This window comes from Eubalaena glacialis, chromosome 14 (assembly GCF_028564815.1).
Source record: "Eubalaena glacialis isolate mEubGla1 chromosome 14, mEubGla1.1.hap2.+ XY, whole genome shotgun sequence".
NCBI lineage: Eukaryota > Metazoa > Chordata > Mammalia > Artiodactyla > Balaenidae > Eubalaena > Eubalaena glacialis.
Genome location: NC_083729.1, coordinates 84,198,610 through 84,338,636, shown reverse-complemented (window position 1 = coordinate 84,338,636; position 140,027 = coordinate 84,198,610). Strand labels below are relative to the sequence as shown.

General features: G+C 52.8%; 3 protein-coding genes across 7 annotated transcripts in view; all 3 read right to left on the bottom strand.

The window, feature by feature from the left end:
• The window catches only part of LOC133104859 (fumarylacetoacetate hydrolase domain-containing protein 2A), a 9,767-nt gene extending 2,304 nt beyond the window's left edge, over positions 1 to 7,463 (bottom strand). The window contains exons 1-3 of one of the 3 annotated variants that reach the window (XM_061210721.1): positions 7,298 to 7,463; positions 4,410 to 4,660; positions 2,980 to 3,196 (exon numbers count right to left, since the gene is read on the bottom strand). In XM_061210721.1, coding sequence (XP_061066704.1) covers positions 2,980 to 3,196; positions 4,410 to 4,654 — 462 coding nt within the window. In that variant the 5' untranslated portion in view covers positions 4,655 to 4,660; positions 7,298 to 7,463. Of the gene's footprint in view, positions 1 to 2,979; positions 3,197 to 4,409; positions 4,682 to 7,297 lie in introns of all 3 variants that reach the window. The other 2 variants (XM_061210720.1, XM_061210719.1) reach the window with 2 other exon arrangements.
• A 16,676-nt stretch (positions 7,464 to 24,139) lies between these two features.
• On the bottom strand, positions 24,140 to 112,087 carry KCNIP3 (potassium voltage-gated channel interacting protein 3). 2 transcript variants are annotated; one of them, XM_061168675.1, is made up of 9 exons: positions 111,966 to 112,087; positions 97,210 to 97,375; positions 34,434 to 34,558; positions 33,914 to 33,983; positions 33,585 to 33,655; positions 28,340 to 28,447; positions 27,496 to 27,600; positions 26,692 to 26,754; positions 24,140 to 26,209 (listed from the first exon to the last, which is right to left on the bottom strand). In XM_061168675.1, the coding sequence occupies exons 1-9, from the start codon at positions 111,978 to 111,980 to the stop codon at positions 26,162 to 26,164; spliced, it is 771 nt and encodes a 256-aa protein (XP_061024658.1). In that variant the 5' UTR covers positions 111,981 to 112,087; the 3' UTR covers positions 24,140 to 26,161. The 2 variants fall into 2 exon arrangements, with proteins under 2 accessions (XP_061024658.1, XP_061024659.1); XM_061168676.1 differs by lacking the exons at positions 97,210 to 97,375; positions 111,966 to 112,087 and adding an exon at positions 49,081 to 49,400.
• A 6,605-nt stretch (positions 112,088 to 118,692) lies between these two features.
• PROM2 (prominin 2) lies at positions 118,693 to 133,381 on the bottom strand. Of its 2 annotated transcripts, none has more exons than XM_061210449.1 (24): positions 132,999 to 133,381; positions 132,282 to 132,331; positions 131,644 to 131,846; positions 131,437 to 131,557; positions 131,078 to 131,141; positions 130,764 to 130,853; positions 130,279 to 130,478; positions 129,807 to 129,881; positions 128,940 to 129,003; positions 128,536 to 128,695; positions 128,066 to 128,218; positions 126,957 to 127,080; positions 126,315 to 126,406; positions 126,103 to 126,187; positions 123,860 to 124,006; positions 123,301 to 123,372; positions 122,468 to 122,560; positions 122,279 to 122,332; positions 121,901 to 121,981; positions 121,610 to 121,678; positions 120,760 to 120,849; positions 120,427 to 120,533; positions 120,005 to 120,075; positions 118,693 to 119,811 (listed from the first exon to the last, which is right to left on the bottom strand). In XM_061210449.1, the coding sequence occupies exons 1-23, from the start codon at positions 133,240 to 133,242 to the stop codon at positions 120,012 to 120,014; spliced, it is 2,502 nt and encodes an 833-aa protein (XP_061066432.1). In that variant the 5' UTR covers positions 133,243 to 133,381; the 3' UTR covers positions 118,693 to 119,811; positions 120,005 to 120,011. The 2 variants fall into 2 exon arrangements, with proteins under 2 accessions (XP_061066432.1, XP_061066433.1); XM_061210450.1 differs by having other exon boundaries at positions 118,693 to 119,808.
• Between the last annotated feature and the right edge of the window lie 6,646 nt (positions 133,382 to 140,027).

The following is a 140,027-nucleotide window of genomic DNA, read 5'->3' as shown; positions in this document are numbered from 1 at the left end:
AACAGCAGGGGAGGTATCACGTGCAGACCCATCAACTGGGCAGTGGCAGGCAGCACCCCGAGAGGCAGGCAGAGCTCTCCGAGCGGCTGCAGAAGAGCAGCGTTTGTCCGGGGAGGGAGTTTAAGAGTCACTCTTGATACTTCCAGAAAAGGATGAATACCAAGTAACATCAGCTAACCCTACTGTGTGCCAGGCACTACTCTAAATGCTCTAACGCACTAACTCAAATAATAACGAGAAAAAGATCAACATGCCAAAATAAATGTGGGCCTAAGGCTTGAATAAGCAATTCACAAAAAGGAATACATATACATGGCCACAAAAAGGAAAACATGCTCAGCCCTTTCCATAAACCACAAAGTGTCCTATAAAATAGATAACAAGTTAGCCTTTCAAACTGACTGCTCTTTCTAACAGTAACAACCAGAAACACAAAAAAGAACTGGGTTCCTTGGGGAAATGGCTAATTCCAAGTCTGAGACAGAGAGTACAAGATGAGCCTGTAATAGCTTGGCCATAGCAAGGAAGTACTCAGAAAGTGATATAGATGGGGGCCATCTTGAAGGCCCTCACTGGCCAAATTGAGACCCTTTGAGTATCAAAAAGAATGTAAATGATGTACTATGACATATTGAATAAAACTAAAAATCAGGAATTTACAGTGATACTAAAGGGACATGGGTAAAAAAAAAAAAAAAAAAAAAAAAAAAAGGAGGGAAGCAGTGTTTCTTCAGAGTACCAGCTAATGAAAGTAGACAGACAGAAAAAATCACCTTTTTCTAACCCTTACTGCAATAATGGATTCAGGTAAGGATGACCAGATGATCCCCGGATGAAAAACTGTGAGGCAATAAGATAGTCACATGGTTTCAATGTCTACCCTGCAGATTGTTTACTAATTACCACAGTGAAATGTACCTTTACAATGGAGAGGTCACGTGAGCATCAAGTAAACTAAGGGATCAAACTTCAGGGCCCGACAAGAGTCTCCCAGTGGGATGCAATACAAGTACACACCTGTTGCTACAGACTGAATGTTTGTGTCCCACCCCCCCACCCCCCAATTCATATACTGAAACCTAACCCCCAAGGTGATGGTATTAGGAGGTGAGACCTTTGAGAGGTGATTAGGTCATGAAGGCAGAGCCTCCATGAAGAGGATTAGTGCCCTTATAAAAAGAGATCCCAGAGAGCTCCCTTCTACCACGTGAGGACATAGTGAAGAGACAGTCCCCTATGGACCAGGAAGTGGGCCCTCACCAGGCACCAAATCTGTTGGCACCTTGATCTTGGACTTCCTCGACTCCAGAACTGTGAAAATTAAATGCCTTGTGTATAAGCCATCCATTCTGTGGTATTTTGTAATAGCAGCCTGAACAGGTTAAGACACCTGTGTAGAACTTGACAAAAATGTTTAACCTGAATCTAATCATGAGGAACCAACCAGACAAGTCCAGAGTGTGAGACATGCTATGAGACAACTTGCCTGGTTTCCTCAAAAAGTGTCATTAAAGATAAAAAAGGGCAGGGGGAAAAATTGCTTGAGATCAGGGGTTGGCAAGCTATGGCCCACAGACCAAATCCTTGCTTGTTTGCTGTCTGTTACTGTAGACAAAATTTTCCTGGAACACAGCCATATTCATTCATTCACGTATCAGCTATGCAGCTTTCATACTTCACAATGGCAAAGCTGAACTGTTGCAAAAGACACTATTTGGCACTCAAAGCCTAATACTTACTAACTGGCCCTTTGAGAAAAAGTCTGTGGATCCCTGTTCTAGATAAAAGGCACTAAAGAGACATAACCAAATACAATGTATGACCTTGATTGATCTTGGACCAAAACCAAAAAACAAAACAGGACCCAAATTAAAAGTCATCTTTGGGGGCAATTGGGAATATTCCCAATTGGACTGTATATTAGATATTACTCACGTTAACTTTCTCAGTTGTGATAATGGTATTATGGTCATGTAGGACATTGTCCTTATTCTTAGGAGATGCATGTTGAAGATTCTATGAGTGAACTGTCTTAATGTCTGTAACTTACTTTCAAAGGTTCTTCCCACTCCCCCTCCAAAAAAAGTGTGTGTGTGCCTGTGGGACATGAGGGAAGGAAAGGAAGAGGGACAGGGGGAGGAAGAGGAAAAGCAAATACGGCAGAATGTTAACAGTGAATCCAGGGGAAGAGTCTGTGGGTAGTCACTGTACTTTTTTTCAACTTTCCTGTAATTTCCAAAATATTCCTAAACTAAACATTTGAAAGTATTAGTAAGGGTACATACACTGCTGGTAGACATGTAAATTGCTTTTGCAACTTTTCTTAAGGTCACTTTGGCTGATTTTTGAAACCCTGCCTACACTCTGACAAAGACATTCAAATTCTAAGAGTTTATTCAAAGGAAATAATCACACATTCATGGATGTGCAAAGTCTTTTCCATAAGGAGGTTCACTGCAACACTACTTAAAAAAGCTAAAAACTAGAAACAACCTATCTAGCAATATGAGGACTACTGAATAAATTATGGCCACTGATACAATAGAAAACTAAGCAGTAACCTAAAAAATGTCAGGGGAGAATATTTAATGGCATGAAAAATGTTCTTGCTGGAGACTTAAGTAAATGGTAGGCATATGTACAGTATAAATAGAAACAGGAACAGAAAAACACTGGGAAGATATACAGCAAAACATAAATGTTGCAAGCCCTGGGCAGTGGGAACATGGGTGACTTTTCTTTATGTTTATCTGTATTTTATTAATTTTCTATAATGCAAGTATATTACTTTTGTAATCAGGAAAAGATATAAATTAACTTCTCCCCCCCCCCACCCCCGAGAGCAGTCTTATTACTGTATAATCCCCTGGAGTTTCTGTTTAATGCACTACTGAACAACAGGTGGTTCCTTTAGGCTGAAGGCTGAGCACCTGTGTGATGGGCCCCAGCGACTCGGGGGGACTGTGGGGAGGCACCAACCTGGCTCTCAGGAGGGAGGACGACCTCGTCGTAGGGCCCCACGATGGAGCTGGCAAACTTGCTGAAGATGATGGGCTCCTTGGGCACGGGCACGTTCTGCTCTTTGCAGTGGTCCACATAGTTCATGCCCACGCACACCACCTTGTCTGGCCGTGTAACTGGGGCCAGGAATGTCACTTCTGACCGTGGTAGGACTGGCAACTGGGCAGCCAGGGCTCTGCAGAGACCAGAGCAGGAGAGAGGGGCACTCTGGGGAGATCCTGCAGCAGCTACAAGTTTTTAAAATGTATTTCCTAGATCAACCATCGGAGTCAGCAGGAAAATCAAGCCCAGTTACTGTCCTTTGACATCAGAGCGCTGTCTATATTTATCCAGTGTTGATTTCCTCTCCCCCATTAGGTGATACATGTCCATGTAAGAGACTTCAAAAGGTGCAAATGGGAATAACGGAAAGGTCTCTCTTCTACACCTTCTCCTAGTCACCCTGCTCCAGCCCTGGAGACAACCACTGTGTCCTACGTAGCTCTTCACAGCCACTCTCTGTATACTCTTCTCCCATCTTTTTTTATGCAAATGATAGCACAATTATATATACCTTTTAAAAATATATATATTTTAGAGATCTCACCATAACAGTATACAGCTTCCTCGTTTTTGTATGGCTGCATATTACTGCACAGTAGAGATACACCCAATTCTCTAATGAGGGACACGGAAGTAGTTTCTCATCTTGCGAGAATATGAAAGTAGGGGAAAAATACTGTTACCAACACTGTATGCTGTCAAACATCTGTATTTTTTGTCAGTTAAATAGGTGAAAATGACACCTCAAAGTGGTTTTCTGTTTTTGGGGTTTTTTTCCCCACACCACGAGGCATGCGGGCTCTTAGTTCCCGACCAGGGATCAAACCCTCGCCCCCTGCAGTGGAAGCGCGGAGTCTTAACCACTGGACCACTAGGGAAGTCCCCTCAAAGTGGTTTTTAATTTACTGTCCATCAACACCTTCAGACCAGATTCCACAGGGCTCCTGGCTTCAGGGAGGCCCCACCTAATCTATAGCCCAAACCCAAGAACCATCTTTAAGAACCCCTTTGCAGTCCTCTCTCCTAATGAGCTTCCCAAGATGCCTCTTAGGAACCCAGGTGCCAGCCCCTCAGGCAAGCAGGAACTTAATGCCCCAGGGAAGGCAGTGTGATAAAGTAGAATTCTGGCTCCACCACCAAGTGTGTGGCCTTGGGATAGTCAATCATCCTCCCTGGGCCTCAGTTTCCCCCTCTGTAAACTGAGGCTGTTGTCATAAAAGATTTCTAAGGCTCTTCACTAAGAGAACAGGTGAGAAACGAAGGCTGGGTTGCAAAAGAGGAGGCGGGTGGGAGGAGGGAGGGGGAATGGGGCAGCTGCGGCAGGGCACTGCTGCCTGCTGATTTACCTCTTTGCCACTGAGAGAGCGGCCTCTCCCTGCCCCAGGAACTCTATCATCGTCTTGGGCAGTGTGGGGTCAAAGGCGCTGAGGTTGATGACACCTCCACCATTCCCTGACTCCAGGCCCAGATGAGGTCCCGTCAGGTGGGGTGCCCGGAACTGCACCAATCTCATGTCTCTGGAGGGTTGAAAGGGCCACCGCTGAGCCTGCAGCAGAGCCGTGAGCCACCTTCTTCTACCAGAGACCAGCATCGGAGCCTATGGAGAAAAAAGTGGGTCCTAGGGGACGGAGAGAGTCCAAAACCATCACTGGGGTTCCCAAAGCTCCTCAAGCTGCAGCCCAAGTCCTTTTGCCCCATGAGCCATTCTTGGCTCACCACATGGGAAGTGGTCCAGGTTTTAACTTATTTCATGTGTTTCAAATGAAACATCGAGAGAGGCAACTACTTCACGCCAGCCACTGAGCTAGGTCCCAGGGATTCCAGCCTTCCATCAACCAGTGCTTTCTGAAAGCTTAGACTGTAGCTGGCACCACTGGGACACCCGGCAAACAATGTAGGTCAGACACACTCAGCCCTGCCATCCTGCCTGCAAGGGAGACTGATGTTAACAACGGATGCCGTTAAGTAGGATTCTGCAATTGGGACTGCTGCTGTATAGATCAAGGGCCCTGTCTTTGTCTAGTTTCTTGAGGAAGTGTGGGCTGGGCTAAGATGAGCAGGGCTAGGAATTAGTTAAGAGTGGGGCCCAGGATGAGCAAGAGATCACAGGTGAAACTGGCTTCACAGCTGCCACAGGTAGTTTTTAAAATGCCAATTTGATCCTGTTACCCTCCTACTTAAAATGCTTTCCACTGCTAACATGACCAAGCCAGAACCCCTTCCAGGCTGTCGCAGCCTTTTAGGAGCATCCCCCGCCTGCCTCTCCAGGCAGTAATTATTTAGTGGCTCCTGTGCTGGAGTACAGGCTGCCCTAGGAAAGAGGCTGCAGACAGAGGGCGGGGTCTACGCCTGACAGGCATCACGGGGCTGTCTCCCCTCTGGGTTCTGGGGCCACAACTGTCTCCTTCGCTGCCGAGTCCATAGTGCCTAGCACTGTGCCTGCCACACAGAAGGCTCTCAGCTACTCTTTGTTCAGTGATCAAATGCCAGAAGCAGGGGCTTGACTTTTCACTTGGGAAAGCTTGGTGACTGTCAGCCTCAGGAGAGGTGGCTGTGCCTTCGCTCCTCAAATCACTTAGAAAGTATCAACAAGGCTCAGGTCCCATTTTGAGTTCTAGGCTCCACGCAAAGACAAACCCCATTCTCTTCTTTTGTTTCTGAGTCTGGCCTCCACCCCAACAGTCCCTCCTCTTCATGGTCCCTTGCCTTTAAAAGTAGCCCTTTAGGGATTCCCTGGTGGCGCAGCGGTTAAGAATCCGCCTGCCAATGCAGGCGACACAGGTTTGAGCCCTGGTCCAGGAAGATCCCACGTGCCGCAGAGCAACTAAGCCCGTGCGGCACAACTACTGAGCCTGCGCTCTAGGGCCTGTGGGCCACAACTACTGAGCCCATGTGCCACAACTACTGAAGCCCGTGCGCCTAGAGCCCGTACTCCGCAACAAGAGAAGCCACCGCAACAAGAAGCCCGCGCACCGCAACGAAGAGTAGCCCCTGCTCGCCACAACTAGAGAAAGCCCGCGTGCAGCAACGAAGACCCAATGCAGCCAAAAATAAATAAATAAAATAAAAAATAAAAGTAGCCCTTTATGCTCAAGCACGTGGAGGTCATCCCAGACTCCTGGTTCTCTGATGATTCCATCTGCCTTGTTCAGTTAAACACTCATTAGATCCAGGTCACTGATCTGATCGCTGTGCTGGCCGATGAGTTTAACCAGAAAACCAGGAGTTTTGAACCTCCCACCCTCCTGTCTTACACAAGCACCAACCATGCCACTGTCAGGGGCTGTTCAAGCAAAAGTGTATGCACTCATATACTCCACACACTAAGATTATTATCCCACTGCATGCCAGGTCTTACTTTGTTTTACCTACAATGGCTGATTTAATTCTCTTGACCACTGTGGACGGTAGGGACTGTTGGTCCCATTTCACAGATGAAAAAACTAAGGCTCGAAGAGGTTAAGGGATTTGCCCAAGTTCCCAAGGATAGGAAAGAACTGGGACTTGAATCCAAGTCCAGGTGACACTGAAGTTCTTGGTTTGGGCTAAAGTGTCCTAGGGATTTGGGGAGTTGGACACTTTAGCCCAGAGGTGGTGGTGAGAAGTAGGACCCTCCAACAGGAAATCTTCTGGAGGCCCAGCGACACCCTGCATGCCCTGAAAACTTGATCTCCTGCTGGCTACTGCCTCAGGGATAAGGCTGGTCACCTGCTCTCCCAGATAACCGCAGGCCCCACTGACTGCCCTTCCCACATGCCAGGCCCTTGCAGGTTCTCATTCCGCCCTCTAGCAATCCCCTCAGGCTGAGCGCCTCATTTTACAGAAGCGGCACTGAGGCTGAAGGAGGTGAAGTCACCTGCCGAGGTACGTGAAAGTGGCCCCGCTGCTCCTGAGGGAACCACTGTGCCGCAGAGCCTGAGCTCAATCCGACTCTGGAAAAGGGTCCCTAAGCAAAGAGGCAGGGACATGGAGCGGCAAAGGCGCAGGCGAGACGAAGGTTTGCACCTGGGACCGCGTCCCACCATCCACTCGCCTGGGCCCCTGTGCCAGTCCCCCACTTTCTCTGTATGCCCAGCTCCGTCCCCTGCACTCAGTGGGCGCCCAAGAGGGCCCGCCCGCCCAGTCCGTGTGGTCGGAGCGGCCGGGCACCAGAATCCAGTGCTGCCCTCAGCGGGAGGCCCGGAGGAAAGCTGAGGCCCGGTGCACCCCGCCGTCTGGCCTAAACCTAACCTACCTGGCGCCCTGTGCTGTCGGGATAGGACTCGCGGGCCCGAGGCCAAGGTCACCGGGCGCCTGAGCGCAGGTACAACGTCCCAGAGACCGCAACCAGCCAGGAGTTCTAACACTGCGGCGGGGGGCGCCGCGCGGCTCCTGTAAATAAGGCGTCAGCAGAGGCGGGCGCTCCCTGGTGACGTAACGGGACAACGGCCAATAGCAGGGCGTCTAGTTCGGTGCCGGAAGCCAAGTCGCAGAGGGGGTGGGCCCAGCGCCCGAGGGTGGGTAGAGTTTCTCGCGTTCCTGTAGGCTTGTGGGTGCGGATCTGACGCCGGCGAAGCCAGGGGGATGCCCTGGACGCCACATGCTCGAAGGCACTCGCTCTCGGGGCGGCGTGCGCTTGCATGAACCCGAAAGGGGGTGCTTCTTGACATTTTGCGCCCTGGGCGCCTCGCTGGCCTCGCCCGCGTCGGGCCCAGCATCTGGGCCAGGCCCTGCTCTGATGGTTGAGCGAAATGCGTGGAGCCCAAATTCTGGCGCGCTGGTTGACAAAGACAGCTCTTTTTGTCTACTGATTGTGCCATATCAGTGAAGAGAGGAGTGGTGATTGCACCGATTTTACATATGGGGAACCTGCGGCCGGAAGTATTTTGCTTAAGATGGCATTCGTAAGCAAAATTACAGCCTTTTACAGCCCTGTCCTCTTATGCACTATATGGGACTGTGCGCAGGGTAGTAGGAGGCATAACCTCCATCGTTAGAAAACAGGCATTCTAGTGGAGAGATTGTTTAATTAAACAGTTACAATCCAGCTCTCCAGGCATAAGGACATACGAGGGGCTCTGGGCAAGAAGCCCAAGACTTAATCAAGGAGCAGATCATCAAGGGCTTTATTTGCCCCAGAAAGGAGTTTGAGTCTTATCTAAGCACACAGGAGGCCACTGGAAGGTCCTCACCGGGCGGGGGGGTGGGGGGAGGTGCCGTGGTTAGACTTGCACTTGAGAAGTTTTGCTCAAGGAAAGGTGTCTGGGTTAAGAGTGGTGCAGCTGAGAGCAGTGGTGGCTTGGTGTGTGGCAGAGATGGTGAAAGTCCAGAGATGTTTAGAAGGCAGAACTGATGGCCCTCAGTTATGACAGGAGGTGGGAGTAAGGTGGTGGAAGGAGGTGCAAGGCCGACTCGTAGGTCTCTGGCCTGGTAGATGGCAGTGCCATTCATGGAGACGGGTTCTGGAGAGGCAGCAAGTCTGGGGGGAGGATGGTGAGCTTAGTGTTGGATGGGTTGTATTTAGTGTGCCCATGGGACATTCAAGGGGACTCTGCAGGGTGGGCCATTGGAGACACGGATCTGGAGCTTCGGCTCTTGTCTGGCTTGAAGATAGAGGTCAGCATAGAGACATAAATGGAACCTGGGGTGTGAGTGTCATCAAGGGAACGTGCTAAAGAGAGCCTGGCGTAACCCCCAGTCAGGAGATCTGTAAGGATCAGCCAGAGAGATTGAAGGGAAACACAGTGAGAGGAACATATAACTTAGGCAGAGGTCTGGGAACTATGCTTTCTAAACGCCAAGGAGAGAGGACTTCCGTGCTGGACAAGGTGGAGTAATGGATAGGATTTACCCTCCTTCGTGAAACAACCAAAAAGCTCAGACGACATATGCAAAACAATGGTTTTCAAGAAATCGGACCTCAGGCAATGAAGAACAGGGATCTCAGACATGAAACACATGAGACAAGCCCTGCGGTTCCCCAGATTAATGCTTTGAGAGAGTTTCCTCTCCCACGGCACAGTGAGGGGGAACTGAGGTGAAGCCAGCATTCCCCATAAGTTGCAGCAGTGGAGCTGAGGGCCTGGTGAGACCAAGGAAGCTAGAGTTTACAGGACAGAGTACTAGACAGGAGACCTGGGCAGAAAGGGAACACAGATCTGCAGATGTTCCCCCTCGAGTATCCAGCAGAGTGCTGAGCAGTGCATGCCTGTGAGGCAACGACCTGAGACCAGGGAAAGAGTCATCAGAAAGAATTAGAGGGAACAGTGTTAAGAGAATGACAGGGCCAGGAACAGTGCCTCTTCCCACTAGTCTGACTGGAAAGACACAGAATTCATGGAACATTGAGTAGAGTACTCATAAAGATCTTGCCTCCTTAATGGGGAATAATGAACCGTAGACTAAACAATGCTCCAGTCCTGCCTGACAAATCGTAAAATCAAGACACAAAAGGATCAAACTCGTCTCCAAGTAACTTAAGTACATCACAGACCAAGCTCAATCATGTTTATAGAAAATTTTAAAAATATATCTAGCATCCAACAAGGTAAACTTCACGAGATCTGATATCTAATCAAAGATTACCCAGCTTGGAAAGAAGCAGGAAAACATGACTCAGAATAGTAAAGCAATTTAATCCAACTCAGAACTGACAGATGTTAGGATTAACCGACAAGGACATTATAACAGTTTTTTATAACTGTACTCCGTGTGTTCAAATGTTAAGTAGAGGGACTTCCTCGGTGGTCCAGTGGTTAAAACTCCATGCTCCCAATGCAGGGGACCCAGGTTCGATCCCTGGTCAGGGAACTAGATCCCGCATGCTGCAACTAAGAGCCCACATGCCGCAACTAAAGATCCTGCATGCCTCAACAAAGATCCTGCACGTGCAAATAAGACCTGGCACAGCCAAAAAAATAAATAAATATTAAAAAAAAAAAAAAAGTAGAGACAGGGAAGTTAAAAAAAAAAAAAGACCCAAACCAAACTTCTACTGATGTAAACTGCAATATCTGAGATGAAAAATACACTAGATGGATTAATGGTAGATTCAACACTGCAGAAGAAAAGATTAGTGAATTTGTAAACATAGCACTAGCTTTTGGGCTGGCACCTCTATCTTCTGATAATTTGCCAAAATGACCAACACAAAAGGAAAGAGGAGAGGCTCCCGATAGATAAATGTTCTCTAGGCCTTTTAGAAGACATGGAGTTGTTCCTTTGGCCACATACATGTGAATCTACAAGAAAGGTGATGTTGACATCAAGGGAATTGACACTGCTCAAAAAGAAAAGCCCACCACTGTTCCCACTGCAAAACTGGAAGAATCTATGGTGTGTTCCCACATGCTGCCAGCATTGTTGCAAACAAACAAGGGCAAGAGTCTTGCCAAGAAAATTAATGTACATTTTGAGCATGTTAAGCACTCTAAGAGCTGAGATAGCTTCCTGAAACATGTGAAGGAAAATGATCAGAAAAAAGAAGGCAGCCAGAGCAAAAGGTACTTGGGCTCAACCGAAACCCAGGCGGCTCCACCCGGAGAAATGCAGGCATTGGTTCTCCACCTGTGAGAACCGTGGAAAGGAGCCTGAGCGGTTGGAACCCATTCCCTATAAATTCTTGGCATAATAGGTATTAAAAAAAAAAAAAAAAAAGACCTCCAGACTGTAAAAATGTTTCTCTTAATTGAGAAGTGTGGTGTCCCCTCCCCCAAAGAAGTGTTTCCAGCAAACGTTTTTTCTTAAAAAAGGGAAAACATAGCACTAGGAACTATCCAAAATGAAATAGAGTAAAATATGTTTTAAACATGATGAAAAGACCATCAGTGAGCTGTGGGGAAAATCCAAACCACTTAATATATGTGTAATTGTATTCCTAAAGTAGAGGAGAAGGAAGGGGGAACAGAAAAAAATATATTTGAAGAAATAATGGCCAAGACTTTTCTAAACTTGATGAAAACTATAAACCCACTATCCAAGAATCTCAACAACCCCCAAGCACAAAACACATGAGGAAAACGACACCGTGGCATAGCATAATCAAGTTGTTCAATACTAGTGATAAAGAGAAAATCTTAAAAGCAGCCAGAGGACTTCTGTACCCAGAATAATGGAGAAACACTTGTTTCTATTCCTCCTGCTAAGTACAGCTAAAAGCCTGTATGAAACAAACATAAGACTCTGAAAAGGAGATGAGAAGGCAGACTGGTCTGGGGTCTGCATACCAGTGAGATGATGCAGCAGTGAGTTCTCTGGGTTCTTTTTTCTCATGTATCCAGACTTGGTCCTGAGGAAACTGGCAGCCTGGGAATGGCAGTGGGTGCAGACACAAAAAGCCCCAAGAAAATCCTCCTCTTGAGTCAAAGGACCAGGAAAGGGACAGCCTAGCAAAACAGAAAATTTAGACAATAACTGCTGTACTCCAGCCAGACGACACAGAAAAAAACTGTGGTCCCATGCCCACCAACAAGGCAGAGTAGGGAGCCTAGATTTTCACCCTTGCCAGGCTGTCATGAAGTGCCTCAACCCTTCCTCCATGTCAGAGCGGTGAGCGGGGTGGATCAGAGAAGGGAAAGTGGGGAGCCTGAACTGTCCTCCCTGCTGGGTAGTAGCAAGGTCACCCTCCACAGTGGAGGCCATGTGGGGAGCTGAAGCTACCACCCTGCTGGGCAGTAACAAGGATCCTCTCCTCCCTGGGTGTCCTGGAGGCTGACTTAATGAAAATGAAAAGTAACATATCAAAATTTGTGAGGCACAGCTAAGACAGTACTCAGAAGGAAATTTATAGCTCCAAATTCTTATTTTAGAAAAGAAGAAAATTCTCAAATCAATAAGCTTAGCTCCTCCTAGCTCCTAGAAAAAGAGAGCAAAATAAACCCAAAGCAAGCAGAAAGAAGGAAATAATAAAGAGCAAAAAAAATCGATGTAATAGAAACCAGAAATATAGTGGAGGAAATCAATGAAACAAAAAGATGTTTCTTTGAAACGATCAATGAAATGACAAACTTCTACCAAGAATGACAAAGGAAAAAAGAAGAAAACACAAATTACCAATATCAGGAATGAAACAGGTGATATCACTATAGACCCTGAAGTCATCCAAAAGATACTAAGAGGCTACTATAAACAAGTATACACACATAAATTTGACAACCTCAGTGAAATGGACCAATTCCTTGAAATACAGACTATCACAATTCACCCAATATGAAATAGATTATTTGAATAACACTATATCTATTAAGGAAATTTAAATTGTAGTTTTAAAACTCCTGAAAAAGAACTATCCAGTTCCAGACGATTTCACTGGAGAATCCTACCAAATATTTAAAGAATAAACACCAATTTCTACATAATCTATTCCAGAAAATAGAAGAGGTAGGAACAACGCTTTAATTCATTTTATGAAGCTGGTATTACCCTGGTAACAAAAAACAAAGACAGTATCAAAAAAAAGACAACTACAGACCAATATCTCTTATAGATTCAAAACAAAGCATTAGCAAATATAATTCAGCAATATATAAAAATAATTCTCGGCCATGACTAAGTGGGCTTTATTCCAAGAATGCAAGGCTAGTTCAATAATCTTGGTGAAAGTTTCATAGACGTTCACCAAAAACATAATATAAGAAAAAGATCGATGAAGTGGACTTAATCAAAATTAAAAGCTTCTGCTCTGCAAAAGGATGCTAAGAGTATGAAAGAACAAGCAACAAACTGGGAGAAAAGATTTGCAAACTACGTATCTGACAAAGAACTCATATCTAGGATATTATAAAGAACCATCAAAAATCAGCAGAGAAAAATCCAATCTAATTAGAAAATGGGTAAATGACATGAAGAGATGTTTCACTGAAGAAGCTATTCAGATGGCACGTGATCACAAGAAAAGATGTTCATCATCACTAGAGATTAGGGGCATGCACATTGAGACCAGGATGAGATATCACTGCAGAATTATTAGAACAGGTAAAATAAAAAATAGTGACAATCCCAAGTGCTGGAGAGGATGTAGATAACTGGATCTCTTATACATTGTTGGTGGGAATGTAAAATGCTATAACCACTCTAGAAAATTGTTTGGCTGTTTCTTAAAAAACTAAACATCACTTATAATATGGCTCAGCAATTGTACTCCTGGGCATTTATCCCTGTACATGATTGTTCATAGAAGTGTTATTTGTAATAGCTAAAAACATGGAGACAAACAAAAGGTTTTATGATAGGTTAAACACAATGTGACACATCCATACCATGGAATACTACTTGTTAATAAAAAGGAAGTATTTATTAATTAACGTGTGTACATTGTTTTTTTAGACATAATGGTATTGCATACTTACTAGACTACAGTATAATGTAACATAACTTTTATATGTACTGGGAAAACAAAAAATTCATGTGACTCACTTTATCACGATATTTACTATATTGCAGTGGTCTGGAACCAAACCCACAATATCGCCAAGGTGTTCCTGTACACCCTTTTACACACATTTGGACTCTGTACAGCAACAAAATAACTCTAAATGCGAGGCTAACCTTCTTAGGAATGAAGAAGTTCTTACCCTTTCCCAAGAGTCGTATCCATCACTGGCTATATTATAAATTTATTTATTTATTTATTTAAATTTCTGGCTGCATTGGGCCTTCATTGCTGTGCACGGGCTTTCTCTAGCTGTGGCGAGAGGGGGCTACTCTTCATTGTGGTGTGCGGGCTTCTCATTGTGGTGGCTTCTCTTGTTGCGGAGCACGGGCTCTAGGTGTGCCAGCTTCAGTAGTTGTGGCTCACGGGCTCTAGAGCGCAGGCTCAGTAGTTGTGGCGCACGGGCTTAGTTGCTCCGCGGCATGTGGGATCTTCCCAGACCAGGGCTCGAACCCGTGTCCCCTGCATTGGCAGGCGGATTCTTAACCACTGTGCCACCAGGGAAGTCCCGACTGTCTATACTAAATGCTCTTCAAATCTAGTAACAGCCCCCTGAATATTCTGTTGCCTAAAATGTAAAATTAAGTTCTGACACTTGTGTGTAAAGTAAAATTGGGAAGAAGGAGAGAGACGAAGCAAATGGGTAGCATATCCAAATGTAACAATCAAATAGAAAATACGCAAAGCTACTGCAGTTCTCCTGTAATTTGTCACAAGGCCATAAATGATATTGATGTCTTTCTTCTATCACTGCACATTCTGTATTTACCCTACCCTCAGTGAGAACCTCAGCTGGTCAGGGTTCTTTACCTAGAGGAGTGACCTAAACTTTCATTCCCTAAAGGTTTGAGCCCTCAATCATCCTGCCTTTTTTGGTTGCTGTAGGTTTTCCTTAACCTTTACTATTGCTATATTTTTCATTAAACTTCACTACTAACATATGTCCTGTGAGGGCAAATCTCTGCCCCTTCCATGATGGAGAAGGTCCAGTGTAATCAACCTGCCCCTAGAGGGCTGGCTGGTGCCAGGGGGAATGGTGCCATAACGGGGACCCACATTGGTTTCTTCTGTTGGCAGATGAGGCACTTAGAGGTGGCATTAGCCAGGTCAGCCTTGGTAAGGGGAAGTCCATGCTGCTGAGACCACGCATGGGCTCCATTCCTGCCATCCTGGTCACTTAGTTCATGGGCCCATTGAACAAGCACTAGGGTGGGTAGGAAGATCCATAGAGTACATCATTTTGTCCACCTGATTATTAAATTTCTCCTCTGCAGTGGATGCCTTTCGGTGGGCGTTCACATGGACATCACTATCTTCACAGTAAGTACCCATTCAGAGAGGTCCATCCACATACTTCTCCAGACTTTCTTGTTACTGATTGTGATGATTAACTTTATGTGTCAACTTGGCTTGGCCATGGTGCCCAGAAATCTGGTCAAATATTATTCTGGATGTTTCTGTGAGGGTGTTTTTTGGATGAAATTGGCATTTAAATCAGTGGGCTCTGAGCGAAGCACATTGCCCTCCATAATGTGGGTGGGCTGTGCCCAATCAGTTGAATGCCTTAATGGAACAAAGACTGACCTCCCCCAAGCAAAAAGGAATTTTGCTGGCAGATGGCCTTTCAACTCAAGCTGCAACTCTTCCCAGAATCTCCAGCCTGCTAACCTACCCCATTAGAGTTTGGACATGCAAAGCTTTCACTATCACATAAGCCAGTTTCTTAAAATTATCTATCTATCTATCTATCTATCTATCTATCTATCTATCTATCTATCTATCTATCTATGTACGTATGTTGGTTCTATTCTCTGGTGAACCCTGACTAATTCTCCAATCTTCCATTCCTGTTCCATCCAAGTCCTTGACCATGAAGCCAAACCATTAGCAACTGATCATGAATCAATGACCAGTAGATTCAAACTTCTGCTAATCTACTGCTCCAGAAAATCAAATAGGCTGCCCAAGTTTCTATCCACAGGGAGGATTTTTCTTTACCATTGACCTTCAGGGTCATCCTTGAATGAAATGGTCATGCTGCAGCTTATAACTTTTGGGAGGTATCAGCATCATATCATGCAGACCCATCTTTAAATTGTGCTTAGTCTTTTCATCCTCAGTAAACTGATCCTAAAGAATATCCCAGGAAGCCTCAGTCATGGGTTGAGGCAGAGGAGGCAGCGTGACTGGAGTTGGTTCAAAGGAACCTGAGCCACCTTCTCCTATAACTTAATTGTACCTCTCACACCTGCTGGAGCTCAGCCTCTTCTCTACTGCTTCCACTGATGACAGATTGCTGCTGAGCGTCCAACCTTCTGGGTAGGGGGTCCGACAACACCTAGGTTGCTCTGGAAAGCTCAGGCCTCATGGCCACTTGATAGCCCATGGCTAGGTGTTCAGTCTCTACCAAAGCCCAAGAGCAAGCCAGAGCTGTTTCTCGAAAGGAGAGTAGTTATCTCAGAAGAGGGTATGGACAGGCTCCACAGTCCTAGTGTCTGACGTGGTGACTTCCCACCCTGATTTGCCATAAACACCTCAGCTATCAGATGACCCCTTCCCCAGCCACTGTCTGATTGCAAGTGCACAAGAGACTTTGAACCAGAATCACTATGGGATGTAATGATAATCCACGACAGCTCTGCAGCGATAACAGACCACATCAGCCCCCTCGCTGGTTCCCTGCATCCACTCGGCCTCCTCCAATCTGGTGTCCAGTTTCACTCAGAGGGGGATTTTCAAAACACTCATGTGACAGTACTCTTATCAGTGGCTTCCTGCTGTTCTCAGGACTAGGCCGAAGCCTTCAGGGGACCTTGCCCCCTGCCTGCGTCTCCGTCCTGCTGTCCTCCCCATTTCACCCGCTTTTGCGCCCATGATCCGGGCTCTGGCCTCAACAACCCAGCCCCTGATTCTGGGCAGGGCTGTCTCCCCACCTTTCCAACCCTTTACCTAACTCACTCCTACTCATCTGTCAATGAAAAAACGATCAGTTGATCTACGAAAGAAATGGAAAATTTTATTTGAGCCAAATTGAGGATTATAACCCAGGAACAACAACTCAGAACAAAATGCATTTCCATTCTTTATACTCTCCTTCCACTGAAAACACGCCTCGCATTTTCCTTGCATATTGAAATGTTTCCCTGATTATTTTAGTAGCTTTATTACATATGTTATAATTCTTAACCTTAAAACCTTAACCTCTAGAGAAAACCAAGAAGTAATTATGAACTGTTTGTCATATCAGGATTTCCTGACTGGCACTTATGAATGTATTTTATAACCTCTAGAAACATATACCTTCTATAGAATTTCTTTCTTCAATGTGATACAAGAATTGGTGGGCTTTGGATTATTTCTGGAGCCAGACCTCTGGTCCTGTAAAGACTAGACTTGTAAAACAAGGATAGTTGTTTTTAATTCCTCAAAGAATTGGGTGGCCTCCTCAATGATAGCAAAAGACTGACATACCCATTCACCTATGCTGGAATGTTTTACTTTCCCTCATTTAGCTTAAGGGAAAAGCCTCCTCTCCCTCAAAAAAAAATTCCTATTAGGCTCTAAACTTCAGCTATGGTCAGTTTATTCAGACCCATGGCCTCTCATTTTGGTAATCCATTTACAAACACTTTTGTGGAGCCTCCCTGGGTTTAAGAAGTTCTTTAAACTAACTGTGGCCCCTGGTTCGGCCTTTGATCTGAAGAGATTTGCCTACAGCCTCAGGTGGTTCCATTTCTAAATGTAATGATTTAATAGGGTCTTCTGAGTGGAAAGGCAATTCAGACAGAAGATTGAGTACTCCAATAAAGGAAGATAGAGGGGAGCAGTAGAGTTTTAGGTACCTTTTATATCATTAATCTTTGATTAGCCTGTACAAGTCTTTCAATGAGGCTATTGTGGAATTTTGAGGCCTTTTGGGGCTTCTGAATACCAATTTTAAAAGGTACAATAATTTAAGATGAGAGCTCCCTAAAATTTCAGCAATTTAGATGTTTCTCCCCTTCAAAGGATCCAAGGAGCTAGCCCTACAAATATTTTTCCTTGTTAACCTAATTTTAGAAAAGTGAAAAACACTTACCACTGTTGTTTCCAGTAGACCCTGCAGGCGCAGATCCAGAAGGCTGCCGGCTTTAACTGTGCACTCAAAATTGTTTTGGAGTGCCCAAAGAACCCCATCTTGGCCATTTTAGGGCCCGATTTCCTTTAGTTCCCAATTAAGTACTTGCAAGTATATATAAATCCAGCTGGTATTCCCATAGGTGGCTGTTTGCATGGAAGCTGTCTGGCCTTTGAGGCACAATTTCCCAGTATTAATTTTGCGGCCTAATTCAGATATGAGTTACGATCTGAACAACTTTCTGAGGACAGTGTGGTGGATTGCATGTGTGCTGAGGAGTTACCCTTGGGTCAGTTGGACACTTTTACATGGCCTGGTTTCTCCCTGGTGCTGCCAGAGCTGCTCCAGGTCTTTGCTGAAACCTGCCAACCCCACCTTTAGCCAGAGTTAATGTCAACCTTTAAGTTAAAGGGTCCAGAGATAAGAAAGGAAGCTACAAACAAACCCCAGATGGAACCAGCGGGGACCAAGATGGTGATGAATCTGACCTCCAACACACCCCAAGTCTCATTACGTGTTGCTTTCACTACTTTAGCATATTAAATGACACACCTGGACCAAAAAAGGCTAAAAAGGGGGTGGAAAAAGCACTGCCCCTTCCCCAGTAGACTAATGGATATGCCTCCCCATCATTAGCCTCATTCCTCCTCCCTTTGCTTTATTTTTTTAAATTAAACCCCTCTCACCAGGTGGTCGAGAAGTTGATCTATGAACTTAGCTCCTGCTTCTCCAGTCTTTGGCCACTGAATACAGCTTGTGCTGTGTCTATCTCAGCTTAGGTTTCGTTATTTGCCTACTTGAACCCTAAGGGAAAAAGAACCCTCCCCTGCAGAGGCAGAGAGCCTCGGCCAGGCTAGGGCCCAAGCAGGGTCCATACGACTTAATTCAGTAACAGTGTGACAGCCTAAAACCGTCAGGGGTGCTCGGAGTGCTAGGTTACCAGCCTCTGTCTCGCCGCCCTGACGAGCAGTATTTACTTAAGGTTTGACTGGGTCTCCCTTATTCTTCAGAGCTGAATAATTCAGCCTCTCATTTCAGTAGCAAAAGTTTTGTTCAGACCATATATCAACTCCTTTTTTTTTTTGATTTAAGCCAATTTTAACAAAAAGCCACCTATGTTTCCCTGGGCCTCTTACCCAAACCCCCTAGGTCCTGCCTAAGAAATGCACAGGTGCCCCATAAGACTCCAAGTCTTAAGTGAAGCAGCTCAAAATTTTCAGGATCATCACTCAAACAATGAGATCCGGATATCAGGAGAACTCACCGGAACACCTGAGGAGTACCGAGAAGCCGGTGGGGCTCAATGGGCCATGCTGGTTCTGGTTCCGGGTAAACTCCAGGTGCCCTCTGGCAGGTGTCTCTGATATCCTGCCGGCTATGTCATGCATGTCAATGAAAAAATTAGTCGATCTAAGAAAGAAATGAAAAATTTTATTCGAGCCATATGGAGAATTATAACCTGGGAACAGCATCTCAGAAAGCTCTGAGAACTGTTCCACTCATTAGAAGTCAAGGCAGAGTTATATCAGTTTTTTGAGACAGAGGGCTGGACATTAAATGACACATTATTGACAGTTTACACAGTCCAGACCTAAGCGTCATCGTGGCCCCTTACAAGATCAAGAAGGAATGTTATCTTTTAAGGAGTTGTCTTGTTGGTGCTAGGAGAATGTTGCTTAGGCCGGCTGAGGCGCCCTACACTGCCAGCCAGCAGAGTTGTTTCAAAGAGATTTTGACCCTGGTGCTGTTGAGAGCTGGCCCTTGACCCTGCAGGCTCAGGGCCTGAGACACCCACCTCCCCCGCCTCCCCCCCTGCCCCCCCAGGCTGTCGCCGTGACCTCCTTCCCTATGACCTTCAGTGCAGCAGCCTTACTGATCAATCCCCTCCCCCTGTGCCACCCGTCTCGGGTGCCCGTCTTGGGGGGGGCTCCAGGGGGGAATGCTTGCAAGATGTCCACAGCCAGGCAGGGGAGGTAGCGCTGGGCGTGCTGGCCCCTGGCCCCCCTTCCTTCAGGGCACACAGGAGTCTGCAAAGCACGTTCACCACCCACAGCCTGACGTTAGTGGCCACAGCAGTCGAGAATTTTTCAGCTGAAACTGCCAGTCAACCCAGTTTTAACTGGCTTCGGGGGGAGGGTGAATCCTCTTAGTGACTCTTATGACTGAAGAGTCTAGAGATTGGGGAGTGGGGGGTTGCTTAAGGTGCAGTTTGATTTTGAGCTCAAGGGCTGACCCCCTCCCCCTAAGCCCCCAGTCTTGTTTTCTTTCTCTTCACCCCTCAATCAGGCCATCTTCTGCACTGGCTTCATTCCCATGGCTCCTCATAGTGGCAAAATGGCAGCAACAGCTCCAGGACTCACCCCTCAGCTTCGGATAGTGAGGGAGCAGCGTCTTTCCCCAGCATTCCCAGCACAGGTCTCCCTGGGCCTCATCAGCTGCAATCAGGTTGGCTGCCTGCCGCCCAACCAGCCACTGTGACTGGGGAGTAGGGGGGTGGGTAATGCACCAGTTGACTTGGGCCTGGTCTTGGAGGTTGGGTGGACCCCAGGGCTGCACGGATAGAGAGTGGAAGAGGGATCCTCCGGCGCTGCCAGGAGAAGAGGGAGGATGCTGCGGAGGCAGAAGACTGATGTCCAATCAGCTGACCTTCCTCATTGCCCCCATGGTGCCCACATCGGTGGGAGAGAAGCTCCCAAAGGCCTTTTCTTGCCAGGGGAATGGAGGAGGCCATGTCAGGCAGGGGGATGGGCAGACATAGATCCTGCAACCACAGGGGTTCAATAATGTGCAAAGCCAGCCAAGAGAGCTGAACAGAGGGAGCCCTGTGCCCGGGTCGTGGTGTAAGAGCAAAGACAGGAAGGGCTGGGGCAGGAGAGTTAGAGGGAAGGTGGGCTTTCCTGCTAGAGGAACAGACGGAACAAAACGGCACACCGCAGTTGGCAGGAAGCCCGGTTCTAGGGCTGGCGGCCCTTGGCAGTCGGGGCAGCTGTCAGGGGGCGATCTGTGGGTCAGATGGTTCCCCGGCTGGTGCCACCACCCAAGAAAGGGCCATGATCAGGTGCCTGCTCAGGAGGCCCTGAATCCTTTCCAGGGCCACACCGGGCCTTCCTGCCAGGCCCGCTCCCATTACACGGTCCCTCCAGGACCTCGCGGCTCTGGCCAGTGGCTAAGTGGTTTCTTCCAGTTGCCCTCATCTTGGCTGGCTCTGGTTCCGGCCCACAGACACTGCCCGCTGTGCAGATTGGGCCCTGACTCTACCCCGCTCTCTTCTTCAGTCTCTGAACCCCACAGAGCTCACTCTGGAGGCAGCTAGAGTCTGCACATTCTCTGTTCAGGCAAAGTCCACGCGATTATAGCTGATCACGTGAAACCGGAGCTGGCCGGCCTCTGGTGCTCCCCTAACCCGAAGGGCCAGGGCCCCTGTGAATTGGCGAGAGGGCTAGGAGGGGGCCTAGGACCCACTTTGGGTTGGCAACTGTGTCCATGGCCTTGGGGGCTTGTCTGGGATGAAGGTTGATGGGGGCAGTGAAAAGAACAAGGGACCATGTTAGGATGACAACACCTGGCTCAGGGAGGGCCCGTACGAGGTCTCAGAGCCCTCCTGACTCAGCGGCACAGCTCCTGTCTGGACTGTGTCCACGTCCATGAGGGAAGGCGGGACAGACAAGGGAAAAAAGGCTTCCGAGCACTGTAAACAGACATCCCGAATACTGAACTAACGAGGGCTCCTCAACTCCTGGCCCTGAGCCTGTTTCCTCTAGCTTTATTCACAATTCTAGGAGACGGCCCAGTGCCCTGCAGTCCTCCCCGGCCAGCTCGGTCCCCCAGCCTGTAGCTTCCCTCGTGGGCCAAGTCACTGCCTTGGAGTTTTTTTTCTTTCTTCTTTTGGCTGTGCCTCGTGGCTTGTGGGATCTTAGTTCCCTGACCAGGGATTGAACCCAGGCCCCTGGCAGTGAAAGCGTGGAGTCCTAACCACTGGACCGCCAGGGAATTCCCTGCCTTGGACTTTTGGCCTTCGGTGTCCCCACTGACTTGAATATCCTGAAGGCAGAGCCCGTGTCTCACCCACCGCGGTCTCCTCACGTCTCAGCCCATGCCCCGTGTGTGGATGGTGTTTACTAAGTGTGGATTGACGCTTCCCTTCGTGTGGACCTGGGAACTCAGAACGAGGAAGGAGCAAGGAAGAGGGTCATTGGGGCGTCACTGCCTGGTGGGTGGGAAGAGGTAGGAAACGTACCCAGACAGACACGTAACACACGCCTCCTTCCCATGGGGTCTCGGACAGCCCAGACGTTTCTCCTGCAGTGCCCAGAGCACTGTCTCCTGCCTGGCCTTCTAGACCCTACAGGAGCCTGGCAAGCGGGTAAGTGGGGTTTTTAAGCTTCTTTTCAGGATTTTCAAAAGCCTTGGGACTTCCCTGGAGGTCCAGTGGTTAAGACTTCGTGCTTGCACTGCAGGAGGCACGGGTTTGATCCATAGTTAGGGAACTAAGATCCCCACATGCTCTGTGGCCAAAAAAAAAAAAAAAAAGAGAGAGAGAGAGAGGAAAAAAGAAAAAAAAAAAAAAAGCCTAACAGGTAAGGCTAGGCTGGCTAATCCAAACAGGCACTTTATGTGCTTTGGGCTGGCATGAAATCAGCCCCGTGTGGTAACAGTTATGCCATCTAATGAGAGTTATATGTGTCCTAGTTAATAAAACAGGGCTGACAGTGTGTCCTCACTCCCAGGACCCAGCTCAGTGGACTCTGTGTGTGCCTGTGGAATTGTTACTTGATACAATTTTCTAAGGGAAAACCAAGTGGAGAATGAGGCTGGAATATGAAAATGTCTTTGAGGTCTTGAAAGAAATGACAAGTAGCTTCCCTTCCAAGTCGGCTTCGGGGGATGGTGTGGGGGGGTGAGCCTGAGGACAAGAAATTGGTGACAAGGCTGGTGTGTGGTACCGTTGCCCCCTGGTGGTCAATGGGAAGCAAAGCACTTGGACCCAGAGGTTTCGCCTCCAGGGAACCTGAGGTGGAGAAGAGGAGCCATGGATCTTCTAAATCGTAGACTGGCCATTGCTCTGGAAAGCTGTGCTGCAGAGCAGAGTGGGGACGTGTATGGTTGCCTTACTCAGTGTCTCTGGCCCTCGTTTTTCTCCTCCCATACCGTAAAGTTTGTAACAAGGGCCTTCCTCCATAGGTCTTTGTGAGAATGAAGGCGTCAAGCCAGGCCCATGGGATGCTCAGCTCTTGCTCCTGGCCCTGGGCAGGTCAGCGCGGCCACGCAGTGAGGGGTGGTGGGAGGGTGGGGTGTGTGGATAGCCTTAGCCAGCTGGCCCCCAAATGGGCCTTGGGGTTACCAGGGCAACTGGGGACCATCACAGATTCATTTGCAGCACCTGGAAACGCCTTCTGAAAGGTCTGTCCTTTCTCTGGTGGCTTATTGATATGAATCACCCTTCTATAGAGAGGGGAAAAAAGGCATGTAAACTTCAGTGGGATAAGAAGGAAGGACGCTCATGTTTATTAAGAAGCTAGTAAATAATCATAATCAATCATCAGAACAATCCTATCAGAGAGTGTTCTTCTGCTTATTTTACAGATAAGGCAACTGAGGCTCAGCCAGGTAAAGACATGCTTAAGATGAAATAGAAAGCTCCATCATGAAATGGGCAGTTCAGTGCTGACACCTGGCCTGCAGCCACCTGCCTGGGTCCAAGTCCTGGCTCCACTCTTTAACGGCTGAGGGGCCCCAACATCTTTCAGCCCAGCTTTCCCAGCTGTGCCCAAAAGGCTGTGGCCACGGCAAACGTTCTCAGCACAGTGGCCAGCCCATGCAAACGCAGGACATCCCATCCCAGGCAGCAAGGTCAGGGCTCCCTTGCCTGGATTGTGCCAAGGCCCTGGGGCTCCCGTAGACTGGAGCCTTCGGTGTGTTTGGTGGTGGAAGGGGGCTCCCGCCATCTATCCTCCCGGTTACTGATGACACACCCATCAGCCAAACAGTGGAGGTGACGTCACATGGCCTGGGGGCTGGCCCTTGAAGCACTAGCAGACCCCCCAGAACCTCCGTCTCCCCATCCCTGAGTTGGGGAACCCCTTCCTCTCCTCCCCTCAGCTTCTCACTTCTTGCCCCTCCTCTAGCATAACCCTCACTGACCCAGGAAAGGAAGGTGTCTTCAGGCAAATTCTGCTTCTGTCCTGTGACCTGCACCCTCCAGCCAAGGGGACACGCAGAAATGACTTCCTGGAACTGGCAGAGAGAAATGACTTGGGAACGAAATACAAATGGCACCTCAAGGAGTTACCCTACCTCGCGGCTCTGCGTACAGGCTGCAGGGCTGGAGCTTCTCATAAAGGCTTCCCAACCGCGGGCATCTCTTCTTGGCTCCGCCTTCACTGATGGCACAGTGGGAACTTGAAATTGAGTGTGGAAATCCGCAAACGCTACAATTCGGGGAATGTTAAACATTTACCAGCGTGGCACTGGGCAGAAGCCATGGTTCATAGCAGGGATGGGAGGGGCTGGACCAAATTTCAGAGTCGGGATAAAGCCAACAAGAGTCCCTCTCCTTTGTCAAGTTTATTTTATTAAAATATACAGGACTGAATATTGGTGGGTGCTGAGAACAGGAACCACCCTCCTAGGCTGCGTCCAAGGGAGACACTTCTGCCATGCAGACATGCGGCCAGTGCGCATCCCAGAGTGGGAGCCAGACCCCTCCGGGTTGGACGTGCAGCCAGTCTGGCCCAAGGCCGGGGCGGGCAGAGCATGGTGGTGACCCTCTCCTTTGGCCTTGGCCCCTGAGAAGCAAAGCCACACCAGCTGGGAGGGCTGGGCTGAGGGGGTGGGCATGGGGATGGGGGAGAATATCCCTGAGCCGGGGAAAGCTGATGCCCTCCTGGAGGAGGGGAGAGGGAGCCCCCAGTCAGACTGGACATGGGTGTCAGTGCAACTCCAAGGGGGAGGACCACCTGTGTGTAGGTGCCAAGGGGTCCCTGCGGCCGAGCCAGGCCGATCTCCACGGCCTCCGCCACCCTGCCCTTCCTCTGAGGGCCCTGCTCACCCTAGGGCCAGGCCTGAGCAGAGATGGGGCGGCAGCCGATGGAATGTATGCTTTGGGAATGTTCCTGGGACGCTCCGTGCTGCCTGGGACTGGGTTTCTTGCCAGGGCGGCCCGGGCAGGCGCGAGCAGCCTCTCTCTCTCTCTCCTGGAAGTTTCTATTGACCTGCCACCCAGCCTCTGGCCCCTTGGCCCTCATTGTTGGCGCTGGCTTCAGGCTGACGACAGCCTCCATCCTCAGAGCAGAACCCAGCCAAGCAGAATCCCCAGGGTTTGTGCTTTTGAACGTTGGTGAGCTGGGCTGGGCGGGGGGTGGGCTTCAAGCCCCCCACTGCTCTGAGGCACAGAACTGACTCTCCACAGAACCCTGGGGCCACCTGATGGGGGCGAGTGGCACCCAGCCCTCAGCCCAGCAGGAGGGCCTGGGCTCCCCTCGTGGGCTGCGGCCTGAGCTGCTGGGGGCGTTTGTGCTTTTTGTATGGGGTTGGGGTGAGTCTGTGTGGAGGGACGGCTACAAGGCTCCAGGACCCTAACCAGGAAGAGGGGGCTCATCCAGGCTGCTGGGCTCAGGGAGACGGGGGCCAACAGGAAAGAGGGAGGGAGAAGTCCCTTCCCAGGCCTGCTCTGCCCCCCCAGACTCCCTGGGGGTCAGGCCCTGAGCCATGTGACCTCTCCTCTGGACCCACGATGACCTGGGTGCCTGAGGGGTGTGGGCAGACCCCCTGCTGCATCCCCACTGAGCCTGGGGGAGGGGAGGTGGAATTGGCAGACAGTTCCCCTCAGATTCCCCACCAAGAGACCCCATCCCCAGCTAGAAAGCCCCCTTCCTGGGGTGGAGGAGAACAGAGCCCACTGGTCCCTCACCACCGGGGCTCCCACCAGCTCAATAGACTGGCAGGCGTCCTGGGACCCAGGGAAACGTTTCCAGGAAGCAGCTGCCTCTGTCTAATTACCACCTCTTTCCTAGTCTGAACTCCCTTGACCCCCAGCTGCCCCTCCGGGGTCCTGGGGTCAGGGCCATCCTGGAAGTGTAGTCAGTGGGCAGGGAGTGGCTTGGGGAATGAGAAGGCCAGAGCAGCCTCCGGAGCCTGGCCCCTGCGTGGTGGGAAAGAAGGGTGGCAGAAAGGAGGGGCGAGTGGGCTCCCACGGGAGCGGCCTTTACTCTGGAGACTGGACCCTCCTTGGCAGGGGAGGCAACACCCAGCGGCCAGTGGCCTGAAGACACCGCTCTTTCAGCTGCCCACCCGGAGGCCTGGGAGGGGGCTGGTGGGAGCTGTGTGGCTCTCGTCACCTGGACCCAGGTCCCAGCCAGACTCCGCCCCTCCCTAACCTTTGTCCCCCCGCACCTGCGAGCCCAGAGGAAGGATGTGCATGTGTGTGCGTGTGTGTGTGTGTGTGTGTCTGCAGCAAACTATTCACTTTGTGCAAATACATTAGAAACAAGCTTCTCCTGGAGGCTGCTCCTGGCGGCATCTTTGGGGCAGAGGTGGCAACAGCCACTCAGGGACACCCCACCCCCACACGCATCCTAGATGACGTTCTCGAACAGCTGCATGGAGCTCATGATGCTCTCGTCCTGCACGGGGAGAGAGGACGAGAGGCCCGGTCAGCTCCGGGCTAGCAGGGCCCAAATCCAACGTCACCGTGAGCAGATTCTCGTCAGGGGCCCGGAACCCTCCAGCCTGTCTCCAGCCCCATGGCCTGATGGTCAGGCCGTCTGGGAGCTGTTAACTCACTGATGGACCAAGCCGCCCCACCCCCGGCTGAGCACAAAGACGGAGGCCGGGGGCCACCGAGGGGCCGCCCGGGGGGTGAGGCCGACGGCTGAGGCCAGCAGAGGCCCAGCGTCCTGCCCCCTGAAGGCGCTCTGCAAAGGAGGGTCAGCAGCAATGCCGGGGGCTCCAGGCTCCTTCCCACAGTGTGACCCTGTCCTGAGGGCCCCACGTCTCTCCCCTCTGAGGGGAGCCACCGAGGGCAGGGCTGAGGGACGTGTGCCCGGCTGGGCTGTGGGCTGGCAGGGGCGGGACACGGGGGTCCCCAAGCCCTGACGCCGCCTACCTTCTGACAGGTCTCCAGGAACTCATCGATGGTCACCACACCGTCCTGATTCCGGTCCATTTTCTGCAACTCAAGCCATGCCCTCAGTGAGTCTGTGTCCCACTGGGGCCGGCCCCTGCCCTAGGGCTGAGGACGTGCCAGGAGGCGGTGGGGTGGGCTCCTTCCACCCCAACCCGTCCCCTCTGTCCCCTCCCCAGAATCCAGGCCACGTAAAGTGCCCTCTCCAGCCACCTCCACCACGCAGCCGACCTCTCTGGCATCTCCCCAGTCTGTCTCCAACCCCAGACACTTTTCGGCAGCTCTCCTGGGCTCACGCTCCCCAGAAGGCACCCCCATGCTCGTCGGACCCCCTCACCTTGCTGACAGGCAGCCGGGGCAGCTGAAGTCAGGATGGAGGCCTGTCTAAAGGGCCCCCAGCAAGCGGGAGGCGGAGCCCTAGCTCCGTTAGTCCCCATGGATACAAAGCAGTCACCCCAACCCTCTCCTCCTGCAAAGAGGTCCCTGGCGGAGCGGGGGGCAGCTCTTGGAAGGCACAAGAACACTGCTGGGGGGTGTCGGCTACCTTGGAATCTGTGAGCCCCTGCCTGCTCTGAGACGCAGTTTGGCAGATCAGTGAGCGGGGATGGCTTTAATTCACTCCTTGGGATCCGGACAACCGGCCCGATGGGGGATGCAAGCTGAACCTCCTCGTGGGAGCGGGGAGGCTCACAGAGGGGAGTGGCAGGCCCAGGACTGCCCTAAGAGCCGAAGCCCCTTGCTCTTCCGGCCGCCCTTCCCCGCGCAGCCCGGGGCTGGAGCGCTCACCTGGAAGAACCTCTCCACGTGCTCCAGGGGCGCGTCCTCCCGCAGGATGGGGTAGGTGTGGCGGCCCATCATGTCATAGATGGACTTCATGATGGCCAGCATCTCCTGCAGGGGGGCCGGAGGGGCTGGCCTGAGCCTGGCTGTAAGGAGGTGGGGTGAGGGTTCGAGGGTCTGAGGGGAGGGGCTGCATCCAAGGGTGGGGGGCACCTCAGGGGCGGTGGTGGGTGAGTGGGCGGGGCTGTGGGAGCTGGAGAGAGGCGAGCTCACCCTCACCCAGTCCGCCCAGCGCAAGCTTCTAACTCTCCAAGAGCAGTTGCAGCTAGATTTTTAATGCAATCTCCAGAATGTGAAACTGTAGCAACTATTTCAGAGACAGAAAAATGTTTGGGCCAGACGAAACCAGACTGTGGGCCTGTGTGGTGAGGGACCCCCCCCGCCCCCGTTTGCACCCTGCCTTAAGGGACCACACTGCTCCCCCTCAACTGGTGGGAGCCAAGGCCAGCTCCCCACCCCTGCTCCCAGCTTCTCCACTTGTGTCTCCCTCAGGACCTCTCCGTAAGAAAGGATGATCCAGGACACCTGTTGAATGGGATCGAGACACGTGGTGAGGGGCACCAAAGCTCCACGTCCCCTGCACCCAGGTATCCAGGCCTGAGAGCCCGGGAGAGGACGAAAGTTCCTGGCCGCTGTCCCCTCCAAGGCCAGGCTGTGAGCTGTGTCTCTGGCCAGGGAGGGGGGAGAGGAAGCCAGGGCAGCAGGAGAGAGGAGGAGAGAGGCTGGGGATATAGAGCAGTGGGGTGGGGGGCAGACAGGTCACTCCCAGCCTCCCCAGCCACCCCCGTACCTCTTTGGTGATGTAGCCGTCCTTGTTAATGTCGTAAAGGTTAAAGGCCCACTTGAGTTTCTCATGGACTGTTCCTCGCAGGAGGATGGACAGACCGACCACAAAGTCCTGTGGAGGAAGGGGAGGGGGAGGAGTGACAATCCAGCGCTCAGATTCTACTTCCGGTTCGCAGTGTGGCTTCCACTGAAATTCACACCTATATAGGTGAGGCACCTCCATCACAGAGCGGGCAGATGGTGTCCATCAGGTCAATACAGTGTGAGTGTGTGTGTGTGTGTGTGTGTGCGCGTGTGTGAGTGTGCATGTGTGTGGCGGGGATGGCATAGTGGCTGGAACTGATCATCTCAAATAAAGACATTCAAACGTATGGTGTCTTAGACCCATTTAATGCATTGCCACTGACAGAGAAGGCCTCGGGGTGCTCCTTTAATGAAGGGGGTGCTCTATTTTCACTTTACCAAGTGTCTGCGTGTCCAGGTGCTTGAAAACTTACAGCTTAAAAACTAAACTAACAGTGCTCAGTTCTGGGGTCATGTCATACCTGTGTGCAGTCACAGGTGTGACACATAGTTTATTACTAATGTGAATGAACGTTTGAATGGCTTCCGTGTGAAAACTTCAACTGTTCTGTTATAACAGTTGGTAGAAAGCAAGTCTTTCCTGCCCCTTCCGGAAGGTTTGCAGGTTGAGCCCTCCCTGCCCCATGGGGTCCTCTCAGGCTGCTCCGAAAGAAGGGGAGCAGAGAAGGGCTGTCTATGGGGGGGGAATGGAGGACAAGCGGACTGTGGAGGGACAGGGCTTTGCACCAAGGGGCTTGGTCCCACTCAAATTTTATTTATTTATTTTTTTGGCCATGCCACGTGGCTTGCGGGATCTTAGTTCCCCGACCAGGGATCGAACCCAGGCCCCAGCAGTGAAAGTGCTGAGCCTTAACCACTGGACCGCCAGGGAATTCCCCCCACTCAAATTTTAGATTTTCTGGATTAGAGGAAGCCTGTATCATAAGAAAGGAAGACTAAGGGAAACAGAGAAAAGCAGTTTGGAAGAAACAAAAAATTATTCCAGGAGAAAAAAATACTTAACATAAACTATTAGATTCAGAGATTAGATATCTGGCATCCCTACAATAAGAGTAGGATGCTATAAAAAAGGAATACTTGGGAACAAGAAAGAGCTCTTGGGAATTAAAAATGAGAAAGCAAAATGACAGACTCAGAAGAAGGGCTGGAAAAGCACGTGGAATCTTCCATAAAGCAGCGTGAAAAGGCAGAGCTGGAAAATAGGAGAGAAAAGCGGATAATGAGAGGTCCACTCCAGAGGGACCGAAACTTGACCAGCTAGAGTTCCAGGAAGAGCCGGAGGAAATGGAGGGAAGCGTGTCCAAGAGGCAATGAAGGGGAAGGCTGTGAGTGTTCAGGTCCTCCCGAGGACCTAACGATGCGGGGAAACAGCCCACAGTGTGGCCTGCAGGCATACATCACAAGACACTTCGGAAAACGGGTGCAAGGACAGAATCCTACAAGCTTCCAGACAGAAAAACAAAACCAAACAGAAACAACAACAACAATAACAAGATCAGGTCCTGTACACAGGGTCGGGAATCAGCAGGACAGCTTCCGCCGTAGCTCTGGTCCCACACAACAGATCAAGCAAGAGAACGGAACGAAGTCACTTCGGGCGTCCAAGGGCTCAGAAATTACCTCCCACGTACTGTTTTGTAGGAAACTCCTGGAAGACGTGCTTTTGAAAAGAGAGAGTAAAGCAAGGAAGAAGAAGATGAAGGATTCCAGAACCAGGAGACCCAACCCAGGAGAGAGGGGAAGAGGTCCCCAGAGGGCACCCAGCACCAGGATGATGGAGCTGGTCAAAGGCTAGGGAGATGCCCACTCAGATGACTGGAGAAGGACGGCGTTGAATTACTGATGAGGTCACAGACACCAGGCAAATGACAAATTGGGACCACAGTTAACTGAAGGCAAAATAAAAATGTGTGCAGGAAAGGGCAACGTAATCACCGTTCACTGCAAGGCTCAGATGGGGAACAAATTCACATCATGAGTAAACCGAGAGTGCTTATCCAATCTGAACTCCATCGTTCTGGAAAGCCAGGGGATGGGAAAGGTGTGTGTGCAGAAGACCCAACTCCTCACCCGTGCAGAGAGTCAACGGGCAGCATCTAAAGCTGGGCAGTCGGGAAGGAGCAATAACAGGATGCTATTAGGCGACAAGAAGACAAAGAGTGACAATCGGCTAAAACAAGGGAGGTGGTTCCTTCCTCGCGTGTATCTCGGGGGTGGTAACTGCTGTTTTTCCAAAGCACATCCTGTAAGTCTACTGGAGCCTGAAAGTCCTGTGTGTGTATAAGTGAAGAAAATAAAGATATACGAAAGGAGAAACAGTGTGATATTTCTTATGTGCCTGAGTTTGAGGAATGCTAACCACTGAAGCTGAGCTTGTGTATGGTTTACAGAAGGAGTGAGAGTCAGAGCATCCCTGAAGCCACATCACGCCCTCTTCCCTGTGGTCTGACGGGCTTTCCCAGTGGGAAGCAAAGGCTCGGACTCCTAAGCTGGGCACCAGGGAACGAGCGGGTCCCGCACAGGACCCCCTCTTCCCGTGTGGGCATGGGGGGACCCCAGCACCACTGTCCTCCCATCTAGTCTCCTCAGATGCTGTGTAGAAGCTCTCGTGGTCAGCCACACTCAGGACTGTCCCTACTCGGTGTCCCTTAGCGGGTGTGTAGTATAATAGTGATGGAGCTAGGAGAGAGTTGGGTCGGAATGTCCCCTGCGAGACCACTGGCCCATCCCCAGTCACACACAGATGACCCCAAGCCTAGCCAGCCCACGTCCAGGTGCTTGCTGGTTCTAAATTTCCAGCCGCACACAGCACAGCTTCACGTGGGACTGTCGCTCGTCGGAGCTCCTTGGTCTCAATGCCGAGGTGTATGAAGCCCGTCATATCCACAGCCCCTGCTCTGTGCTCTCCCTGAGGGGCTCCTCAGAGACACCGGCTGGGACACCCCAGAGAGCAGAGCAGGAGCTCAGTGTGGGGCGGGGGTGATTAGGTCACGGGGCTGCAGGCCTTCCCGAGGGTACTGACCACAGCCATCATTTGGCCAGTGGCGCAGGGAGCGAGTTGCTGCAGGGCAGGTAACGGACAGGGCAGCCACCAGTGCTGAGGTTTGCTTGTTCTGCCATTTACTTACTCTTTCAGGTGAGGGCAGGGCAGTTACAATATTTCACCATATCAATAAACTCTAATTAATATGTATGTGTCTTATCTCAAGACTATACACAAAGGATTGGGATCATTGTAAATATTGATAAGCTGACCTGACTTTCTGTTTTTTTTTTTTTTTAATAGATTTATTTATTTATTTATTTATTTATTTATTTTTGGCTGTGTTGGGTCTTCATTGCTGCCCACGGGCTTTCTCTAGTTGCGGTGCGCGGGCTTCTCATTGTGGTGGCTTCTCTTTGTTGCTGAGCACGGGGTCTAGGTGCGTGGGCTTCAGTAGTTGTGGTTCACGGGCTCTAGAGCGCAGGCTCAGTAGTTGTGGCACATGGGCTTAGTTGCTCCGTGGCACGTGGGATATTCCCAGACCAGGGATCGAACCCGTGTCCCCTGCACTGGCAGGCGGATTCTTAACCACTGCGCCACCAGGGAAGCCCCTGACTTTCTGTTTTAAGAGCACGTTGAGAGGTTTGGTCTGAGGTAGCGAGGAGGGCTGAGTGTCTCCCCCCAACCCCTCCGGATCTTTCCTGACCACAGGGACCCCCACCCATGGTGCACCCAGGATTAGGCCCTGCCCGTTGGAAGGTCCCTGGGAGATACATGTCCTCCTCCCTTCCTGAAAAAGGCCTCCTAGAGCAGAGCGTTGATATCAAGATGCCGAAGGTAAACAAACCTCCCCATAAGAAATCGGAGGAATTAATTTCAAGACAGAGAAGCATGACCTTCTGAGAAGGTGCCTAGCAGAAGGGGGTCAGCGCCAGCACCCCCCGCTCAGCCACTGACAGCACCTCCCCAACAAAGACCCACCATCGACCACCTTAAAGGGACCATGGTAAGAGAGGCGACCACAGGAGGGTGATGGAGACCTTCCTGACACCCGCCACTATGCGGGGGCCCTGCTAAGCTGTCTGGTCATCTGATTCCTGAACAAGAGAAACCATCATCAAAGTCCTGGTTGGGTCTGTCACACAACTGCTTCTCATACTTCATTCCCAGAAGCCTCAGGTACCTCTTAAAGGACACATAAGAAACTGGCCACAGGGGTGGGACCAGGGAAGGAAAATGAATTTTCCCTGTTTACTCCTTTGTACTGATTGGATTTTTACCAATGTGCAGGCAGAACTGAAAACAAAAAAGCTGAAAACACTAAAAGTTCACAAATACACTAAGAGTATGGCCCAGGGAAGGTGAGGCCCCTGTGGTCACAGAGCTGGCCGTGGCCTTGGGCTGCCCCACCCCGGCAGAGGGTCAGTGAGCGGGCCAGCTGGAGCGATAAGGGAAGCTGAGCAGCATCTCGAGTTATTATTACCCCAGCTGGTGCAGGGGCTTTCTCTCTCACTTTCCTGTCAGCCGCCCTTGGCCTTGGAAGCCGAGCTGCGGGGCTATCGATCAAGCCTGGCTCTCAGCAAGGTTTTCCTCTCCGAAGAGGTTTCAGCTTTTCTCCTGCAGCTATTTTTAGGGGCCTGGGCTCCACAGCTGGGGCCTCAGTGGAGCCCACGTACTGCCCGCACAGAACCCAGGCAGGGCCCTCCTGGGGGCAGGCGGCTGGTGGGGGGAGGCCAGGCAGGCTCACTCACAGTGCTGCTGGGACGACCCCTGGGCCTGCTTGTGCAGGGAGGCTCTGCCTGTTTTCGGGCAAGGGGGTAAGTTCCAGGGCGGGGTGCCCAGATCCCCTTAGCACAGACCTCTAGTTAAACCTCGCCCCCTTTTCAAATGCAAATTCACGTTGCGTCACTACCGCCTCAGTGTGCGTTAACAGCTCCCTTGGCTTGGCGGGGCTGGAATGGAAGGAAAGGCTGAGAATAGGGTGGCCAGACAGCAAAATCAAATTTCACTGACTTCACAGTCAGGCCCAGGGCCAGCCAAGCAGAGTCCACTCATTCCCTGGGTGACACACTGGACCGTTTACACCAGGGTCAAGTCTGAGCCTCTGGCGGCCCCAAGGGGGTGGCGTCGTGGCTGGGAGATGCAGGACCAGGGGACGTGGGAGGGGTCGACAGGGACCTACCTCAAAGTGGATGGCCCCATTCCCGTCTGCATCGAAGGCGTTGAAGAGGAAGTGCGCGTAGGTGGTGGAATCTGGGGAGACCAAGGGCAAGGCTGGGAGTGTCGGGGCCGCCTGAGCCCCTACCCCAAGCACCCTCAGCATATTCCTGCTGAGTCCTGGGCTGGAGTCCCACCCTGCCTGCCGGATAGAGGCAGCACCGGGCAAGGGATGCTGGGGAGTGTGTGTGTGGGTGAGGATCCCCTCCCCATAAAAGGGATGCCCACCCTCTGCAGGGCTGCCACAGGGAAGCGGGAACTTTGGAGGAACTGGGGGCCTGGGCTCAGACTCACCTCCTTGAGGGAAGAACTGCGAGTAAATGAGTTTGAACGTGTCTTCATCCACCAGGCCCGTGGGGCACTCCTGCAGCAGGAAGGCACCCCTCTCAGTAATCCCAGCCACCCCCATCCCACACCCTGACTCCACAGGGCCTGGGCTCTCTCCTCCCTCTGGGGGACGCCTGCTGCCTGAGGCACCGCTGGGCTCCACCAGCCCTGGGCTGGGGAAAGCCTGGTGGGGTGGGCATGGCGGGAGGGGGTGGTGAGTCCCCTCATGCCAGGTTGGTCCCTCTGCAGGTTCCTCCCTTGCATCAGCATCGAGACACACAGAAGGGGGTGTGGTGCCTTCAGAACACTGACTCTAGGACCTGGCCCACCCCCCAGACAGCTCTCCCGCAAAACATGAGCCCCATAAAGGCCCTGGGATATTCACTGTGCCATGGGAAGTGTCCGGAAGGTCTGCCTGCATCCTGCAGCCAGGGACAGGAAAGCCGGGGCGATCAGGGCCTCTCCTGGGGGGATGGGGGGCACTCACATTCTTGAAGCCCCTGTAGAGGGACTGCAGCTCCTTCTTGGTGAACTTGGTTTGTGCCTGCAGCTGGTCCAGCCCCTCCGGCTGGTGGCGCACCGTGGACAGCTCCAGCTCAATGTCGCTGCTGTCTGGAGGGGGACACAGACCCAGGAGGGTGGAACATGCGGCCCCGCCCCCATCTTGCTCCAGTGTGGGCACTGTAAGGGGCGGAAGTAAGGGGTGGAGGGACTCTCCTCGAGCGACTACCATGTACAGTCACCCAGGCTGTGCACTGCACAAATGTACAGGCTATAGAGGAACAGCACACTCAGGAGTTGTGCCTCCTGGTCTCTCTGCTGCCCTGCTCCTCACATAGAGTGGGCCCTGCCTGCTGGCCTCACCTTGAGCATGCCACCCTCTCAGCAGTGGGATGGGGATGAGAGTTGGGAGCAGGTCTTGTCCTGGAGAGACACTGAACAAGGGGAGGTGGGAGGGGAAAAAACAGAAGACAAGCACAGGGGACCTCGACCTTCAAGATCCAATTCCTGGACCACCTCCTCCACGCGCCTCTCCCGGCCCCGATTTCCCCCAGGAATTGGGAGGCCACTCCTCTTGGCTCATCCAGCCTAACATGCTGCTGTCCAGCTGCATTTGGTCTGGGGCTTTTATTCACATTTGAGTAGGAGGTCAGACTTCAAGGGTCTGTAGGGCAGGGACCAGATCTTTTCTTTAATAACCACGCATCAAAATATTAACTAACCATGGCTACCCTTTGCAGTGGAGGTAGATTTCAGGTGATCTTTAATTTTTTACTTATGGGTTTTGTTTTTTTTTTACATTTTCCTAATTTATTTTAGTACGGCACATATCAAGTTTATAATATAAAACAAAGCTATAAACAAAATGGCATTGAATACCTACCCCTTGCTGAGTAGCAGGCTCACATATTATAGAACTTCCCAGTGAAATGGGCAGCGCCATCCCCACTGCTCTGTCACCATCCAGTCTTCCCTCTTCCCCAAGGAACTGTGAGCCCATGGTTACCTGCACAGCTGTTTGCTTGCTCCCACCGCAGGGTGAGCCCTGCAACGCGGCCTCAGCAATCAAGGCTCTGTGATGGTAGGAGGTTGGGGGAATTTTCTTCTGTGAAGTAGGAAGCAACTTGACGGTAAGGATGGGGGGGGGAGGGGGAGGAGGTACTGGAAATTTAGAGAGAAGGAAGGAAGGAAATAGCTCTCTTGCAGAATGGGTGCATGGATGGACCAAGGCAACAGAGCCTGACTGCTGGGTAATTTGCAGAGAGCTCTTGAGAGGCAGTGCTCATGGTAGAGGCCCAGGCATGGAGCTGGCACGGAGCTGGCCCAGCACAGGGCTCAGCCGGATCAGGCTAGGTGTGTGAGGCTGTGCAGGCCCGGGGTGGGTCATCTGGGAGGCTGCCTCACAGGGCTCACCCTGCAGCGTGTTAGACTTTGACCACAGTGATATTAAATTAGAATCTAAAACAATAAGATATATTTAAAATCCCAAATATTTGGAAATTAAAAAACACACTTTTTTTTCTTTTTTTTTTGGCTGCACTGCGTGGCTTGTGGGTTCTTAATTCCACGACTGGGGATTGAACCCAGGCCCCAGGCAGTGAGAGCGCGGAGTCCTAACCACTGGACTGCCAGGGAATTCCCTAAACAACACACTTCTAATTAACCCATAGGTTAGAGAAGAAAAATCACAAAGAGAATTTTGAAATATTTTGAATTAAATGATAATGAAAACAACATACCATAATTTTCTGGATGCAGGTAAATCTGTGTTTAGAAGGAAATTTTTAGCTTTACATTCCTTTATTAGAAAAGAAGATAGGTGTAAAGCCAGTGATATAAGCTTCTAGAATCTAAAAATAAGAGCAAATTAAACTCAAAGTTATAAGAAAGGACATAATGAAAATAAGAGTAGAAATCAATGAAAAAGAAAACAGGCAAACATAGAGAAAAAGCAATAAAGTCATTTAGAAACTCAATAGGCAAGTCATAGACTGGAAAATATATCTGCAGTACGCATATCTGACAAAGACTCATTTCCAGAATATAGAAAGCACTCCTGCAAATCAACAGAAATAAAACTAATAACTCAGTTTTTAAAATAGGCAAAAGACTAGACCACTTCACAAAAGAAGAGATACAAATGGTCAATAAGCACAGGAAAAGATGCTTGACAGCATTCATTGTCAAAGAAATGCAGATATTCCAATGCAAAATACCCAAGGATATATCATTTCAAAAACACTGACAACACCAAATGTTGGTGAAGATGTAGAGCAACTGGAACTCTCATATAATATATTGTCGGTGGAAGTGTAAAATGGTGTAACCATTTTGGAGAACTGCTTGGCAGATTCTTTTAAAGTCAAACATACATCAACCTTATAACCTATTTACCTAGGACAGATGAAGACATACGTCCACAAACAGACCTGTACAAGAATATTTATAGTAGCTTTATTCATAACAGTCCCAAACTGGAAACTACTCAATCAACAGAAGAATGGAACTGTGGCACATTCACATAACAGAATAGTATACTCCATTTAAAAAAGGATGAACTACTGATATATACAACAACGTGGATGCATCTCAAAAATTATGCTCAGAGAAAAAGCAGAGATAAAAGAGTTCATACTTTATGATTCACTTATATGAAATTATAGGACAAGTAACAGTAACGCATGGTATTAGAAAGCAGTACAGCAGGTGGTGGTTAAAAGGGTGTATACAGTTGTCAAAATTTACTGAACTGAACATTTAACATCTGTGCATTGTATTGTATGTAAGTTATACCTCAATTAAAAAAACATACTGCTTAGACTTTTGCCTTTGGTCATGATGGGGTAGTGAGTGTTAGACTTACCTTCCCACCACAATCAACTTGAAAACTGGAAGAAATATGTGAGGCAAGTATTAGCAGGCTTTGGACTACAGCACGGGACTACAATCTTTGGGAGGAGGGAAACATATGAAGCGAGCTCCACATTCACCCTGGATATGGGCTGGGGACACGTTCTGTGACATGGGGAAATGCTGATGAGGCAGAGATCAGAGTTTGGGGCTCCTGAGACAGATGGACTTGCAGAGCAGCATGCTGGAGAGGAGGGAACTGCTCAGAGATGGGGCCCCAGAAGTCTGTGTGGGGTTTCCCTTGGGGCTTTGGCCAAGAGCTGGGCTACACATGTTCTGAATGAGACTCCGTAAGGCCCAGCTGTGAGCAGCTGTTGGGGGGTAGTAGGACAGAGACCTGAAAAGACATATCAGAGTTCATGCAATGATGAAAAAAGTTGGGAGTTCTGGTTCATCTAGAATGGAGATACTGCCCTATGAACTTCAGGCATTCAGCTGAAATCCCAGAAAGGCCATGCCTTGGGAGAAAGCACCATGCTCTAGAACTAAGAACAAAGTTAAAACAAACCTATTCTAACAAAGTCTAAAACAAAGTCTGTGCAGATGAAGGGATCTGCCAGGAATTTAAGTGCCTGTCAAACTAAAATTCAATGGCTTTTTATGAAGATAATATAGTCCAGATTCCCTACAATATACCACCCATAGTAGCCACCATATAATAAAAAATGAAAAGACACGAGAAGCAGGAAAATGTAACCCAATGATCAAGAGATAAAGCAGTCATCAGAATTAATAGGTTTTTAAATTATTAGAATTATTATTTAAGTTTAAAACAATTACTACCAATATGTTGAAAGTATTAAGGGAAAGAAAAGTGAACAGATGGGAATCTTAGCAGAGAAGTAAAAACTATAAAAAAAAAACAAAGAAAAGAACCAAATGGAACTTCTAAACCTGAAAAAAAACTCAACATCTAAAAAAAAAATTCACTTGATGAACTTAAGTTTAGACACTACAGAAAAATAGATCAGTGACCATAAAGACAGGTCAATAGGAATTATCCAAATTGAAAACAAAGAGAAAAAAATACTAATAAAACCATGCATAGAGTCTTAAGACAATATCAAGCAGCCTAATATGTATGTAATTAAAATACCAGAAATAGAGGAAAGAGAAAGTGGGACATAAAAAATATTTGAATAAATAATGGCCAAAATTTCCCCAAATTTGTTGAAAAATATCAATACACAGATTCCAAAAATTCAGTGAACCCAAAAAGGATAAATAAAGAGAAAACCACACATAGGAACATCATTATCAAGCTGATGGAAACCAAAGATAAGGAGGCAATCTTAAAAGTAGCCACTGGAGAAGGGGAGGTCCTACAGGAGAACAGCAATAAGAAAGATAGCTAACTTCTCATGTGAAATGATGGAGATCAAAAGACAATGGAACAACACTTGTAATTCTTTAAAGAAAAAAATCTATTAACCTACAATTCTATATTCAGTGATCTTTCAAAAAAGAAGGGTGAAATAAAGGCATTTTCAGATAAGTGAAGGCTAGAGAATTTGTTGCCAGCAGAACTGAACTACAAGAAATGCTAAAGGAAGAACTTCAGGATGAAGGGAAATGAGATCAAATGGAAATCAAGTTCTGCAGGAAAATAACTGGCAGCTAACAGAAATATTTTGAACTGGATGCATATGAAAAGATATATCAGAATTTGTGGGGTGCAGCTAAAACAGTACTTAGAGGTTAATTTAAAGCCATAAATGCCTATTTTAGAAGAGAGAACAGATTTTAAATAAATAATATAAGCTTCCACCTAAAGAAACTAGAAATAGAAGAGTAAAATAAACCCAAAGCAAGCAGAAGAAAGGAAGCAGGAAAAGCAAAAATCAATGAAATTGGACTTCCCTGGTGGCGCAGTGGTTAAGAATCCGCCTGCCGAGGCAGGCGACACGGGTTCGAGCCCTGGTCCGGGAAGATCCCACATGCCGCAGAACAACTAAGCCCGTGTGCCACAACTACTGAGCCTGCGCTCTAGAGCCCGCAAGCCACAACTACTGAGCCTGTGTGCCACAACTACTGAAGCCCGTGCGCCTAGAGCCCATGCTCCGCAACAAGGGAACCCACTGCTCGCCGCAACTAGAGAAAGCCCGCGTGCTGCAGCGAAGACCCAACGCAGCCAAAAATAAATAGATAAATAAATTTAAAGAAAAAAAATGTAACTATCCAAAAAGAAAAAAAGAATAAGTTCTGGGGATCTGATGTACAGCATGGGGACTACAGTTAGCAAAACTGTATTGTATACTTGAAAGTTGCTAGGGGAGCAGATCTTAAATGCTCTCACCACAATAACAACAAAAATGGTAATTATGTGAGGTGATGGATGTATCAACTAACTCTATTGGGGTGATCATTTCATAAACGTACACAATGCTACGTGTTAATTATATCTCAATACAGCTGGAAAAACAAACAAATAAACAAAAAGAAAATTATGTGCCCATTGCACTTTTGAACATAGATGCAAAATCTTAAACCAAATGTCAGGTCAGGTAACTGAATCCAACTGTATTTTTTTTTTTAAAGTACACCAGGATCAAGAAGGTTTTATTTGTAAGAGTATAAGGAGAGAAAATCATATGAAAATCCTAATACAGAAAAGGCATTTGATAAACATCCACATCTATTTATAATTAAATAAATAGAGAAAAACTCTTAGCAAGCTAAGAATCAAAGGGAACTTTATTAACTTGATGCAGCTTATATTTGCAAACCATATATTTATTTACAGACAATACTAGTTTTAACGGTAAAGGCTCAGACACATTTTCTTTAAGATTTGGGACAAGCCAAGGTTGGCCACAGTCACCACTGATTGATGTCCGGCCAATGCTCTAAGGAAATCTTGAAAAAGGCAAAAAAAAAAAAACACCCCCAAAAACAACAAAAAAAACCCCAAACAGTGTAAGAGTTGGGACGTATAAGATAAAACTAACACTATTTATAGATGGTATGGTCCCTACAGTGACAAAAAGAATCAATACACCTGAGAGTTGAGTAAAGTTGCCAGATGCAAGATTAATTTATGAAAATCAATAGCAATTTTCTACACCAGTAATAACCACCTAAAAAATATAATAAAAAAGATAACATTCATAATAGCAATAAAAATTAAAAGTATCTAAGTATTAACCAAAACTCGAAGGACTGCTATATAGAAAGATAATCTGAATGAGACATTCTATTTTAGATAGGACCATAATAACATTATAAAGATGTTATTTCTCCTATAATAAACTGTACATTCAACACCATCTCAATCAAAAATCCAGTTGGATTTTTTGAAGACCTTGATAAATTTTCTCTGAAATGTATAACGAGGAATTAAAAAATCCATAAAAATCTAGAAAGGAAGAGTAAAGAGGGAGTTTTCCCTATTAGATACTAACACATATTCGTAATCACTGTAATAAAAATTGTGAGGCTGGTACAAGAATGGACGACAACTCCATCCTGTGGGTGCTCATGCCGAAACCCTGGGCATAGACCTTCCTCCCAACACTCAATCCCCACGCAAACCCTGCCAGCGCTACCCTCAACCTGCACCTGCCTCTGAGCCCCTCTCCCACCTCCACTGCCCCCACCAGACTCCAGGGCTCCATCATCTCTCCTGGCTTCTCTCCCTGCTTCTACCCTGGATCCCATCGGTCTATTTTTGAAATAGCGCTGGAGGAAGCTGCTGAAGACATATCCTCAGGTACCCCTCCGTGCAACAACCTCCCGCACCAAAGTCCTTAAATGGCCAATAAATGTGCTCCCCCGCCCCCAGCTCTGACCTCATCTCCCAGGTCCCTCCCTTTGCTCCCCCGCCTTCAGCCATGCTGGCCCCTCTGGCCCCTCAAACCCACCAGGCACACTCCCTTGCTCTTCTCTCTGGCTCGAATGCTCTTCCCTTGGAACCCACATTTCCTTCAGGCCTCTGATCAATCATAACCTCAGGGGTGTCACACACACCCCACGTTCCTATCTATCCCTCGTCTCTGTTTTACTTTCTTCATTTGGCCATGACTCCCTGGCATATGCATATTTCTCTGTTTCCTGGTGCGATGGACAGAATTGTGTCCCTCTCTCCCCAACTCATATGTTTAAGCCCTAACCCCCAATGTGATGAGGTCTTTAGGAGGTAATTAAGGTTAAATGAGGTCATAAAGGTGGGGTCCTAATCCAATAGGTTATGGTGACCTTATAAGAAGAAGAGTGATTTCCCCTCCAACATGAGGGGGAGGAAAGGCCATGTGAGGACACAGCAAGAAGGTGGCCGTCTGCATGCCAAGAAGAGAGGCCTCACCAGAAGCCAACCCTGCTGGCACCTTGATCGGGGACTTCCGGTCTCCAGAATTGTGAGAAAATAAATTTCTGTTGTTTAAGGCCCCTGGTCCGTGCTATTCTATTATAGCAGCCCGAGCAGAACAAGACAACTGGCTCTCCTGCCTGCTCACTGCTGCACCCAGCCCTGGAACAGTACCTGTATGTGGGGCACGCTCTGTAGCACATGCTGGATGGGCGGATCCCCCACGGCTATGTTTGCTTGGGTGGGTTCGTGGATTATTGCCTTGGGTGTCAATTTTAATGTCTCTAGTCCAGGCTTACCTCCTGAAGCAACATGCCGTGTGGTTCACACCTGTTGGGCAGGGGGGTGGGTGGGGAATCAGAGAGAAAGGTGATACTCCAAGACTCAGGTGCAATGCCAGCACGGTCAAAGGGCACCCTGGGCAGAGGGTCCAAGGTGAGCCAAGGGATATATGGGCACAGGAGCCACGGAAGTGCCAGAGAGGAGGAAGGGCTTGTCTGATCTTCATTCCAGAATGGCCACTCTGGCCTCGGGTGTCAAATGAGGTGACACAGAGAAGAGAGACTGGCAGAAGGTGTCAAGAAGGAAGAAGCCACTGCCGCTGGCTACCAAGTGGACCAGGGCTGGGAGGGCAGAGCCCAGGATGACCTCATGTTTCTGACCTGGGAGACTAAGTGACTGCTGGTGCCTTCCACCAAGACGCAGGTGTTAATTACCCAGAACTGGAAGATAAGGCAGAAAGATCACCGAGGGCTTCTCAACGTCACACTAGAACATTTGCTTTAGGAAACTCTGCTTGACTTATTTTCTATCCATCAGAGCCCAGGTGCTGCGAAGCTAGATGTCAACCAGACTGATGGGTTGCAAATGACTTGTGTCCACTAGGGACGGAATGATTTCCATCCTTGGAAAATATGGCCCTTAAAGTTACTGGCTATTAATTTGCCCTTTGGGACATCAACCAGTTTTGATTCCTATGTAGCATCAGTTTCTGAAACAGCTTTGCTCTCCTGCTTGTTCCCTAAACAAGTGAGAGTCAAGTTTTTAACTTTGACACTTGCACTTGGGCCGGCAGAATACAAGAGGCAGAGGAAATCCCTCCTGTTTCTTGGCTTGGGAAATAGCTACCAGTTCTCTACGCCCACCCGACTCCCGGGCTCTGTGGACCCTTCCCCACCCTCCTTCCTGAGGAGCTGGCTGCCCCTTCCTCCAGAACCCCGATTCCACAGCATCCTGCCCAGCCCGCTGGCCTCACGCTGGGCTCTGTGGGGTCGTCTCACGAGCAGGGAGCCCGGTTCCTTCCTGACGCCCACAGCGTCAGGCCAGGTGCCAGGGACCCTACCTGCTCCCAGAGGCGCTGGAGGCCTCTCCTGGCTCTTGCACAGGAGAAATCCACAGGTTCCTCCCTCTTTGGTTAGTTTCAGTGGAGACGCAGCCAGATCTCTTAGGAGCTGCCCAAGACATCACACCCTCCTTCTGCAATCACAGGTGCACTGGCGATGAATGGACCTAAACAGCCACCGGCACGGCTTTCCTCAACACGCTGAGGAGCCTTGTTTGGCAAAACTGTGAAGTCAACCTGCCTCTATCATCTCCCTGCGCTCAGCCCTCCCCCCCCCCCAGGGGCCAGTCCGGGGCCATCCCCTCCCCATTAAGTAGTATTCATTGATAACCAGTGGGTCAGCAATACAGATTTCACCTCTCTATCAAACAAGCATTTTGTCAAAGGAGTGAAAGCATGAGGCTTGAAGAGAATTGTTTTAAGGCTAAACGTCTCAAGGTCGTACCACAGCCTGATAGGTTACAAACCGGGCTTTCTTCCCATTGCGTAAAAGTCTCAGTCCCTGTTCCCGTCCCCCACTCCACGCAGCCCCCTCTGCGCAGGACCCACCTGCAGGGGCTTGGGAAAGGTGGCTCCGAGTCTTTCATTCTCTGAGCTAAGGGCACCAGGTACTGGGTGAGGGGCGCTTTTCACCTGCCCGCATGCAGGAGCCTTCCCACAACCCTGGCTGCCCCGACACCTGTGCGAGGCTCCCCACTAGGCTGCTTCTCCTGCCAGCCAGCACCCAGCTTTGCTTCCCTTTGCAGCAAAACTCCAAGCTGCTGTCCACACTCGATGGCTCCAATCCCTCTTGAACCCAGCTGCTGGTCAGCGTGCCCTCGGTGGGCTGCGGCGCATTCCTGCAGCCTGCAGTGAATGGGCATATCCAGCCGAGGACTTGGCACACGTAGGAACCAGGGGTGGGGGCACTGGCACAGCCAACAGGCAGACCAGCCCCGGATCAGGGTGCCAGCGAGGCGGGGGCACCGGGCTTTGTTGTGATTGAATTTGAGAATTCACAAGGCATCCATGTGGTCATCAAGGGGAAAGCTCAGGGACTTCCTTACACCAAGGCTGGGTTACAACATGAAGCTTAACTTGATTTACCAACGGGAGGCTCTACAGTCCCTGCATTCTTGGGGCCTCTGAGTCCTCCATGTGGTCCCCTCACTCTCTGCTGGTCAAGTGACACCTAGATCTTGGGGTCCCACAGAGGAGCCCCAGGGACTGCCGTGGGGTAAGGGGAGGCCTGTGGGGCAAGACTCCCTTCTCAATCTGAGCAGCGCCCTTCCTATGTGTCGGGGGTACAGGCTTCTAAGCAAGGCTTCATTTGAGGTTCCATCAAGCTGCTTTGAAACCTTTGACTGTGTCTAGATGTGCAACCGTCGAGGCATTGACTTGCGGAGGTGGGGAGGGGGCCTTGCCTAAGTCCCCCAGCCCACAGCAACATCAGGCCTGGGCTCCAGCCCACCTCCCTGTCTTGCAGAAGCCACCCACACAGAGCCTGCCTCTCTCCTTCCCTTTCCCAGGCCCGGGGGCCCAGGAGCCCTGACCTTACAGAGCACACAGTGAAGGACACCCACCGTGAAGTGGGTGAAGTGCCTGTCAAGTGCACCCTCCTCTCCCGCTTACTTCTAGTGCACAAGTTAGTGATGTGTGACGTTGGGGGGAATCTGGGCTAGGACATTTTTGGTAAGAAATGACGAGAGCTAACACATACAGCACTCACTCCATGCCAGGCCCTGCTTTATGAGCTTTGCGCACATTCATGCAGCTCTACGAGGGAGACTTTTCCCACTTGGGATATGAACCCAGACAGCTGCCTCCACTTCGGACTCCTGACACCTGCACTGTAGGAGGCTGGGACACAGAGCTGTGTCCAAAGCCGCCTTAGCCGTGCAGAGTTAGAGATGCATGCAGGATGGGTGCGCCAGAGTTCGAAAAGGTACTAGCTCTGCCACTCCCTGAGCCTCAGTTTCCTCATCTGTAAAGTGGGCCTGCTGCTGAGGACAAAATTATGATGTGTATAAAGTGCCTAGCACAGACAGCGCTCACTAGATGCCGGCTACTGTCATTGTCATTAGCATCCCAGATCTGGAAACTCTGCCCAGGGGCTGCAGGAGTCTTAAGGGACTTGCAATTTACCAAAAGTGGTGGACCCCGCCAAGGAGAAGGGAATCCAGGATGGTCAGAACATCACCACGCCCTCAGCAAAGGTAGCAGAGGGTGTTGGGGGGAAGAAGAGCAGGAGAAGAAGTAGCAGTAACAGCAGACCCGTGGGCCTGCTCCAAGCCAAGAGTCAGCTGTGGACCCACCAGGCTCCCAGGTCACCTTTGCAAGGCCGGGCCACCATGGGCAGCTGCGCAGAGGGCAGCTGCAGAGGGCTGGGGCCGCCACTCAGAGGGAGCAACAGGGTGGTGGGCCAGGCTGTGCGTATCTCTCCCGTGGGCACTACTCTCTCTTGCTCTGTTCTCTATACCTACCTGTACTCAGGCCCTCACAATCCAGCCTCCTTGCCGCCACCCCAGCCAGCGGGACCCTTCCCTCAGAGGGCATCTCCCAGGGCTGCCCTAAAGGGAGGGTCAAGATCCTGCATTGCTTGCGTTCCTGGCAGCGTCACACTACCTGGCATACAATGGGTGCCCAACAAGTGTGGCTGAAAATGGCATATGGTTTACACAGACTCAATACCTGCTGTTTGCCAGGCAGTGCTGGGCACACTCTGGGGCCACAAGTGTATGGACACAAGTCCGTGCCGCCCTTGGAGAGCTCACATTTGGTGGGGACAGGGACATAGAAAATTTCAGGACAGTGTCATCTAATACAACCTGAGGGGCAGGGATCCAGAAGGGTCAGGGAAAGTTCCCAGGGGAGATGGTGCCTCTAATCCAACCGCCCACTTACAGACAAGGAAGCAGAGCTCAGATAGGAAAAGTGATTTTCCCAAGTTAATGACAGCAGGTCAGGGACCACATCAGAGCTGAAAGGCAGTTCTCCTAGCCCCAGGTCAGAATTCCTTCTAGAGCAAGGATGCTCATCCTCACCACTGACACTGGGCCTGACCATTCTTTATGGTGAGGGCTGCCTGTGTCTTGCAGGATGTTTAGCAGCATCCCTGGCCTCTGCCCACTAGATGCCAGTGGTACCCTCCCTATCAATTGTGACATCCAAAACGGCTCCAGACATTACCAAACGTCCACTGAGGAGCAACACTGCCCTCGGTCAAGAGCTACTAGTCTAGAACTTGGGAAATCTGAACTGAGATAAGAGAGGCAGCAGCCAAAGTCAAGCCCTGGGCCACAGATGTGGACGAAAAAGTCTGGTGTCAGGGCTGGGCCAGCCTTGCAAATAAGCACCAGGCTTACCAGCCCAGGCTCACTTTTTACCAGTGTGCCCGCACTTCTGAGATCCCTTAGATTTGAGTCTCGCTTGTAACTTTTTCAAAGTGCTTCAGCTCACCACACCCCTGTGAGGTGTATAAGAGAAAATATTCTGTTATTATCCTCATTCTACAGATGAGGAAATTGAGGTTCCTGAAGCTTAGATGCACCAAAGTCACCCAGTGAGCTAGTGGCCAACCCAGGCTGGAACTCCCCCCGATGGAGCCACCCCAAGACAGAGACTGACAGGGCGGAGAGGGGAAGGTCTTTCAACTTCTGCGTCTACTTCTGGAAGCCTTCGTCCCTAGAACTCAAATCCATTAGTTCCTAACAATCCCCAGGGACACCATAACTCTGGTCTCTTACAGATGAGAACTACGGAGGCTCAGAGAGGACAAGAGCACATCCAACTGCACACGAGAAGGCCTGGAGGGGAGCTGGGCACTAGCCCTCTTCCCTCAGTGCCAGCTCACCTCCAGGCTGGGGCCGAAGGGTCTGGGCTCCTCACGGTCCATGACAGTCCCTTAGACACTGCCTGACCAATGGGTCCTTCCAGGCACTTAGCGGGCACCACTCCCCATCAACATGGAACATCTGGTACTTATAACTCCCTCCCTCTGACGCAGGCAGGGGAGGCCTGTCTGAGTGAGAGAATGTTTTCATCTGTGAATCAGTTCTGCTATTAAGAGTGACCATTCTATCGCTAATTATTGGTGATAGCAATGGTTCACAACGTTTGTGCATTTATTACACACCAAGAACAATCCTGGGGGCCATTAAAGCCGTACTGACTAAAGTCTGCCGCAGCCCCATGGGTCAGGAATTATTGGCCCCACTTTACAGATAGTCAAGCTGAGGCTCAGACAAGTCAAGGAGCTTTACGGCCAGTATGTGTGGGTGACAGGATCCCAACTCAGACCTGGTTGACTCTGAGGCTCTGTGCTTCTCCCACCGCATCGAGACCCCAGAACTCCAAGGGGCACAAATGGGCAAATATACCAGAAAAGACAAACTCATTACAGCCTGAAGTGGGTTTTTTTAGCAAGTTGAATAAACCATCCGTAGTCTTGCGCATCCGATCCACCCTGTAAAGAAATCCCTCTTAGAAATCACAAAGGTGAACTTCAGGCTGCCAGACCTGTGAGCATGTTGGGCTCAGTTAAGAAGGGTTTGTACTACTAAGCAGAGTGAGCCTGGCTGCTGCTCCCGGCCTCTGGTGCTCCCAGCAGGGCCCAGGAAACGGGGAAAGAGCAATGTAGTGGCCTTGGTTTCCCCAGTACCAACCACCCCACTGCAGTCTCCAGATGGGGAAAGGATAGGGGATAGTGGGCAGGCTAGTGCCCCCAGGAAGCATGGGTCCTCAGGGCACAGCAGTGTGGGATGCCCACCTCCCCCTACCTGTATTGCCTATGGAGTCGCCTGTCATAGATTCCTCCTGCCAGGGTCAGTATCCATCCAGCCAAGTGCAGGCCCAGTTTGGGCAATTTTCTTCCCCAACTAAAATGTAAAGTTCAAGGTGGCACTTCTCAGAACCACCTTGAGCAAGTCCCTTCTCTCTGGGCCTCCTGAGCTCACCTAGAAAAGGTGTGATGCCGCCCAGCGGCTTCTGAAGGGCACATGGCCGTGGACTTCAGGAAAAGAGCCCGCCCTGGGCTCTGAATGGAGCCGGGCCTTGCTTCCTGGCCCTGGGCCCCTTCCTGCCCTCAGCAGCCGTTTGCAGGGGGTTGGGGCGCATCCCTAGGCCAGAGAGAGGGGCTGCGGGGCAGTCCAGCGGCAAGGACAGGTTCCTCCTCCTCCCCTCTCTGGGCCTCTGGGTCTCAGTCCCAGGAGCTGGAGCCTGGCAAGGTCAGCAGAGTGCTGAGGCAAGCAGGACGCCCATCCTCCTCTGAGAGGACAGCAGGGGCACACAGGTGACAGGAACAGGACCGGCTGCCCCTTCCCCACAGTCCAGAGGTTCAGGGCGCAGAGGATAAGTTACAGCCCTGGTGGATCAAGGTCCCCTTCACAATGGGTGTGTCCTGGAGGGGCTCCTTCTAACCTGCCCAGAAGTGGGAGGGAGGTACCTAGGGTTGGGAAGCAACTCTAAGGGTCCCTGTCAGGGGTCCCAGGGAGGCCATCAGTGTCTGATTTAAGAGTAGGTCTGTCTCCTCAGTTAATATTTTATTGGGACGGAAACGTGGCGCCTGAGGGTTTGGTTACCTATCCCTGAGCCTTTCCTGGGGAACGGGACTGTGGGCTAAGAGTCGAAGGAACGGCCCATCACTCAGCAGAGGTTTTATGTTACTCGCTGCTGCAGCCTGACGCCCTGGGCTGAGGGTCCTTCCCGTTATCTTCACCCTGTGCCACCCCCCACCACCGGGAGGCCAAGCCGGCGGTGCTCACTGCGGGCGGCTAAGACCGGCGGGCCTAGGACAGCCAGGGGTGCCCTCTCAAGGTGTCACCCGGCATCTCACTCACACCCACCCCAAGCGCCGCGGCTCCATCCCCTCTGGGACTCTTCGGAGCCCAAGCCCTCTCTGCCCCCTTAGTCCCAGGCCAGCCCTCCGGAGCCGGGAGGGGGCGGCGGCCGAGGCGGGCAGGGCCGCGGAGCGCAGCGTCCCTGAGGGCCGCTCCTCGCCGGACCCGGGAACCCGCACCCCGGAGCGCAAGTGCTGCTCCCTCCCCTCTGACCGCTGGCCCCCGGCGCAGGGTAGCGGAGGGGCGGGTGGCCGTGCGTTACCTTCCATGGACATGGGCTCCAGGATGCCGAACTGCTTGAGGACGGCGATGAACAGCAGTACCACCACGGCCATGGCGCACAGCTCCATGCCCTGGATGCCCATGGCGGCCCGGGCTGCCTGGGGCCGGGGCGTGCCCCTCGCCCGCGCGCTGCCTCTGGAGGCACCGGGGCCGGTGCAGCCTGCCCGGCCTCTAGGGGAGACCGCGGCTCACATGCTCCCGGCAGGCGGGGCTGCGGGTGTCGGCGGGGCCGGGGCCCCGCGGAGGGCGGCGGCGGCGAGCTGGGACCGGCCAGTAGGTTGGACCCCGCGCGGCGGCCGAGCAGAGCGCAACTTTCCGAGTCAGCCGGCAAACTTCGAGGCGCGGCGGCGGCGGCGCGGAGCGCAGCTTGGGCGGCCGGCGCGGGCCAGAGGTGCCTCCATGCCCGGCGAGGGCGCCGCGCCTCTTTCGCCCCCTCTCCAGCCCCACGGGCTCCGGGGCGCGGGGGCGCGGCGGCTGCGGGTGTCCCGTGCGTTCCCGGGCGCTCCCGGCCGCCCCAGCCTCCATCGCGGCTCCCCGCGCGCTCATTGGCCTAGGCGCGGCGACCACCGGGGGAGGAGTCCCCTGCGGCCCCCCCGCCCCAGCCCGGGAAGGGGCGGAGGGAGGCGGAGGGAGGCGGAGGGAGGCGGAGGGAGGTGGCCCCGCCCCGCACGGGCCAGCCCTGAGACGGAGTCTGGCTCCGAGCCACCGCTACCCCGGCAGCCTCCGGGAGGCCGCGCGGTCGGCGGTTTCACCGAACCGCCCGTGCAGGGTGGGGCCGAGTGGCTGGGGAGGGGGCCGGGGCCGGAGAGGAAGGGAGCCGCAGCGCCGCTCCCCGTGGGGAGTCGGGGCTCCCCTCTCTTGGCGGAGGAGCACTGAGCCTGGCCACCGCCAATCTCCGCCCGGCGGGCCAGCGCAGAGCTGGCCTTCGGAGGATCCGGGAAGCCCTCTCGACCCAGGGTATTTCCTACAACCATCAGCCCACGGCCGGAGATTGAACTTGGCCCGGGTCTGGCCCCAGCTGAAAATGGAAAAGTTGGTATCCAAAGTTCTCCAGTTCTGGAAACCCGCATGCGCTCGAGGCTTTAGGAGGGAGTTGGGCTTTGGCATTAGAGTCTATGGAGCTGAGTTCAAATTCTGACTTTGCTGCGTGACCTTGGTCGAGTCACGGACTTGCCGCCTCCTCCTCCTCCTCCTCCCCAAAGAGGGGCTGGTGCCTGCCTTTCCGGCTGTGGGAAAGAGCTGAGCGGATGCCAAGTGCTACGTGCGGGCAGTGCAAGGGAGTGCTAAATCGTTTGTGGATCGCTTTCTTCCTGCCCGGGTACACTGGGTAGGAAAGGAAAGCCGCGGAAAGGAAGGAGAAAGGAAAGGGAGAGGAGGGGGCGTGGCAGGGCGGAGCCCGGAATCCTCCAAGCCCCCAAACTCCGGGACTTGAGGGCCGGAGCCGTGACTCTCCGCTGCCCTCCAGCGGGCGCTCCGCACCGCGGTGTCCTCACCAGCCCAAGACTCCGAGCGCTTGGAAGCGTGCGCTGCTGTGAACACTAAGTTCTCCTTTTCTCTGTTGTCTTAGTGGAGGGGGAAATCCAGCCCCGTACCACGCTTGTGAGCGTTAACCCTGTTTGGACCTGAGGCCTGAACAATAGCAGCTTCCATTTATGGAGCCTCTGCTACCCACTCTGTCATTCATTCAACAAATACTGAGCGTGTACTGCGTCCCAGGCGCAGGGGACAGTTCCCAGGGCAGGGCAGGGCAGGGCGGGGCGGAGCGGGGCGGGAAACCGCCGCGTGGGCCGCTGAGGGCCCCGCAGGAGCTGCAAGCGAGCCAAGCCTTTAGCTTTACTTGTAATCCTTAAGGGCTCCCCCAGTGGGCACTCCTCTTCCCCCATTTTACAGGTGAGAAAACCGAGACCCAGAGGGTGGATTATGGAAGGGGATACAGGTGCAGCCCAGGCCTGCTGGATCCCAGAGCAGATGCTGTCCCAGGAAACCGCACTGCTCCTGGTGGAAGCTGAAGCAGAGAGAGGCTGTGACGTCTCTTTCCGCCTGTGCAGTTCAACCTCACTATTTAACACACCTGGTTAAAAGACTGAGTTATTGGAGATATTTTTAAAGAACTGTAAATGCACAGCTTTCAATTCCATTTAAGTGGGCATGTGGTGAGTCTCCATTGACCAAAGGCAAGAGGTCTAAGTAGAGATGCTAACGATTGCAGGAGAATGTGGTTCTGTTAGAGGCCATGAGTTGCTTGTGTGTAAAAGTCTAGAAAGGTTAAAAAGCCTCCTGCCATCTAATTTACACACTTAAGTGCTGAGCAAAATCCAGCCTGTGTCACAGCTAGTTCCCACCAATCCTCGCTCAATAGCCTGGTTAAGAGCCCAGCGATACGAAACCTCCCTAAGCCTGTTCCTCATCCGTAAAATGGGGGTGATAATCCAACCTCTCCAGGGGCTTGTAAAAGATTGAATAAGACAAGGACTGGCATGTGTCGCTGGCTCCGATGGCCCCTGTTCTTGGAGCAGGATGTGTACGGGGTCCCAGACCTAAGATAGATAGGGGGGCAGAGAAGAGAGCAAGCAAAGGAAGCCATCTCGGGGGGGGGGGGCGGGTCCTCCTGAGCTGCCCCAGCCCTGCTCCCTGCCTCAGTTTCCCCTGGTGCTCCCGAGCATCTCCCCTGTGAAGGCTTCAGTGACTGCCCATAAACACTGAGCTAGAAACGAGACATCGATCTCTGGCTCTGCGGTGTAAAATATTAACGACGCCTAAGTGGATACCAGGGCTGAGAGCAGAATGTCCGCTCGGCATTAGCAGCCCGGGCCAGGGGCCTAATGGATGGGAAGCTGATTCCCCTGCTCGTTCACTAGCCCGGGGCCTGCCAGCTCTGGGGCCAACCTAGGTCCACGGAGGCTGTGCTGGCAGCCCTGTCACACCTCCTCTTGCCCAGGACCTGGAGAGGTGAACTGGCAGACAATCCCCCAAGTCCCATACATCCTCCCCACAACCCATGAAGTGCCAGGCCAGGCCTCTCCCAGCTGCCTCTAGCTCCCCCCAGGGGGGCATTTGCCCTGGCATGCACTCATCCCTCCCCCACCCGCCAAAGGCAAGCTGGGTGTCGGCAGTGCCCCCTGCCAGCTCCCTGCCTTGGGGGAGGGGCAGGCTCAGGGGAGGGGCACAGACAGAGAAATCTCTGCAGGGCAGGGGGCTGAGGGCTGCCACAGATGTAGAGAAATAAGAGGGAGCCACTGGCTCTTCCTCAGATGACGAGGGAAGCCTGGAGGGCCCTGAGCCCTCGCTGGAGAACTCAAGAGGTGGAAGAGGTCCCCGAGGCACTGGTGTCCTGATCTAACTTAGAACGTTTCAGAGACCCAGCTGCTTTGGAGCTGGGTGGGGTGCCCTCTAAACCTAGGCTTGCACCCCGACGCCTGAGGTTATGGTTTTCCTTTGGCCTGGAATTTTTGGGGGTTTTTTTTGGCCTGGAATATTTTTGAGGCCACTCCAGTTCTGCCTCCAGGAAACCAGCCCGGATCACACCACCAACCACCTGCATTAACCCTCTCTCCTCTGAACCCCCAAGGCCTCTGCTGCGTGGGCCACACCTCCTGCGCTGTGTGTCTCAGCTGTCAGCCCAGACATCTTCCATGTCATCCGCGCTGCCCCACCGCTCTTGTGGGCAGGGACCCTGTCAGTTTAGCCAACATTCATTGGATGCCGCCTGCCTGCTGTTCCTGATCACCTAGCTGCCCAAGGATTTCAAGAGGTCTTTTGACTCTTAAGGGAGGAATGGGGACGGACACATGCTGTTTAGAGGGACACGTTGCCTGCAAACAGCCCAGCAAGTTAGTTGTTCCTGTCCCAACTCTCTGGAGGGCAGGCGTCCCTTGGTTCTAGTGCATTCTACTGGGCAGAGCAGGCGTTATGCAATTTATTCATCCTTCTCATATTTCATAACAACCAGACGAGAATGCCCAGGAGTAGAATTCCACAGGCCAAAGAAATGCCTCTAGGACTCCTCCCCGTGATGTCCCAGGGCTCCTCAAATGCAGCTCAGCCAAAGCCGAACACTCAGTCTTGCCCCACACCAGCCCCTCCTCAAGCTCCCCGTCTCGACCGCTCAGGCCAAAACCCTGGCTCTTAGACTGGGCTCTGCCTGTCCCCACTTCTGCCCAGTCTGTCACCTAGCTCTGGCACCGTGCCTCTTTCTCATCCATCTCTGCTCCTGGTGGCAACCAGCCCAGCCACACCATCGTCCCTCTCTCCTGTACTCGCGACATCACCCGCTGCCCCAATGCCTCTCCCCACCTCCACTCTGTCCTCCTATCTCTTCTCCATTCGGCAGCCAGAATGGTCATCTCAAGGTGAATGTCAGGTCCTCTCCTTCCCTGGCTTGGTAATCTCCAGTGGCTCTCTGACTCAACACTGGTTGTGTTTGCCTGCTTGGTATCCCTCCCCCTGATTTGGTAACAGCACCCTGATTTCCTTTGTTGAACCCCCTGCCCTTGCCAGCCTCAGGCCAGTGATTTCAGAGGTTTGGGGATATTACTGGTCAATCAGCATCAATTCCTCTTTTCCTACTCCACAACACCCCTCTGCTGCCACGTGACTGACTCAGGGATGGGCACCAGATGGGCGCCAGGATGATGAGAGACCTCATGGGACTGGCCCTGGACAAGCAGGAGAGAAGCACTCTCTCTTACTATGGCAGCTAAGTGGCCACCCGCCACCATGTGAGGACAGCGAGCCTGAGAATGTAGTCACCTCATAAGAAAGCAGAGCAAAATGTAGAGAGAAAGAAACTGAGTCCGGTACACAATACTGTGTGCCTGGATCCAGCTGTGCCTGATGGCACATTCAAACCTATATCTTTCCGTTAGAGGAGCCAATAAATCCTCCTATTGTTGCTTAAGCCAGTGTGAGTTGGGTTGCTGTCCCTTGCAACCAAGATGGTCCTGATGAATGCATTTTCCACTACTCACAGAACAAAGACCAAAATCCATAACAAGCCCCATAAGAGCAGCTGACATCTTCTGAGCACTTACTGTGTACCAGGCACTTCAACACAGCTCATGTCCCTCATTCCTCACAGACCCCGATAAGGCAGGGGCTTGGCAAGAGGAAGACACTGAAGCACAGAGCGGTTAATGCTTTGTTGAAGGGCACACAGCTGATAAACCACAGCGTTAGGATTTGAACCCAAGCAGTCACGCTCCAGAGCCTGTGATTTTAATTCAACGCCACCCCGTCTCTGTAGACCCATGTGGTCAGGCTCCTCCTCCTCTCCTTTGCTCATGTGACCCCAGCCACACTTGCAGGTACCAGGACTCTCCCATCCCCAGGTCTCTGTGCAGGCTCTTCCCTGAGCTGTAGTACCCTTCCTCCTCCTCCCCTACACACATCCTACTCATCCTTTGGTTCTCAGCTTAATGTCATGTCTGCAGAGGTGACTTCCCTGCCCTCCTCCCCTTTATTAGTCTCTACATGGCCCCCATCCCATTCCCTTTTTGCAGTTATCACAGTGTGAACTTAGATATTTATTTGTGTGTTCATTTATTTGTTTATGCTCTCCCACTAGATTGTAACATTCCTGAAGATACAGGTATTACCTGCCTCGTATGAGTATTTGCAAAATGTCAGATGATGCCTTTTCTCCAATTATTACAGCAGAGGGTGTCCTGTGTCACTAGCAAGAGCATTAGACTGGGAGTCCAGGAGAACCAGGGCCAAGTCCTTAGTTCCAACCCTAGCCTGTTAACAGACTTGGCCAAGGCATACCACCTCTCTGAGCCTTCCTTTCCTTCTTGAAAAATGGGGTAACTTGCTGACATTTACCTGCCTATCACACTATGAGCTATGAGCATCTGATAAGCTGATGGATGTGAAAGAATCCAAAAACACACACGAGGGACCTTGTTCCTGAAGGAGCCTGCTTCCTCGGAGCCAGGACCAGTTCTCTTCGCCTTGTAGCATCACCCAAGTGCTGCAATCAAACAGACCCGTGGGGCCGCACAGAACCCATCCACATAATCTCTGTTCCAGCCCAGCTTCAGAAGAAATGTGAGAGATGTATGGCCACAGGTAACAGAAGACCTCCATTCATTAGCTTAAACTATAAGGAACTATATCATGTCACACACAGGAAGTCCAGTAGGAGGCTGGCTCCAGGGGCAGTTAGCTCAGATCCAGTAGTATATTTAAGGATCTGGAATCTTGTATCTACCTACACTGCCAGCCACAGAGCATCTACCTTATCCACAGCGTACTGACCTCATGATCACAAGATGAATGCCTAGTTCCAGACATCACGCCCTGACATGACAACGTCCTGGGAAAGAAGGGACCATCTCTTCCTATGTCTCTTTCTTATAGCAAGGAAAACTTTTCCATTAAGCTTCTCATGAACAATCCCTCATGTTTCATTGGCTGGAATTGTTTCACATGCCATCCCTAAATCAGTTGCTGGCAAGAGGAGTGAGACCACCACTGTAGCAGAGACTGCTAGCCCTCCATCAAAACTCATTCTCGGGGCTTCCTTGGTGGTGCAGTGGTTGAGAATCTGCCTGCCAATGCAGGGGACACGGGTTCAGGCCCTGGTCTGGGAGGATCCCACATGCCGCGGAGCAACTAGGCCCGTGAGCCAAAACTACTGAGCCTGCGCGTCTGGAGCCTGTGCTCTGCAACAAGAGAGGCCGCGATAGTGAGAGGCCCGCGCACCGCGATGAAGAGTGGCCCCCGCTTGCCACAACTAGAGAAAGCCCTCGCACAGAAACGAAGACCCAACACAGCCAAAAATAATTAATTAATTAATTAATTAAAAACTTAAAAAAAAAAAAACTCATTCTCTTCTCTTCTACAGTAAAAAAAAAATGTCTTAACCAGGGATACGGCTGCCTGATAGTGACAGCATTTCTCACACTCCTTTGCAATTAGGGGTGGCCATGTGACTAAGTTCTTGCCAGTGGAAGTGATGGGCTGCTTTGGGCACACTGTCACTTAAGACAGTGAGTAAGTCTCCTACTCATGCTCCCAGACATGTTGATGACCAGACTCAGCCATGTAGATCATGACAAACTTGGGAGGGGGCTGGGGGGGATGGCACCACAAGATGGAAGGGCTCTGGCTCCCTGAATGACCACATGGAGCACAGCCTCCCACCAATCTGGACCATTCACCATGAGCTGTTAAGGGAGAAAGAAATAAACTTTTAAAAAGATCAAGTGAAAGTTGGCTGTTTTGAAAGTAGAAGTGGAAGGGAAGATGGAAATACCAGATATTGAAGGCTTCACAGTGCTGGAAAAGGAAAGTGCTTTTGGACCAAACAGAAGAGAAAAGTGCAAAAAAGCATCTTTCAAGGGTCCTTTAAGATTTACCAGCCGGGACTTCCCTGGTGACACAGTGGTTAAGAATCCGCCTGCCAATGCAGGTGACGTGGGTTCGAGCCCTGGTCCGGGACGATCCCACATGCCGTGGAGCAACGAAGCCCGTGCACCACAACTACTGAGCTTGCGCTCTAGAGCCCGCGAGCCACAACTACTGAGCCCGCGTGCCACAACTACTGAAGCCCGCGTGCCTAGAGCCTGTGCTCTGCAACAAAGAGAAGCCACCACAATGAGAAGCCCGCACACCGCAACGAAGACCCAATGCAGCCAAAAATAAATAATTAAATAAATAAATAAATAAATTTATAATTAAAAAAATAAAGATTCACCAGCCGAACATTTAGCCAAACAAAGGTGAGAGGAAGTGATGGGTAGGACAAGGAAGCCAAGAAATAGAGCAGCTATTAGAGCTATATTCGGAAAAGAACTTTGGCAATGGTTACTGACCAAGGAACCAACTGGAAGCAAATGGATCAGAAACTGACCAAGTCTTTGAGGGAATTATATTGTGGTCAGAAGCCTAGTCCCCAAAAGCCTGTGACTAATTAAGACTTAACAATAACTCTTGGGCCTCCCAACTTGCACTAGCAGAAAACTTGGGCAGCTCTATGGCCCCAAAGGAGGGCACACCTCCCAACACCTACTTCCAATGTGGCCAAATGAACACAAATGGGAAATGGAGGGGGAAGGTCCTCCTGGAGCGTAAGGCTGGGACCTTGGAGGAGGGGACATGGTGGGTGGTCTCAGAGAGCAGAACTGGGCCGACTGAGCTTTCTCATTTCACTGCCAGGGCAGGTAGCCCAGGAATCCTCACTATACAAATCCTCACTATATGTGTTTCCTGAATTCAGAGAGTGAGAGTTATTTTTAGTGAGTTTCTTAGGGAACCATTGACTGAAACCGCCCACCCTGGCAAGTCATGATAATGACAGCTTGCATGAGGTATCTCACAACAGGAGGTCCCAATAAGGAACAAGGAACTAACAAGCTACCGCCAGCTGGAAGAATTCGGGAGGGGCCAAAAGGAGGAAGGAGACGTCAGCCCATAATATGTCCTGTCAACCTCCCAGAAACCTTCGAGCTGGAATCCATCTTGGCTGAGAGATGTACGCACCACCAGGAAGGACCCTGAGTCAGACCAAATATGGGCACAAGCAAGATGATTGGCCAGAGACAACCTAGAAACTAACCCCATTACCATAAAACCTGAGACTGCGAGCCACGTGCAGAGCAGTTCTCCTGGGTTCCCTTACCCCACTGCTCTCTGCCCAGGCGCCCCTTTCCAATAAAGTCTTTTGCTTTGTCAGCACGTGTGTCTCCTCAGACAATTCATTTCCAAGTGTTAGATAAGAGCCCACTCTCGGGCCCTGGATGGGGTCACCCTTCCTGCAACAAGTTCAGGTCATGAGTAATGTGTTATCCAAATCTATCAGATTCCTGAGTTTTGGATAACAAACATGAGAGTCCATGAAGGAAAGAAAGCTCAAAAATTTTTCTGAATCTGTGCAGTTCCTGAGTTTGGATAGGGAGAGTTCTGACAGCAATGATACTTCTATTTGTAATTTCCATCTAGCAGGATTTGATAATTGCAATGGACCACTGTCTACTGTGTGTTTCCCGTTCTTACCTTATCTCCCTTAGGTTGGGAGGAAGTGTGCTACAGACATGGAAGAAGGATGGGCACAGGTGTTTGCTGGTGAACAGGGACAGAGACTGCCAGTCCCCCACCAAAATTCATTCTACCCTTCTGTGGTGACAAACAGAGTTGTTCCTGAACACATGGAGCTTGGGACTGCATTTCCAAACCCCCCCACGGCCTGGGAATGTGATTAAGTTCCCTCCAGCAGAATGTGAGCAGAGGTGAAGTGTGCCCCTTCTGGGTGGAGCCCTTACTGCACTGGGCATAGCTTCCCCTCCGCAACCCTACCGCTGGAGCCCACATGTGGCGGTGACCAGCCTTAACCATGTAACAGTGACACAGCTCTAGGGGTTGGCAAAGCCACAAGGTGGAAGGCACCTGAATACCTGTGTAGAGCAGAGCCTCCAACTAACCTGAACACAGATCTCAAGATGGTCAAAGAGAGAGAAATAAACTTTGTTCTTAAGCCACTGGGTTTTGGGCATCTCACTGTTACAGCACCTGAGCTACCCTAATTAATACAAATGTGATGGCTCAGATCAATCAGGACTACCGCCTGGGGCGAGGAAGAAGGCTCAGCTCTTCTCATGGTTGAATCTGGGGCTGAAACCAGCGCTCTCTGAAGAGGGAGAAGGTAAGGGGTAGATTGGGGCAAATAAGCAACAGTGCCTGCACTAATACCCCTCTCCTTATAGTATCTAAGCCCAAGGCCCAAGGTCTCACCCCTCTACCTTCTGAGTAAAGAGATATTAAGTAAAGAGAGTCAATTTCATCCAATGCAGAGTTTTAAAAAGGGCTGTGTCTCACCAGCCTCTACTGATAGGCCTCTCCTTGGGTGGGGCTTAGACAAGTCAATGCCACAGGTATTTATTGAACCCTCACTCTATGGGTGGTCCTGGTGAGCGGTCTTCAGTCAGCCTCTTGTGAAGACATTTCTTAGATGGGCCATTAGAAAAGTTCAAGTTCAAGAATACTCACTGCCATTTACTGAGCCAGGTACCTGCTAAATGCTTTATAAGAATTACCTGGTTTCATCCCCACATCAACCCTAACAATGGAGGAAACAACATCATTTACCCTTGTGGCAGAGACTTCTGGTTACATAGACTTAGTATCTGTTCTTCCCTTCTTTCTCTCTAACAGAATCCTAATTTTGTTGGGGGACAACCATGCGTTCTGCTAAAAAAATTTAAAAAAACTACATTTCCCAGCTTCCTTTGTGGCCAGAGACGGCCATGTGACTCAGTTTGGGCCAATGAAATATAAGCAGAAGGCATTGGGTGGGGCTCCTAGGAAACCATCCTAAAGGCAGTGGGACAGACATATGCCTTTTTGCATTTCTTCCCCCCCTGCTTTCTGGAATGGGGTTATGATGGCTGTACCGGGAGCCACGAGAGAAGAATACAGGATTCTGCTGACTTGAGCTGCCAAACTAAACCTAACAACTACCTACTTCTGGATTTCTCATTATTTGAGAAAACTAAACCGCTGTCTCATTTAAGTCATCATTACTTAGGTTTTCTGTTCCATGAAGCTGAGGAGAAACTGAGGCTTACGAGATGTACCCCAGGTGTTCACAGCTGGTAAGAGGCAGAGCCGGGGCTTGAAGTCACTCTGAAGTCAGTGCCACAGAGAGATGGCTGCATGCCCCACAACCCTTTCCCCTCCATCCTGTCCTTGAGGCCTCTTCCTTGCCAGTCTTCGAGGTGAGAACTTCCTTCTAAAGTCCAGTCCCCACCTGAGGTCTCCAGCTGTTTGTCTTGCTGTTCCTCACCACCTCCAGGTTGCCCCACTCTCTAGCCCAGTGGTTGAGTGGGTTTTCTTGGCCCCAGTCCTCATCAGCACTCCCCAGCCTACCTCCCTGCCTTTCCTCTCTGGCCCTGCTGCTCCAAGAACAACCGTGGAGGCATAGAAGCCCACGATGAGGATAGAGGAGAGCTTGGCTGGAAGATGAGGGTGGCCTGGATTGAGGGAGAGGCAGAAGGTCTGGACAGGAGGGAACCTCACTGAGAGAATGAATGAAGCCGACAGATTCTGCACATCCCCAATGCAGCTGGGGAGGAAAAGCTGTAGCTTTTAAGTCTCTGCTGCTGATACAGCAATACAGTGATTTTCTCATAACTTACTATTTATAACAAAATGGTAAAAAAAAAATTGAGATCGTTTTTAAATGGCAGTGAGGTGTAGAGATTAATAGTGCAGGCTTTGTAGTCAGGCTGCATGGGTTCAAATCCTGGCTTTTCCACTTATTAGCCATGTGATCTTAGGCAAGTAACTTAACCTCAATATGACTCAGTTTCTGCAACTACAAATGGGAATGGTAATACCTATTATCACACAGTGAGTGTGAGGGTAAAATAAATTAGTACATGTAAGACACTTAGAACAGTGTCCTTTGCCCATTTGAGGGCTGTAGCTTCTGTTGTTATTACAGAGAAAGGACTTATTGCACATCCTAATGACACTCAGAGACCAAGCAGGAACATGGGTGAGTTTGAATACATCGGTGTTTTTAACCATACATATGCCACTACCTCTCTCAGCTCCCTTGAGTGCAGAAAAGGAAGTTCCAATCATAATGGATTAGCTGGCATCAGACTTATCTCACCACTAAAAACAACTGGACAAAATATGTAAAACAACTCTATGTGGGCACTGGACAGCAATGAACACAGAGTAATGGTCCTTGAGAGAAGGAATCACATTAAATTCATTTCGTCTTTATCCCTGAACATATTTTCCAAAATGCTGGGCAGTAAAACCTCCCAGTACTGGTGGTCACACTGGGTGTAGGAAAAAGAGATCAGAGTTCAGAACTGTTAAAGTGGCCATGATTTGAGGGGGCAGGGGTCTGGAAAGGAAGAAGCCACTGACAAAGATCAGCCCCCCAAATCTACATGAAACTATCCCCTGCATCCCTGGTCAATTCTTAGGCTGTGCATGAGCAGGGAGAGACTCCAAGAGGGCTTGCAGAGAATAACTGCTGGGGAAGCTGATTGCTGAACAGAGATTTCAGAGGTCATACAGCTCCAAGGAAATACTGAGGTTCAGGCCCAACCAAAATGGAGGACACTGGTGAACCCCTGTGCTTTCTTTTGAGATCCCAGAAAGGCCACACTCTGGGATTAAGACCATGCCTTAAGAAAAGAGCTACAGTCTATAAATAAGGAAAAAAGCTGACACAGACCTGCCTTAACAAAGCCTAAAAGCAAGCTTTGACAGAATTAGTGTGATTTGCCAGGAATTTAACTGCCTGCCAAAACAAAGCTTAACACTCTTTACAGGGAGAGAAACTAATCCAGAGGATCTACCACATATCATTTACAATTCTCAGCTTGTAATAAAAAATTGCTAGACATGAGAAGAAGGAGAAAGTGTCTGATCATAAAGTTAACAGAAACAACCCAGAGATGACCCAGATGCTGGAGTTAGCAGGTAAGGACTTCAAAATAACTATAATGAATATGTTTTTAAAAATGGAAAAAGAAATGAATGAAAAGATGAAATTTTAACAGAGAATTGGGATTTTGTATCAGTTAGGGTTTGCTAAGGGAAGCAGAACTACCATGAGTGATATGGAATAAGGGCTTTATTATAAGAACGAGTCCTTTCACAGTTGTGGCAGTTCAGTAAAGAAGTCTATGGAAGGCTGTTCCCTCTACGTATCCCTAAAGTTGCTGTAGGTCAGTAGCACCAGAAGATAGGAAAAAAAAAAAAAAAAACAAGGACAGGAAATGAAGGTAAGAACAAATTGGAACCCACATCTGTCTCCCCCCACCTTCAACCCTGACAACACAGGTGACCCACAGAAGCTGATCCCATCTGCCACACAGAGCTGCACACGTGCCTGGCTCAGTATTCAACAGAAAATTAAAAGTCGTGCCAAGAAACAAGAAAATACAGCTCACACTCAGGAAAAAAAGCAGTCAAAAGAAACTGTCTCTGAGTATCATGAGATGCCAGATTTAGCAAAGACTTCACAGTAGCTATTAAAATGTATTCAAAGAACTTAAGGAAATCATATTTTAAAAATTAAAGGAAAAAATGACCAATGACTTAGGGGATGGAGAATCTCAATAAAGTGATAGAAAATATAAAATAACCAAATGGAAATTCTGGAGATGAAAAGTGAAATAACTGAAATTTTAAAATTCGTTAGAGGGGTTCAATAGCAGATTTGAACTGGCAGAAAAAAGAATCAGTAAAGACAGATTAATCTGAAGACAGATTAATAGGAATTATCAAAACTAAAGAACAGGGAGAAAAAACATTGAAGAAAGATGAAAAGAGTTTCAGATACTTGTGGGCAAATATTAAACATACCAACATATATGTGATGAGAGTCCCAGAAGAACAGGAGAAAGGAGCAGAAAAAATATTTGGAGAAATATTAGCCCCAAATCCCCCAGTTTGATGAAAAACATAAATCTACAGATCCAAGAAGCTCAAATAATCCAAAATATAATCATGAAGATATCCACACCTATACACATCAAAGTCAGTAGTTGAAAAACAAAGATAGAGAGAAAAGCTCAAGAGCAGCAACAGAAAATTGACACATCATATACAGACAACAATATGAATTTAAGCTGATTTCCCATCAGAAATTATGGAGGCAGGAAAGCAGTGGAATGACATAATTAAGGTGCTGAAAGAAAAGATGAACTATCATCCAAGAATTCTTTATTCAGCAAAAACTATCCTTCAGAAATGAAGATAAAGACATTCCCAGATAAACAGAGACCGAGAGAATTCATTGCTATCAGACCTGCCTTATGAGACATACTAAAGGAAATGCTAAAGGAAGTCCTTCAGGCTGAAAGAAAATAATTCAAATCCACAGGAAAAAATGAAGGGTGCCAGAAATTGTAAATATGTGAATAAATTTAAAAGACTGCATAAATATATTTTTTAAAAGTTTTACTCTTAAGTTCTCTAAAAGATGTAAGTTTGCATAAACCAATAATTATAACACTGTATGCTTTGGCTTATAACATGCATAGATATAATATATGTGATGATAAAAGGAGGAGAGAGAAAAAGAAAATATATTGAAGGAACATTTTTATATTTTACTGGAATTAATTTAATATTATTCTGAAGTAAACTGTGATAAATTAAAATGTATACTGTAATCCCTAGAAGATCCACTAAGCAAGTAACTCAAAATAATATTTTTAAAAATCAATAGGGGAATTTAAATGGTACAGTAAAAAAATATTTGTTTAACACAACAAACGGCAGTAAAGGAGGAAGGGAGAACAAAAAAGAGACAATTAGAAAAGAAGTTGTAAGATGGCAGAGGTAAATCCAACCATAACAATAATTACGTGTGAATGGATGAAAAATGAATGCAAGAAAAAAAAAAAAAACAACAGGAAAGAATATAAGGAAGATATGGGACAAAGGGCAAAGTTTAAAAAGCCTAACAAATGTGTAATTAGAGTCCCAGAAGAAGAGGAGAGAGAGAAAGGGACAGGATTAAAATCTGAAGAAATAATGGTAGAAAAATTCCCAAAACTGATGAAAGATATCAACACACAGTTTCAACAAGCTCAACAAAACCCAGGCAGAATGAATACAAAGAAAACCACAGCTAGGCATGTCATGGCCAAACTGCTGAAAGCCAAACGTAAGGAGAAAACCTTAAAGGCATCCAGAGGAAAAAAGACATCCAAGGGAATAACAGTACAAATGATGGTAGAGTTTGCAACAAAAATCATAGAAGCCAGAATACAATGGAATAACACTTTTTTCAAAGTACTCAAAGAGGAAAAACTGGCCAACTTATAATTCTATACCCAGCAAAAATTAAGACATTCAGAGTTTAAAACTGAGAGAATTTGTCATCAGTAGACATGTTCCACAAGAAGTACTAAAGAGATGAAGTTCCCCATGTTGGAACCAGCTTCTAGGAGTAAGTCTTTGCCCATCACAGGAATCATGGGCTCTCTCAGCATCTCGGACCAGAATCAGGGCCAGTGGTCTCTGGAAGGAAAGGAACTTCCTGTTCCTTAATTAAGCAGTTCTAGGTCCCACAGTTCTCATGGTCTGGAAAGACTTAGAAGGCATAAGAGAACTGAGCTACTTGACCATGTGCACACATCTCCAAGTGTCACTGTGATGGTGGACCCCTCACTGCCTACTTATGGGAAAACTCTCTTTTGATTGCCCAGTGACCTGTTTGATTCCCCCTTGGTCAGAAGGAGAGGATCTCTCTTCATGCCTCCATCCCCATACAAGGCATATCCAAATCCCCATCTAATGTCCCAGGGGTTTACAAGAGTCTAGTAATACTGAACGAGTGATGGAAGGAGGGATGCTTGAGGGCACCGTGTTCTCAGGGCCCCTCATCCTATCCCTGGTCCACTGTGATGGACAATTCCCATTCCCTCTGTCACTTGGAGGACTTCTCATCTCTTCTTGTGTCTTTTCTTAACCTTACCCAGCTCCAGCCCAGGGGAACCAACCAGCTCCAGAATGATAGGACTGGATAAGGCCATCCACAGCTCTTCTCAGCAACTTCACTTCAGACCCTTAGAGTTTATGCAATGCCCACCATGTTGATTTGTGTTTCTTTGGGTAAATTTGTATTTCTTGGCTGAACTTGGCTTTCCCATCTCTCTGTACTGGCAAGAGGACTGGGTAATGGTGAGTCAGGAGATCTAGGGCTGTGTAACCTAAGTTACATTGCTTCTCACTTCCTTGGGCCTCAGTTCTTCATCTCCAAAGTTGGGGATTCCTTAATCCCAAGGACAACCCCTCATATGTTGTCCTGAGACTCAGGTGCGCCCAGGCACGTGAGAGCGCTCTCTGCACTGAGGGGTTCCATGGACATATTAACTAGTGCCGTGGTATTTTAACGTCGTGCTGAATTAAGGCTGGGGCCTTGTGCACAAAAGGTACACGGGATGCATCACTGGCCAACTCAGAGTCTGCTTGTTCCCCCTGGCATTCACCCCAGTCACAGGGGGTCATCAATCCTCATGTTTTATGACACCGATGCTAAGTGCTCTCAAGTCACATCCTTGTTGCTGATCTGTGAAGATGTCTGGACATAAGCATTTCTTTGCTTGAACTTGAGCTGAGGTCCCAAGGGTGTCCTGGGGAATTTCCATCTGGGATGCTTGGTGCCTGTTTCTCGTCTTCTGCGGTGGCCTCTGGCAGCTCAGGGAGGTATGTTTACTATAGATGCTCTGCGTCAGCTGGATGCAGATGAATGACTTGGGATCTGAGATGGAAAACAGCAGGGGAGAAGCCAGAGCTCCAGACTGGGAGCTGGAAGTCCAGGATCTGAGCCCAACCTTTGCCTCCAGCCTGTGGCCCCAACCTGTCCATCCTCCTCTCTGAGCTCAGTGAAGTGAGGGAATAGGGTAATAATACTCATAGTAGCAGCTTCATCTATTGAGTGCTTACCATGCGCCAGGCACTCTCCTAGGCACTGACATACATCATAGCATTTAATCCTCACAACGCCCCCATCAGTATCCCCAATCACAACTGCAAGTAACAGAGGCTGCAGGACTTGCCCTGCGTACTGCTCTCCAGAAGCATCGGGATTCTAACCTGAACACGCGCACTGAGAAGTTCCTTGGAAACACCCAAGCATTCTCCCTTCTCAGAGGGCTGGACTGGCCAAGGGCGGGTACCTGTGAGGCCATCACGGAGGAGAGGTCAGGGCCCAGAGGAGGAAAAATGGTTTTTGATTCTTCCTTCAATCTGGAGAGTTCAGAGTTAGAAGAGTCTTCATTCATGTGTTTACCCATTCAACATATATTTTACTGAGTTCCTACCTTGTGCCTGGCAGATACAGTATTAAATGTGGCAGACACAGCCACTGGCCTCAAGGAGCTTACATTCTCGAGGGGAGACAGACAATGAAAACAGTTACAATCGACATGGTAAAGACTGTGATGGGAGAAATACGTCAGAGGAGCTCCCATCTCAGACTCGAGGCCCAGAGCAGGTTTCCCAGAGGGAGCTTGGATGTGTCCAGGTAGAGGTCTGAAGGCAAAGAAGGGTGAGAGGAGGATCTGGAGCGGATGGGCCAGGCTATGGAGCTCCAGGGCAGAAGAGTGCCCCACAGCGCGAGAGCAGGGGTGGGTGCGGTGTGGGACTGAAGGGGAGCCGTAGCATGGTCATAGGGAGCAGAGGCCGAGGTTGGGGGGAGTAGGAGGCAGGGCCAGGCAGGGGCCCAGGGTCAAGCTTCAGTTGGGACAGGGCTTCATCCTGAGGGCAAAGGAGCATTTGGTCTGCTTTCTCTATAGCGACCACTCTAACTGCAGTATGTGATATCACTTACTGTAGAATCTAAAAAAACACAACAAACTAGTGAGTATAACAAAAAAGAAAAAGACTCGCAGATATAGAGAACATTCTGGTGGCTACCAGGGGGGAGAGGAAAGGGGGGAGGGGCAATATAAGGGTAGGGAAGTAAGAGGTATAAATTATTAGGTATAAAATAAGGATATATTGTACAACACGGGGAATATAGCCACTATTTTATAATAACTATAAATGGAGTATAACCTTTAAAAATTGTGAATCACTATATTGTATACTTGTAATTTATATAATATTGTACAGCAATTGTACTTCAATTAATTAACTAACTAAATACAGTAAGTCCCCTACATACGAACGAGTTCCATTCCAATAGCACATTTGTAAGTCCAGTTTTTTCATAAGTCCAACAGTTAGCCTAGGTACCCTACTAACACAATCAGCTATATAGTACCGTACTGTAATAGGTGTATAATACTTTTCACACAAATAATACATGAAAAACAAACAAACACAAAAAATAAAGAAAACATTTTTAATCTTACAGTACAGGACCAAAAAGCACAACCACTTGTAGAGGATGCACGCACGTGACAACGTACGCCAGACACGTGAACTAACTTACGTGATTGGACGTGCAAATGCACGTTCGCATCTTTGAAAGTTCACAACTTGAAGGTTTGTACGTAGGGGACTTACTGTAAATAAATAAAACCTGGAAGCAGCTTGAGGGGGGTGGGGGGAGCACGCACAGCCCACGCCACCGCAGCAGCAGGAGGGACGGGCCTCCGGCTGCCCTGTGCTGTACCCCAGTGTCCAGGGCACAAGGACAGGTACCGCCCAGGGCTTCCCTGAAGTGAGCATCCTGGCCTCTTCTCATCACTCACATGTTTACCAAACGAACAGACTGGAGTCCAAATAAATTGTGTGTGAAACGTTGAGTCTGTACAGCTGCCCATCATAGCCTGAAGCAGCAAGTAAACAGAGGATTTAGTGACAGAACTCAGGGGAGACAGGATGTTTTGTATTTGTACAATCTTATATGTTAGGAGCAGTTTCACAGCTAACATATCTTCTGGCCCCTAAAGCCTGGAAGACAGCCAGGGATGTCAGGGATGTAATTATGATTCCTATTTAACAGATGGGAAAACTGAGGCCTGGCAGGGTGGGAGGGTAGGGTGGTGGTGCAAAATGTCTTCCCAAACGTCATCCAAAAAAAAAAAAAAAGAAAGAGGCAGAGAAACATTGAGAACCCAAGTCTGACTGATTCCAAAGCCAGCCAGGGCTCTTAGCCACCACATCGCTTTCAAAATATAAAGAGGGCATCAATTCATTAAACCGCCTCTGCTAGCACTTCTCAAATGTGTTTGCAACAGAACCCTTTTCACGGAACACATATTAAGATCCCATGGCCCACACTTGGAGAAACTGTTCTCCCGTGTAAGCTTGTAGGGAGTAGCCAGTGTGTCTTAGCGTGAGCCCAGCTCTGGAGTCAAGCAGACCTGGGAGCAGATCCTCGTCCTAGCTGTGGGGACCTGGAAAAGCCCCTTTCCCATCTCCTCTGGGTTCCTCACTGCATTGTTGGGAAGATTAAATAAAATGACGCTCAGAATTTTTCTATTAATAGTTCCTTCTCTCTGTTCTCCCAATGCCTGCTTTCTGGAACTCCTTTTAGATGAAAATTGGACCTACTGAAATCTCCTCCATGACCTTTAATTCTGTTTCATATTTTCATCTCTTTATCTTTTAGTATATATAACTTGATAGAAATTCTAGGCTACAGTGCCTTGCCTTTTAGGGTAATCATTCTGCTATTCAACCCATCTACGACATTTTCTACATTTCAGCAATTATAGTTTCACTTCTAAGATCGCTGATGCTTTTGTATGCAGATAACCTCTTCTTGGATCTCTTTGAATATTAATTATACTCATTCTGTTCTATACTTTTTCTCTTGCTGGTCTTAGTAACTGTGTTATCTTCATTTCATTGAGCTTAACGCCTCTCTTTGATGTTGTTGGTTTTCCTCAAATGTTGGGTGGCTCTCGGGCCTGTGTCCACATCTGCTTGTAAAGCGCGTGTGGACCCATCCCTGCAGAGAGGATGGGGCAGGTGGGGTGGGCGGAGCATGGGGTGTACCCACGGCCCGTCTTCTGGGACTAGGATCCCTGTGCTTCTTGGGCGTTGCCAGTCACCCCAGGCAACTGCTCTGCTTCTCAGGTCCACATGCCCACACTTAGCTCTGGTCTGGTGTGGGCACCTCCACACACAGACGGGTGGTAGGGGCGTTCCTCACCGGGATGCTGCTACTTCTGTACCCCTTCTGCCCCTGTCCAAGTCCAAAGGCTGCGGCACTCTCTATGTCCCTTTGTTCGGTGGTTTCCCTCTTCAGTGTGATCCCACCTGCCTTCTGCCTTTTGGGGATTCCTCATAATTTCTGGCCCACTGAGGGCACCCCTTCTTCATTCTTTTCTGGCTATCTTTTCTGCCTTTCTAGGAGAGCTGGAAGCACATATGCAGTGTGCTCTCTTGGCCCAGTCTCCTAACACGTAAACCAATAGGAGCTTGATCTCAGTAACTCCCACCTCTCTGAGGTTTGCGAGAAAGACTCATGAAGGCGACACGTGCCGAGCCCTGGAGCGTGCTGGGCCCTGAGCGGAGATGCCCACCTCGGTTCAGCTCTCCCATTGCGTGCAGTCTGATTTATCCATTGCTAAGGATGCACCAAACAAGGGACCTTGTAAAGGCCTGAGCCCAAAATGGGAAGGGAGCACCCCTGAGCCTTCAACCCCCAAATGACCCCCCATTACCTGCAAATGAACCTAATCCATATATTCATTGTTTCCCTGATTCTTAGTGGAGGAAATTAACAAACAAGGAAAGTCAGACCTCTGTCGGGAACCCAAATGAACCAAGATAGGCCTTATGTATATTTTAAAACAGTGGACTCCAAGTACAGTCGGATCACCAGTAAGTGCTCCCAGTGAAGGCTGCCCCGGCCTCAGTGACCACTGGTGTGTCACATGCTGCTCTTAGGCTTGCCTCCGGGCAATCTGTCCAGAGCTTAGGAGAGTCGGTCTTTCCCTTGTGTTCTGGGCATCCCTGGCTCCCCTGTCCACGCCTCCTCTCTCCATCTGACTGCTGAGATGCTGTATTAGGGTTCCCTTGATGGAACTTGCTCAGAAAAGGGATTTATCGGCCCTTAAACCAAACTGCAGGAAGAGAAAGGACAAGAATGACCAGACACATGGGCTCAAACTGGGTCTCACCTTCCGACTCTGCATGTCAGCCTCACTCTCCCCAAATGGCTTCTTCCGTGTGGCGTGATACTTGGCTACTAGAAGACACTAGGCCTGTAAGTCACAGCCTCTCTGTTCCAGACCTGGGGCCACTCACTGTCAAAAGATCTGAGAAAGGCTGTCATTGGCCCAGCCTGGGCCTGGTGCCTGGCCTGCCCGTGGGTTTCCCCTCCATGACTTGGCCGGCTGGTTCGGGGGTCCACCTCTAGACCAAAAAGCATGTGAAAAGCTGGGGGCCCTCATCCCAACCAATGTGTAGCACAAAATGAAGGTCTGGAACACGGATAAGCGCTTTTCTGGATAGAATGAACAATAGAACCCTTCTGCAGATGCCAGGGGCCAAGCTCAGGGGGTGGGCACAGGAGCCAGAGACCTTTAAGTGTTGGCGTTTGTGCCTGGCTCGCCCTGAACAACTTCCGTCCAGTCTTACAACTTCAAATCCCATCTTTGTGCTAATGATTCCCAATTTTCTCTCTCCAGTCCCAACCTCTCTCATATGCCAATTGCCAAATGCCTACTCCATACTTCCGGTAGGATGTTTTAGATGTTTCAAACTGAACACCAGAGCCGAGCTACCGCGCCCCACCCCCGATGGGGAAACGGAGGGTTTTCCCACCACAGCAAATAAGCGCTCAGATCTCCAGATGCTCAGGACAAAAACCTTGACCCATCCGTCATCCTGGACTCCTCTCTTTCTCTCTTACACTCTACAAGCTGTCCATCGGTAAATCCTTTCAGCTCCACCTTCAAAATGCCTCCAGGACCCGCCTGCCTCTCATACTTCTGTTACTTCCAACCCGTGGTGCCTGGTGACCGGTGATCGCACAGCCTGGCCACCCTTCCAGCCCCTGAGGATTATTCTCCACCAGCAGCTGGAGGGGCAGCTCAGGGCGGAAGGCAGCTCCTGGCACTGCGCTGCTCAAATCCCTGGGTTCCACCTCACTCCTACAGCCGGAGCCTCCACAGGGGCGCACAGGTGCTTCTCCATCTGCCCCCAGGCTCTCTGAGCATCTCCACATGGGCCACCTCTCTGTTCCACAGACACGCCAGCTTGCCTCCACCCTGGGGCTTTGGCCCTGGCCGTCCCTCTGCCTGGAAAGCTTCCCCTCTGGCTCTTCTGTCACCGCCTCAGGTCTGTATTCAAATGTCACATTCCCTCCAAGCCCTGCCCTGGGAGCCCCCATCCATCTTCCCTGCCCTGTGTAATTTCTATAGCCCTACTCTTTTCTAACTATCATTTATTTATCAATCTCATTTTATATCCTATAAACTCTAGGGGGATTTTGATCTGTCTAGTTCCCTGTTGTGTCCCCAGGGCCCAGGACAGCACCTGGTAAGCAAACTCGAGGGCTTGCAGAGTGAAAATACAACTGGATGCTCTCAGCCTGGCCTGGAGCTGCAGGGCAGGGGGTCCTGGAAGTTTACACGGTACCAGCACCAGCCCAGAGACCTCGCCGGGATGGGAAGCCTTGGCCCAGTTGTTCTTCTGCAGCAGCGGGTGCTGGCCTAGGACAGGCCACCACCGCTGGTCCCCTCCTTACTGCTCCCGCCATGGTGTCCAGCACAGCCGGGCCTGGCCCAAGTGGCCATGAGGATTTCACTGGGCAGATGCTCTGCTTGAGGGATCAGGTAACTCTTCCTTAGCACCCCTGTGTCAACTTGGCTGGACCTCGAGGAAGAAGGGACGTGGAGCTCAGAGTGGTGCTTCTAGTAGCCCCGGGTCACCCAGCCAGGCAGGGATGGGATCCAGTGCAGCCCCCCAGTCCCCTCTTTATGGAGATGGCCTCCAGAGGGCGCTGGGGAGCACCGCCAGCGGGGAAACGCAGCGCAGGAGACCTGGCCCGGAGATGCTATAATATTGATTTGGCTCCACCCGCAGCCCCCAGGCCCAGGCAAGAGCAGTTTCTGGCCTGAGGCCTTTCCAGGGACCCATTCAGGATGGCCTCCCCTGTCACCCCAAGGAAGCTGGTGTCCTCGCCCCTCCGCTCCCATTCTTCAGCGCTGCAGGGCTGTAGCCGCACCTTCCTGCTCCTCCCAGCTCAGCCCTGCAGCTCAGCAGCTTGAGCGGCTCCTCCCTGTGGCCGCAGCAGCCAGAGCGGAGAATCACCGGAAACCTGGGCCCCTCCCCGAAGTGATCCCAGGCCAGGCAGGGGGCAGGGTCTGCAGCAGAAACCGGGTAAGGGGCCCCCCGGCAGGGAGGACGAGAGAAGGACCAGAGTGGGGAGGAAGGCCCTGAGTTGGCATTTTCGGGTTTGCATTGGGAGACCATTAGGAGCTGAATTATTAAAGATGTGTGAGAGAAGAGGCTGGTTTTAAGAAAGCGTGAGTAAGCAGGACTCTCTCACAGCAGGGCACAGGATCGAAGGCAATCAATTGCCATAATGGCTGCAAATATTTACTCAGCTTAATTGTGAATCTGTGCGCCAGCCACGTACTTAACACGGGGGGGGGTCCTGCCCAACAGACCCCCATCAGGCTGCCCAGAGGGATGCACCCCCTGGAGACAGGCCAGTCCTGTGTGAGGGGCTCCCATGCCATAGGCTCCCCGGGGGCACAGGCTCTGAAGTGCCCTCCTAGCTTGGTCACGTCTCACGGGCTGCTCAACCTCCCGGGTCTTCTGGACTCATCTGTGAAATGGGCTGATGAAGCCCACCTCAGCGCATGTGAGCCCTCCCAGGAGGTCAGCACTGGGTAAATGCAAGTCCTGTTGGCCCGGGCCCAGTGGGTCAGGAGGTGGAGGCCCGCCTGGCAGCAGATGCTTGGGGCTCTAGTCTTACACTGGACCCTTGCTCAGTTAAAATATAGGAGCAGCTTAAGTCTCAGAAGTGGGGTGCTCTAAATAGGAGCCCCAGAAATGTGAGATGGTTGGTGTGGGGCTGCCCTGAGGCTTGGCCTTGAGCCGGGAGCCAGAGCATTTACTATGTACTCACTGTGTGCCAGACACTCCTGGGCTAAGTGCTGTGTCTTATTTAATCTTCATGGCAGACCAGAAAGGAGAGTTCTTTGTCTTCACTCCCTATTTTACAGATGAGGAAACTGAGGCTCAGAGAGGTGGAGTGACTTGCCCAAGGTCACACAGCTGGTAAGTGGCAGAGCTAGGACTGGAGTCCAGGTCCCTCCCGCCCTTTCTAGGAACCCCGGGGCTACGCTGAGACCTACCCATTCTCTGCTCTCTCCTCCTCCTCCGTGGCACCCCCTCTTCCTTTCTTAGGCCACTAAGAGGTGCCCCAGCCCCAGCCAGCCGCCCACATGCCTGAGGGCATATCTAAAGGCCGTTCTTCTGTTCACTCCTCTGCCAGGTGTTCTACCCAGCAGCCCCTGCACCCGAGATCCATGCTGGAAGGGGGCCTGCACGGACCAGGCTGTCCCAGGGGGCACTCAACTGATCTCTAAGGACCCTCTCGGGACCTCCCTCGTGGTCCAATGTTTAGGACTCCTCGCTTCCACTGCAGGGGGCGCGGGTTCGATCCCTGGTTGGGGAACTAAGATCCCGCATGCAGTGCAGCGTGGCCAAAAAATTTTTTAAATTAAAAAAATAAGGACCCTCTCGTCGTGGACTGAGGATGTTGCTCCAGGAACAGCACCTGGTCTCTTCCTCAATGAAGCCCACATGGATCGCAGAGGACATGTAGATGGTGAGCACCTGTGCACACACACACACACACTCTTACACACGTACACGTGCACACACCCACGCAGCTAAAACAGCACGTAGTGGTTTCCAGCCGCCCCACAGACTCACCTCAACCACCTCCCAGCCGCCCACTGCACACCCCACCGCCCTGCTCAAAGCGCTGAGACTGAGCCCTAGCCTCCCTGTCTGGGTCCCTCTTATTTCCCGAACAGGGACACTGAGGCTAAGACAGCTGCGTGGAGTAGAGGACAGAGCACAGCCCTGGGAGTTCCCAGACCTAGATCTTGGCCAGTTCACATTGTCTTTCCAGGCCTGTTTCTCCATTTGTACCAGGAAAACTCGGCAGGTCCAAGAGTCAGGAAGGCAACAGGAGCTAGGGGAGGGGTGGAGTCTGCCGTTGTATTGATATCTGATGCATCTTCCCAGGCCCAGGGGAGATGGGGGAGGGGTGATTTTGAGATCCTTGTGGGGGGCAAGGATAAACTGCTCCCAGACCCTTGCCTCTGTCCCCACATCCCCCCTAGAGGGTGCAGGGCCCCCGGAGCTCCAGATCTGTCCAGCACAGGCTGGCAGCAGGTCTTCAAATATCCCCAACTAAGGCCAGGCCCCGACAGCCCAGCCACAGCAGGTTCCCAGGTGTGTTTGGGGGGACAGGTCAGATGGGGCCCTGCAGGCATGGGCTGGGCAGGGGGGAAGGCCTCCTGGCTCCTCTTCCTTCCCAGCTGTCCTCAAGCCCTGCTCTGTGCCAGGTGCGGTAGGTGCTTCATAGGTGTGCATTGGACGGACAGACAGATATTTCCCTCTGTCAACCTCAGGCACTCCTGGAAGGCGAGGGTGATGGTGATGCCCACCTTGCAGGATCAGCGTGAGGATGAGCTGAGGGCAAAGGCGTGGGCACCAGCACCTGACCACTCCGGTCCCCTCTTCACCTGGGACGGCCCCTTTCTCAGGCCACAGCAGGTGCTCAAAGCCGCACAGACTGTGGCTGTAAATGAAACAATGCCCCCTGCTTCCCGGTGTACCAGGAGGCATGAGTGTTTATGTGTGTGCGTGCGTGCACAGGCACGTTTCCTGAAAGAGCCAGCAGGGGGCCTGCCTGTCACCTCAGAGTCACTGAACTGGGATCCCTGAATGCAATGGGGCCATTAGGATCCTGGGTGGCAGAGCCAAGCGGTGGCAATTAATGGCCAGAGATGCAGTGGACGTGGTTAGCGTAACGCATAGGCAGCAGCTTAGTCTGAGTGGCAGGATGTCTGGCCTTGGCTAGTTGACGCAGGGTCCGCAAAACTGAACTGGATGAGCAGCCTCCTAGATCTGCGTCTAGCTCTAGATGTAGTGAACAGAGTCTGGCTTGAAGCCCCAAAAGAGAAAGTGATCTTTGCAAATGCCATTTGATCAGGCACCTGGTATGTGCCGGGCATGGTGGTGATGTGCCAGGGCAAGTCCTTGGAGGAGCTGACATTCGAAGGGGGAGAAAGGCCAAGAGGACAACACGGGCTCACATTCCCCCCAGGGAAGAGCAGGGCGGCGGGGCCAGAACTTATCCAAGGTTCAAGGGAAACCACCTGGGGGTTTTGGCAAGAGAGTGACTTATTTCAGTTTGCAAAGCTGCCTCTGGCTGCTTACTGGGTGGAGCATGCCTGCAGGGGCCACCTCCAGGGAGAGACCTCTGGCAGGAGAGGAGGAACTGAGAAGAGGCAGAGGGGAATGAGCAGCTAACCTCAGGTGCTTTCCCCACCTTCACAAGTGCGGCCAGAGGCTCACAGAGGTGAACTGATCTGCAGGGGTTACTGGCTGATGGGGCAGAGCTGGCGGGGGACCTGCTCTCCCCAAACCCTCACACTCCAGCCCAATGCTCCCAGCCTCTCCATCCACCCCTGACCTGCCCCCGCCCTGGCTTATCCCTCCCCTCTGGGGGCAGCCCCTCTGTTTGGGGGTGGGGAGGGGACGTGGTGGCCTTGCCCTGTGGGCCTCCTCTCCGGCTGGGGGGCCCCGCTTGCAATCGCCCCGCTCTCAGCCAGACCCCGGGGCTGCCCATGGCTCATGAGTTTCTACTAACCCTCTCACTGCTCTCTTTCTCTTTTCTTTTGTAAACTTGGAGATGGTGCGAGGCTAGCTTTTCCCTCCTGCTGGGCTGTGCTGGGTCAATCCTCTGGACGACTGCTTCCTTGGTTTCTCCTTTCTTCCTTTCCCTGCCTCACTCCCTCATTCATTCACCTACTCTTGGCTGTGCTCTGCTCCAAGGCCTGTGTGGTGTCTGTCACTCCCCTCCCCAGTCCCAGGATTCTGGTCACTGCTCAGGACCGATCCTAAGCTTGTCCTTCTCTGGGAGGGACAGCTCTTGGTCACCAGAGTGGGGGGCCCAGGCCTGTGGACCCACCAACATGGCTGCACCCTGCTCTGCAGGGAGGCCCAGCCAGCACACCTGCCCTCCCCACCTCGTCCCTGGCCGCTGCCTGTCACTCCTATCACTGGAGCCCCCTTTCGACCTCCCAGCCCAGCCTCAGCCAGGCAGGGATATAGACCCCTCATATTTCCCTCCAAATTGGGAAGAGGCCATAACAGTGTTGTCTTTTATTTTGCAATGCAAGGGCATGAAAAACAAACATATTTTTAAAAACCCTAACTACTCTCTACCTTCAGCATTATTTCAAAAGAGAATGAAGATGTGAAACATCAGAAGGGAAACCGTTTAGTTTACTGACAGTTCACTGCCCATCTTTCTGAAATTCACCTTGGAGACCCATACCAGCCTACGTACTGGCAGTCAGGAGCCTGGTCTGTCCATCTTGGGAAGCATTCCTATCAGATCCTTGTAGGCTCCCCCCACTCCACATCTGGCACAAACCCATGGCTCCTGTCCGAGCCTGGTCCCTTATCCACAGGAGGAGGACAGCTAAAGAAGATCTGTTTTGTGACACCCTATGATTCCCCCTGCCCTCCTGAGGCCTCTGGAGGTGACCTGAGAAGGCAGCACTGCCACCCAGGCACACCCCGGCTCCGTGACTTCATGGGCAGCAGCGGGGAGGCGAGGCCTGTTGGGGAGAGGATCCCCAACCAGCCCTGGGCTTAGCTCAGGGCATCAGGAGACAGGATGTGTCCTGGAAGAGAGGTGACAGCCCGGGAAGCCCAGATCCCTCTGTCCCTAAGCCCCAAAGGTGTGAAGATGTGGGGTGGATGGGGCAGGTTGGTGGCAGAAAATGCAGAGCTGGTGATTTAAGATTAAAATAGTCCTGCATGGTGGACATGTTGGTCCCTGCCCCCTGGTGGGCACATGGGGGAATGCCTATCAAGAGAGTCTGGCAGGAAAGGAGTGAGGCAGGCAGTGGTGGCCAGTGGTGGCCAGGCCAATGGGCACCGGGCTCGCCAGCCTGTAAGCGTCTGCCCGGGAGCTCCAACCTCTTGTCACCAGGGTTCTGCCTTTTCCCTGAGCCGCCCCAAGCGCAGCACAAACGCTTCCTCCCATCCTGGAGCATCTGGAAGCTATTATTTTCCCTCCCCACCACCTCAAATAACCCCCAATCTTCCTCCACCCCAGAGGGCAGGGAATTGGCTCCCACAGCTGCAGGGCCACCCCCCCCAGTACACACACCATGCGGACACAGGACCATTGGGCCCCTGTGTCTGGGCGGGTGGCTCCCAAACACCTTTCTAGGGGTCCCCCTGTCCACCCTTCCAGTCAGTGCCCAGTGACCCCTTCCTCTGCATCCCCATCCACCCCCTCCTGCCTATTTTGATATGGCCATTTGGAGGCAGGCAGTGGTGGATGCCAGGTGGGTAGAGGCCAGAGCAGAGGTGGAGACCACAGCAACCCATTATAACCGGCTGGAGAACGCCAACCTCCCTGCTAACGCTGAGGAAGAGAGTCAAGGTGCTCAAGGTTGACTTTTAATGAACTTAACCTTGTTAGCAAGGCCCTGGGGAGAGGTTTGGGAGGCGTTCTGAGTGCTGGAAGGGCACAGAGTCTCTCAGGACCCAAAAGGAGCATCTAAGGAGAAGCCAGGAAGAGGCAGGAATGGGCAGTGGCTGTAAAGGCAGGAGTCACAAATATTTTGGTTGGCCAAAAAGTTCATTCAGGTTTTTCTGTAAGATGTTACAGAAAAGCCAGAACGAACTTTTTGGCCAACCCAATACATCCCAAGCTCTCAGGCCCCTGTGCCTGGGTAAAGGGGATGGGGAGAAAAAACAGATTTTAGAGCTGGTTCTTGGCCTTGAAAATTGCCCTCTCCAGCTCTAATTTCAAAGATAGGGAAACTAAGGCTCAGAAAGGAGGGGAACTCCAGCTCAGAGTCACACAGTAAATCCCCATTATCACCAGCGATGCCTCTAAAACCACAAGGGATAGCATTACCCTAGCCCTTTACAGACCCTGGTAGAATCCCCAAAACCAACCTCTATTGTATCTATTCAATGGATGAGGAAATTGAGGCTCAGAGAGTCCAAATAACTTGCCCAAAGCCACGTACCAACATAAGGTAAGCCAGTACAGGAGACCACCATGGTGTCACAGTGGAGAAGGTAAACAGCCATGCCACAGGTATAGAGGTTTTCGTATGCATATGACAACAATCTTCTTTTTTTTTTTTTAAGATTTCTTTTTTGATGTGGACCATTTTTAAAGTCTTTATTGAATTTGTTACAATATTGCTTCTGTTTTATGTTTTGGTTTTTTGCCTGTGAGGCATGTGGCATCTTAGCTCCCTGACCAGGGATCAAACCCACACCCCCTGCATTGGAAGGCGAAGTCTTAACCACTGGACTGCCAGGGAAGTCCCGACAACAACAGTCTTCTTAATGACCTCATTATTCTTGTAACCATTTTACAGATGAGGGAGGAAACAGGCTCAGAGAGGTTAGAAGCAATTTGCTTCATGCAGAGCTATGTTAAATATTTAAACAAGGAGGCCATTGGACTGAGGTGCCTCTAATGCCTTGGTAGCCTACGGAAGCAAGCCAAAACCTTAGCCAGAGTCAATGTACTCAAACTCGAGACAATAAAATTTAAGAACAACCAATCACAAACAGCTAATTAGGCTTTCCCAAATAAGACAACCACTTATGCTATAGCCAATCAAATAATTTCCTTGTCTTACTTCTGCATCTTCTTTATAAAACCACTCCCCTAGCTCCCGTTGGTGGAGTGCTCCCAACCATCTTTGGTTTGGCACTGCCTGATTCAAATCAATGTATGCTCAAATAAACTATTGAAAATTTTAGTGTGCTTATGTTTACCTTTTAACAGCTCTGGTGTCAAAAGTGGGATATGAAGGTGACCTCCTCCAGTGGCTCCCGGGAGCAACATGCAACCAGGCATAGCCACATGCTGAGCCCTTTGCACTCACTGCTTTCTCAATGCACCTAAAGGTCATGGGTAAGTCCCTTTTGGATAACTGAGCTCCACAGTTTTTGCATTATGAGCTCTCTCACTTTGAGCATTTCTATTACTAGACTGGGTCCAGAGTTGCACTGGGTCCAACTTAAACATTATAAATGTTTCTCTGACTTAAACTGGAATGGGTCAAACTTAAACTGGACTAAGGCCTCAGAAAAGCAAAATTTTGTTTTAAGGAAAGGAGAGGAAGGAGAAAATGGGTCCCTCCGATTCCAAAGAGTCTGGGACTCCCCTATCTGGGCTAACTATATGTATAAAAATTACAGGCCCAGAACCTGTGTCTGTCTGAACAAGTGGGTTAACCTAACTAAAGATAATCTTGAATCACAGTGGCTGCAGTGGGGAACTTTTAACTAGATAAGCTTATCCATTTACGAGATGCCCTAGAGATTAAAGGAGCCCCAAACTTGCCCCAAAAAATGGGATGCATTTTTGATTGGTACACAGAAGCTTCTGAGACTAAATGAATCAAAATTGTCTCTTTTAAAGAGTTCAATACTGCCAGGAATATTTACTGTTTGTCCCAGCTAAAACCTGATGATAAGATATTGGAAAGGATTTTTTTCTTTAAGAGGAACTCTATGGTCAGAAGTTGGCTGAATTGGAGACTGATATTCAGAGCCTGATAGGAACTTTTTTGAAGCCTTCTTTCCTAAGCTAAAATAGAACTATGGGACTTCCCTGGTGGCGCAATCGTTAAGAATCCGCCTGCCAATGCAGCGGACATGGGTTCAAGCCCTGGTCCGGGAAGATCCCACATGCCGCGGAGCAACTAAGCCCATGCACCACAACTACTGAGCACGCACGCCTAGAGCCTGTGCTCTGCAACAAGAGAAGCCACCGCAATGAGAAGCCCGTGCACCGCAACGAAGAGTAGCCCCCGCTCGCCGCAACTAGAGAAAGCCTATGCGCAGCAACAAAGACCCAACGCAGCCAAAAATAAAAATAAAATAAAATAATATAGAACTATGTATCCAGAGGGAAAGACAGTATTCTGAAGCCTCTGTGGAACCATGTGTTAAAATGTTCCAAAGATACACAGCTCTAAATCTAGAACATAGAAACCTTTAAATTTCCATCTTAGTTGGAAATCTCCCTGATATAAAGAAGCAAATTGGATGGGTGGGTCCAGCCCTTGATATCATTTAGGCTGCAACCCAGTTCTTTGAGGAATTGAAAATGACTGCTCTTGCCTTTCAAATTGCGTCTTTACAAGAACAGAAAAAGCAGCTATAGAAGCAATTCAAAGCCCACCTATTCTTTTTACCAGTCCCAAGGGAGAAGAGCACAGAGTGCTGGTTTCCAATCCCAGGGAAGGATTCTAGACACTTCTGCCCACTGCATCTTCTTCTATTGGCGTCTCCAAGGAAAACAACACAGTCAAGCACTGGATGGAACGCTTTACTTACATAGAGAAGAGACCAAGCAAGATAGATTCTGATAATGGAGACTGGTTCCCCATGGCCAGCAGGTCTCTTCTGGCAGCTGACACAGGGCAACTGGCCTATGAGCACTCCTCTCATGCCATAATGGAAGAACCCTGTGCCCTCCCCGCAGAGGACAGATACAACAGTGGGTCGGCCAGCTACCATAGGACGCACACGCTTTAAGCAGAGACAAAGGAATACTCAGAAAGTTAAACAAGGAGGGATATTCCCATACAAGGTGAAAAGCCCAGCATAAGCTGTGTGAGCTCTTTATCTCCTGGTAAAAAAGTGTTCTGGGTCCAAGGCCCATTCTCATGCGGCTGAGTGAGGGGGTCAAAAGACTGCATATATGAGACTGCCTTCCCAAACAATTTTCAAATAAGATAAAATACTGAAACACAAAACATGTTTATTAATAGACCCAAATATCTTTAGTCCCTCTGTAATAAGAAGCCAAAAGTAGATAAACCTATGTTCAGTAATTAATGTTTCAGTATTTTGTCTCACTGTGAGGAAGAATATGCTTCTAGAAATTATGAAATGTATTGATAAGTTTGCCAATGTACAGAATGCTGGTGTAACAGACAGTCCACAATTGCTCATTTCTTGGTTTCACTAGAAATTATGGTTTCTAAGGGTTAAGAATTCTAATCAATATATGTAATCAAAACTACAAGAAGTAATAAGAAAAATGACTCTGTATACAATAAAAGTAGGATGTGTTTTGGTAAGAAAAGGTATGGAGTGTGGAAATGCAATTTTAAGGGAAAATAGAGTTATTTTGTTTTAAAGCAGAATAACTGGTTGTTTTAGAATGAGAAATTGTATAAAATTCCTAGAGATCTGATATGTCCTGGCGTAATGTAATCATAATTCTAGTTATTATCTTGAAATGTTGTATGTCACAGAAACAATAAAAATTCCTTGTTAACTGCATTATAATGAATTCTCATCAGATATTTAGCCATGGCCACTTTTAAGTCTTTTGACATTTAAAGATAGTTATGGTTTTACTCTGATGCATTTGCAAAAGTGCTTCCTCTTCAAAGAGATTCATGGAAAGAATTCTTACAAGTATAGATTTCTGATAACTTTAAGATCATACCACTGAACTGAATCAGAATTTTCAGAACTCTGATGGAGAAACTGATGAATTCACAAATCTACTGACCCAAGGTCAAGTACTAATCAAGAATTAATTACATGGTGTTGGTGGGAACGTAAAGTGGTGTAGCCACTATGGAAGACAGTATGGAGGTTCCTCGAGTTGCCATATGATCCAGCAATCCCACTCCTGGGCATATATCTGAAGAAAACTCTAATTCAAAAAGATACATGCACCCCGATGTTCGCCGCAGCACTATTTACAACAGCCAAGACATGGAAACAACCTAAATGTCCATTGACAGATGAATGGATAAAGAAGATGTGGTATATATATATACTATGAAATACTACTGAGCCATAAAAAAGAATGAAATAATGCCATTTGCAGCAACATAGATGGCCCTAGAGATTATCATACTAAGTGAAGTAAGTCAGAAAGAGAAAGACAAATATCATATGATATTACTTATAGGTGGAATCTAAAATATGACACAAATAAATTTATCTGTGAAACAGAAACAGACTCACAGACATAGAGAACAGACTTGTGTTGCCAAGAGGGAGGTGGGGTGGAGGAGGGATGGATTAGGAGTTTGGGACTAGTAGATGCAAACTATTATATATAGGATGGATAAAAAATAAGGTCCTACTGTATAGCACAGGGAACTGTATTCAATATGCTGTAGTAAACCATAATGGAAAAGAAAAGGAAAGGAATTAACTACATGAGAATGAATGAACTGATGAGGATAATTATAAATTTTATGACTTTGAAACATTGCTGATTTTTCAATGGTTTGTTTTCAGATTTAAAGAACCCCCTTTCTCCTTTCATTTAAGTAATCTATATCACAGCAATTTGGTAAAGTATACTTTTGTAAACAAAAATGGTATATATTTATCTTTTTCTCTCTACCTGATCTCTGCAGAATTCAGAAACTCTTATTGGATATTCTTATTTTTTTATGACAATGTATGTATTTGCATAAGTTCAATAAGAATCTGTCCTCCTTGTAACAGGACAAAATTGGACAAGTCCTTGACTTGGCTTCTTAGACTAAAGAGGCTTTTAAAAATTTAATAAACGAGGGTTGAGCCAATAAAGCCCCGAGGTATCACCAAGCTTTAAATGCAATATCATATTTAAGAATAGGCATAAAATCACTATTCAAATCACTATTATTTGCTCTTATGCAAATAATCAGGCCAAGTTTAATGAGACTAGACTTATTTTGAAAAGAAATTCATCTTACTGTGATTAGAGGGGTAACTGTAGAGAGAAAAATTATGTTTCTATAGAAAACTTTAACACCCCCTTGTGGAGGTCAGATTCATTGTCTTGAGGTTCTGTTATCTACCTGTAAACTGCACTGGATCCTAAATTCTTCTAGTTTCCTCCAATATCTGGCTACAACTCTCCAAACTAATGTTTCCAATTTTCTTCCACCCTTCCGACTTAGAATCTCTGAGAACAAAAACTGTCCTTTTCCCCAAGCCCTGCAAACTACAGCTGAATGACTTGATACGAACTTCAGAGAAATCATCACACCAGCTCACGGATGGATAAACTTTGTGCCTGTTGCTGTGTGGTCCACTGAGAAAGTTCACTAGAACATCCAATGATATCACCAGAAACATTCAAACTACAAAAGATGCTTCGAGCCCAACATCTAGGAACCCAACATCCAGAAATCTTCTCGACTGGCTGTCCTCTGGACTCAGAAACTGATCTATAACCTGTTCCAACCATTATCCTTTGTTTTTCTTTTGTTTCCATAGAAACACGTCTTATTAAATACGATTGCTTGTACCATATAGGCTTAATTTTGGAAACCCACCAGCAACACCTCTTCCTGAAACGAGACTCAACTGTTTCACTGAACTGACCTGCTCTCAGGACTAAGAGACTGGATCAGAGAGACGGAGACATCTACCAACTCGAACTCTAGACTGTGAGACTTCTTGGAGAAATTTCAAAGGCAAGGAACACAGGGCAACAAACTATGCCACCCCAAAATATGCCTCTTTGGCTTATGGGTTATTTTGAGCTGATAAAATGGTTTCAGATAAGAGAACTGCTTTAGATTATTTGCTGGCTGAACAAGCAGTCTGTGCCATTGCAATGACCTCCTGCTGTACCTGGATCAACAACTCTGGTATAGTAGAAACTCAAATATGAGAAATTAGCAAACAAGCCACTTGGTTAAAAAAGGTTGATGCCTCTTCAGGTGCATTCTTTGATTTACTTGATACCAACTGGTTTGGTTCATGGGGACCCTGGCTAAGGAGCACACTCAGTCTCTTGGTATTATCCTCCTGACAGTCACCACCGTAGTCTCCCTGGGGGCCTATGTTCTCTTAAGGGTCTTAAATACAAGTTTGAAGCCATCAGCAGTACATCAGATGGTCTCTCTATATATAAAAAATAGAATACCACTCAGCCATAAAAAAGAATGAAATAATGCCTTTTGCGGCAACATAGATGGCCCTAGAGATTATCATACTAAGTGAAGTAAGTCAGAAACAGGAACAAGACGGAGAAACAGGAGCAAGATGGACGAGATGAAAAGCAAAAACAATTCTCCCATGGCCCGACCTCATAACCTATGAATTTCACGATGAGATAAGTCCCCCTGAGGGTGATGGAGAGTGGCAGTAATACCAAATTGTTGGTCAGTCTCTCATGCATGAGAGGATGACCAAAAGGGAGGAATTGTTAAAATACTTAAACAAGAGGCTGTTGGACTGAGGTGCCTCTAAGGCCTTGGTAGCTTATGTAAACAAACCAAAACCTAAGCCAGAGTCAACACACTTAAATCTGAGAAAATGCAACTTATGAACAACCAATCAGAGACAGGCTCTCCCAAATAAGACAACTGCTTAAGCTATGACCAGTCAATTTCCTGGCTTTGCTTTGCTTCTGCATCTTCTCTGTACAAACCTCCCCATTAGCTCCTGTCAGTGGAACACCCCTAATCACCTTTGGTTTGGTGCTACCCAATTCAAATAAACTCTTGAATTTCTTTTGGCCGCACCGCAGGACTTGTGGGATCTCAATTCCCCGACCAGGGATTGAACCTGGGCCACGGCAGTGAAAGCCCAGAATCCTAACCACTAGGCCACCAGGGAACTCCCTTGAAATGTTTAGTGTGTTTTTTACCTTTTACCCTTTAAGAGCTATGAGTGGCAGAGTTAAGATTCTTTGCTGTTTAAAAATTGTTTTTAAAATGTGGAAATAAAGCCCAAGAGCATTGCATGATCTTCCGGGCCCTGCTGGGGCATTGTCCAGTGCCTGCCCGGGGCATCTGACTGGCCAGGGCAGCAGAACTAAGCAGTGCAATTGATTAGGGCCCAGACGTTGTACAAGCTTGTAAAGCTGATAAGATGTGATGATTTCCTCTTCTCTGTGGCAGAGGGTGGTGGTTTCACTGCCCTGGATCTTTCTTAGCTTCATACCTGAGCAGTAATACCTCCGTGTTCCTTTTATTTCCATCCTCTCTAAAACTCCCAGTGTTTCTTTCTCTTTTGCATCAGCTTTGTCACTCTGCTGGTTGCCTCATTAAGGACTTCAATAGAACCTGACACACGCTGTCTATTTGTAGGAGAATGATATTTTTAACACATCGAGAATGATGCTTTGACAATTCAAGCCAGCTGTGCCCAACTTTGTCTGTAACCTTGGGTCTCTGCTATCTCAATCTGGAGCCCAAGCCCGCTCTCCTGGCCCCTCCCAGCCTCTGCCCCATACCTGCCTTGTCCCTGGGAGCCCTGGGCCTGGGCACCTGCTGCAGGGTGCGGTGAGAGGCCCAGAAGACAGGGCTCTCCCCGTCTTAGTGTGGACTCCATGTCTCATGTCCAGGTATTAAATGTGATTTTTTCCTATTGAGTTTGGGCAGAGGTCCAAAAGCCAAGGCCAGCTCTGCAGGTCACACTAGGGGACTGAGAAACTGACTCTGTGACTCACCCCTCCTCACCCGGAGAAGAGAAAGGTTGGCGAGGCAAAGGAAGGGAATGCCTCTGGAAAGGCTGGTTGGTGTGCTGGGGTGTCACCCCTCCTCCTCCCACAGGGGGGCTTTGGTCCTCTGTCCAAGTGAGGGGCTTCTGAGAAGCCTGTGGGGATCTGGGCACGTGTCCCTGGAGTCTGGGGGATGCAGGGCCAGGTCGGTCTGACCCACACCTGGAAGAGGTCAGGGTGATGGTCATGGCTACACTGGCCAGAAGTAGCCAGGGTGATGGGAGGGACGTGGATACCCACATAGCAACAGTCATGGAGGCAGAGGGTGTGTTTCTGCAGGGCTCCCTTGGACCCTGTGGAAGAGAGCTGGGGGCCCATCCTCCTCCAAGAAAGACTGCCTGGAGAGGGGAAGTCTCAACAGTTGGGCGTGATAAACAACCACTGGGCGGTGGCATTGGCCTGGCCCCGGCACCCAGCGGGAGCAGAGTGGAGAAAGAGAAGAGATGCTCAGAGATGCCCACACCCTGCCCTCTTGCTCCAGCCTTAAGCCTGAAATGAGTCAGGGGGAGGGGATTCCGGGGTGAATGAAGGTCTGGAGCTCTAAGGCTTCCCTGAGTACCCGCTAACACCTGAAAGATGACCACAGGATGTGCACAAAATTTCATCTGAAGGGCCGGGAAGAGCAATTCCACAGAGCAAACTGAAAGGCTCAGAGGTGACAAAGAGCCGCGCTTCCTCCAGCTTGTTCCATACGTTGATGTCAAGTATTTGTGCTTTAGCAGCCGCCCACGTCTCACCTCCCCGCTTCCTGCTCCCAGGCAGCTCCTCCCACCCTGGCCATCCTGTGAATCCCGGAACCAGCATTCCCCGGAGCTGGAAGGGGCTCAGAGGGGGACCAGCAAGCCCAGGCCTTTGTGATTGTTGTCAGATGAGGGACCTGAGGCCCGGGAGGCAGACTGCACCCTTAGGTGACACAGACCTGCAGTATCCTCCTTCCCTTTCTAGAAAGACTGAGCCAGAGGGAGCAAGAGAAAGCACCCATGAGCCTGCAGGGGTATCAGACGGGTAAAAAGGTTTAGAAAAGGTGCATAAAGCTACCAGCAGTAAAGACACCCATGGATTGAAACTCCACTAAGCCAGGGCGCTCACTGACCCTTCCAGACGCCCTGCGGAGCAGGTGCCCTTCCCTACACCCCTGCCGGGTTGGTCAGATGAGGAGGGGGCTCAGTGTGGGCAGGAGAGATGCCCCAAATCACCAGCCAGCAGGAGCACATAGGAGTAGCTAGAAGGATCATGGCCAGGGGCTTCGAGACTCCAGGCACCTCCCTCTGCCCCTGGGCCCAGCCCCCAGGCATCCCTATTCAAGGACCGCCATCTTCAAAGTTCCATCCTCCCCCAAAATGACGGCCTGGAGAGGGGAATTCTCAGCAGCTGGGAGGCAGGGCTTAGAGGCATGATGAGCAGAGACGGGATTTCCCTTCTTGTGAAAAGCCCGGGGTGACCCTGGGCTCCCATTCCCAGCAGCAGCAGTGGTCCAAGTGCCCCCCGGAGGTCCCTGAGGTTGCCCCTCTGCCTTAGACTCACATTCCCACCTGAGCTCCCCCTGCAAACCTTCACTGTATCAGAATCCTGTCTTCTGATTCCTAGAGATTTATTATTGCTTCTGAGGGTTTTAAACCATTATTATTCAACCGATTTTGAGATGATTGATTATACACTCAATTTTTAATTTTGATCCTTCTTAAAATAGCCTTCATTCATTTGACAAGTATTTGGGGCCTGTGCTAGGCAAGCACCAAGCTCTGTGCTAGGCACTCGGGACAGGGCAGGGAACAAGATGGGGGACCCGCCCCTGGAGAGGGGACAAAGGTCAGGTTTTCCAGCCCAGCCCCGCTCGGCCTCGGCCCTTTGTCCCTCAGTGTCCATGAGCAGCTTTCAGCTTTGGCTAAAAAGCCAACATGTCACATGTCTACACTGCCTCATCTTTATGTTTTAGAGATTCAATTTGATTTCTCTTTAGGGAATCATGTGATTTCTTTAGCTTCCTTCGCATCCCTCCAATAACAGGATAGAACAAAAGGACACACAAGACCCAAGCTGCTGAGGGTCTCTCCTTCCAGGGTCTGAAGCTCCTGACACCACCCCTTCCTGGGGCGTCCTGCCAAGGAAACTGCAGGGCCCCAGACGCAGGAGCCCCTCTCCCTGTGCCTGGTCTGCATGGTCCGCATGGCCCAGCCTGGGACGAGGTCCTGCTCAGCCCTTGAGCACCGGGCTCGGGGTGGGGCACACAGGGAGGCAGAGGGGCAGTGGGGCCCACCCAGCCTGCTTGGAGTCACTCCCACTCAGGGCTCCTCCGCAGGCCTGAGTCTGAGAGCACAGGCCCCAGGGGAGCCCCCCGCTGCGTCCCTGCTAGAAATTCCAGGTTGGTGGGTTTTATAGATTTTGAAAGATGGCTATCACTGATTGAGCACTTTCTAGACACAGGCCTTTCTACACGCTTGCTCGTTTTATTTAATCCTTGCTACAGATGCCACATCTGTCTTTGCTGAGGGAGGAGAGGGGTCCCCAGTGAGGGAGGGAAGAGGGGAGAGGACCCCCGGCCCGAGAGCCGCCAGCTCCCTCCCAGCCTATGCTCGCTGTGCCTGAGCCGGTGCGCCCTGGAGAAGGAAGCCCCCTTCCCACCTGCTTGCCCTCCCCAGACCCACAGGTGCGGGAGCCCCGGCTTGGCACTCACTGCCCACCGGTCACAGCGCAGGACTCTAAAGCTGGGCGTCCCTTCCAGTCCTGCTCTCAGGACTGCTGTCCCCGTCACCCCTGCCCCATTCAAGGTGGGCACAGTTTTAAACCCCAAGCCTGCCCCTTCCAGCCCCCTTGTCCCCAGTCCTGCCAGAGCAGTCCTCTGCTCGAGCCAGGTTCCCAGAGATGAAGTGGAAGGAGAAGCTGAGACGTTGCCCAGGTGTCTCTTGCAGCCGTGCTGGCACACCTGCAGCCTCAGGGCAGCGCCCTGGGCCGGGCCAGGGGTCTCACCACGCCCCGCCCTCGCCAGGCCTGGCCCAGGGGCCCTTCTCCTGCCCTCGCTCTGCCCAACCAGCCGCAGTACCGGCACCCCCCAGCCTGCTCTGTGCCTCCTCTGCCTGCGTCTCCCCAGCCTGGCACTCAGTCTTTCCTCTAGAACTCTCTCTCTCTCCCGCCTCTGGTCTGTCTCTCAGTCTCAGTACCAGTGCTGTGGGTCTCAGCCTGTCCCTCCGTGTCTCAGCCTCTCTGGCCTGTCCTTCTCTCCTCTGAGCTCTGTCCCTGCCCTCTGCCCTCTCTCGGCCTTTCCCAGGGCCGCCTGCCCCTCAGCCCAGCCCAGAGCCCCCGGGGGCCGGCCGGTGCCCTGCCGGGGTCAGCCCTGCCCCTGCCCCAGGGCCGGCCCCTCCCCTGGCTCCTCGGACCCCGGTGCTCACTCTGCCTGGAGGCAGAAGGGCTCCTGCAGCTTCCTGGGCGGGGAGGGCGTGGGGGCGGGGCTGGGCACTGCTCCTGAGCTCCCAGCAGCAATGGGGGAGGTGCCACTGGTGTGATTTTCGGCTGAGGGTGTGCTCTCACTGCAAAGGGGCCTCATCCAGGTCCTGGGGCTTCTGTGCAGCCAGAAAGGGAACAGCCCTGCTCCCATCCACCCCCTGCCCAGGAGGCTCAGGGGCCAGGGACCCTGGGCAGAGCTGGGGGATGAGTGGGGCCTTGGCCTTTGGCTAGCTCTTCACCTCTGCCCTCTGCTCACTGACCCCAGCCCCCAGCCCTGCAGGTGCCTCTGTGGAGTGGAGAAAGGGGAGATGGGAAGGGATCCCTGTGTTGAGGGGGATAAGGAAAAACCAAGGATGTGACTGGAGCAGGCATTGCTGAAGACCCACATCCCACATTGTCGGAGCACCCGGTGTGCGCAGGCAGCTCACTGAGGCCCTTCTGGGCATCAAAATAACCCCACGAGCTACGTGTGGCGGAGAACAGCACTGCAGCATTCTCCTCTGCTCTTTCACCTACAGAATTCAGAATTCGTTGGGAGTGGAAATGTGCCCAGATTGAAAAAAAACGCCATCCCCCGCCTTCCTTGCAGTCAGGGTGGCTCAGTTCTAGCCAGTAAAATGTAAGCATAAATCTTCCAGAGATTTCTGTGAGAGTGTTGCTTTCCTGACGTAGGCATTACCACTTCCTCCTTTCCCCTGATTTCTCCTTTCTCTTGTCGGGAACAAAGCCATGATGGCTGGAGCCAGAGCAACAACTTTGCAACTGTGAGGGAAGAAGCAAAAAACCCCAAAGACCTTGACTCTGATATCCCCAAGCTGCTAAACCAGTGCCAGCCACTGCCTAGCCCAGATTTCTCAGACAGGCGATACATACATCTGTCTAAATTAAACTACTGTTGTTTGGGGTTTCTGTTGGCAGGCAAGTAAAAACATTCCTTCCAAAGTGAAAGACCAACTGCTGTACCTTGCACTCCTAGCCAGTGAAAGGACGTACACAAGGGGCTTCTTGTGTACCACAGGTGCTGTGCTGCTCCAGACTGTTTCCAAGCACAAGCAAAGGCTGTGCAGCAGGTCCAGGCTGCATACAAGCAGCTCTCCCCTTGGGCCTGATGACCCAGCACATTCAATGGCGCACAGTGTGTCTGTGGAAAGTTAGGGGGCTCTGCAGGGCCCAGGGTAGGCCCCGATAGGAGCCTCTGCTTTTGAGCAAAGCCATGTTTTCTTTGGCAAAAATCTCTTCTTTTGATACTACTTCTGGCTCACTCCTGGGCCCTCGGGGAGATGGAAGGCCTGACTGTGGGACGCCAGGTGACCCTGAGACCTGAGCTGCCCATCAGGAACTGAGTGTCCACCTCTCCCCCAGCTCTAAACGGGCATGCACAGCACGCCACCATCACACACAGGTGCTATGTATAAGCTCAGGGTCGGGGGTCTAGAAGGCTCAGGTAGGTGTCTGCTCATACATGGGGCTCAGACCCCCATGGTAACAATTGCATCGCCTCCTTCCCCTCAACCCACACCTGTGGCCTCATGGGGAGTCCCTAAGACCGTTTGAGGAGGAAAAGCACGTGTATGTAATTTATAGACAGAGCTGCAAGAAATGCTGGCACCAACTCAAAGATGACCTGGCAGCCCACTCAGAGGGGAAGGGCAGTGGAGAAGGGAAATCTTCCTGGTGGGCAGAACGCTGCGTCCATCTGCTTGTCTGGAAGGAGGGGTGGCCTGAGGTACAGATTGACATTGACTCAGGGGTGGGTACTAAGCATGCGTTCAGGGGTCAAGGAGGTGGAGGGAAGAAGGCTGGAGGAGTGGTGACTAGGAGGCGTGAGGATGTCACAGCCCTTTGTGGATGTTGTCCAAAGGGCAACCAGGCCTGAGGAGGCGCTGAGAGTCTGGTGGACAAGATGGCCTGTCCGTGCACATCAGTCAGCCTGTATTCCTGGCCATGAACAAAGGGCCATGGGGGACTAAGATTACTCATGGGTCCAAGAAATGAACTTCCCCTCACCGGTCTGATCTGGCTACAGCTGTTGTCGGGTGCCCAGCCTGCCAGCAGGGTGACAAGCCAGCCACCAGGTGGCAGGTCAGTTCCACCCTGGCAGGGACCATCATTTACTCCTTCTGGAATTGACATTCATTCTGAATACAGACCTCGCTTTCTGCCCACCTTGCTTCTGCCAACAACACCGCCCATCACTGTGTCCCACGCATCATTGTTACTGACCCAAAGACTCATTTTACAGCAAAGAATTGTGGCCAAAGGCCAGTGCTTATGAGACCCACGGGCCTCCCCCTATTCCCCATGCCCAGAAGTGGTTGGACTTCCAGAACCGTGAAAGAGCCCACTGTACACTGGTTCCAGTGCCAGTTGTGAGATTCAGGTGCTGTCCTGGATGTGCCACCATATATGCTACTCCTCCTCCAGCCAGGAGAATGGGTCCAGAACCAAGGGAAGCACCAGCCCCCAACCACACGCTTGCAGCATTTTTGCTTCTCATGTCCAATACTTTGGGCTCTGGATAAGAGGTTTTAGATCCTTAAAGAAGAATGCTGGGACTTCCCTGGCGGTCCAGTGGTTAAGACTCTGCGCTCCCAATGCAGGCGGCGGGGGTTTGATCCCTGGTCAGGGAACTAAGATCCCGCATGCCTCACTGCGCGGCCAAAAAAAAAAAAAGAAGAAGAAGAAGAAGAAGAAGAAGAAGAATGCTTCCCCAAAGGGGAGACACCAGTGCATCTGCTGAACTGGAAGCTGAGACTGTCACCTGGCCATGCGGGGCTCCTCACACCACTCAGGCCAACTGACATGAAAGGGCATTGGCTGGGATGAATGATGCTGATTATCCAGGGGAGAAGGTATTACCCCTACATGGGGTGGAGGATGGGATGGGAACTATGTCTCAGACCTAGTGAATTCACCACGCAACCTATTCATATTGCCAGATACAGGGATCAAAGTGAGTGGGGGGGTGGGTGGAGTTATAGGTAGGATGACCAAGGGCTCAGATCCCTCAAGAATGAGAGTTTGGATCACTCCACCATGGGTTGGTTCTTAGCTGAGGGCCCTGTGGTGGATTAAAATGGCCACAGATTTCATACCGCAATTCCACGGAAAGGTAGTCTATTTCCCCTCCCCTAGGCTGAGCCTATGATTGTTTTGGCCAATAGCATGCAGCAGAAGTGATGCTGTGTGAGTTCTAGAGCCTCGGCCTCAAGAACTCTCTGCCTTACTTATTGGAACACCCCTTCCTGGAAGTCAGCCATCCTGTACCTGAGTCCACCATGCTGTGAGGATGCTCAAGCAGCCATGTGGAGAAAGACAGGCACTGAGGCACCAGACGTGTGGGTGGAACCTTCCTGAACCTCCCAGCCCAGCCCAGTCACCAGCTAAGCAAAGGCAAGTGAGTAATCACAACTGATGCCATGTGGGGTAGAAGAACCAAATGCCTGACCCACAGAATTGGGAGAAAAAAATGGTGGTTGTTTTAAGCCACTACATTTGGGGGTATTTTGTTAGGTAACAAAAGGTAACTGAAGCATCTCTCCTTCACACTGGGGGGCTGAACTCTCCAGAGAAATCCTCTTCACAAATCATCTTCCCTCCAGGCTCTAACCATTCAACTTTCTGTACTTTTGATAAGGGTAAAAGCTTCAAAAGCTATGTACAGTTTTCAGATAAATCCTTGAAAATTTGCACCTGATCTGGCATCTCACTTTGAAACATGATGTTGAGTATATCTTGGTGCTTCAAACACATTAAAATTCTGTTAGGGACTTCCCTGGTGGTCCAGTGGTAAAGAATCCGCCTTCCAATGCAGGGGACGTGGGTTCGATCCCTGGTCGGGGAGCTAAGATCCCACGTGCCTCGGAGCAACTAAGCCCACGCGCCACAAGCGCCTCAATGAGAGAGCTCACGTGCCGCAAACTACAGAGCCCATGCGCCACAACTAGAGAGAGAAAACCCTCACGCCACACCTAGAGAGAAGCCCAAGCGCCACAACGAAAGATCCCACATGCCTCAACGGAGATCCCGCATGCCGCAGCTAAGACCCAACACAGCCAAATAAACAAATAATTTTTTAAATTAAAAAAAAAAATCTGTTAGTATATAGTTATATATCCTTATGTATTATAGACAAGCTAATTTACCTTTTTGTTCCCGTACCTTTCTACTACCACTCTTGTTTTTTTAACATCTTTATTGGAGTATAATTGCTTTACAATGTTGTGTTAGTTTCTGCTGTATAACAAAGTGAATCAACTATATATATACATATATCCCCATATCCCCTCCCTCTTGCGTCTCCCTCCCACCCTCCCTATCCCACGCCTCTAGGTGGTCACAAAGCACGGAGCTGATCTCCCTGTGCTATGCGGCTGCTTCCCACTAGCTATCTATTTCACATTTGGTATCTACTACCACTCTTTTATCATGCGTGCTGGTGGTGGTGGTGGTGACTTTATGATTTTACATGGGAGTGACAAAACCCCAGGAGAAATGAGTATCTCCCAGAGATGGATGCGGTGGCTGAGAATCTGGGTCTCCACTTTGGGGGAAGGGGCAGGAATGTGTCCATTTGTGTGGGGAATGGTCACACTGTGTCACACAGGAGCATGTGGCTGCAGCTCCGGGCATCCCTACCAGAATGGGCTGGGACATGGGGCGTTTCCCATAGCGGCAGGCAGGGCCCTGGCCTTGTCACATCCAGGCCTCCTTCTCTGGCCCTGTAGACTTTCTGCAGACTTCCCAACAGCCAAGAGTAAATGCCTCTCTGCTTAAACCAGCCAGCCTGGATTCAGGCATCTGCCACGAAGACCCCAGGTTACTCTGTGGGTGATATTATTATTCCAGGCTTACAGTTAAAGGCACCCAGTCCCACTGTCCTCGTGGGAGCCAGACTTGAGAGGCGGGTCTGTCTGCTTGGTGGCTCAGCCGTGCCCCTGGAGAGGGGGCCTGACATTCTGATAGGAAGGACTTTCGGGTGCCAGGGAGATAAGCAGAGCAGCTCAGAGTGCCAGCCTCTGGGTCACTGAGGATGGCCTCACAGCGTTGGGGAGGGATGCACTTCTGGAGGCCACGCCAACGGCTCTGAGCGGCCCGGTCCCGGGCCCACCCATCTTAAAGGCCACCGCTGATGACTGGCTCCCGACTCCGTGTTGGGGCTTTTACAGCCCAGGGGTGACCCCCAGGGCTCAGCAGCAGCAGCTGGCCCGGCCCCCTGTCCTCGTGCCACCCGGTCCCTGAGTCCTGCCCACTCCTTGCCGAGTTGCCGAGGCTCAGGGCACCCTCGTGTTCCACTGGGCCCCGCTCCTTGGCTCCTGCTCCGAGATGTCCCAGAAATCTGTGCCTCAGGCCGCTCCTGCTGAATGGAAACCACCCCTACCGCCAACAAGGGTGCAGTGTCCCGGCCACCTGCCCGCCTTCCGCAGGCGCCAGCCCAGGACACCCAGCTGGGCCAGGCTGAGCGCGGGGACAGAGCTACACTGAATGGCACGATTGTCCTCTGCACCCAGAGCCCCGGGAGGCTCCTGAAGGAGCAAAGGCACCTCGTCTGCGCACGGCTGATCATTTCACGAGCACACGGAGCCCTTGGTGTGAGCAAGGTGTCCTCAAGGGATGTGACGGCACTGCAGAGCCGAGGCCGGGAGCGATGCTCAGTGAGAGAGGGGTGCACTGGGGTCCCGGCTCCTCTGCCTGGGAGGGTGGCTGCTGCCTCCGCAGACCCCGAGCCCCGCCTTCCCGCAGCTCCCGAGAGAAAAGTCAGGGAAGACACACATCAGGGTGGGTGCCCTGCCCGCAGCATATGGAAGACGCTCCAGGTCAGAGACCTCGCTCAGCCCCTGACCCGTGGGACCCGCTGACTCGTGTGACCTTCCTGAGAGTCGGTCTGCTCTTTTAGTAAAACAGAGTGACCCTCCGTGCCAGCCTCACGCAACTAAGGATCACGTTTTCCGTGTTCCACATGGCCTGGCAGGGTGTCTGGTAAACATGTCACCAGGGGAATGGGCAGGGCTGGGCAGAGCCCTTGGTGGTGTCCTGGGCCCTGCACCCCTTCCCCGCCCCCACTGCTGCATGGCCGTGACCAGCCATTCAGCAAAGGCTTCCACACGGCTCTAGAAGGAGCTGACGGGAATAGACGCTGCCATCTAGGAGCCCACCGAGCTAAAGGTGGGACCTGTGGGCGTGGTCCCCTAAGCCCTGTTTCCTCTCGTTGTGACCCCAGACACACCCAGCCTGCCCCCCGGGCTTGCTCTTCCCCGTGTCCACGCACGCTCAGGTGTGCAAAAGGCCTCAGCAAGGGGGGCACACCACACCCCAGCCCCATCCTGAAGACCACCGTGTGCCAGATGTTTCTGCTGGAAGTTGGAAGCTGGAGCCAGGGCTCAGCAGGAGAGAGGTCTGGGAGTGGGGTGGGTGCTGGATGCCGAGGACCGGGGAGAGAGAGACAGACACCGGGGTCACAGAGGGGCTGCAAGATCCACGGGAGGAAAAGGAGGAGCCTGAGCTGCTGCCAGGAAGACCCTGGAGATGCAGGCCGGTAAGAATTTGAGCCTCGAATGAATGGAGAAAGATGTGATGTACATATATATGCGATGGAATACTACTCAGCCAAAAAAAAGAACGAAATAATGCCATTTGCAGCAACATGGATGGACCTGGAGATTATCGTACTAAGTGAAGTAAGTCAGACAAAGACAAATACCATGTGATATCACTTATATGTGGAATCTAAAATACGACACAAATGAACTTATCTACAAAACAGAAAAAGAATCACAGACATAGAGAACAGACTTGTGGTTGCCGAGGGGGGAGGTGGGGTGGAGGAGGGAGGGATTGGGAGTTTGGGATTAGCAGATGGAAACTAGTATATATAGAATGGATAAACAAGGTCCTACTGTAGAGCACAGGGAACTCCTGTGATAAACCATAATGGAAAGAATATGAAAAAGAATATATATATGTATAACTGAGTCACTTTGCTGTACAGCAGAAAGTAACACAACATGGTAAATCAACTATACTTCAATAAAATTGGTGGTGGTGTGATGAATTGGGCGATTGGGATTGACATGTATACACTGATGTGTATAAAATTGATGACTAATAAGAACCTGCTGTATAAAAATAAATAAGTAAATAAATAAAATAAAATTCTTCAGATCGTAAATCTAAAAAAAAAAAAAAGAATCTGAGCCTCCAGCGAGGCGAGGCTGGGTCCATCAGAGCAGACCCGAGCCCGTCGGGCGCACAAGGCCGGCCACACGAGGGCGCCACGGCTCACCTCTGCTCCCTGTTCCTACCCTAATGGAAAACAATTGCTTTTACTCTGCTGCAGAAAAACAGCCCTGTGAAGATGTGAGCTTCCCAGTTAAGCTGTTTGTATGAAATTGTAGTAACCTCATGTTTCTGCGTCGTCCCAAGAAGCTGGAGAGAGGGAGCGCACATGGACCCCACACGTGTATTCACAGGTCCTAGGGCCTCCATGGAGGCTGTTCTGGGGAAGGGAACGGTCAGAAAAGGGTGACGAAGCAGCACAGGTGGCAGGGGCTCAGGGAAGCAGAAGGGAGGGAACTGGAATCATGCTGGGAGCGCCCTAGAGTGGGTGTGCAGGTAAAGGACAGGGGCCTGGCCTGCACACACTGCTGGCCCCACCCCCATCAAGCCTGGGAGGCTGGGGTCATGAATATACCCATTCTCCAGGCAAGGGGACTGAGGCTCCCTGGAAAACACAGTGTCTGAGATAACAAACAAGACACAGCTGTCAGGATCCAAGTCTACACCTTTTCCTTAAAGTCAAAGAGGCAGAGTCTCATGCACACCTATGTGTGTGGTCACAGGAGTGTGCATGGTGTGTGTGTCTGTGCGGCGTGCACACCTGTGTGTGATGTGTGTGCACGCACATGTGCTTGGTGGGTGTGCACAGGCGTGAGTGTGTGGTATGTGTGTGAGAGTACAGGGGTTGCATGAGGTCCCCTCTGCATCTCTTACTGCATCACAGACACCAAATATCGCCAACAGCAAGTGCCGGCCAGCCATTTCTGCCACAAACTCCCAGAACGCAGCATGAGGTAAAGAGCCAGCCCCAGCCCCTGGGCTGCACTGGGCAGGACCGAGGAGGGGCTGAAGTCCGGGCCTTCTCCTCACGAGGCCCCTGCACGTGTTAGCACCCTGCAGGTCAGTATCAGCCCCCCTTTTCACAGAGGACTTAGAAAGGAAGACTGTGTCACCCAAGGTCACCCGGCCGGCGAGGCTCTGAAGCCCTGCTCCATCCTCCCAGCTGGGAAAATTCCAGCATGGTCCTAATGATCTGCCCCCACCTCCCTGGGTCCCGCCTTGAGGTCAGCACCCTGCGTGCAGCAGGCACCGATGAATGGGAACAGGCGTGAACGAATAGAAACATGTCCCCGCAGAGGCAGAGGTGGTGTGGCCCAGGCTGGGGTCCCAGGGTAGGTCTCTGCGCTCAGAACAGACCCCCACCTTCTTCCCAGCCAGCCCAACCCCTACCTGAGCCCTGCGGGGCTGTGCTGGACAGGATCCACTTCACCAGGCAGCACCGCATCAGTGCCTGGCGGGTGAGCCTCGGCCGCTGCCACTTAACGCCCTCCTTCTTGCTCAGCGGTGTGCGCCCGGGGTCCCCCAGGAGACTGCCGTCTGACACCTTCATCACCTCCTGCAGCAGGAACAGGCAGAGTGGCCCTGAGCCCTTGCTCCCCAAGGGGACCTCCAGATTGTCCCCAGGCCAGCCCTGAGGCTGTCCTTCACTCCACCCTGGCTTCTTTCAGGGATGCATGCCAGGAGCCCGCAGGCCCGCTGCTGCCCCCGCCCCTGGTCATCTCCTGCCCGGTTTCTTAGCAGCCCCACTCTCTCTCCAAGAGCCCTTGGTCACTGCGTGGCGAGGCCACCTTGCAAGCACAGACAGTGTCCGCTAAAAAAAGCTGCGCCAGTGATCCAAGCTGGAGGAGTGTGTTGAGAATGATGTTAAAGGCCACCGTGGGGCTCTGTGCACCCTGTGTTCCCACACACACTCCCCACCAGCCACACCAGGCTGCTCTGTGAACACACCCCTTCCACACTTGAGCCCTGCTCATGCTTTAAGATCCCGCCAGCAAGTCACCTCCCCCATGAAGCCCCCCTGGCTTCTAAAGCTGAGGGAGTTGGGTCTGTCCTTGCATTGACAGTTCCACAACAGCACGGACTGTGCAGTGGGAATTTGCTGGAAGAACTCCCGATTGAAGGCAGGGTCTATGGGCAGGGTTTCCCCCACTGGGCACCCTGGTCTGTTACGTGATGGGGCCCCTGGAAGGAGGGAGGTGAGGGTCCAGACTTGCTCATCAACACCCCCGACCCTGGCACGGGCCTGGTTGTCAGAGCCAGACAGTCCCTTAGAGATCACAGTCCAAACCCCTCACTGACTAAAGCCCAGAGAGGGCAGCAGATCTGCACAGGGTCACACAGCAAAGTTGGCCTCCTCACTTCACCCCAGAGCCCTTGATCTTTTTTCACCTTGAGGCAAACCGAGGCCACATCAAAGGCCTGAGGACCTCCCCAGGAGGGGGCACATGGATGCAACCCACTACTGTACTCTGTGCAACCATCTGAAGAAACAACTCAAACAACTGATGGGGGAGGGACTTCCCTGGTGGTCCAGTGGTTAAGACTTCGCCTAATGCAGGGGGTGCAGGTTCAATCCCTAGTGCCCTGGTCGGGGAACTAAGATCCCTCATGCCTCACTGCCAAAAAGCCAAAACATAAAACAGAAGCAATATTGTAACAAACTCAATAAAGACTTTAAAAAACCCAAAAAAACAAAACTGACGGGTACAATCTTGGAGGAGGGAGCTGTGGGTGGGATGTTAAGATGCTGGGCTGTGAGTGTGGCTAGGGAAAGGACAGCCCGGGGTCACGGTGGAGGCCCGGAGTGGTGAGATTTGTTTTCCTACATCAATATTTTGAGCACCCTCACCTGGCCTGCCAGTGGCCCACCATCCTCAGTGCCCAGGCTGGCAGCAGGATGGCCCTCTGGGCATCTGTTGAGTCCGGTTTGCTGCCCTTGTGCCATGCCTCCTGCTTGGGGCGGCTGTGCCATAGGTGTGGCCTGGCCCGTTGGGTCGCTGCCGCAGGTAGCCCCAGGTTCATGGTACCCGGGATGCGCGGCCTGAGCTCCAGACGTGGGAGGAAGCAGCGCACCCCCATGGGTACCAGTTCTGAGTGGGTGGGTTGACTGGCCAGGACAATGGCCAACGGGGTGACGGGTTGGTGATGTCCTTCCAGGGTTGTGGGGTTTCACGTGTGCTACATTTGTACAGTCCTGAAGAGTATATGGGTGTCCGAAATAAATCACAAACAGATGTACATTCGAGCAAGTTCTGCAGATGCAGAGACCCCAGCACAGCCCCTGCCTCGGTCAGGTTCTCAGGTACAAGGAGCAGAGAGACGGACCCAGGCTGATGGTAACTGGAAAGGAATCAGCAGTGGGGAGCCCAGGCCAGTCCTCCCCGGGAAGGACAGAGAGCCAGGCTTGGAAGACAGACCAGAGCAAAAAGCAGGAGGCTGGATAGCCAGACCTCAGCCACGGTCACCCATGGGAGAGCAAGGGCACCTCCGCTGCTGCTGAATAACACAACCCTGGGGCTAGCACTGCCATCCCAGGGGCACTGGGCCTGGGACCCCCCACTGGTGTGATGGCCCTGCTGCCCCTGGAACCTAGAGGCTGCTGCTGGGGGAGTCTCGGTTGAGGCACTAGCTCTAGGTTTAAGGTCAAGAGCAGAGGGGTCAGATTGTCCGAGCCCAGGTCATACGCCTAATCCCTGGCTGCAAGGAGAGCTGGGAAAGCAAGCTTCTGGCCTTTTAGATTCTTTCATGCCCTCTGTGGAGGCTTTCCTGAACTTGAGGAATAAGAAAAACCCTACAAATATCCCCTAAATTGTGGAGTTTGTGCGAATGCCCAGGTGAGGGGAGGCTGGTGCATTGCCTCCTGCAGGCTCTGGTTAGGAGGGAGAACCCTCCAGGTGCTGAGTTGGCTCATGACCCCATGAGGCCCGTCCACATTTGGGGCTGGGCGGTTGGCCTCCTGGTCAGCTTTGGGTGAAGTGGCCACCTAGACAGGACAACATCCAAACCCCTTATCCTGACTTTCAGGACCTTCCCAGCCAGGTCCCAGCTGCCGGTTTTCCCTCCTGTAGTCAACACCCCCGCAAGCCACCTCCCCAAGACACACCCTCGGTGGCACCCGCCACATTCCTCCTCTTCTCCAAGGCTCAGCTTGCCAGTGGGGGGGGGGGGTTAGTGGTGCCCAGAGCTGCAGTTAGGGTGGGCACTCACCATCCCAATGGGGCAGAAAGACGGGGTGAGCGGGGTTGGCCAGGGGCCCCAGGGTGCCAGGGATGCTGAGGGAGGCACCCTATACACACGCACACACATGCACGCACATGCATGCACACACACGCACATGCACACACGCACGCACATGCACACACGCACGCACATGCACACACGTGCACACACATCCACACACACGCACACGTGCGCACAGGCACTGCCCAGGCTGTCAGAGAGAGAGACCTTCTCCATTATTAATGATCTGCTTCAGGAGAGAAATGGCCTCGATGAATAAAGTCTTTCTTTCGGTCCAGGAGGTGGGTAGGGGGAAGACAGGCAGCTGGTGCTTCATTATTTCCTGAACTCTTTGCTGTAGGCTCTGCATATGGGCTTAGGAGAGAACAGCAGAGGGAGAAACTGAGGTGGCCCTCAGCATCTCAGGCAGGAGCTGTCTGTAGGGACCCCACCCCCCATCTCAGGACGGCGCTGGCGCTGCTGGCAGGGGCCGCCCTGGCAGAGCCTGAGGCTAGTCCTGGGCACTCCGTCTTGCAGCCAGGCCTGAGCTGATGTGGGGAGACCCAGCCAGTGGCCCGGGGTTCTGTCCTCCTGGGACGGCTGGGAGGGTCCACAGGGCGGGGCTGAGAGCCCCCCTCATGCATGTCTATTCTGGGCCTCAAGGTCACCTCGTTGTCATGACAACCCCAGGAGGTTGGCAACACCATGCCCATTTTAAAGATGAGGAAACTAAGTCTCAGAGAAGCTTGGGGGCATGCCAGGGCCACACTGCACTCATGGCCTCCCGGTTCCAAAGTTCAGGCAGTCTTGGCCACAGGCTGTGCTGCTTAGCTTTCCTGGGCCAGGCCCCTGACAGGCCTTGGAAGACGGGGAGGGGCTCCCAAGCCCCCCAACCATGTCAGAGTAACGGTTTACTAATGTCCCAGGCTAAGGAGTACCTCTCTTGGTGGAGAGGGTTGGACGAGGGTGGAGGAGCCCCGGGCCATGTCCTCCAGCTGGCTGAGGGCCAGGACCCCGCTGTGAGGCCCACAGGCAGGGCCTGGGATGGCCTCCCACTTGAAATGGGTGAGGGGGTCCTGACAGCGAGGAGAGGAAGGGCCCACAGTGGCTGGGCACGAGCAGGGCCACACAAGTGCCAGGAGGGGCCGAGGCCCGTGTACTTGGCCCAGCAGAAGGTGGGGGAGGGAGGAGGCCGGGGGAGTGACCACCGGCTCAACCTCATGACTGGTTGACACTCGTCTGTCTGAGGGAGGGTCTGCCGGGGCTGTCAGGGAACGTTAATGGCCACTCCGGACTCCCTCCTCCTGAATGGGGGGGCTCTCGGGCATGGAAGGAGGGAGCCCCGCGAGGTGCCACCACCTCACTCCCCGACGCTTCTGTGCAGGGAGGTGACAGAGTTGAGGAGGCCTGGGTTGGCGAGGAGACCGCAACACAAATGAACCCCTGGCCAGCCTGCTGTGAGGCCCCAGGGGCTTCTGCTGCATGTCAGTAAAACCCAGGGCCTTGTGCGGGCCTGCAAACCCCTCCGTCAATCCCGCCTGACCCTGTGAGCCCATCTCACCTCCACTGCCCGCCTCATCTGTTCTGCGCATGCCCGCACGCCCGGCTTGAGCACCTCACAGCTCTGCACCTGCTGCTCCTCCACCACACACCTCTCGCCGCACCTCCACACTCCTTCCCTTCCCCCTGCACACTCCTCCCCCCGCCCCTGCACACTCCTCCCCTTCCCCTGCACACTCCTCCCCCTCCCCTGCACACTCCTCCCCCTCCCCTGCACACTCCTCCCCCTCCCCCCTGCACACTCCTACCCCTCCCCCTGCACACTCCTCCCCCTCCCCTGCACACTCCTCCCCTTCCCCTGCAAACTCCTCCCCATCCCCTGCACACTCCTCCCCCTCCCCTGCACACTCCTCCCCTCCCCTGCACACTCCTCCCCCTCCCCTGCACACTCCTCCCCCTCCCCTGCACACTCCTCCCCCCTCCCCCTGCACACTCCTCCCCCTCCCCTGCACACTCCTCCCCCTCCCCCTGCACACTCCTCCCCCCTCCCCTGCACACTCCTCCCCCCTCCCCTGCACACTCCTCCCCCTCCTCCTGCACACTCCTCCCCCCTCCCCTGCACACTCCTCCCCCCTCCCCTGCACACTCCTCCCCCTCCCCTGCACACTCCTCCCCCTCCCCCCTGCACACTCCTACCCCTCCCCCTACACACTCCTCCCCCTCCCCTGCACACTCCTCCCCTTCCCCTGCAAACTCCTCCCCATCCCCTGCACACTCCTCCCCCTCCCCTGCACACTCCTCCCCTCCCCTGCACACTCCTCCCCCTCCCCTGCACACTCCTCCCCCTCCCCTGCACACTCCTCCCCCCTCCCCCTGCACACTCCTCCCCCTCCCCTGCACACTCCTCCCCCTCCCCCTGCACACTCCTCCCCCCTCCCCTGCACACTCCTCCCCCCTCCCCTGCACACTCCTCCCCCTCCTCCTGCACACTCCTCCCCCCTCCCCTGCACACTCCTCCCCCCTCCCCCTGCACACTCCTCCCCCCTCCCCTGCACACTCCTCCCCCCGCCCCTGCACACTCCTCCCCCCGCCCCTGCACACTCCTCCCCCCTCCCCCTGCACACTCCTCCCCCTCCCCCTGCACACTCCTCCCTTTTCACCTGCCCACTCCTCTCCCCTGCACACTCCTCCCCCCTCCCCTGCACACTCCTCCCCCTCCCCTGCACACTCCTCCCCCCTTCCCTGCCCATTCCTCCCCACTCCCCTGCACACTCCTCCTGTACATTCAAGGCTGACTCCTTCTCCCTGTCAGGCCTCAGTCAGACCACGTGCTGGGAGACCCCTCTCTCTAGGTTGCCATTCATCATCCATATCAACACCTGCTGTGCTTCCCAGCACACTGCTTTTGAACCTACCCTATTTATTTGTTTACCCCGTGCATTTCCTTCTCTTTCTCCTGGAATGTCAGCTCTGCGAGCTGGCTCTGGCCTGTTGTGTGAGCTGCTCTTCCCCATCACAGAGCCCGACACCCAAGAGACCCTCACGTCCAAAACTCAACAGTAAAGGAACAAAGCATCCAGTTAGAAAATGGGCAAAAGACAGGCACAGGTATTTCACCGAGGAAGACATACAGGTGGCAAATAAGCCCATGAAAAGTTGTTCCACATCATTAGCCATCAGGGAAATGCAAATAAAACCATAAGGAGATATCACTCGTACCATGGGAACCGCTAAAATCTCAAAAGGTCACATACTATATGATTCTATTTATACAACATTTCAAAATGACATTTTAGACACTCCTCCCCCCTCCCCTGCACACTCCTTAGTGGGCCAGGGGTTAAGGATGGGGGGAGACGTGGAAGGGGGGAGGTGGGTGTGGCTATAAAAGGGCAACACGAGGGGTCCTCGTGGTGATGGAACTGTTCTGTGTCGTGACTGTGGTGGTGGAAACACACATCGACATGTGATAAAAGTGAGCAGCACCACACACACACACACACACACACACGAGTGCATGTATTATAAAACTGGGTAAAGGGTACCTAGGGGCTGTTTTACTTTCTTTTATTTTACATCTTTATTGGAGTAGAATTGCTTTACAATGGTGTGTTAGTTTCTGCTGTATAACAAAGTGAATCAGCTATACATACACATATGTCCCCATATCTCCTCCTCTTGTGTCTCCCTCCCACCCTCCCTATCCCACCCCTCTAGGTGGTCACAAAGCACCGAGCTGATCTCCCTGTGCTGTGCAGCTGCTTCCCACTAGCTATCTATTTTACATTTGGTAGTGTATATATGTCCATGCCACTCTCTCACTTCGTCCCAGCTTACCCTTCCCTCCCCATGTCCTCATGTCCATTCTCTAAGTCTGCATCTTTATTCCTGTCCAGCCTTAGGGGCTGTTTTATTTCTTACAACTGCAAGTGAGTCTACAATGATCTCAATAAAGTTTCCATTAAAAAAATACTCTCGTACATACAAAAAAAAGAATACTTAAAAAATACAAACACACACAAAACCCTCAATAAATACCCTAAAATGCCCCGGTGAAAGCCCCCTAATGCTCTCTTCATAATTTGCCTGAGACCTTCTCCCCTCCTGCTCTTGCTTGATGCATTTTAACAGCGGATGGAGCCATCCCTCCATCCTCCATGGGCCTCAGGGGATGGTCAGAGTTGGGTGGCAGAGACCAGTGAAGCCAGAAGATCTGGGGCCTGAGGTCACACAGCGTCCCCAGCAGTACATCTGGCCATGTAAGCATTGTGGGCCAGGTCCCAGAAATGGCCCTAGGCTGGCCCCGGGGACCTGCAGTCTCCTTGGAGGCTCACAAGGTTCCCTCAGGGCAGGGGCTGCAGGTGGTCTGAGCCATTTCCACCCACTCACCCCAGACTTGCAGCTCCTGCCCGGCCAGTGGGGTCCAAGGGCAGGTCTCAGCTTCCTTCCAAGTCCCCGGGTCTGTGGGGAGCAGAGGAGGGACAGAAAGGGCACTGCACTGGCGATGCACCTACTTTCCAGCAGGTACTGAGCTGGGTGCTTTATTTAACGCTCACACCAATCTTTCGAGGTTCCGTAGGCCCTCCTGCAAATTGCCCAGCTGAAGCCCAAATCCTGTAATAGGACTTTCTCACACCCTCTCACCAAGCTCACCATGTTACCCGTGGTGTGTGTTCTCTCTCGGCCAAGGGCAACAAGGAGTCAACCAACTTGTTCACCTTCAGGTGTGTCCTGCTGGGCTTTGGCTGGAGGGGATGGAGCACCTGGGAGAATCTCGTGCCTGGTACAGGGCATGACTTAGACTCTGGGTGCCCGTAGCATCCCTCTAGCTCCAGCTCTGAGACTCAGCAGCCCACATAGGGGCGGGAATTTAATGCTGTTGTTTTGTTTTCATGGCGTTGTTATGGTTACCTCAGCGACTGCTACTAGCTCTCCTTTTACGATAATGATTTACAGATTCCCTTTTAAATGAACTTACTGAAATTTAAAATGTGAGTTAATTTAAAGGAAAAATAAGAAACAATAGCACAGGTTGTGGCAGATAAAACCAAATCGGTAAAGGCAGAGTACAAACAGCTAGGGAATTTGGAGGCTGAGCACGGACTGAGGTGTCCCGTACAGTGACCACTCCCCGCATGTGACTACTGAACATTTGAAATGGGGTTAGTCCAAATTCAGATGTGCCATCAGTGCAAATACACACTGGGTTTCAAATCCTTCTTAGTAGAATGTAAAATAGCTCATTAATAATTTTTATATTGATTACACGTTGAAATAATATTTACATTGAGTTAAATAAAATATATTATTAAAAATAATTTTTTTTTACTTTCTTTAATGTGTCTGCCGGACCATTTAAAATGATACCTGTGCCTTGTAATGCATTTCTATTGGCCAGCACTGTTCTAGATGGTTCTCAGACCTGCCAGTTGGGGGGTGTGGGGCAGCCTCCCGCTGCCAGGGCACACCCTGACCCCAGCTCCTCTTTCCCACCCAAGTCCAGGCTAGCGTCAGTCAGAGTTGTTTCAGAAAGGTGAAACAACCTTTCTGGTGAAAGGTCTGGTGGAGTGTGGAAGAGAACTAGGGGACAATGAGGCAAGTGGCTAACTTGGGGGGCTGCCCAAGTTGAGGGGACTATGGTGGGGGGGTTGAGCCAGGCCCAGGCAACGGGATGGGTGGTGGAAATATCAGCATGATGAGTATTTAGGATCTGCTGTAGGTGTAGGTAGTGATGGAAGGGTCAAGGTAACTCCTCAGTAACTGTGACATTGTCACCATGGAGATGGGTACCAGAAGCAGAACAACCCCTCATGCCTTCCAGCTCCCCCTACATGTGGTCCAGATTCTCCACGAGGACACTCCATTCTCAACCATCATCTGAGAGTTTTCACCACCCCATAGAAAGAGGCCAGATCATTTTAAACAAACCACTGGGACCTGGACCGGGACATCCCACCTTGTGGCTCCTCACCCCCAACAGGCCCCCAGCAAGGCCAGTGGTCCACAGGGTGGCTGCCCCTGCTCACTGCCCCATGGCCAGCGTGCATAGCTCCGTCCTGTGGAAGCCCATCTGTCAGGCCGTTAGGGGCACTCCAAGGCCAGACCATTGAGCAGCTGGCTCAGTTTCTGTGGTTCTCGCCAGCTGGGCTCCAGAGAACCCCCAAAGAGCATCTCAGGGAAGGCTCGGCAGAGGTGACCTGTGGGCACGCGGCAGCCTTTGGGGCGAGAACATCCAGGCTCCCTTCCTCAGAGGCAATGTTATTGAGTTAATGCATATGCAAAAGGCACAGCTAACTTCTCCCAAATGTTTACAGATATTTATGCATGAGACACAGCATGAAGAGTTTCGTAAGAGCCACCAGGACCCACTGGATGCTGGTTCAGAAGACACACTTAGCTGAGGAGGGGGAATTTCAAGCTGGTTGACGTTATTTCAGTCAGTACAGTGGGAAGAGGTCTGCGGTCAGCCAGACAAGGACTTGAATCCTGGACCCTCACCTCCTGGCTGGGCCACATTGGACAGAGTACTTGACCACCCTGATCCTCAGTTTGCTCATCTGTAAAATGGGGATAATAACAGGGCTTCACGGGACTATGGAGAAGGTTAAACGAGGTGACATATACAACCCCCCCCAAGCAGGAGTGATTAGCACTATTCTTCACCCTTCTGATGCTCAGTGCAAGGGGCAGGGCCAAGCCCAGGGCCCAGTGACATCAGCGGGGACACCCAACTCGCTCTGCTCAGCTGGTTGCACATCAGAATCACCTGGGAGACTTCCCCACCTCTGCCCACCCGGGGGCTGCATTATTGATTCAGTGGGGCCTGTGCTGCTCTATTTTTATAAAGCTCCTCAGCCAATCTGAAAGTGCAGCTAAGGTTTAGAGTGCTTATCCCACCGGATAGGAAATTCTGGGCCTTGTCTGTGGGAGGAAGGAGTCTGGGGTTCACAATCTCCCTCCTTTCCGGGGTGGGAGGGTGGGGCTGGGGCTGCCTCGAGGCCAGAGCCTGGGCCAGCGGGGACGTGCAGCCCTGCCGAGCTGTGGGGCTGCCTGGCGCCCTGACCTCGTCCATGGGCGCTCCTGCAGGCAAGCTCACTGAACGCCCACTCATCTTTGCTTGCTCTATCTCCATCACTTGGGACAGATGGCAGGAAGTGGCAGTGGGCGTTGTGTCGTGCGGGCCCCGAGGATTTGGGATAGGGAGGCTTTAGGGAGCCTCGATTCTCCTCCCACCCCTGAGCACCAACAGATACGGGCCAGGCGGCCTGCCTCCTGAGAGGGGAGCTGAGATTGTCATGAGTCCCTGCAGAACACAGGCGCGCGCACACACACACACACACACACACACACACACACGCCTGGGTGCCGCCCCTCCCAGAGCACTGGAGCAGGGGAGGGGAGGACTGGGTTGGCCCTGCCCTGCCTCTGAAGCTGCCACCTCAGCCAGGACACTAGCTCTTCACCTGCCTCTTGCTGCCCAGGCAATGAGGGCTTCTCATCAACCCAGGGGTGGACTCAGAGCTACCCACTGACCACACTCTCCCGCTGGGGAGCCCTTCCCAGGCTCTACTCAGTAATCCAAAACTGATAACACTGACACTCCCACCATTTACGGAGCTCTCGCAATGTGCCAGGGGCTGTGTTAAGCGGGTTGGTGTAGGATCTTATTTATCTAGGAGGTCGATGACATTTCCTCCAGGAAAACGAGGAGACCATGGAACAGAGGAGCTAAATAACTTGTCTGAGGACACACAGCTAGGGAATGAGGGGGCTGGGACTGAGCCCAGATCTGCTGATGCAGAGCTGGGCTAACAGCTGGCGAGGTGCAGCTGTGTTATCTCCGCAGCCACCTTCGCTCCTGGCCGGGCTTGTCAATTACAAATAGCGGGGGTGGGCCTTGTGACAGGCCAGGAGGCATAAGTGTGTGGTGGGGCGATCTGCATCACAGCATCATGGAGCTTTTGGTAGTGGCCCCCCCCCCCACCTCTACACCCAGCCGCCACTGCTCAGCACAGGGCCCGACCTCAAGTGGGGGCCTGGCAGAGGCTATGAGCGCATCTGAGGCTCAGATGGGGAGACTGAGGCCCAGGGAGGGGATGGACCCTGCCCGAGCTCACAGAGTCACTTGGGCAGAGTTGGGGCTAGATTTTGGCTCTCTGGGATCACTGCCCAGAGTGCCCATCTTGAGAGAGGATTTCTTTTTGGCCTCACCCCACAGCATGCGGGATCTTAGTTCCCCAGCCAGGGATCGAACCCATGCCCCCTGCAATGGAAGTGTGGAGTCTTAACCACTGGACCACCAGGGAAGTCCCAAGAGAGGATCTTAAAACAGGGCCAGGCATAGCACCAGCAGCGGGGACTCAGATTTACCCCTTGCCTGCCCGGGGGCATGTGCTGGAAGCAGGGGAGGACAGGGGGCGGCCGCAGAGCTGGAGATGAGGCCGGCAAAGGCCAGCAGCTGCTCTGCCTAGCTGAGCACGGCACAGGCGCGGGCCAGCCTGATGGAGGGGAGGGCTGGGCAGAGACTTCAGGCAACAGATCAGAGCGGGGAGGTTGGGCCAACCGGGAGACGGGACAGGCCCCTCTCAGCTGTCCTGCTCAGCTCAGCTCAGCAACCCCCCTCCAACTCTGGCGCCTGCAGGTCCCCTTGGTTCTCTCCCTGTCACATGGCCGCTCTGTGGCGCTCTAGGATGTGGGCTGATCACAGCTGACAGATGCACCTGTTCCAGAGAAACATCAGTCAGCTGGGGATGGGGAGATGGGGAGGACAACACAGTGACTCACTCCACACTGCGCCCTCCTTTCTGCTCTGTCTCCTTCCGGCCCAGGGCTGGAGGACCAGCAAAGGAAGACTTGCCAAGTTCTTTCCCTTCTCCTTTCTTTGTCTTGGAAACCAAGGCTGCCCCTCTTCCTCACAGAGGCCACATTCAGGGCTCTGCAGCTGCTCATGGGCATCACCAGAGATGCCTTGGGGTAGGGCGGGAGAGTAGATGGGCCCCAAGCCAGCCCGAGGTGGCAAAGCAGCTCCCTCTCTTGCAGAAGATTTTGATGAGGAAAGGGCTCCTGATTTCAAAACACTGGGGTCCTTTCCTTTGCAGCTCTGGATCTGCAGCCCAGACAAGGGGCTGTGGCTGGCTCAAGGTCACATGGCTAACCAGGAGACGTGGCCAGGGGCGGGATCTGACTTATGTGCACTCTTTAAAGGATTCGGAGGGTGCAACAGGCCACAACTCCATGGAGCCAGCCCCCCACTAGGATGGGGCACCTCCTCAGCTGCCTGGTCACAGGCACGCCCCTCTCTCCCTGTAGCCTTCTCCCATGACTTCCCCATCCATCCCCCCAAGCCCTAGGCAACTGAGCTTTAGAGCAAGACAGAGCAGGGTTCAAATCCCAGCTGTAACACTTTATAGCTTGCAATCATGGGTGGGCCTCAGTTTCCTCATCTGTAAAGGGAATGCAATACCAAGAGCGACCTCGGGGCTGCCTGGGGGTCCAGGGAAATAATGCAGGTGCAGAGCCTGCTGGAAAGACCATGGAGGGAGGAGTGGCCACCTCAGGGCTCCTGCCCTTCAGCCTTGACCTTGTCCCAGGCTCCACCTAGAGAACAGTCAGAGCCACCTCACTCCCCATTACACTTCAGGGCTTTGATTACTTTGGAAATAGGGGAGAAGATTAGGGCCCACCTCCCACAAATGCCCTGCAAGAAGGCAGGAACCTGGGCAGGTAGCGGGTCCTGATGGACATGCCGGGTCATGAAGACATCACTCCCTGAAGACCCAGGAGCAGAGCCTGCAGTTCTCTTTGCTCCTTTCTCCTAAGAGTTCACGGAGCTCAAGTCCTGGTGCTGGGCTGGATGAGCCCCGCCCCCCCGTCCCCACCGCACTGGAGCCTCATGTCTGTGAAAGGGGAAGTGGCAGTGCCTGCCCTCCCAGGACATTGTGAGGATCCACAAATGACAGTGACAGGCACTGAGGGTGGATGAGTCAGGCAACTCCCAGCCTGTGCTCTGAACCGTAGTCCCTGTTGCCACTAGAGGGGAAGGTGATTTTCATAATCCTCCTGCTGACCTTGGTGAGGGACCCAATGGTGGCTTCCCTCAGACCACTGTCCCTGCCTGGCCCAGCACCAGAAGGTGAGGGGCCCACTCCAGCCTCTGGCCAGCCCAGCTGCAGGAGGGCCCCCGGCAGGCACCGCGAGATCCGCTGGGGCCCGGCTGTGAGGGAAGGCGAAGGCCAGTGTGGGGTCACAATGGCCAAGGGAAGGGGCAGATGCACCTGCGGGACTTGAGCAACTCACTCCACCCATCTGGCAGGGACAGGGAGTGGCCTCCTGGCAGGTAGGGCCGGCAGAGGAAAGGCAAGAGAAGGAGGATTGACCCATGCCTGGTGGGCAGAGTGGGCTGCGTGCACACCTGCGTGCAGCCTGACTCTGTAGAAACCCCCACCTCTGTGTGCACGCAGGTGTGCAGCACAGGCAACTGTGGGCACAGTCGCAGGGCATGGCTGTGCATTGCATGTTCATACTGACGACTCTGGATGCATGTTACCTGTGCCAGCTGTGGCAGGTGTGTGCAGTGAGCACATGGCATGTGAGTGTGCGTGCAACAAGGCGCTAAGTTTCTCTACTTCTGCCCTGTCTGCCTGAAGGTTGTGGGAGAGACTTAAGGTGCCTGGAGAGAAAATACCTTTTCAACATGCCCTGTCGCCAGCCTCGAAGGGTTTCCTGTCAGCACTTCTGCCAATCCTCCTGGCACCCCTGAGCAATGGAGCAGACAGAGCAGGGGTGGCCTGGGGCTCTGGGGTAGTGTGGCCTGGAATCAGCAGCCACAAGCCCACTCTGGGCTGCTTGTCCTCATGGGTGACAGAGAGGCAGGAATCCATCTCTGGGTGGGGTGGGGTGGAGTTGGGGGAGACTGCCAGATGCCAGCCCAGTATCCATTCTTCCTTACCCACAAAACCCTGATTTTAGTTGAGATTTATTTTTGCCCTTCTTTCTACTTCCTGCTGCTTGTATGTGCTGGCTGGAGCTCCAGCAGCCATTTTGGACCTTAAGGTAACCTCAAGAATGGAAGCCAGTGAGACAGATGGAGCCTAGTCCCTGCTGACCGTAGGGCTTCCGTGCCAGCCTTCTATTGCCTCCCTCCGGACTTCTGCATGAGAGAGAAATGCAAGCAACCTTGCTCAAACCACTGTTATTTGGGCTGTTCTGTTACGAGCAGCCAGATCTAATCCTGGTGTTTCTTCTTCCCTCCAAAGCAAGACTGTCCCAAACACGTGGGGAGCTGGCAAGGCATCAGGACAGATTTTCTGAGTGTTACCTATTCTGAGGGTTAGCTTATTTTCCTTTCCCTCTTTATTCTTCATTTAATTATCCTTCATCCTTCCCAACACCTGGCTACCATCTCTTGAACTTTGTTCCAGGCATTTTCCTTGCACTCTCTGTCTCCAACCTCCCAAGAGCCCCACAGAGTAGGAACTAATCACATTCGTCCTTGTCAGGGGTCTCCTAGCCCTTTAGGAAGTGGATATTCATTAATTACTTGGATAATTAAACGATGCACTCGCTGACCAGCCTTCAAGCGTAAGACACCCCCTCCCAGCACTCAGCCTTCCCCCAACGCAAAAGGCCATGGGCCCAGGCTCAGGGTCAGCACTCTGGCACTTGTCCCAGGGACTTAACTGAACCAGGTGGCTGACCCCAAGCTCCTCCTCCGTCCAGCTTCTGTTCCACAAATACCTAAAGCCCCTGCCGTCCAAAGGGGGCCCCAGGAGTCTAGCCTCCCAGCCAGGACACCCCAACACTTACTTTCCCAAAAGCGACCCTACAGGAGACAGCGGGGGATGGGGTCAAAGGAGGAGGCACAGCAAGGCTCCCGAGTCCAGGACAACCCCCAGAAGCTCCCGCTCCCCACCCGCGCCGGCGCCTACCTTGGCCCGCTGCATCCTGGGCACCGGAGGAAACTGTTGCCGGCTTCCCCACTGCGCAGCCGAGGAGAACAGGACTGCCGGGCCGGGCTGGCAGCTGCCTCATGTTTGCTGGGACCCAGACGTAATTGTTCGGCGGCTCCGCGCCCGCCCCCTATCCACCCGCCCTCCAGGCGCGCTTCTACCCTAAGCTCCGCCCCTTCTGCTCTGTCTCCTCCCCCGCTCAACCTCCCCCCGTGTGTGTCTCTCCCTCTCCCTTTCGCATCTTTTCCGTCTCTCTCCCAGGCTCTCCGTCCCACACTCTGGGTATAAACCACTCCTAACCCTGCCCTCTCAGCCTGTCGCCGGGGGTCTCTCTCCGTGTGTCCCCCTCCCCCGCCCCGTCTGTCTCTAGCACACACTCTGCTCCCCACCCTTGGAGCGGGGAGGGGTGGGGGCTTGTCGAGAGCCCGGGCTGGGGGCAGGGAGCTCCGGCACAAGTTCCTGTCCCAGCACGGGGGGGCGCGGCAGTGGAGCGCGCAGAGGCCAGCCCTCCCCTCCTTGCTGCCCCCTCTCTCATCCTACTGGTTCCCTATGGACACCAGGTGGAGTGACCCCCCCCCATGACCTCGGGCCATTGCAGTCAGGTGGGCTGTGGAGGGGGATCTCCCTGGTGTCCCTCCAGCCACCCTGCAGATGACCCCTGGGCACCCCTGGCATCCGGAGCATCCTCCTGGTGGGGACATCGCTCTGGGCACTGTGCCCTCAATGGCCCCACTGATGGGGGCTCACCACCCAGAGATGGTGATGGCTACCAGAGCCACATCACATGGGTCACAGGCAGGGGTCCTTCAACTAGTTTCATGGGTGCCCCACCCTTACTTATCTCCTTTCACCGCACGCGGGGCCTTGCCGTAAGGGAGCCCTCTCCAAACCTGAGCTCGTTATACTCTCCAGGGAGCCTGGCATCTGTTCCCATTGTCCGTGTCTCAGGTTGGGACCACATCAGGACAGCTGAGGGACCTGACCAGACCTCCTGGGGCTTGTGGTGGTGGAGGAAAGGGGTGAGGGCCCCTGAGCATCCTGGGGAGGGGGGACCCTTGCTGCCCCTCAGGAGGGCAGACTCCTGGGCATTTGCTCAGCCCCCAGGGAAACCGCCCAGGAGCCAGGTGCCTGAAACCTCAGCCAAGTTTCTCTTTTCTGCACCCTGAGGAAGGAGCCAGCCTGTGCCACTGGTTCCCCTGGAAACAGAGCCCTGAGACACCCCCTCCTCTGCGCACACAAGAGCACTTGCGCGCCCTTCTTTTTTTTTGTTTTTTGTTTTTGGGTGTTTTTTTTTTTTTTTTTTTGAGCCAGCCAATCAGCTCCAACTTTCAGATCCTGGGAGGAAGAAAATAGTCTGGAGCTGTTTACCCACGGAGGGAGGAGGACTATTTCTAGACCAGGAGGCAGCCCGGGTGTCTGGCCCCGCTGGACTTCCAGGACCTCCTGGGCCTCATGCCAGGCAGGAACTCAGCAGACCCTGGACCACCCCCCCCCACCTCCATGGCTGTGCCCTGGAAGAGGTGAGGGCAGCTGTAGGGTCAGGCTCAGAGGCCGAGCTCCTTGCGAGCCTGGGGGCCTTTTCACCTGGTGACCTTGGCTCTGAGCAAGCAGGGATTCCCTGAACATGTTGAGTCCTCACAGTGGCCTTGGCAGGGAAGTGTCATTATCTCCGCAGATGATGAAAGTGAGACCCAGAAAAGTTAAAGGATTTGCCCAAGGTCATAGGCTAGAAAGTGACAAAGCTGGTGCAAAAAGCCTATTCCTTTCACCCCTAAGTGAACACGTGGCTAAGACCCGCCAAACCTCCCACGCTCCATACATCAACTGGGACACCTTGCCAGTCATGCCGTCCAGGACAGGCCTGGCCTTAGTTATGGCCTGGTCCTCAGAGGTAGAACCAGAGAAGGCCCCTCCCCCAAGGTTTGGCATCAGGACTGAACTTCCCCTACCCAGAGATGCTTTCTTCTGAATTAACAAGCTAATGAGCTTCCAGCTACAAGAAAACAGGGCAGCCGCCCTCCCCCGCCAGGCCCCCATGCCCTTGGGCCTGGGGTACCTTCCACTTCAGCTGCCACCAAGGGGGTGCACCTCATAAAACACACATGGGGGGGTGCCCCGCCGTGATCTGTGCCCCCCATCCTCCCTCCTCCCCCAGCGCCCTCGGGGGCTTTTCTAGAGCGCTTCCAGCTGGTCCCACACAGGCCTGTGGGGAATGCAGGGATGAGAAAGGGCAGGAGAGCGTGGAGGTCAAGGACACCCCAGAGCAGGGCTCCCCACGTGGGCCTCAGCGGGCTCGACAGTGGTGTGGGCACATGGGCAGCGGCGAACTCTCCCTGAGAATGTCTGGGAGTTTCCGGAGATTCTTTGGCAGTGCATCAGACCCAAAAAAGGTTAAGGAAGGCTTCAGGACGACCTCGCCTTGTCGGCCACGAACTCTTCAGCCTGATAGGCTTCAGCTGTGGTTTTCCTCACACTGCAGAGTGGCGAGCCCGAGGATGCGGGAGTTTGGAAGGGGGAAGGAGGGGATCATTTCAAGCCTGGAGGAAGGCTGAGTAGCTTGCATTTGAGAAGAAGCAGTGGCAAGCCATCTGAGCCGGCTCAGGGCCTCACTCTAATCCCATCTTGGCGAGGGGCTCACACCACCCCTACCCACAAGCCTTGGGGGTCTTCCGGACCTTCCTCAATTGTTTCACACAATCCTCTCCACTCCAGGCCCAAGTTCACACCCCTCCTCCTCAGTACCCAAAACCTGGCCCCACGGAGCCCCAGTTTGTATGTTTCTTCCGGACCCTTTTGGGCCCTGGTTCTGCCTGCCCCTGGCTGAGGGGCACAGAGAGACAGACAGACAGAGACAGACAGAAAGATGTTCCATACAGTTTCGGGGTTTGGGCCCTTGCTCCGCCAAGAGCCCCTGCCTGTGAGGAAGGCCCCCTCTGGGTGGAGGTGGGTCTCACCAGGCGCGTTGAAGCCCCTCCCCACGGGAGCTCAAGAAACGTCTGTTACCCCAGAACAGTGCTTCCCTGGACACCGCAGCACTCGGGTGTCACCATGAGCTGGCACAGCTGTGGAATTGGAAAGCCACCTAATGCAGCCTGATTTGTGTCTTCCACTGGCCCTGGAAACCTCTTCCGCTGCCCGCCGTCCGGCGGCTGGATGGAAACCCGGCAGACCCGGGATGCCGCTTGGTAGGGAGATACGGCTGCTCACTTCACCTCAGACAACAGTCTCAGCTGGGGTCCAGGCCCTGCTCAAGGCCAGCCCTCCTGCTGCACAGCCCGGGCCTCCGCCCAGCTCAGGTGGGCTGGGGCCTCCCACTGGAGCTGTCCTGAACGTCACTCTGGGTTTGGAAAGTATACCTCTCCCTCCTGCGGGCACCTCCATGGGTCCTCAGAGCCTGGCCATCACTGGGCACCTCTGCACCTTCCCCCTGACCAGGGTACTTCACGTAGGTCTCAGGGGTGCCAAGGAGCCCCACCCCCCCAGGCAGCTCCATCTCCGCACAGCTGAGGCTTGTCCACACCCCCAGGCAGCCTCCAGCTGACCCTCCCTCCCACGAGGCCCTTGTCTGGGCCAGCAGCCCTCTTCCTGGCTCTGCCGGCAAAGCAGCCAGCCTGTCTCTTGCGCTTTAGACCTCGCAGGTGGGGCTGGGACATGTCCGCTGGATTTCTCAAACTGCAGGGGACACCTGGAAGCCTCTGAAGTCTTTCTTTAAAGCCCCTTCCTTCTGGCTTGATGCGAAGGGAGGGTCCCCCACCCCTCCCCTTGGGCTCATCTCACCTCCCCCAAATCTCTCCCCCAACCTCAAAGCCTGACTCCTGGGTACCCTCAGTATGGTGAGGGCTCGGGCTGCTGAAATTGTGCATCGTTGGTGGGCAGAAGTCAGAGGCCGGGTGGGGTCATCTCTGTGCACACCCTGCCTTCCCCTCCCCCGGTGCTGCAGTGCTCAGTGTTTGTAAGATGGGTAACTGCTAACTGCTCCAGGGGTGGCACATCCGTGAAGTGCAAGGAAGGATTAGGGGCCATGGAGAAGAGGCTTCATTCCAGCATTCCTGGGGTGTGGCCCAGGCTGACCACCAGCCTCCTGGTTCAGTCCCTGCATTCAGGTCTGGAGAGCCAGGGCACTAGGAGCTCAGAGCACAGGCCCTGGGTCCAGGAGGGTAAGAGGGACACTGACCTTGACCACCCAGAGAATTCAGGTATCACCTGAATTATAAAGTGCCACCATTATCAGTTGATTCTTTGGGGTAAGTTGTGCCCTTTCTACTCAGCCCACATCCAGTCCTGTGCCTTAGTTTTCTCAACCATAAATAGGTAAATAACAGTGTCTATCTCGTAGCTAATACATGTGGGTGCTCAGCACACTTCCCGATTTATACTCAGAGCTCAATAAATGAAACTCTGTTTGTCCCCTCAGGTAGCCTGAGCAGGCCCCTAGCCGTATGGCCCTTCCTTTGCACACCTGGAGCCAGACGGAACTACACCGGCCAGCCACCCGGGACCTGACACCCTGGCCCATGTAGCATTTCTCTGGCAGAATCTGCCACTCATTGCTCATGGCCTTTGCTCTGGGATGGCCAGGCTGGCAGAACTCCCAGGGCCTCCAATCTGTCATCCCTCCTGCCACAGGGACAGCAAGGACACTTGGATCACATCTCCTGGGAGACGGAGCCTCCCTCCCACACACCCACAGGGAACGCGGGCTGACAGCGTGCCCAGGAGGAAACCTCCAGGGCCACCAGGGTCAGGGCATCTGAATCAAGGCCTGGCGGGGCTTCAACTTATGGGACCTTGAATCAGCCACAGAGCTTCTCAGAGCTTCATCTGCTCAACTGTGAAACGAGGATGACGATCCCCACCTGCTTCAGGGAATGTCATAAGAAGAGATGAGGCTGTGACCTCGAAGGGGCTTTGTTTCACACATAAAGTAGGATGAGCATTGTAGGATCTCAGCATTTTACAACTGGGAAAGTATGTAATATACTTCTCTCTGTGGCTATTTCTGTCTGTCACCTGCTGAGTGCCACCCCACCCCCAGGTTACCAGAGCCCACATTGATGCTCTCTGAACTGAGCTCCTTTGAAAAGTCCATGTGCAATGCCCTAGGCCAAGGTTTCTGGATACTAAATTCAATGAGTGGCAGCCTTTTCCAATTCACAGGGGGAAAATCAGTTAATTTTTTTAGGACTATTAACTTCTGATCATGCTGGACTAGGTAATTTGGACTAAATTCCCAACTGAGGACAACTAAAAGCTGCTCAAAAAATATATTTTTTAAAGTTTGATTCAGGGGTATCAGGGAGCAAACAAGGCAGTAAAAAAATCACAGGGCCAAGATCTGGGAAGAGAAGGAAACCCAGAGATGTGTGCTGGCAGCTGGGGTTACTTTCTCCCTAGGGGGTCTGCTGATCCCAGAAGATACCGCAAAGGTGCTGAGCAGAGCTGTTAACAGCCTCTGGGACTAAGGAGGTCAAAACTAGGCCCACCAAGAGCAGGGGGTACCCGGCAAATCTTTCATGCTTTGGGTTGGGACCCCAGAGGGTTTCACCCCCAGAATATGAATGAACTAGAAATAGACAAGTGCTCCAAGGGACTGCAAATCATCTCAGTCCCTGAAAGTAAAGTAAAACAACCTGGTTTGCAGGATCCCAAGGCACCTGCCCGAGGTAAACATAATCCTCATGGAGCAAGGTGATTTCATTCTGTGCCTCAAATTATTTCTACAGGTTTTCATATAAAATGTGTGGCACTCAATTTTTGCCAAGTATGCGAGGAGACAAGACAATACTAACAAAAACCAAGAGAAACAACAGACACTGGAAACAGACTCACAGAGGCTCCATATTAGGGAGTTATTGAACTTTAAAATAACTATACTTAGTTTGCTCAAATGCATAAAAGATAAAATAGGCAATTTTGATAGAGAACTAGAAATGATTTTTAAATCATTTTCTAGTTCTATTTTTATCCCATCAATCTCATTCTTAAAATGCAGGGTGCTACAGTTCCCCACACAGGTCAACAGATGAAAAGCAAGCCAAGAATCCTCTGCGAAAAGCCCAAAAGAGGCGATTGTGCTACATTCAAGGATGCTGGTCTGACAGTGTGCTTGCAATAGTGACAGTACATTGTGTAGGCACCATCCCAATTTCTAGTAGCAAATTTGTTGCTGGTTTGTAAGATGCAACTAAACATAGACACCCTCTGAAACTCAGCAGACTCTAATCTTGAAGGGCTTTGCTCCTTTGAACAGGGACCCATCTCCCTCTTCGCTTGTATCTGCCTAGACCCAGCTCTGCCCCTGGCCCAGAGCAGTCATGGCAAAAAAAAAAAAAAAAGCAGCATTTGAGTATTTGTTTTGTGCCAGGCCCCTGCCAAGGGATTTCCACACATTGTCACATTATTCACAACCCTAGGAGGTGGCTATGACTATTTTCCCCATTTTATAGGTGGAAAAACTGAGGTCTAGGGGACCCATGGACCATGTTCAAGGTGCCCTGGTTACCAAACGTTAGAGCCAGGTGTGAACCCAGGTCTGCCTGCTCCCAGTGTGGGCCCCACTCCCCACCTGCTGATTGCTGGGGTGACCCCTGGATGCCTGTGGTCAGAGGAGGCCTTGGATTCTCCTCTCCACAAACACTCACTAAGCACCAACCACATCCAGGGCCCTAGCCTGGGAGAGCTGAAAGATCCAAGGCCAAGACTTAGCCAAGTGAGAACACTTTAATGGATCCGAGGTCCTATCCACCTCTTCTTCTCTCCCCTCCTCTTCCCCATTTCTGGAACTCAGTGTCCAGCACGCAGGGAGGGCACAGGGATGGACCAGGGGTGATGCCCAGTCACGGGCATAGGATCGAAGAAGTAAGGGCCACAGTACAAAATCCTCTTGTGGCCACCAGATCTCTCCTGGGAAAGCTGGGTGGTGACTGTTGAAGAGGCTACCTTCTGGGGAGCCGAGGGGGAGCCCCCGCTCCAGCCCACATCCCAGGTCCCTTCTTAGGGAGTCAGTGCTCAGAGAGGAGCCGTGGGACAGCAGTGTGACTTCCAGCCCAAGGTGCAGACGGGGGCTCAGCCTTCACACGGGCCTCCCACATCCCCTGGGGGCCAGACATCCAGGCCGGGGTCTGTGGAGGGTCCTGCCCCCTGAGCAGTGGAGGGCTCAGGGGCCACGAGGCAGAGCCTGCAGCCGGCCCAGGCCCAGGCCATGGTGGCCCCGGCCTGCTTGGTGGCTTCACCTGATTAGTGTGGTTGGGCAGGAGGGGTCCCTGTGGCCGACAGGTAGTGGCAAAAGGTAAAGAGGGGACAAAGGGGGGAAAGGGCTTCCCTGGGGGGAGGAAGTGAGGGCTGGGGAGGGGACAGAGTGAAGTGGGGCAAGTGGGGGGTCAGAGGAGAGGAGGAAAAGGGGCAAGGAGCTTGGAGAGGTGTGGGAGGCAATGGGCGGGGGGGTGGCAGATGGGACAGAGTGGGGCTGGGCAGGGTCTCTGTCCTACCCAAGGGGCTGAGGAGGCTCCACTAGGCGGAGAACAGGCCCGTCCTGGAGCTAATATCTTGCGGCAAGGAGGGTGAGGGAGACACACCTGGAGGAACCTGTTGGCTCTGAGATCCAACAGAAGGTAAGTGTGTTTTTGAGCGTGAATGAAGGGGTCGTGAGCAGAAAGGGGTGCAAAGGGAGTAGCAAGATGGGCTCAGGGAACTGGAATTGGGGGGCAATCCAGGCCTGGATGCCAGCCTGGGCTCTGGTGGCAAAAGCGACAGCAATCCTCTGGTCCAGGCCAAGTCAGCAGGGAAGGCAGGCAGCCCCATGCATCACCTTGCAGCCATATCCCTGCTGTGGATTAAGAACAAACAGGGATGGGGAAGGGGGAGGGAGGGGGAGCTGAGCTCAGGCCTATCGGTCCCAGCCAAGTCCCAGAACCCTCCTGCCCTCCTGGGCCCTGGAGACCCCAGATCCCAAACCCTTCCCTTCCCTTCTCAGCCCCACCCTTGGCACCAAGGAATTAAGCGGGGGGAAGCTCACTCACTGGGGTCCTACAGCTTCAGGGAGGTGACCCGGGGGATGTGGAAGAGCTGAGTCTCCTCAGAGCTGGCGGAGCTACAGCATCACAGGGAACGAGAGAGTGAGGCCCCCAGGCCAGACCCTGAGCCCCGACACAGGAACAAGCCCAGAGCCCGGAATCTCCTGCCTCAGAAGCTCTTCAGGGGTAGCAGGAGTGCCCCAAAGCTATGTCTGGTGGATGTGCTGCAGCAAGAAGGATTCGGGGCAGACACATGGAAGAACTTTCTGGCCCTGGAGTGCCTCAGATTGTGTGACTCTTCAGGGTTAGGCGTAAGCCTCCCCTGCCTGGAGGTCTCAAGAGGGGGTGCAGCAGGGGCCGGGCCCAGCAGCTGGAAGGGCTCCTTCCTGGGCCCCTGCTGCACGCCACAGGCCTGGCAGCCTCCTCACCTGAGGCGCTTCCGGATGGGACGGAAGTATTTGGAGGTCTTGACAGCAAAGATGATGCTGGGGATCAGGAAGAAGGTGCACCACCCCAGACAGAACCAGAAGACGTTCTGGAACAGAGGAGGTGAGGTCAGCGCACTGTGTCTGGGCAGTGGCATTTTCCCACCCCGCTCTGCACCCCCAGTGCCCCCGCTGACTCAGTGTGGGGCACGGGGATGCATTCTCAGAGCTGGGGGAAAGGACGGGGGTGTAGGCCCGGGGCAGGGCCCCGCTCACGCTGCCCCTCCCATGGGGGCCTCCACGTCCACGAGCCCTGATGGGCTGGGGGGCACTCACCCAGGGGTCAGCCACCATGTCACACAGGATCACACGGCCATTGTCCAGGGCTCCGGAGAGGGGCTGGCAGGTGGCGATGCGCTGAGTCACCTGTGGTGTCAACGTGAGGCAGGTACATGCAGACACACCCAGACCCACAGGTGCTCAGAGGGAGGCTGACAGGGACACAGGCCCAGGGACACAGTGGGGAGCCACTGCACAGCTGAACACAGACACACGGATGTGGCAACACAGAGAGGGGAGGACACACTGCCATCAGCTCATCGCTCACCTCCTGCCCTTCCCACCCCGTTCACCAGCCTGGGTTAAGCCCCTACTGTGTGCCCAGAGCTGTTCTCTAAGTCACACTCTCACTGGGAGGCGACACGTGTGCACACACACACAATGCACTGCACACATGTACATACTTGCACACACACATACTCGCACACGCATGTACAGACACACTCAGGGTTAAGCGAGACCCCTGCCCGTCCAGTGTGGGTGGTAGACAGCCCGCAGAGGCTGTGATCGGCAAGGGCCCGCAGGAGGAGGTGGACTTCGAGGGCAGGGTGGGCCTCAGACAGGCTAGGCGAGGGGACCAGCACGAGGAAGGGCGGGGGGCCAGGTGTGGATGGCATGTCCTAGAGAGCCACAGCCAGCCCGGTCCACGCTCAGGCCTCAGAGAAGGGCTATGGCAGAGGTTGGGGGATGGGCAGAACCCAGCCAGCCAGATGCCAGGTTTGGGAGTTTGGGTTCAATCCTGAAGGCCTAGGGCACCCCCAGGGGCTCTCGGGGGGCAGAGGAGGTTGAACAGCTGGTACCGCTGGAAGCTCGCCTGAGGCCAGGAGGGTCTGAGCCCCCCACTCACCTCCTCTCTCACCCAGGCCACGTACTGGGAGAAGTAGCCCATCTCCCGGGTCAGGAAACACTCACTTTCCTGCAGGAAAGAGAGGAGCCCTGGGCTGGTCGGAGTCCCAGGGCCAGCAGCCCTGCCCCCCATGCCTGGCATCATCAGGACAGGCCGAGCTGGCTTTCCTGGGAGCCACGGTGAGGGGGCCGGGCTGGAGAATCCTGGGGTGGGAGCCCTGTGAGCCTGAACCCTTCAACTCACCTCTGACTCTGAAGCCGCCCCCCACCCCTGCCCCATCCTCCCACTCACATTCTTCAGGATACGGGTGGCCCAGGTAGGCAGCTCTCCTTTCAGGTGAGTGACTCTGTCCAGGACATCTGAGGTCTCCGGCTGGGGGAGAGGAGAGGGGCTCAGTCAGGGAACAGCCGCTCATGCACTCATCCATTCATTAACTCAACGTGCGACACACAACATATTCACCTTGGGGTGGGCGGTGTTAGGCCCTAAGGACAGAGGCCAAATATGGTGGTCCTCAAGGATCTGCCCACCCACCCTCCCCACCCCACCCTCAACTTCCAGGGGGACTGGGCAGAGCAGGCGAGGTCCCAAGCCAGCTGGGCCCGCACGTCCTTCCTCCCTCTGCTGCCCACCTGCTCCACTCCCCCCCCATCCATCCCCAGCAGCCACCTGGAGAAGTGGGGCAGAGGATGCCAGGGCATGGACACTGAGGTTGAGCTTAGCCTGTGAAAAAGAGAGCAGGGCTGGTCAGGGGAAGGAATTGGTAGGAGGGAGGGTTCCCAGCATCCCTCTCCTCTTCCTTGCCCCCTCCCTGCATCTCCTCTCCAGGTCCCAGACTCCCTGAGCCTCCAGACTTACCACAAGGCTGTGCTGGAGGAGGAGCTTCTCCTGATGGAGGTTTCTGAGCCCCTGGGCCTCCTCCTGCAGCTGCTGCCCCAGCACAGTATTGCCCTGAGGGGAGACAGATCAGAATGGCACTCTGCCCCGGCCGAGACAGCCTTTGCCGACACCTCCTTCACCAAACTGTTCAACCAGATATACTGGAGGGATGTGGAAAGTGCTGGAATCGGAGGTTGGGCTCAGAGGCAGAAAACTGAGGCCTCCTTAAGTTCCTTGGCCAGATCTGGGTTTGGGGGCCTGAGCCCAAGTTCCAAGTCCGGCCCTAGCTTGCTCTGCGCATCGTGGGGGGTAGGGGAGGGGTGTCTATGAGATGTCTTGAAGAGAACTTCTTAAACTCTCTATATTTATAAATACAAAGTGCTACTTTTTCCAGTACGTTTTAAGCTTCTAGAGGCAACTGTCATGATATCTGATCCATCGGGCTGTCCTCACAGCATCTGTCCCAGCAGATTCCACAAGCGGTGTGCACCTAGCAATGCTTGCCCAGCTGTGTGATGTCAGACCACATCTGACGTCATCTGATCTGAGGTGGGTGATAATCCACTTTAGAGAGGAAGACGCTGAGGCCCAGATATGAGGGATGATTTGCCCAAGGCCACACAGCCAGTTGGTGGTAGAGCTTGAGCCAGAACTGATGCTACAGAACCCTTCATCTCAGCCGGGGGTCCAGAGTCTCAGCCCTCGGTGGCAGGGGCCCTCAGTCCCCTCCCCAATTCAGGCACTCCCACCCCGTCCCCCCTCCCAGGCCTCTGGCTCCAGCCTGCCAAGTGGGGTCTCTGCTCCCTTCTCACTTGGGTCTGGGACAGTCTCTCCAGCTCCTGGGCCAGCTTCTCCACGCTGACGTTCACCACAGGCTTCTGAATCTGGAGACGGACAGGAGAGGCCAAGAGGGGATGAACCCCGGCTCCCCCAGCCCCAGAATTCCCAGTCTTTTCAAAAGCACCCACACCAGCTAAGTCTATTGTGACACATCAGTCACAGTGGGTTTGACCTGAAATTGTGAAACATATGAGACATTTTCCATTAGGAAAGAACAAAAAATGAGGCGCCCTCTGGTGTGACCCAACGGAGAGGTGGCGTCCCACCAGCATTCGTCAGAGCAGTGGGTTCAGGACCATGGACAGCAACACACGCTGTTGGGTGGAGGCACACTCATTCTCGCCCAGCCCAGGTGCTGGCACCTGGGGCACATGGTCTGGAGACACCCCCAGCAGAAGAGGCCCCAGGGACATGTGGAGGAGTCCAGGGACGGTGGAGAGCCAAGACAAGGTGAGACAGCTCCCTGACCCCCAGCTCCTCTGCGGGGCCCTCTGCTCTGCCGTGGTCTGGCCTGAGGTGCCCGCTGCTGACCTCAACAAGGAAGCCTGGGTAGTGGATGCTCTCGAGCCCACTGCTCTGCAGGGCCTCCAGGTCCTGGCGGGCGGCTGGGCTCAGCAGGTCCAGATTCTTCACGTCCACTTTGAGTTTCTCCAACTCCTGCTGCAGCTTGGCAGTGTACTGGGAGGGAGGCAGCAGGGTGGGGCCGTGCTCAGTGGCTGAGCCAGGACCCCAGAGCTGCTATCCTAGGTGAGGGGTCAGCAGGCCCTCAGGGCCCTCCTTCTGGGTATCCAGGGCCCCTACCCTGGACACTCCCAGCCCCACACAGGCTCCCAGCAGGCCTCTGCTCCCCACCCATCCCCAACTCCACCTTACCCCCAGCAAGACCCAGCTCTCCTCCAGCACCTATCTGGCTACTGGACAGCAGCACAGACCTTCCCAGGCCACCCAGAAGAAAAATAGCTTCCCCGGCCCATCTTTATCACGTCACCTTGTGTTAAGGTCTTCACAGCACCTGTGTGCTATTTACTTATCTGGGTACTAGTTTACTGCCATCAGCTCCATGAGAATGGCACCTTATCTGCCCACTCTGTACCAAACCCTCAGCATCTAGAGCAGAGGCTCATGTGTGGTGGGTGCCGTACAAATTTGTTGAATGTGTAAAAATGAGTGAATGAATGAGTGAGTGAATAGACACAATCACATTTCTAAGACAGAGCACAGTTTAAAAAGGGACTCGACATTTTCCAACCATTGCTGGGAGAGATTTAAAGGGCATGAAATTCAGCCGCAGTGTTTCACAGGTGAGAGGCTGAAGACAGGGAGAGGCGTCAGAGGATGGAGCCCCGCTCAGCTCACCTCTCGCCATCCCCCACACTGCCTTCCCCAGGGGGAGAAAAGGCCCATCCTCTCAGAGGCAGGGGTCTCAGAGCAGCATTTCAGGCACCAGTAACACACAGGTAAAGGAGATGTCTCAAGGCGGGCAGAGTCCTCCTGGTGCCCAGGAAAGCACACCTTGTCTTAATTATCTCTGCATCATCAGCTCACTATTATCTCCTTCGAGGACAAGTTCTCCTAAGGTCACATTTGGTTTGTTGCCAGATGGCCCCCAAGGACTGCCCAGTCCCTCTGGACCTGAAGCCCTATCTGTCCAGACTCTTCTGTGACCTGGACCCCTCCCTTCCCTGGACCAGGGCTGAGAGCCTTCCCCTTTCAGCCAGCAGAGCACAGGGCCTCCCCTCTGCTTACGTCCCCTGCTGCAGCCCTCCGTGGCCAGCCTTCACCCTGTGGCCTTGCACCAGGACAGTGCCTGCTCAGTGGACCTCTCCTCTGATTAGAGACGCTGAAAGAGGAGACGGCTACGGCATTAAGGAAACTGCCCCAGGCTATAGTTTAAGGCATGGAGTTGGGACTGAAATCTGGACCACTTGGCTATGCTACCCTGCGGACTAGGAGTAGGTGGTGGGTTCAAGAGGAGTCGGAAGGTTTCTGGAGACAAGGCAGAATAAGGAGTTAGCAGTTTAGGAGGGGTGGGGGGAGAAGCAGGTGGGAGAAATGTGGTTTTCCCAGGATATGCTTGGGAAGGGCTCCCGGGGGGCCCTGGGAGCCAAGGCAGCTCTCCTCCCACCTCATTTAGGCGTGAAGAGAGGAAAGGAGGGGGTGTCTTACAGCTTCTGTGCACCCTTAGGAGAACCACATTCTCAAAGTACGTCTCCTCTCATGAAGGAGCACTTCCTTTTCTTTGTTCTAGAACTGTCTCTTGCCAGTGTGAGTAAATTTCTCCAGTCCTACATACCAAGTTCTGGCAAAGTCCAGTGGTTAGGGAACAGGCTGTGGGGAGCCCTCTTCCAGTGGTACCCAACTTCATCACCATCGTTTTCACTGTCACACCCCCTCGCCAACCTCCCCGCTCCCAGCTGGAGCACCCACACCACTGTCTGTCCTCAGTCAGGACACACAGCCCAGTCCTCCCACTCACTGTCACCACCCCATCCGGCCTCAGCCTCACCTGCGTTCGGTTCTTCCGGGAGCACAGTGCTGAGAGCTGGTCAGAGCCTCCAGGCATTCATGCACTCACCCACACACTCTGGAAGCTGCCCTGGGCTCTGGCCCTGGGCCAGGTCCTGAGCTTGCACCTGGGTCCTCTGCCCCTGAGGCGCCTCAACTGCTCTTGCAGACTTCTCGGGTTCAAGGAGATGGTCCCTCCAGCAAGGCAAGACCAGAAGAGGGGGGATCTGCAGGAGGGCTCCCCACTGTGTTCCAGAAGGTTCTCTCACCTGGCTGATATCCAGGTGCTTCTCCAGGTCATAGGAGTCATTGAGCTGCAGGACCGTCCAGAGCGCAGCCCCTTGCTTGCACTGCCTGGGGAGGAACGACAGGCATCAGAGATGAGAGGAGGGAGGGCAGGTGGGGGCTGACGTCATCCTAATGGGATGCCCACCTCAGCGCCTCCTCACACCCCGTCCCCCAGCCCAGGCTTCCCGCTCACTGATAGGCCAGGAGGACGCTGAGGTTCTTCTTCAGGCCCAGAAGTTGGGACAAGTTCATGGATGACGGCAAGTTCCCCGGAGTGTCTGCAAACTGGGGATGGGACACAGAGGAATGGGCCTGGAGTGGGGAGCGGGGGGCAAGGCTACCCAGCTTCCCAGGGCCTAGTCCCACACCACCCTGGCACAGCAGAGACCACAACCCTGTGACTCCAGCCCACACCTGCCTCTAACTCAGATCACTCCTGGGCCCTAAATCCTGGCAGGGACCCTCCCCATGAATCTCCAGGAGGGTGGCCGGCCTGGTCTTCAGCAGAGGATCCAGGCCAGCATCTCGGCTCACCTGCTCAGTGTGATAGGGAACAAGGATCCCCAATTCCCAGACTCAGTGTTAGGAGGGCAGAGGGGCTCAGGTCTGGGTGCCATCCTTCGAGGTCCCTGCCTGGGGCCTGGGCAGCCTTCCGGGCACTCACTGGCTCTTTTCTCTCACTGGTGCTTTTCCATCTCTTTCCTTAGCCGTCTCCATCATTCCTCCTGTCTCTCTCTCCCTTTTAACCCCTCGGGCTCCTACTTCCTTCTAAACCTCCTGCTCTGCCCACATCTCTCTCCACGTCCCTCTGGGCCCCAGAGCGGGGCAGGCCCACCTCATATAGCTCCCCGCTCTCCCAGCTCCGGCACACCAGGGTCTGCACGTTGCCACCCACCAGGAAGGTGGCGAAGACAAGGAGGATGAGGGGCGCAGCGAAGAGGAAGCTGAAGCTCACACCCCTGGGGAAGGCGGAGGGACAGGGTTGAGACAGGAGGAAGGATGCCCTGGACCATGCCCTCCATCCCCATCTCCATCCCGGGGCCAGCGTGGTCAGTGAGTCAGCCCCGGGGCAGAGCCCTTCGGGGAGGGGAGCCGGAGGACTGAGCCTCCAGGGCAGGAGAGAGGACTCAGAACTGCTCACTGCCCCCACCTCCTCCTCCCCGCTCCCCACTCTACCGCTGGTGCCCTGGCTGGCCCTGGCAGCCTAGAGGAGAGTGCAGCTGTTTTGCTCAAAGAGCCAGGGCTGCCGGCCTCTGGGCCGAGGATACGTGGAGGTGACCAGCTCCAGAGCTCAGCCTCAACAGGGCCACCTGGCATGGCCAGCCATGACCCACCAGCAGAGGCAGCAACCTACAGCATCTGAGTAGGACCTGTGCCACTGACCAAGGCTTCTTTGTGAGACAGACATGGCCCCATGCCAGGATCTGAGGCTTGGAGAGTGAAACATGGGCTGGATTTCACTCACCCCTTTGGCCAGGCACCTTTATACAGTGACCCTCCTGCACAAGTGAATGTGGCAGCCCTGGCCTTAGAGACTATCTAGTTCAGGGCTGGCAAACAGATTCTAGCTCTGGTGCCACCTCCTAATGGTAGTGCTGCCTGGACACTGGGTTAAGCAGGATTCTGAGGCTGTATATGGGCTCAGAGAGAAAAGGTGCCCATTAATTATTAAAGTTGCCACTGGTGTGGGAAGGGGAAGTGCTTCTTATTTGCATTCCTGCTCTAGGCCAGCCCTTTTATACAAACGAGGACACTGAGGCCCAGCTGGGTTATAATTTGCCCAGGGCCACCCAGCAAGTCAGCCCAGAGCCAGACAGAGCTCAGTCTCTTGATCCCCAGGAGTCGCTCCTGCAGCTACACCAGACGCTGTCCGTGGGCATGAGAGGAACGTGCCAGCCCGGGGGCGGGGGGAGAGACCCTCCCCCTCTCCCCAGCCCTTCTTACACCATGAGGAAGCGGGCTCCAGCCTCGCCCTTGGCTTCCGAGTGGCTGGGGTCTTCCCTGTTACAGAGCCCCCAGATGCCCAGGTTGAGGCCCAGCAGGTTACAGACCACCACAAGCAGGACCACAGAGCACAGCACGCAGCCCACAATCCACCTGCCACAGAGAAGGTGGGACGTCACGGAAAGGGCAGTAGTGGGCACAAGAGGGGCTGGTGGAGGACCTAGGGCTGGGTGGGGCCACTACCCCAAGGCTTAGGCTTTAGAAGTGTGACTTCCTATAGGGTCCCCAGGCTCAGATCCCCAGAGCACACAGCCACGGTGGGGACACGGAGGCCCAATGAGTGAGGGGTCTTGGCTTAAATGGAGGTGGAGACTTAGTATAAGGAGGGTTGATGAGGGCTGGAAATTGGTTCCAGGGTGGCTGAGGAGCTGAGCTGCCCATCCCACCCACCCCCACGGGTTCCCAGGCACCTGTATTTCTCATATCTCTGCACCTCCTTCAGGTAGGGGCGGCTGCTCTGTTCCATCTCCTCCAGTGCTTGGCTCCAGCGAGCAGCCGCCTCCCAGCCTGGGAATGCTTCGACCAGTGTCCTCAGCTCTCTAGGTTGCTGGGCCACCACCTTCTTCAGCTCTGCCCAAAGCAGCAGGGGCTTATGGGATGGGGAAGACCCCCGGGGGCCCAGGGAGGAGACGGATGGACAGGAAGACCATCTGAGATGCACAGAGATGGTTTACTCTCTGTCCAGGCCCCGCCAAGAGGACAGCCTTCACCTCCCTCACCCCACTACCCCACCCCTCTCTCAACAAGCCTCGTTGGTAGGGGTGGGTTGGGGGGCATCCTAGGCAGCCAGCCTGGCCCCTGGGCAGGGCCTCACCTCTGATCACGTCGGCCGTCTGCAAGGTAGCCAGAGCCGGGAGGGCGTTGAAGGTACTGTTCTCCTGCCGGAACCAAATGCAGCTGTGCCTCCTGCTCTCCGCCCGGGTGTCCTAGCTTGGGGGACCCCTGCATCACCAGGTCCAGTGGGAGAGCATCCCCCCTCGGTGCTCCCAGCCCAGGAAATCAAGAAACAGGCTTCCCTTTGCTCTCTTGGTCAATGCCTTCTTCTCCCCTCCCTCGGCCTAGCCTGACTCAATTCCCCCAAACATTGCTCCTTTCTGTCCCCACCTCTCTTGCTTAGACTATTGCAGTAGACCCCTAGCCATCCTCTTATCTCTCCCAGCCACTCTGCACAGGACCGCCAGGTCTATTTCCCTAAAGTCCAGCTCCAGTCTATTCTTCCAGCCTCAGGCCCCACTTCCCTCCTCCTGGAACATTCTGCTCTAGTTACCCAGCACGACTGACTCACCGTTTCCCCAACCGCGGCATTTTCCAGGCCCCAGGTCACAGGTGCTGACTCATGCTGCACCTTCCCCCACAGCTCGTCTCCACCCAGGAGAGCCCGCCTGTCGTCTGGGGCTCAGCTTGCGTGCTCGCTCCTTGGCCATCCCCAGACCCCACCCCCTGAGGGTACTAGCTCTTCCTTCTGAGCTCCAGGCCTGCCTCCCCCACCAGACCCCGTGCACACAAGGACCAGCATGGCGAGCCTCCAGCCCAGGGTGCCACGTGGTAGGTGAGGCCCTGATGTGACCCAAGTCTTAGGTTCAACTGGGTTCCCACCCCAAAAGAGAAAAACTGAGGCCCCTCACATTTGAGTTCCCAGCCAGGTTGCGAAGAAGTCGGGTAGACTGGGGCAGGCACTCACCTCCTGGACCATGCTGGAGAAGTTGGCCTCTGGGACACCTTTCAGCCGATGCAGGGCATCATCCACAGAGGGCACCTGAAATGGTTTGAGGGGGTTGTTATGACAAAGTCCACGGAGAGGCCTGGGAGGGGTCCTTGGGGAAGGATGGGGGCAGAGGCCTCTGAATACTCAGTGTCCTCGTGTGCAAGATGGGGACCACCACAGCCCCGAAGGCCCTGGGTGGCAGTGAGAACTCAAGAAGCAAAGTCACGTGAGGCTCACGGCACAGCGCGTGGCCCAGGGAAGCTCTCACCCCACTGCCAGGATGACCATCATTAACCCTGGGTGCGTGGAGAGGGGAGGGGCAGCCCAGGGAAAGGGATCAGGAGTCCACTTCAGGAAACACCCGGAACAGAGGCTGCCCAGGGATTCCTGGAGCAGCGGGCAGAGCAGCCCCTTTCGTCCCCAAGAGGCCTCAGTCCTGGGCCTGCACCTGGCTGAAGTCGGCTCCCAGCTCCAAGGCGTGGGCTCTGTCCAGGGCCTCTGCACAGCCCCGGCAGCCGGGCTCCTGCAGCAGGGCCAGGAGGCGCTCCCGGTGCCCCTGGACAGCCGGCGCCAGGGCCTGCTGCCCCTCCTGAAGTTCCGCGGAGGTGGCGTTCAGGGCTCGGAGGTGGTCCACGGAGACCTGCAGGGCTGCGAGACCCACATTTGGACTGAGTGGTCTCCACTGCTACAGCATCCTCGGAGACCTTGCAGGAGGCAGAACATCTTTCCCTCCCAAACCCAAGGGACTGGTGGTCCTTAATCTCTGTAGTTATAATGGAAACTGCCCTGGGGCACGTTAAGCCAGGAGTGGGCAAAGATGCCAGAAGGGATTCTAGGATAAAGCCGTGAGAAAGTCAGGGGTGGGGACCGCTGACTTAGTGTAAGAAATGCAGGGCTGGGCGAGGGCGGGGCCTGCCCCCCAGCGACACTCACCCTGGCCCAGGCTGAGCACAGAGGCCAGGACCTCATACACGGTGCTCTTGAGCTGGGTGTGGATCACGTTCCCAATGCTCCTGCTGACACCTGGAAAGTAGAGGGCAGTCTGCAGGGCTGGCCCCCAGGAGACTAGGGGCCTCCCCACCCAACCATCCTCCTCCCCTGGGTTCCGAAGGGTGGTCTTGCGGCAGAGTGGCCGCCGTGCTCCCCAGCTGGACCCTATCCCTGCCTCTGCGAGGGTGTGCCCAGGTGGAGCCCGGGATGAGGGGATGAGAGGCCTCCCCAAGGCAGGCCTGAGCTGGAACCCTCACCATCCAGTTCCTCCAAGACTTGCTCCTGAGGAAGGGAAAACTGCTGTGCCACGGCCTGCAGCTCCTAGGCAAACACACGGCCGTGAGGCTGCTCTTTCCTGTCACTGGACGCCCCTGCTCCCGTCCCTTCCCCAGCCCTTATTCCCCCACTACCTGCCACAACTGGGCCTCCGTCCTGAGAATACCATGGGTGCTGTCATGGATTACAGTGACTCTCCAGCAGGGGGCAGTCAGGTGCGTGCTGGAAGGGGCACCCTCTCTAATTTGCAGGCTATGCACGAATTTGCAGGACCTACCCTGCTCTGTCCCGCCCATGGCTGGCGCTCATGGGGGCATGTGCGGGGTTACTTGGTGCTCACCTGGGGGACATCGGAGACCAGGCCCCGGAGGCTGAGCAGCGTCTCCGGCAGGGCCTTGGCACTGGGGCCCATCTGCTCATGCGTGCGCTGGTTGGTGACAAAGGCAGTGACCACGCCGATCCTGCAGGGATGGGGGAAGAGGAAGGGGCTGGCTGGATGCCCGTGGGCATCGGCCCATGCCTCCCCCCTGAGCTGGGCGCCCCTCACAGCAGCACGAGGGTGGTCAGCAGCAGGAAGGCCACGAGGGTGCCTCGCTCGCAGGCCATTGTCTTGTGCTCCATCTTCACTCGGCCCCCACAGCGCCGGCGGCAGCGGCAGCAACAGAAGCAGAGCCCAGCGGTGGGTACCACCAGGAGGTAGAGGCCGGTGATCACGGCACACACCACGTAGCCTGCCTCATACCGCACCACCTGGGCAGGGCAGCAAGGCATGCGGGGCTGTCCTGACCCTCCCATCCCAGCCCTCTCCCACCTGAGGGAAACCCAAGGGGAGGGAGGCACACTCGGGGGCGGGGCGGCGGGGGCACTATGCACACATCTCGCATCTCCTTTAACTCTTGTGAGGGGCACCGTGTCCTTAGTGTTATTTACCATCCTACAAACAAGGGAACTGAAGTCCAGGGAGTCGAGGGCTCCCTGCAAACCCCACAGCTGCTGAAGGGCAGAGCCGTGGTTAGGAATCAGGTCCGCGGACTGCAGTGCTCACGGAAAAGGGGAAGGGATGCCAGAAACCCCACCCTGGGGCACACCCAGCAAGGTGGGCTGAGCCCAGGACGCCCTTCTCCTTCTTCGGCCCCTCGTGCTCACCCCTGAACGCCCTCCCCCGGCAGCGCCCCCACTGCTCACCTCATCCGCCTTCACGGAGGATGGCTCATTCAGCAAGGCCTTTATCAGCTCTAGGAAAAGAGTCAAGCTGGGTCTGGGGGCGGCGACTGCCCTGCCCCTGTGTCCACCCCCGCTGCCAGGCAAAGGTGGGCTCTCCGAAGGGAGTCCTCCCACCACCTCGGTACCCTCGGAGAAGGCAGTGTCACCACAGCCCGGAGCCCTCGTGCCTCAGCCGGGCTACAGGAGGCTGTGTCTGCAGGGAGGCCTGGCTCACCCCTCCTCCTGGGCCCCCCAGGTAGGCCCTGCAGCGGGGAAGCCGGCAGCCCGGTTAAAAGCAGAGAAGGGGCCTGGCCTAGCAGCAGCCCTTCCCCTAAGAGGCAGGGGACAGGCTGGGAGCTGTCCTGCTGCCCCTCCTGGTCCTCACAACCACCACGGCGCCACCAGACCCAGAGAAAAAGCTCAACCAGCTCTTGGAGAACTTTGACTGTAACTTCCTCTACCTTAGGACAGAGAAACCGCGGCTCAGAGAGGAAAAGCGGCTTGTCCAAGGTCACACAGGAAGGTGATGCCCTGGGTGCCCGGGCCTTCTGGGGAGGAAGATGGGGCTGGGGAGTGCTGGGGACCCTGCCCTCCAAGTGCCTGCCGACGGTGGGTGCGCCCCTCGGTGGAGAGGAGATTAGGGTGCAGAGTGGGGACCCAACACCCGCCGAGGCCCGCCCGGGGGAGGGGCGCACTCACCGGCGGGGAGGGGGTTGAGCTGCACCACGGAGAGGAAGCGGCGCACGGTGCCGTAGAGGGGGTCCAGGGGCCCCGGCGCGCGGACGCGAGGGGCCAGCCAGCGGGTCTTGGCCGCCGGGGCGAACGCCAGGCGCTCCGCCGGGCCGAGGGCCCCGCAGTCCGCCGCGCCCGCCCGCCGCAGGGCCAGGGCCAGGGCCAGCCCCAGGCCCAGCAGGGCCGCCAGGAGGCCGGGCGCACGCACCATGGGGTCGGCCGGTGGGCTGCGGGCCGGGCGGACGGGCTCAGGCGGCCGAGAGTGCGGGCCGCGCACGGGGCAGGCCGTGCATCCTTCACCAGCCTCCGTCCCGCTGCTCTCGAAACCGGCCCGACAGGTTTGGGCTACCTGGGCACCCGCCCGGAGCGCGGCCGGGGCAGGGGCGGAGGCCTGGGCTGGGGGTGGGGTTTGGGGGGTGGGGGGCAGGGCCTGGTCCGGACCCGCTCCCAGCGGCCTGGGGTGGGAGCCTGGGCGCCCTCTTCCCTCCCCAGATGCTCCTGGGAGGGCTGCCTCCGGAGCTGGGTGGCGAAGGCACCTCAGTACCTCTGGGTTATCTAGGATGGCCCAATTTCAACTATTACATCCTGCGCCCAGACGCAGCCGTCAAATCTGGGGCCTGGGAAAACAACCACCCCGTGAAGGTCTGGCCCAGAGTGCGGCAAGACCAGCCGCCGGGCCCAGGAACCAAGCTCCTCCCCCAGCTTCCTCTGGGGCCTGCTCTGTTTCCTCGGGTCATGCCTGCGCCCGTGCCAGGTCATTCTGGAGCACAGAGGCCACAAGGCTTTGTCCAGAGCGGCTCTCTGAGGGGCCACTGAGACGGGCACAATCCTTTGGGAGAGTGAATCCCAGCAAAGCTGTGCCCAGCAATGTCCCATCCAGTCATCAGCTGAAAGAACTATCAGGAATATGCCCAGAGATGAAGTGAGAGAGTGGCATGGACATACAGACACTACCAAATGTAAAATCGATAGCTAGTGGGAAGCAGCCGCATAGCACAGGGATATCAGCTTGGTGATTTGTGACCACCTAGAGGGGTGGGATAGGGAGTGTGGAAGGGAGACGCAAGAGGGAAGAGATATGGGGATATATGTATATGTATAACTGATTCACTTTGTTATACAGCAGAAACTAACACACCATTGTAAAGCAATTCTACTCCAATAAAGATGTGAAAAAAAAAAAAAGAATATGCCCAGAGATGTGTCTGCACAGGCCTCTGTTTTGTCAGTGGCTGTAAGCCCAGTACCCAGAGGGTGCCTGTAGCTGAGCAGTCGGGGGAAATATTGCTAAATGGATGGAAGATGTTCCTGGCAGCATTATTCATGATACCGGAAGCAGCCCCGATGGCACTACCGTGAAAAAATTGGTGAAATGACCATCGCACACACTGGGCTGTCATTAAAGAAAATGATGTGGAAATGGCTCTTTTGACCTGAAAGATGCTCACAGTGTACTAACAAGTGTGAATAGCTGATGACAAATAGCTGAATACATGGAGTGAAGGCATAAAACGATGATCATCTCTGGGTGGAATCACGGGCAATTTTTAATTCTCTTCTGCTCGTCTGTGCTTCCTAATGTGTGTGCAACAAGCATGCGTTACTTGTGTTCAAAGAAGTATTAGAAGTTTGAGTTTCCATAGCAGCCCCCATGGGAGCCCTGGAGGGAGAGGCTGGGTCTGTCCCTGGGTCCCCCCAGCTCAGCCCTGGTCTGCAGGGTGTGTGAGGGGCACGGGGGTTTTTGGCTGCTCACGGGAGTCTGCAGCAGGGAAGTGATTTAAGTTTAAGTCACGGCTGGGCCTGCAGCAGAGTGCCCACGCTTCCCACTGCTGCCCTCACAGTTTTCTCAGAGCCGGGGGATAAGAGTACGCAGTTGTGGAAGGAATAGTCCAGTTAATAATGGGGTGCAGACAGGAATCGGAGCCTCATCAAAGGGTGACTCAGAGATGAGGGTCACGGCTGCAGTGGGGAATGGGCTGGGGGTGCCCTAGCTCCTCAGGTCCGGGGCAGGGGGTGCAGTCCAGGGCCAGCACTGACCCCTGGAGCCCAACCGCAGTCGTGGAGGAAGGCCCCTGACCCCTCCACCCTCTGACTGTGCTGAAAAGCTAGACGCAGGCCGTGCCCACCCCTCACCCTTCCCATCTGACTCACCTGAGCTCAGCAGCTGTGCTGGGGGTATCTCGGCCTCCTGGAAGCTGCCGTCAGGAAGGGCTGGTCTCCCCAGAGCCTGCCTGCGCCTCCTCACTCTCCTCCTCCAATGTGAGCTGTTAGAAGGAATTACTCCCCCGGCCATCACTTTCTATCAATAACTTGAGTCCTGCCACCAGCAGGATGGAAATAGCCCTTTCCCAAGTTGATATAATCCACCTATGTGATTTAGTAACTGCCATTTAGGCTTTTTTGTATTTTCTGACTTGGGTGCACCCAAGAGAGTGCAGGAGAGTTGAGGTCCCAGCTTCCTGGGGAGGATTAGAAACCCTTGGAGCTTTGGGAAATAAGCAGCCCAGGCCCCCAAGTCCTGTCTCCCTGTCAAACTCTTCTCAACTATTGTAATTAAGCCAATCAGTTGCTACTGCTATTGTTTTCCTGTGTCTCTAATCAAAGCACTGCACTTTGAAGATAAGCGTTCACCCAAGAAAAAAACAAAACATACCAAGTCTCTTTTTTAGCATAGGGCCAGGAGGGTTGATAAAGATACTGAATCTGCCTATTTGACAGGTGGACAAAGTGAGGCATGGAAGAAGGGATTTTCCCGAGGCGGTGGCCAAGCCAGGAGTCTCCTTCCCGAGCCAGATCCTGATGGAACAATCTATCATCAAACTGGCTGGTCAGCCTGAGTCTCCTCCCCTCCCCCAGCCCTAACTGGGAGAGCAGGTGGGGCTCAGGGGTCAGCCCTGGGTGCTGGGCAGAGGAGGAGATGAAATGGCTGCTGTAATTGAATTCCTTGGAGGAACAGACCGAACAGACTGTGTGGGGCTGGGCCCCACGGCAGCAGGGCTACCCCTGCAGCAGCCTCTCAGGGTGTGGGGCTGGCAGGCAGCAGGGCTGGAGAACTTCCAGATGTTGGGAAGGGGGTCCAAAGGAGGCTCTGCCCTGCTCCCTCCTTTTAGTCACACCTTTCTGGGCACACCTGCACGTCCCTTCCTCCTGCTGCGCCTGGGCCCCGCTACCATCCACGGAAATTCTTTGGTTGATCTAGGATAAGCTGGCCCTTGTTACCTTGGGAACACTTCCCAGGGCCACTTTCCCACACTTGACTTCAAACATCATCAGAAGTTTGATGGTCCCCAAACCCCACAGCCCTGAGGTCAGGGAGGGGAGAGTGGAGGTGGAGACCTGGGTGAGGAGAGGGACTCTACCCGGATTCAGAAAGCAGTTGGGCCCAAGGACACCAGGTGCGGCCCTCTGGGCTACCTCACGCCGCCCGCCCTTGAAACAGAGAGGAGGAGATATCCAGCAAGGAAGCAGCAGATGAGAGGGCTGGTTCTTCTTCCTTCTGGTCTCAGGAGTCGATCCTGTGCCCTGGGAATGGGTTGTAAATCAACCCCGGGGGACAGATCATCGAGGCTAGAGCACAGCGTTGCCTTCGTCAACGCCCTTTTGATGGCAAGAATCAGAGATCCACTTAGGTCGCTGAAGGACCTGCTGAAGGATTTAAAAAGTGAGCATTTATTATAGGGATGCGGGACATTTGAGGAGCCCAAGCATGGGAGGTGGAGCTGGGTCTCAGGAGGGCTTGGGGCTGGAACAGGAAACCCACTGAGTGCCCCCTGCTCTGTCTCAGGGGGTCTCTGGGTGGAGGCCTCCCCCGCTGCACGCTGGCCGGTATCCTCTGCAGACCGACAGGGCAGAGAGGGCCGTGCTGCCAGCCCAAGGCTGCCTGTTCTCCCAGGTCTGCTGGTGCCAGAGGTCATAGCACCGCAGGCCACATCCTGAATCAGAGAAGGAAGAAACTGATGGTGCCAACCTGAGACAGCGTCCCCCAGGCCACTGCAGTCCAGCCCTCGGAGACAGCCTTGCGTGGTCCAGTCACTGCTGCTGGGCCCACTGCGGTGGCTGGTGGGTGTGTGTGGGGACGGCCCCCTGAGCAGGAGGTAACATCTGAAAGATGTTGGTCCCAGTCATGGGAGCAGGACTCTGGTTCCAAAAAGCCACCAACGTATCCTTCTGAAAAGCTTTTGGTTGAGAATTCAACGAGAGGAGAAGGGGTAACCGTGGGTATATTTTGGAGAATTTCTACCATCGTGAACCCTGAACCACGAGCGCATCCCTGACTTCTCGTCCCTCATACCTGCATCCAGCCACTCAACAGTGTCCTTCCAGTGTCCCCTCCTGGGCATTTCTTCAGAATGGACCATCGAAAGTGGGTATCAGGCTATGTGACTCCTCGGCGTCAAACCCTCCAATGGCTCCTGCGCCAGCCTCAGGATAGAAGTGAATTCCTTAACTTGGCTCACCAGGCCCTTGGCCACTGGTCCCACCTCAGTCCCCCCGGCAATTTCCCGAGTGCTCTGCCCTCCCTGTGACATTCCCCTCTGTCCTGTTCCTGCCACAGGATCCCCTCTTCTTCAGTCTTGTTCCCATCTTGCACCCCACTTCTGTTCATCCCCTAAGACTTGGCTTGGTGGTCATTTCTAGGAGGCTCCCCGGACCGCTCCCCCAGGCTGAGCTGGGGGCCCCTTCAGGCTGCTTCCCTATCACCTGTTCACCAGTCTGTCTCCCCCACATAAACAAGTTGTATTTATTCATTAGGTTTTTTTTTAATTTATTTTTTGACTGTGCAATGCGGCATGTGGGATCTTAGTTCCCCTACCAAGGATGGAACCTGGGCCCCTGCACTGAAAGTGCAGAGTCTTAACCACTGGACCACCAGGGAAGTACCAACAGGTTGCATTGTATTCACCTTCACCTCCTCCTCAGCCCCATGCACAGACCCCGGCACACAGACTGTTCTCCATAAATGTTTCCCTAGGCTTGAGGAAAGCAGATTTCAAAACCTTTAAAGATAAGATTTTCTTGCAGCCAGAGAGTCTGAAAGTGAATGTGATTCAAGAATAGATGGGAGAGGGGAACTCCCTGGCGGTCCAGTGGTTAGGGCTCTGAGCTTCCACTGCAGGGGGCATGGGTTCGATCCCTGGTCGGGGAATTAAGATCCCACATGCTGTGTGGTGTGGCAAAAAAAAGAATACGTGGGAGAATTTCCCCAAACCGAAATTCCCTGTGGTGGTGAGTGAAACTGGCGAGGAGGGGTGGGGTGGGTCGGGAAAGGGGGGAGGCTCTTTGGGGAGGAGTGTATCATGGGAACGTCTTCATGAGCCTTGCCCAGCAGTAAGGATGGGGCGCAGCCCAGAGGGAGGCCACAGGAAGCACGTGGGGCTTTCAGCAAAGTGCTTCAGCATCTCAGTGATCATTGCTGCAGGCCGGGTGCAGGTTTCAACATGGCCAGCTAGCTGTGGCCGGAAGGCAGCAGGTGTGTCGGGACCTCAGGCAGGCAGCTTTGTCAGAAGCAGTCAGAGTCAGGAGGGCAGGGGCCCAGGCAGACAGAGATGGCCGTGCTCTGGTTTGCCATGGCAGGATGAGCTTCTAGAAGAGGCAGCCCAGTAGTGAACAGATTCACCAGGCAGACTTGCTGTAGGAAGGTTCTTGGTCAGCTGAAGACTTCAGTCTTTGCAGCCCAGGGCCCCTGGGTGGGCTCTGCACCCTCAGCATGGCCAGGGGAGTCCCCTTGAGACCTGAGGGTCACCATGTCCTCAAGACTTGATCCCTGTGTCAATTGGGAGGACAGCATCTTCTGGCCTGAACCAGACTTCCTCGGCTGCCCTCTCTCTCCAAGGTCAGGGGCAAGGGCTTGTCGCAAGGTCAGGGCCCAGGCCTCATCTGACACTGACATCAGCTCCCTCCTTACCCTGTGGCACTTGCGGCCATGGCCTCTTGGGGAGAAGACAGACAGAGGCCTGGTTTGCAGAACCTGGGGGCCATCTGGGGAGTCGTGTGGTCCAGGAGCACCACAGGAGCCGGCTCGCCTCCCCTAGAGCCTGACTTAGAAGGGAAAGAGGCACAGGTTGGAGATGGGCCGCAGGCCCTATTCTCCAGTGCAGCCTCCTCCCATCACCACAGTAGGTGCCAGGGAAGGTTGTTGATGGTCCCTCTTTGGAGGTGCCGTGCATCCATTGCTTCCCCTTGGGTGCTTGTGACAGCACCACTGACCAGACCCTCAGGGGCTCTGTCTGACCCCTGAGTCTCCTCTTGGGCACATTCAGGGGCCCAGGAGGTCCAGACCAAAAGTCTTAAAAAGCAAGAGCCTATATTGTAGCTAGGAAAAAATGGCTCCACCCTCTGTCCGCTTGAGACAGCTCTGCGAGGACACAGCCTATAGAAGCAGAGGCTCCTCGGGAGTGGAGGCCTGGAAGAGGGGGGTTAAGCCCAAAAGATAAGCCCACCCAACCATGACCAGCAGATGGGTTACATCGTGGAGAGTTGAAAAATGACATCTAAAGTCCACAGGGTAGTTTCAGGTGGCGTGTTGCCCGCTCTGAATCAGAACCTGTCTCCTGTTCAACATCGACTACGCGAAACCAGGAGGAATGGTGCGTGGTCCTGATAACAGAGCGAGGATCCGAAAGAATCTCAATCCACTGGACCGGGGGTTTCAAACCCGCAGCATGAAATGGAGCCAGGAGAACTATAACAGCCAATCCACAAACAGATTCGTACATTCGTAACTGTTTGTGGAAACAAAAAGACCATAATGGGCCAGCTGACAACAAGGTAGCACAAGGTTGCACATTATTGAGGTGGCACCTCAACGATGAGGTCAGACAGCTACGATGCCTTTGTAATGCTAGCCAGCCTGAGAGGTCAAAGGTCCCCCCCTGCGGAGGCCCAGGGCCATTGTTCTGTGCTGCTCAGCCCTGCTCTGGAACTTTAACTCCCTCTCGTGACAGCCACGACTAGGTAGGTGAGGCAGGGCCAGAGCACCAAGCCAGGAGCGGCCAC

What these genes read in the sequence shown, in the direction of transcription:
- KCNIP3 (XM_061168675.1), bottom strand. An exon ending in CACAGCCCCGCAGGGCTCAG is followed by an intron (nt 34,559 to 97,209) that starts GTAGGGGTTGGG and finishes GTCCCCCTCCAG; the next exon opens with ACAGCAGCGACATTGAGCTG. An exon ending in ATGGGGCCATCCACTTTGAG is followed by an intron (nt 28,448 to 33,584) that starts GTAGGTCCCTGT and finishes CTTCCTCCACAG; the next exon opens with GACTTTGTGGTCGGTCTGTC.
- PROM2 (XM_061210449.1), bottom strand. Translation starts at nt 133,242, where the DNA reads ATGGTGCGTGCGCCCGGCCTCCTGGCGGCCCTGCTGGGCCTGGGGCTG. An exon ending in CAGAGATATGAGAAATACAG is followed by an intron (nt 128,219 to 128,535) that starts GTGCCTGGGAAC and finishes TCTCTGTGGCAG; the next exon opens with GTGGATTGTGGGCTGCGTGC. An exon ending in TGGCCTGGGTGAGAGAGGAG is followed by an intron (nt 120,850 to 121,609) that starts GTGAGTGGGGGG and finishes TTGACACCACAG; the next exon opens with GTGACTCAGCGCATCGCCAC.